Source organism: Cottoperca gobio, chromosome 17, assembly GCF_900634415.1.
Source record: "Cottoperca gobio chromosome 17, fCotGob3.1, whole genome shotgun sequence".
Lineage (NCBI taxonomy): Eukaryota > Metazoa > Chordata > Actinopteri > Perciformes > Bovichtidae > Cottoperca > Cottoperca gobio.
The window spans coordinates 18,112,674-18,214,539 of record NC_041371.1 but is presented as its reverse complement, the minus strand read 5'-3'; the positions used below and the strand labels follow the sequence as shown (position 1 = coordinate 18,214,539).

The window sequence follows — 101,866 nt, the reverse complement described above, 5'->3', positions numbered from 1 at the left end:
TTGCTTTGATGGCCAATTTTTGGTAATGACCTCAGACACAGCTGCACCCTACAAAAACCCATTCAGTTGTGCCTCCATGCGCACATTTGTCAAATTAGGAGGTGATATATGGGACTAAAAGGGTTAAAAATTCTGGTCTAATTCTGGCTGCATCTATGAAAGAACAGCTGAACTGTGTTGCATAAGCGATGACATTGACAAGTAGCAGCCATTCAGATGAGTGGGTGAATCATATATCATTGTTACATACAGCTTGATCTTCAACCCGGCCTCCCAATTCTCCGTCCCAAATCCTATCACAGCCATGAGTGGTGATCTCGCAACTCCGAGGAGGCACTGAACGACACCGTTTGATATATGGCTCTGTTCCCTCAATGTCCGCACATCATTACAGAAATATTGCCATGAAAACACATTTATCAAAAACATCAAATTAACTTTCTGCCCTGACATAATAAAACCATTACTTTTCTGCAAAGATATATAGTTTAAACATTCTTCAAATAAATAATTACTTATTCTGTCAAAAAAGGCAGACGCGGTGGAACAGAAGATTTCAGGTCAATGTTTTGACACAAGCCTTTTAAATGATCTAATAAAGATACTTTTTGATAATTTGGAAGAATAAGTGTTTGGATTTATTCTCATTCAGACAATACATGTCTACCTTTCTGTTTATCTGCAGAAGGATTTGGAGCCAACATTGACCAGATTGTCATCAGCAGTTCAGAAGGAAATAAAAAAGTCAGGCAGTCTGACCTCCATTTGGGTTCCAGACTTATAGCTCCATTACAGAACTGGATAAAAGAGCTTTATACATGCTGCGGCCTCTGCCTGGAATCTTCTGCAATTGGATCTTAAATTGTAATTTTTCAGAAAAATATTCTCTTGTGGCTGCTGATGCTTTAGGGTATTTTAGTATCTTGATGTGTTAACCTCATAGAATTTCTTTACATTTTCAATTGTTCTTGTTTATGTTTGTATTTTAGTCAGCTATTGGGTTGTTTTAAGCTTTAAGTTAGGTTGTTGTAAGGAATTTATCCTTTTCTATGTGCATTTATTTATGTTGCATACTGTGTTACAAGCCTCATGCTTTTTGAATGAACCTCGTTGTTAATGCTGCCTATTTGGGCTAGGAATTTCCTGGTTAAATAAAGGTTACATAAAAAAAGAGAAAGAAAATCGTGTTCAATAGAAAGTGTTCAATATTATCTAAATAAGTAAAACATTCCAAAAAGAAATAATCATATAAATACATAAAGTAAAAAATAATATAACCAATAAATTATATATATTTAAAAGTATTATTAGGAAACGTAATTTTAACGTTTACATTATATTATTTTATTCGTCAGAGTGGAATCCTCATGAGTGACCGCCCCCTCACCTTACAGCCAATCACATGCACTCTCAGCCTCCAGTGTAATCAGCTAGCCTGTGAACTAGCGGGTCCAATTTAGCTACAACGACCAAAGAAAAATACTCTGAAATAATTTTTAAATATGGAGTAGTGAATGAGTGAACGAAGGAATGGTTTCGGATAGCCTGTGAGTTTTTGCTCTTCGTAGAGTTGTGTGTCTTTCTGAAAACAGCTTTCACAGCGCCGCAAAGGTAACACTGAATAGACTTTAGCTAGCTGCTACTGCTATCACATGCTCTTCATTGTCATGCTTAGTTATAAATACAAGCTCACAAGCCAAAAAAATCTAGTTAGCTGGCTAGTTAGGTAGCATGTGTTGCTGTTATGTTAAAAATAAATAAAATGTTTCTATTTTGCTGTAACTGCGCACTGTGTTTAAAACCGTTAAATTAACGGTTGGTCAGGCTGCTATGTGATTGGCTGAAAGGTGAGGAGGGCGGGCCCAGGTGAAAGATCCACTGTCATGAAAATTATTTCATAATAATGAATTGGGTTTTAGTAATTAAAGAGATAGGGTCACCGCTAATTGGTTTGTTTATATATCTTTTTAATTCATATTAATTTCAGAATTTATTATTTATTTAATATTGAACATTTGTGGGCTTTACAATCAGAGAAAAAGAAACCAGAACATAATCCCGTTTAAGAAACTGAAATCCGAATTTGACTTTTTTTATAACTACTCAAACCGATTCATGGATTATCAAAATAGTTGCACATCATTCTAATAGTTCACAACTACTGTATTAATCGGTTAATCTTTGCAGCTCTGCTATCCATGCTCAGTCAAGTAAATGACGAGTAGCCTAAATCTGGACTACTCCTCTCTTTGTATTCAATTTAATACTATTATTATAGTATTTTACCTTAAGACCCCTCTGTTTGGGACCCTCATAATTGAATCCCTTTATGATTGAACTATAATCTCATTTGTTTTAATAATTTTAAACAAAATGAAGAAAAAACAATGGCAACAACCTCGAACCCTTGTGCCCCCCCTCTCTTTATCTCTATCTCCTTTCTCTCCCCCTCTCTCTCTTCTCTCCTCTCTCTCTCTCTCTCTTCTCTCCCTCTCTCTCTCTTCTCTCTCTCCATCTCATGTGCTTGAGCGCTGAAGTCGGAGGCGCTCCTCGGGTATTTGCCAGTGCGCACCACACAGTATCGCTTCACGTCACACAGTCCGGACTGTTGCTGCGCCCGGAGCACCTGCAGGCGCGGAGGGAGGTATACAAAAAAAACGGGGGGACGAAGAAGAAGTGCGCAGGGGACATTTGAAAGCGGCGGACTACACCGGCGGGAGGAGCGCACCATGGCCTCAAAGGACACCTCAACGGCGGGCTTCGTCAACGTCAGCAGAGAAATCACAGGTGAGCTCGAACATGAGTTATTTTTTTCCGGGGAAGTATGTTTTAACCTCTCATTGAGGAGGGAAGAGGAGAAGGAGGACGTGTGGGGCTAGTTTGTCTTCACTCAGCTGCTCTTTAAATCTCTGCTTTCCTGTGCGTTTGATTTAAAAAAGAGTTATCACCGCATGCAAGCGCAGGAAATGCCTCCCAAGGCAAAAGCAGAGTTAATGGCTGTTGAAGCTTGTGGGGCTTGTAATCCCATCGATCTCAGAGCGGGAGTGTTCACTTTCCGATTGATTTGGCATAAAGATCGGCCGTGGAATTTATCGCGAGTGCTGTCATGTAGAGTTATTTTTAAGCATTGCCGTGCATATGTGCGTGCCATGTGCAATCATTAGGAGTTTTCATCTCTTTCTTTTCTCTGTGTGTGAGCGTGGGAGTTATTGTGCGACTGGGAGCGCTTTGCGTACAGCAGGCAGCATGGGTTCAGCTGAGCCCTGAGCCTCTGTCTGACTGGGAGATTGTACAACACACGCACACACGCAACATGTTTGGATGATGTTAAACAAGGTGTGTGTGTGTCTCTCACTGCTAATTATCCAGACGTGGCGAGTTAAATCCTGCTGTTTACCAGCTCAACCTGGTCAAGCCCCTTCTGTCTGGCTTGGTGATAAGAGCCAGGTGGCTTTAAGCCAGTAGCACACCTACCAGTGGAGGACAAGATGCAGAGGTGGTACGATGGGGGTCATGTAAGTAAGCAGAGCCATTAAAGTGTCAAAAAGGCAGTGTGGCTATGAGAAGGAATTGAAGTGGAAAAAGGGGGGACTGACTCATCCTGTTTCTTCATCTACACCCCTTTGGGAGCAGATGCCAAAGTCACACCAGCAGGCCTTGGGGGCGCCGCAGAGTGTGTTAAAAGGTTTAAGTGATTGGGTCTTACCCAGCTTAACGTCAATAACTCTCTGTTTGTCTTCGGCTGATCCTTCCTTCGATCTGCCGGTGTTATTCCCCCCACCACCACCACTCCATCTCTGTCTCGTCCTCCCCGCATCTGCTGCTGCTGCTTACTCAAGTGTGAGAGAGCCAGCTTCCTGGTTGATATTGGAGGTGGAAAGTGAGAATTGTGCATTACTGAGAGAGTTGCAAGATTGTGACTGCCTGGCTCATATTTAGCAGAGGTGGCCCCACGTAAAATGTGCACTGTGAATATTACACGGCTTGCAGGCACATATGACGTTTGCAGTCCGAGGGTATATTGACATTGTGTTTGTGAATAGCAGGTTGGATTGTCTGGGGTGTTGTGAAGGAAATGTAAATGGAGGTCTCAGTGCGGTTCAGTGAGCTTCAGCAAAGCCATGCGTGCCCATGTGGTGGGGTGGAGTAGAGGCCCCTAAAGATTTCAGCTCTGGGTCTTGTGGTCGGTTCCATTGAGAAGAGCTGGGCTGCTGCTTTCTCTCTGAGGCTAAAAATAGCCCCGTTATGAATCCTCTTCAGTTAGAGGTTGTGTGTGTGTGTCTGCCTGTCCTCAAGTTTGTGTCTTTTTGTAGCGCTCTACTGGTCACCCCTGTGCGGCTGTCTTTTAAAGGAAAAATCCATCAGTCTATCCCTAAACTGAAAGTCATAGACAAAACACTGCGACAACATCATAACGTGGTGATTTTACTAAGATACGGCCATGGATGGAATGTATCAAAGCCAGGCTCTCCGATTTAAGGATCACTGATTCATTTCCATATGACCAGGTCCGAAACGTGTCCAAAATCAAGTCTCAATACTGCCATACAGCTTACTTTACTGTCAAAAGTCACTGTAAGAGCACTATGTACAGGAACAGAACGGCTTCAATGCACCTTGGTATAGCTTGTTTAAAAGAGCACTCGATTTAGCTATGCACTCCGATAGCATTGTCGGAATAACACTCGACAGTAAAAAAGAAAATGGATAAGAAATATATGCAGCAGATCCAGAGACGTCATCTTTCTTACTCCGTGCATTTTTCTTCTTTGTCAAAACCTAGTGCCTATAGTACATTACCCACAATACAACTCAACCACTGACTGTTCCTTGGGGGTTTTTGGATGATAATGTTTGTTATTGTGTTAATGTGTAATGGCTAATATGGATGAGGAACGAGCTACAGACTTCTGGTAAGCTTCCGCATTTCTGACTCCATCCAATGAGATATTCATCATTTTTAAACTCGTAGTCTTCAGCAACCAAAATGTGCCTCTAGTGACATCACTAAAGGTAATTTATCAGACTTTGGAACTAGAGGGATGAACATTATTCATAGTTGAGAAAACAATCTCGTCTCAAGAGCCACTTACTTAGGTCTGCAATTTACGATAATTTTCTTTAATCTCTTCATTATTGTTTAGAAAATTAGGAAATTGTAAAAAAAAATGTCCATCTCAATTTTCAAGATCTCAAAATGATGCCTTGAGGTTTTATCCAAGACCCAAGAGACCAGGCATGCAGGAGGAAAAGAGCACGAAGCAGGAGGAGAGGAATGGCAATGAGAGTCTCAAGATATTCAGTTTATCATCATATAAAGCTTAGAAAACTAGCAAATATTTACATGTGAGAGCGTGGTACCAGTGGATTTTGCTTAAAATGTTATTTAAATGATTAATACATTTTCAGAAATATTTTCAGATAAAATTGTACATTATTCTGATCACTTTTAGGACTTATTGTCCATGTTTGCTTAAATGTTGAACTTGACAGTTCATTCTTGACCTTGAGCAAATTCTATCTGCTGATGAAGACCATGTGCCAAAGTCAACCATTCTTGGTGTTTTGATGACGGTGGTGGAGAGCACTATCTGACATGTCACTCCAAAATCTCTCACAGGTGTTCAGTTGGGTTGTGATTTGTGAATGTCATATCATAAGATTCACATCATTTCATACACATCAAACCACTTGGTGACCCTTCGTACCTATTATGGAAGCACGGGCCTTCCTTATATACATATCCCAATATGCTGGGTCGGTATCAGCGCTGATACTGATTCCACTTTTACACAGTCACACAGGGCTGTGGACAGAATTTTGAGCATCATAGCAACCCCTTGTGCACATTATTGTCTTATTTATAAACATGTTTATTATTCATTCTTGGCGTTGTCACTGCAAGAGCCCCATTTTTTTTCTGTTTTTCTCTGTATATTTGTTGTATTGAGCCACTTTATGAAGAGTAAATTCTAGCTTCCTGTTATAGTTGAGAAGTGATTTGTAGTTGTGACCTCATGTTACCTTACACACAGACAAATTACCTAATGGGATCAATGCAGTGAGGTATAAAGGGGAGCCCTTGTATTGGAGCGGTATCACCTAATATCCTGCTGTAAATTTAAGATCAAGGGGAAACCTCTGGGTCTGAAAAGTGAAAGCAATTGGGGAGTAAAAGTAAACTTAGATTTTTTCTAATGGCCCGCACAGGGCGACTGTTAGTTTGTAAAAAGAAGTGCGATTGTATAGAAGTCGATGAGAAAATGGCTCTACTTCTCACTTTATCTAATACATCAGTAAACATTTTCATACCAAGTTTATGGCGTGAATCCTTTGAAGTCTTTTTCAATACAGCATTTGTAAATGATAGTACCATTTTAGAGTAATAAACAACAAAGCCAGGTATGCTTTAGAGCGGGGCTACCTTGTGAGGGACAGGTCGCTACCTCGGTGTTGTCTGGTTTGGGTGCTCTTCTGTGGTTCCGTCTTAGAACTTTTCACAGCGTGTTTTCAATTCATGAAAGTTAATTGTAACATTTTGGTTGCCTAAAAATTACTTGTTCAGCGTTCGGTTGTACTTTGCACCCTCCCGTGTCACTTCTGGTTCTAAAAAAACCAAGATGGTGAAGGCCAAAATGCAAAACTCTTGTCCACAAACCAATGGTCACAGTGACTGCGTCCACTTCTTGTATACAGTCTATGGTTATGGTATCAGAATTGGTATCAGCAGGGAAATCGGTGCATCGTCAGTGTTGCTCCTTATTTATTCATGTGTTTTCCTTTTATTTGTCACCCAGATGTATATTTGAATCTGAGTTTCCAGCTTTTTGTTAAAAAATCTTTTTACAGATTTTCTGAGTGAATCTCAGTGCAGCGCTTTATTTTCTGTTATGTGTTTACATTATGCAAGTGGCTCTCCTGTTTTACCTTTTTTTTTTTTTTTTTTTCTCTACGCTTTTCTCTAGAGAGCATCAGGAAGGTGCTGGACAAGCAGGCCATTAAGTTTGTGCGAGCCATCAAGCAGGACACCCGGAGCGGCAAGACGGAGGACAGGATTCTGGTGAGAGACGCCAACACCCTCACAGCCACCCCCACCCCCCGTCCTCTGTCACACCAGGTCACCTGAAAGAGATATTCATTGTTAAAGTGTCTTTACGAGTTAGGTGTTGAATATGGAACAGAATGGCACTTGCTCCTTGCAGACAAAGTGGAAATCAATGGAAGTTAATTGCAACAAATTGAAAGAGCCATAAGAAGTCACAGATTATGCATCCTGAGACACAACAGACGTGCTGAAATTCAGGCTTAAGACAGATGCTGCCTAAGCAGAGCAAAGTGGACATGGCCTACTGAGTCCATCCTCAGAGTTTATTAGATGTGGCAGGATGGCCTTAATGCCACAGGCAAGAATTTGGTATGTGTATGTGTGTAAGCCGGACATGGTGTACGTACAAGGACATCTTTTATTGTTTTTATCTGAAGAAGAAGCTTGTGCGAGTGTATGCCAGAGGGTGTGTGGGCAGTCTGCGATGTGTTCAAGGAGGTTGTGTGAGCCAAGGCCACCTCTGTTATTGAGGAATTGTCAGTTAGTCAGCCACTGATCAGTTACTCACACACAGTTGCTATGCGCAAGCTCATTTCCTCTCCTAAATACAACAAAAAAGACAAGCTGATAAGCACATCAAAACTATTAATCAGTACTTCTCTGTTTTCCGTCTCTTCCCTATCTCTCCCCCCAACGCCTCCATCATTACCACCCCTCCTCTATTTTTGTCATCTCCTCTTTGTTTCCTCTCTCCCTCCCTCCTTATCTGTCCATCTCGATTATTCTCTTCCCCGTCATCACCCCCCCCCCCCCCCCCTCCCCCTAACACCACCATGCCAGTCGCCTCTCACTTTCTCTCCATCTCTACCCTTTATGCCCTTCCCTCTTCCCTCCATCTTTACTCAAACCTGTAAAAGGGTATCGAGCTCTTCTTTCCATCAGAAGCAATTCAATTAGGACTCTGCCTTTATGAGAGTTTTTTTTTACCATCCAAATGGGCCTTGGCTGCTGCTGCTGCTGCTGCCACTGCTCCAAATTCTTTCAAGTGGAAGGAGACGAGGGGGGGGGTGGATATAAGCATTCATTCTAGCTTGTTGTCAAGGTCTCCCCCTCTAAAAGGCAATCTTTTCACTCTAATGGATACATTTGTTTGGATATATGAAGGGTGAACAGACGAGGGAGTTTGTAAATAGTTTGTTTCAGTCTCTGGGTATTGTGCACAAATATTCACTCGTGCTTGAAAATGTCTTACAAGGTAGTTGGAGAAAGTGGAATATTTTAGGATTGCTTTCTAATACGGTGATGATACTTGAAAATAACATTTCTCAGCCTGAAGGCTTCTTTTACCTTTTTTTTTTTTTTTTTATATCCTCCCTTTCATCTGGATCCTTCCTTTGTGGCTGAAGTAGATTTAGCAGGTATAATCTGAACAAGATCCTAGCTTTCATCTTGATTCCTCTGGTTTGTTTAGTTTGTGGACAGAAGGAGTTCTTGATGTTGTACATCAAGTTTATATCGACGTCTTTGTTCTACATCTTGCTCTTTCTTTTTGCCTCCTTTTCCCTCCGGAGGCTGCTGGTATCCAGCTGTCTGGGTGTGTTGACTGTACCAGCCATCATGCTGCCACACACACATACACGCATACACGCACACACACACGCGCTGGGTCCCTCCACCCATCTCAGACAGACGCAGGGAGGACTCAGCATGACATCCAAACTGAACCCAGGGCAATGCGTTGGGGAGCATCAACATTCATGGTTCCATCACGGAGCATGCATGCACCAACATATACACACACACACACACACACACACTCATGCGTACAGTTTGACATGTGCAGGACACACATGGTGCACCAAAAGTTCTCTGCCTACACACTCTTACGGCCATTATTAGATCACCCTATTTGAAGATTAGAGGCAACTCGGAAAACAAAGCATCTTCAAAGGCAGAGAGGGGGAGAAAGACGGGGAGGGACATCAGGGGGAGGAGGGGGTGGTTGTGATGGAAGAGGAGGGGAGCGTGGCCCACAAGAGGAACGAGAATGGAGGAAGGGGAGAGAGGGAATCTGATGTGTTGTGATGCCCCAGTTGCCGATTTGGCTCTTCCGCCACTTATTTATCCCGATCGGTCCCTTCGTTTTATCCTCTGTTGACTCTGTGGTACCAATGCTCCCACCTAATAACGGGCCTATTACTGGCTGAGATTGCCACTCTTTGACAGTCCTGAGCACACTCGGGCGCCTCAGACGCTTATTTCCACTTAGGTTACGCAGAGGTCTGGCTCATGGGACTGTGGTAGGGCGGAGGTTTGAGGTTGAGTTAGTGGTGCAGCATTTAAAGGTTACTTAACCCAAAAAAAAAAGTTTGCAAGATTTCTATTTAATTATGCGCCTCTAAGAAACGATAGAACAAAGAAAATGGATTCTGTTTCTGACCCAATGCTGGCTTGTTTTACTATGAGTATTTCCCAAAGCGTCAATCTAGATTACGCCTTTACGTTATAAATGTCACCATAAGTGTTATTATGATTAAATGTGGCTTTGTTGAATTATATTTCAGTTCAGTATCACCCTTTATTTGCCTGATCACTGACTAAGTCAAGAAAAAGTCCCAAAAATGTAACTGAACATGTTTTATAATCACAAGACTCTATATTCCATAATAATAATAATGATGATGATAATATAATAATATTCAGTTTTTGTTATAAAATAGAACTAAAGATAACAATACTACTTTTACAACCAGTAGACATTTCTACTGATCATGTACAGTATTTGATTAATTACAACGAAGTAATTCAACTTTTTTGGGGGGGTATTCATATACACCATACTGTTAAATAAACTATCTGCAACTAAACTGATGAAAAAATATATAATTACTTATGAAAACTTAGCCACGTGCCGAGAGATTTTTCTGCCACTAATTTCTTGGAAGCCACCTGAAAAGGTCTAGTTCTGAAAACTGCAGTGCACCCTGGGAATCTTTCTGGGCCTACACACGGCTACATACAAGATATCACAGCTCAAAATGTGATCTACTTGATGTTTTGAGAGGACTAATAAATCGCTAATATAATACTTTGTGGAGTTTTTTAATCCACTTTTTATTTTCTTGATATTCTAATGCTCTTACACCATATTATAATTCAACTCCCATTTAGCTTTTTTAAATAGAGTTCTTCCTTTTCTGAATCTTGAGTCTAAATAATCGACAGTGTGTAAGTAAGGCCACATAAGAAACTTGTTTGTGTGCTAAATCCCATTGACTTTAAACTTGCTGCAGTTGGCCAGTTATTACAGTTACCAAATGTGGACTCATGTACTGGCTAACTGAGCAATTTGAGACTTAATGAATACCAATAAATAAAAGTATAAAGCTCATTGGTGCCAAGATCTGCCTCATGTTTGTAGTAAATCAACAACTTTCTTTAAGGTTTCTTCCTCCTTTGTGTCCTAAACTCAACTTTATGAATCTCATTTTCCTTAACCTTTGCTTGTTATTGCAATTTTGTCGCTGTTTTTTTTAAATGTATTTTACTTTCCCGCTGGGAATCTATCTCTTTAATTATTGAATTTTATCGCTGTTTGGAATAGTTTAATTGCTTCTGTTCCTCAGCTCTCTGTTCAGTGTAAACCACAGCACTGACTTGTGCTCAACTGATTTGTCCAGATCCTGAGGTAATTCAGTGGTGGTAAATCAAAGTCTACGTAGTTAGGATTCTCCCACAATTTCACAGATCAAGATTAGTTAATCAGCATAACGTGCACTACTCAGCCGGTAAAAGTGTCTACTGTGTTTGATAAAGCAACCGAGAGGATGTCGTCACGGTTATCCTGGCTTGGGCTTGGAGACAGTTTGAAGGACACGGACATTTGCCAGGCAGAGATGGTCGAATGAAGGGACACTATTAGTTGCATCATGGGAAATGTGGGGAGCTTAACTCTTAATTGGGACTGAACGTCATGCATGGTTTGATGGACAATCTTTTGTTTTTGACTCCCGAGTCATGTGATTTGTAAATGTCTCCTGGTAAGATTTGAATCTGTATTTATAAATGTTTTTGTAGATGGATGTAATGGACACAAAGGTAACATCTGATCTTTTGGTGCTCTGACAATTTAAGGGATGTGCTGGTATCAAATTTTCATGCCTCGATTGTGGCCAAACATATGACAGTATTACCACCATTATCAGCAAATGTTCCTGAACGGTCCATAGACAAATATTTTTGTAACTTCTTCTTTATATGGGAAATTCTATTAAATTGTTCGTAATAAAATATTGACTATTAAATAACTTTTCTCCAGTACTGCACAAAGTTACAGGACCTTCTCTCACCCAAAGCTAATTTCAAAATAAAAGGCAAATATAATCCATCTGAAAATGTAATTCCAGTAAATATCACAATACAAAACTTGTGCTCTGTTTTTAAAAAAGTACAAATGTAGGAAGATGGCAAGTAGGTTGTTCCCCCAACTTGTTTCTCTCTTTCCCGCTGTGTGCCTGACGTAAAACCATCATGCGTGTGTGGAACAGGCAATAAATGGGCAACATGAGAAGTCGCGGCCGATCAACTGAAAACCGGCCAATCGGTGCATCTCTAGCAGTCAAGATGTCATAAAGGATAGAGCTCCCCACATAGTCGATGAAGGGAGACCAGATTTCATTATATATCCGTTGAAACAGAAGAAACACATGGAAGTCATCATCATACGGTAACTCCACAGTCGGGGTTTTTGGACATGCACCCCTCTCTTCAGCGTATCCTTCTTTCCGTCTCCCGAAAAAGTGGCGCGAACCCCCAGAAAGTGCCGGTTTCAGGAGTATCAACATAAAAGCATATTTAACAAAATAAGACTCCTCGAAATTTTTTTTCCATAATGAGGGTGTCTCACACACTGCCTCGCTCTCGTAATGTCCGTCTGTCTCTCGTACCACTCGCTACTTTTGCGCGCTCTTTCCCTGCATCCGGTGGACTGTAACCTGTAAAATCCATAGATTTAGGAATTCCCCTAGTGGCCGTTAGCTGTAAAAATCCATAGATAAGCCGCACTGTTATATAAGCCGCAGGGTCGCAAAATGGGGAAAAAGTCGCGGCTTATAGTCCGGAAATTACGGTATTTTAAAGTAATCCATTGGAAGTAAAGTTTTTATTTTTTTATCTGAAGACATCTGTAGCCTTCTACCTTAATCGTCAAGCTAATAATGAAGCACACTTTATAGCTTTCAACTGGATGGATCTCTCACTGAACGTTACCACTCAGCCCAAGTCATGAACAGAGTAGCTAAAGCCAGACGGGTGGGAGCCTCATTGGCTGTGGTTGCTCTGCCTCTGTTGAACTAATAGAAAGGTTCTCCCTAATCAAAATCAAACCACAAATAAAGACGAGAGCTGTGCTGTGTCCACGGTGCCGTCTGAAAACAGCGGCAATGACTGTAATTGAAGCAGTCAGGGGTATTGTTAGCATCAGTAAGCTTCACCGCTAAATATAGTAAAACCTGTACACCTGCACATCTCTATTTACAGCATCAATCTTAATCAATTTGTGTCTTAATTGACATTCTCTTGCCCCGTGTCGTTCCATTACTGATTCATTGGAACTGATTTGCTGCACTTTCACGAATACCTTGAGAATGTGACTGAGCTTCTTCAATTTGAAGATGAAGAGAGGGGGAAAAAAAGCGGAACATATCCAAAGGTTCCCTTTTTCTTTGTTTTTGGGAGGGAGAATGTTTTTGACTCACCTGGTCCCAGTCCAGATTCAAACTCAGGATTGTTATGCTCCACATGGTTAATGTTTTCCACAACAAACGTCTGCAGGACATTAGACGATCACTGAGGCTAAAATTGAGCCAAAGTTTAACCCGCTTTTGAATGACTTGTTTTTCAAGCTATTAAAACCAAGCGTGCTGGTATACAAAGTTCAAAGCATGAGACTGAATAACACTGAATTATGTAATCAACATCGTCATTTTAAATGGGGAAACTGGGCCTGGCTTTCATCTCCGAGGATGCTTTGTTGCAGAGAGACTCCAGCTGCGCGTTGGACTGTGAAAATAAGCCGAGCAAAGCATAGACGGCCCGCGCTAGCAGCAGAATCTTCTGTTCTTTCAGCCCCTCAACACCACTTCCTTATTTCATGTAATGGCAAACATTACCACTGCATCATCCACGTTTCCTTTTCATGGCTTTTCACTGCGAGATGCTCAGTGTTGGAGTACTTTTCTATGCAAGTGTCCGCAATTTACCATCTGACGGTGCGCGGCGATGCGCTCTGTGCTGTAATTAGGACTGTGCTTTCTTTTGATTATCATAACACATGTTGGTAGCCTATGGCGGAGAAGCTATGAAGTGCGACTGCTGACCTTCTCTCTTCCCCTGTGAGAAGGAGGGAGAGTTTGATTGAAAGTGTGTGTGTGTGTGTGTGTGTGTGTGTGTGTGTGTGTGTCGTCAGGGCTGAGAGGCATCTCGGAGTATCTCTGCCTCTATTTTTTATCTCTCCATCCTATTCATTTTTCTCTCCCTTACTCTCATTGTCCTCATCCCCCTCTCTGTTTTCCCATCCATTTGGCCTCTCCCACACTCAGTGCTTCCCTCTCTCATCCCACTTTCTCACATTTGCGCAGGTTTTTTTATCCCCCCCCCCCCTCCTTTTTTCTCCTCGCATTCATCCAGTCCCTACTTCTCATCTTTATACACTCTCTCTCTCTCATCTCTTACTTCCATCTATAGTACAACCCCGCAACCTCTTCCCATTATGTCTCCTTTTCTCTATCCTTTTTTTTTCTTTAAGCGGTCCTTTGGGTTTTCAGAGCACTCTCTCTTTGCCATTTGTTTGATTTAGACACATTGGACTGGTTGGTTTTTATGAGAGAATCTGGAACAAAGATGTGTTTTTTTTTGAGTTTTGCATTTATTTCCTCTCATTTGGTTTCGTCTCTCTGTTTTAGCCACTCTAAAGTTCACTTATAAAGCAAGACCTGGGGCATCTGTGCTTTCAAACCCCCTGTCACTCACACACACACACACACACACACACACACACACACACACACACGCGCATGTAAGCTGACAGATTGACTGATGGCAGGGTTGTGCTCTTGTGATGCTGAGTTCACTTGAGTGATGATAGCCGACTGAGTGTGTGTGTGTGTGACAGAAAGACGGGCGAGTGTAGTCTAAAGCCAGCTTAGCAAACTATTGTACATCATTATATGTCTAAAACGGAGTGTGTGTGCGCTGTACTAGCATGCTAGACCTATGCTAGTTTCAGTGTTGTGTGTTATGTGTATAAAATGCCCTTGTGGCCGAGCCAGAAATACCGCAGGCGGCCAAATCTGGCACTGATCCTCAGCTTGTTCCTCGGAGGCAGCGCTGCAACACACACGACCCAGAGACACACTTTGATTTGCACCATCTCGTTTGAAGTGCAAGACCCAGAGCCTGACAGCTTATGATTAATATAAGCCCCCGCCCTCTACCCTCTCAGCTGCGTGTGCATGGGAATGGAAAGAGATACATTTTGTTGTTTTCGTGCACGTACTGCACACGCACTCCCACCCTGTCCTCGCAGTCTGCTTCAGGGTGCCGGCTGGCTCTTTGAACTAGTGCTTCTGACACAGCAAGGGCAGCCCTACACCTCCCATCCCATCGCCTTAGCCCACCAGTCTTTCACTCCCGCCATTTCCTCATCATTTTTCGAGGTTGTCACCTACAGTGTTCTTTGCTGACCAGGTCAAAACAAGTAGACAATCTCACCTCGAGACTCTCGAGGAGGATTTCCTGGGCGGACAATGAATCTTTGACGGGCTTTTAGGATAAAGGTTGCCAGAATTTTGGTTGTGCCTATTGGGGTTGGACTTTAGCTTTGGGTATTTGTGCCAACTAATATTAATAGTGGGTTATATTATCCTTATGATTCTATGCTTCAAAAATACATTATATTTTTGCTTTAGAAAAACTTCAAGGCCCAGACACTCATCAAAGAACTAGCTGCAACAAAGTCCGACGTCTGTTGCGTCGTCGTCTTGAAAACGCAAAGACTACAGCCAAGGGCCAACTACCACGTACATTCTGCGTCTGAGTGAGAGGAAATCCCTCTCCATACCAGCGTGTGGTGATGGTCTGTATTCCTCATTCAAAAAAGGGAAACCAGAAGAACAAGGACTGCAGATATACAAGGCGTTGTTTTGATACATACTGTACATGAAACAAAGCCGCGGCAAGCTAACACTTTGATGATTTATTGACCCGCAGACTCCTCTCTCTCTGCTGGTCTTTGAGAACAGCAAAAATACTCATTACTACTTTTTGATTATCAAAACAATACAGAGTACGATTTCACTCCCCAAAAACATATTTGGCGGATTGTACAGCCGCTGGTTTGCCGTTCACATTAACCACATAACAGCCAGCAGTGGCTAATTCACGAAATAAATGTTAATGCAGCTTTTACAATGTAACACCGTGTCTACACGGCCCACGCAGCGACGGGTTCGGACCTACGTCTGGGACTACACAGGATGCGTTCAGATGCAGTACAGAATGTAGGTCACCTGCATGTTGATCGAGCGTAAAAACGCCAGTTTAGTTTATAAGTCACATGTAGGTTAATATAGGAGCAACGGCATAATGAAATGTGTTGGACGAGAGAACGGGTTAGCTATAGTATAAATATAAATGTAAAGATATAGCACTATATACATTATGAAAAAGAGGATTGGAACTATAAGGACTAAAAGTAAGTGACAAGTTTATCCAACATTATTGCACTAAGTGCAATGAGAATAAGGAATGACATATTGGATGTGAGGGAATAGAATGAGAGAAACGGATAAATAAAAGTATAGCACTGCACATGAAAGAGGTTTTGTGTGAGAATAATAAATCAAACCGTAAACAACATCAATATTGCACACAGGGTTGGTATCAGTCCTCCTGTGTAGACGCGCCGTAAAAATGAGAAGCCTGCTAACTCCATTGATCCTGCTCTTGATATTATGGAGGGCTATCGGGTGCAGCGAGGTTGTGGTGAAGGGACATTTTAAGTTGGAAGGGAGACATTTGGTGCGCCTCATATATTGAATGGATATCCCTTTTCTTTTCGTTACTTTTTTTCTACACTTCTGCACACCAAAGTAAAAAGTAACTGTCTTGAATATTGATCGTTTATTATGATACTTGAATGGGCTGTAAATGATGTATCAAGACAGGACAAACCCTACGCAAGAGGCCTTGTTCAGCATCGGAGGATCAAGTCGACACCCGTCAGCGACTCTGCATTATTGATGCCTCTGTATACATGATGAGGTCTTCTGTCAGCTCGCAGGGCTTGTGAAGGGAGAATATGCTTCTCTCTTTTAATTTTCTCACTACATCCCACCTCTCCCTTTTCCTTTTTTTTATGGAATGCCTCAAGGTCTCATGACATCCCCCCCCCCCCCCCCCTCCTTCCTGTATTTATGCAACAGAGTTTTCAAACTTGTCATGGCGCTGTGATTGGACTAACAATCTTCTGTGAAGGCCCCTCCACCAGCTTAGTGTGGAGATTTTATTCTCTTGGTGGGGGTATCATTCTGTAACCTCCATTTTCTTTTCTTTTTTCAACTGCTCTCCCTCGCCCCTGTCTCCTCTCTGTGGGAGTCTGTTACGGATGTCTTTACAGTTAGGACACTGGGTTGATCTGTGAGGCGAGCCTTGCCAGGAGTAGGTGTAGTATCTGAAGACTTCATTATCAGGAGGGAAATCTGGTGTCTCCGTCCTTCTATTGCCTCCTCTATCCCCCCCCCCCCCCCTCTCTTTGTACGTTTCATTTCCTTTCTTCCTCTCGCCGCCACACAGCGGGGCGCCATTAGCCATTCAGCGCAGAGAGGCCTTGAGGAATTGAAAGCGACAGAGCAGAAAGAGAAACTGAAACGGGAAAGGAGACAGGGGAGTTTTGGGGTTGAGGGCAAGAGGGGATGGAGTGAGGTGTTAGGGCGGGAGCACACCCAGACAGGGCAGAGTGGCACACAGGGGAGATGGAGGGATTAGGGATTAAGGAAGAAGATGGGAGTTGGGGGAATGAACAGTTTTCCATGGAGATGAAGAGAAATTACAGAATGCAAAGGAGGGAATGTGAAAGCCAGCTGAAAAAAAGAGCAAAACCAAAGTGTGGCCAAGAATTGTAGTACGAGCTAGGGAGGGATATAGATGCAGAGTGCATGCATCGGGTATGCTAATTGTGGATTTTTGAATTATGAATGAGATTAATTACATAGGCAGATGTGAATATATTCACATTTTCTGTCTCTTACTTTACCCCAGACCCTTTTTTAAATGGTAATTCCTTTCACTGTGGCTCTCTTTTCCTCTTTTTTGTCGTTTTTCTTTCTCCCCTTTTTCTTTTACCATTAGTTTCCTCCCTGACGCAATGAAGCATCTGTTGAATAAGTGCTACTTTGTTCCATCAACACAACTTAGCGGGATAAATCGGACCGACATGTGACTCTCAATCTCGCCATAATATTTCTTCCACACACACCATCATCATTAGCTTGCTAATGTCTAGAGTGCTTAGCATGACTTACGAGTCATCGGGATGAGCCGCAGAGATGATTTGCTCTCTTTTATGGGGTGTTTATGCTGTGCTATTTTTTGCTGCCATTTGCATTTTGTGTTTCCTGCTCTGTGACAGAAAAATGAATGTGTTCTCCCCTCAGGTCCTGGCAACATGGAGACTGTATCTCTTTGCTGTCAAGGTGCCCACCAAGGTAAATGCTACCCCGCTCAGTGGAATTTTATGGCTTTCACTTGCTATGCTTGATCTTATGGTAATTCGCAAGAGATGTGACACAAAAAAAAGTAGCAGATTTTCAGAGCAGGAGAGATAATGATGATGACTGTGGGGATGATGTTTTTGAATGATAGCGATTTACAATGATGATCATGAGGTGGCAGGTGGGATGTTAAAGCAATAGTTTGTCACTTTGGGAAATGTTTTTATTCACTTTCTTACCGAGAGTTTGATTAAAAGATCAATACTACTCTCAAATTTGAATATGAAGCTACAGCAGTTGGTTAGCGTAGCTTATTGTTGCTAATACACTTTATGTATTTGTACACAACCCAATGTGTCAATCATTAAGCTTTAGAGGTGCTGGTTGAAGGCCTGGGAGATGTGGCCAAAAGCTTCTATTTCGTTATAGGTCATTTCGTATCTCGATAACAAGCTATATCACAATATAGCATGTTTTCTGGTAATTCAATGAACACATAGTCTATATGAAATAATCTCAAGGTAAAGCCTATTTTTATATACTCCTTTTGTGCATTAAATACTTGAGAAATTACAAGTATTTTCTCATTTAATTGAAACCATAAGTGCAAAATTAACAACTTTAAGTGAAATTGTAGAGCACAAACTTATGTCCAGCTGCACACTGACTGTTTACATGCAGGCACAAAACTGAGTGATCAGATTTAAGACAATAGTTTGAACGGAGTTTGATCAGATTTTCAGAGAAATTTAAAGTTAGTATGTGCTTGTTATTATTATTTAGATGACTTAATTGTGTATCACCAAATCTCAATATATGATTCCATCATGGTACGATTCAATGAAAGACTATGAAGGCAGATTTTGTTGCCTTTGCACAGAGCCAGCAGTTTCTCCCTGCTTCCAGTCTTTATCTTAAACCAGCTCACCGGCTGCTGGCTGTGGATTCTTATTTACTATACAGACATGAAAGTGGTATCCATCGTCTTATCTCGGACAATAAGCGTATTTCCCAAACTACTACACAAACTCTACTACTCAATAATTCAAAGGAATTTGAACTTGGGTATTATTTATGTATCATGATAACAGCGCATCCGAATAACTGCTGAGATCTGGGACAGTGGCAACATCACAACAACAACAAAGTCTTAACATGGCAAGAAACACGGAGCGGTAAATCAGACGGGCTGTAAATAAGTCAACCGTTGAAGTGCTTAATTTTCCTTTGTTTAGAGTGGCACAGTTCCAGTTGATCCATCATGGCATGGCTGGCAGAGAATTGCACTGATTTTCTCTTCCAGACCCAGCAGTACTTTCTGTGTGTCGTCTCTGGAGGCACGTGTAGCATTATAGGGGCAAGCGTTTCGACTGTCTCTACACAAGTGTTTGGTCAACTAACCTGTTGCACAAAGCATCCAGATTTTATAAAAAGCCTTAGTCAGGATGTTAACAAGGCTCTCCTGGAAGTCAGAAAGATAAAAGTTGGAACTGAGGGCATCCAAAAATATAAATAATCATGCACACAACTACAGTGAGCACAGTAAGTGCCCTGTGATGGATGTTTGCACCAAACAGGGTAATGATTGTACTGTTAGCATGTTAACTGTACAGTTCAGCTCACTGGGTTTACATGAAGCATGAATGATCCTGTTTCTTGCTCCATCGGACTTCTTTTAAACTATGTTGCTGCGTTCCCAGATCTCTTACTTTAGTAAGTACAACCTCATGGTTCCCACGGCTTCTTAAAATCTGAAGGGTGAAAAAATCAAGGCCATGAAAGTTATTTTTTTTGTTTTTTAAACGACATAACTAGACATCGAAGTTTGTTTGATTTATTCCTTTTACTTAACATTAGGAACTTTAGTTGTTACCTTAGAGCTGGGGTGTCAAACGGGGTGACTTTGCAAAGTGTAAAAATTAGTTGTTTTGATCATAAAGTAAAATACTGTTCCAGATACCCGTGACAAATGTTTTGTGCCTTTGTAGATACACTGTGATCTGTAAGTTGTAATTCACATGTGTAAATGATCAGCTGAGGCATACTATTGTTGAAATTGCACCTCTTTTTCTTAAGAAATGTCAGGTTGTTCATAATGTTTTGTAAAAAGATCAAATAGAAACATTTTCAGAATGTACGTGTACTTTTTGCACTAAAACGAAGGGGAACATTCGGAGTTGTCGTTATTTATAGGTTATTATGCTCTGATTTTACTGGTCTGTCCCACTTGAGATCAAATTGTGCTGCATGTGGCCCCTGAACTAAAATGAGTTTGACACCCCTGCCTTAGAGCCTTACTCTCTTTGTAATTGTTGTTCTTTGTTAAAGCCTGCTAATTATTACGATTCTCAAACTATGCTTTGTTGGGTCCTTAAATTTAATGGCGTTGGACCTAAAAGGTTCTTGAGAAGGTTTGGGAACCCTGAATATTCCTAGTAATATAAGGCCAAAACCATGAAAGTAAGTCCCAAACTGTAAGAAGTAATAGAACAAAATAGGAATGTTGACACCGCATCAGTGTGGACCACAGTGATTGTTTTCCTGCTGTTTTCAGATGGAGGTCACCTTCAACTTCTTGGAAATCCGAGCGATGAACACCTATCCAGAACACCAGGTGACACATTTAAAACCTGCTGTTTTGAACATTCCTAGCAGTGTGAAGTTTTATTATTGAAAAACTGTCGTGTCCATACACAGGTTGTCATCGACACAGACAAGACCACCTACTCGCTGAAACTACAGACCCAGGAACAGCTGGATCACATGGTCAACCACATCAACTACGCCCTCTCCCGAGTCTTCAACAACTCCATTTACGCGTAAGCATCTCCGAACACCGCTCGCCTCCAGCAAAGAAACAAGTCTTTTTTGTTTGTTTTGTATGCGCTGAGGAGCGAAGACAAGTTGGCCGACATTAACAGCACTCGACAGCGCGTTGACAAGTTGGCAGCTTCACTTTCGGGGCCGGCTTTTTTCTTCAGCAGCCAAATGCATCCTTGTATTGCCGTAGTTTGCATCCAAACCCATTTCTGTGTCACGGTAGACTTTAACACCCAGCAATCAGTGGGATTAAATCAGCCAACTGACATTGAGTAGGCTGTTACCTGAAGGCTCCTTTTTTATCACCCTTTTTTCTTTTCAAAGCAGCTTATTTAGTGTAAGCAACGAGTAGCAGAACACACACGTCACTGACGGAGCTATGACTCGAGCCTCCATTCAAACACGGCTGAATCTCCTGAAGTGGGCGCTGTATGTCCACTGCACTTTCTAAAGAGGGAAGCACACTGAAGAAAAGCCTGTTTAAATTCAAGCCCTGGAAGGTTTTGTCCCATGGTCATGTGAACGTATGGATGTGCAGGCAAGCAAGGCAGAGTGTATTCCCCTCTCTCTTGGGTCTCATCTACAATTTCTAAGAGCAACAGGATTGACTGTGCTCCGACTATTGACCTGCACAAGGCTATCTCCGCACTCTATCATCTTTCAGAACGGCTCTTTTCCATTAGGGCTGCGGCAGATGATTGCTTCCAGTGAGAACATTTAAAGAGAATAAAGACCGAGGGGAGGACAGAGGGAGGGAAGTTGTTGCGCAGCTTTGTGACTGATTTGTTTCCTCTGTATTGAAGTACACAATGCAGATAGTATAAAGATAACAGGCACATGTACACTCGCTGCACCAGGGGCGGGTGATGATTTACGAGATAAGGTGGGGATTAAGGTCACGGATGTGGTTAGGTGTTGTGTGTCATTTGTTGACAAATGGGATTAAGGATGGTGTGTGTTGAATGCAACAGTATAGTGGTGTAATCCTATCAAAAAGCCAAAGCAGGTAGAGCACAGTATTATGTACAAACACAGTATTTACTTTGTGATCCCAGTCCTTTCGGTTTTCTGCTTACAGCGTGCTTTTTGTCGAAGAAATATTTGAAAGAAAACCACCAGTAAGCAGAGGAATAAAAATGTATATATATTTGCAACGGTATCTTAAAAAAGCATCCCAGGGATCCATGTTTACAGTACGTGTTATTTATTCATCACCAAAGCAATGGCGTAAGCAGTTTCGACATTACAGACGTTCGTTTTCCATCTTAATTCTGACTGGAGCAGCTACGTATAATCAACGGGGGGAAAAAGTTTGCTGCAAATTAGCATTTTGCAAATGCAAATAAGACAGTGTTATTATTTTTGAAAAATGTTACGCAGCTGTGTTTCGTTTAGTGAATCTTTTTGTAAGTCAAATACTCTTTTAATAGCCTTATTTATTTAAGTCGTCTGAGAACGTATTGGTCGTTATAGTTAATGTCTTGCAGGAACGAAGCGGGAGAGTTATACTGGAAGCAGCCTTGTGCCAGTGTGGGGCGTTGCGAGTTCAGCGTCTGGCTCAATGGGCACTTCAGCAATAGCAGCTAAGGGAGGGGGAAGCATAATATTTGCCATCCACTTAATCCCCAAGCTGTAATTGGGACCAGAGGCTTTCAAATCACAACTCTAGTTCTCAAAAGTCCTCCTGAAATGATAAATATTGAAGACGAGATCTGTACCGAAAAGCTTCATTCATAATGTTGACATTCAAATTCTAAATCAACATTTGCAGTTTATTTGCTTTTCTATTCATTCTTTTTAAACCCTGTCTTTTTGCATAGTTGCAAATAAAGATTAAGCTTCACTAATCTTGGTATTATACCGTTTGTAGATTTAGATTCCAGTGGTGTTTTTTTTCTCATGTGATTTAAAAAAAAAAAAAAAAAAAAAAAAAAAAACCCTCCAATAACTCCAGAGTGTCCAAATATGAATAGATGTGAAATCTTCCAAAATTCACAAAATGTTTTTAGCAAACAAATTATTCTGCTTCAAGATATATTTGTTGCTGTTTAGCCTTTTTAAAAAAAACATTTTCACTGATTTTAAAAAAACAGTTTGCTCTCCCGCTTGCTGCACACAAAGGGAGGCCCGCACCTGTAGCAGTCTAACAGCACCATACATTACATTCAAGGCTTCATTCAAAAAACCTCAACAGAAGCTTTAGATATAAGGAAAAATAAGGACTTTGATGATCCCATGACCTTTCCTTTTTCAAAGTCCTACTCTGTGAACCCCCCCCTCCCCCTCACAGGAGCTGCGCTACCTTTGCAGTGTGTGGTGCAACCTGTTATGAGTCATTGGTTACCTTCAGGTTCCCATTGCTTGCTAACCACTGTCCTCTCTCCTGGAAACGCCTGTATCATTACAGTAGCTAGCACTTCTTCACAAAACGCACGCTGAGGCCGTCATTGTGAGCGTATTGGCATTCTGAAATGAGAATTTAGATCAAATAATTTGTCAACTCTGTTTCTTTGGTTTACCTTGCCCTATTTTACATTTACCATAGAGGAGAACACATATGAGAAATCAGGCAACTGAAATATTGTGTTGACGCTGCACAACACGTCCACATCTACTCACCAGGACAGTCGCATATACATTACAAATGTACATACATTTACACATAGCGACATGGAATGACATACAAAAATAATTGGTGTGAATAATGCAACAAAAGAATGTGAACCCAAGATAATCCCACTGGTGTGTTATGCCCGAGTCAAGACTTTCAAATAAAACTCCATCAGTTATTACAGATCATTTTTCTAACCCCTCCATTTTAACATGGTATGAACCAAATTATAACATAACCTGCTCTTTACCTTTTTTATGACAACCCTCCCAAGTGGTCTGAGTTCATAGATCTTTTAAGATAAACATTACAATTGGATCTCTTTTTGTGTTTATCTTTTCCTCCTAAAATGTCGATACAGAAGATACAACATTAGCATATTGTGGTTTACCCGGATACGCTAATTTGAACGTGATTAATAGAGCAAGTTACGAATACAAGTAGATTACATGTAGGGTAATGCATAAAACTGCATCACATTAGCACATATGAATATAAGAATGTGAACTTGTCTTTGTTTGAAGCGGTTTCTCCCCTTCCTCTTTCAGTCCTCCTATTTGTCGAGCAGAGGGAGACCTGACTGAAGGAAGTCACACGCTTTCACCAAACTCTGAATCGTCATTAGAGCCCCAGAAAACATGCGGTGAGTCTATGTTCCTGTCTGTGTCGCACAAGACACACACACACACACACACACACACACACACACACACACACACACACACACACACACACACACACACACACACACACACACACACACACACACACACACACACACACACACACACACACACACACACCGTCACAGTTCAGAATCCATCCACTCGCTGACTCACACCAAATCATGTTGGACACTCATCCTTAAGTGGGTCAGAAGACCAAAGTTGCTGGATGCACTCCCCTTCTGCTAGTAATCCCATTAATCTACAAGAAGTGCTCTTTCATGCTGCAATACTTTCATCTCACCTCAATATTTACAGCTAATCTCTCTCGCTGTCTCTCTCTCTCTCGCTGTCTCTCTCTCGCTGTCTCTCTCTCGCTGTCTCTCTCTCGCTGTCTCTCTCTCTCCTCTCTCTCTCGCTGTCTCTCTCGCTGTCTCTCTCTCGCTGTCTCTCTCTCTCGCTGTCTCTCTCTCTCCTCCTCTCTCTCGCTGTCTCTCGCTCTCGCTCTCTCTCTCTCTCTCTCTCCTCTCTCTCTCTCGCCCCCTCTCTCTCTCTCTCTCTCTCGCTGTCTCTCTCTCTCTCTCTCGCTGTCTCTCTCTCTCTCTCGCTGTCTCTCTCTCTCTCGCTCGCTGTCTCTCTCTCCTCTCTCCCTCGCTCTCTCTCCTCTCTCTCTCGCTCTCTCTCTCTCTCTCTCTCTCTCTCTCTCTGTCTCTCGCTGACTCTCTCACTCTCTCGCTGTCTCTCTCTCTCCTCTCTCTCTCGCTGTCTCTCTCTCTCGCTGTCTCTCGCTCTCGCTCTCTCTCTCTCTCTCTCTCTCTCTCTCTCTCTCTCGCCCCCTCTCTCTCTCTCGCTCTCTCGCCCCTCTCTCTCTCTCGCCCCTCTCTCTCTCTCGCCCCTCTCTCTCTCTCGCTGTCTCTCTCTCTCTCTCGCTGTCTCTCTCTCTCGCTCGCTGTCTCTCTCTTCTCTCTCGCTCTCTCTCGCTCTCTCTCGCTCTCTCTCGCTCTCTCTCTCTCTCGCTCTCTCTCTCACTCTCTCTCTCGCTCTCTCTCTCTCTCTCTCTCTCTCTCTCTCTCTCTCTCTCGCTGACTCTCTCACTCTCTCTCTCTCTCGCTGTCTCGCTGTCTCTCTCTCCTCTCTCCTCCTCTCTCTCCTCCTCTCTCTCTCTCTCTCTCTCTCTCTCGCTGTCTCTCTCTCCTCTCTCTCTCACTCGCTCGCTGCTCTTTCTGACTTCCTCTTTCATCTCTGGCCTGCACCCTTTTCTCCTTTTCATACATTCATCCTCTACCCTGCTTTATTCTATCTTGATCTGTTAAGGTCAGCCCTGGATTGATTTTGTTTCTTTCAGGAGGTTTTTCTGAGACCTATGCGGCTCTTTGTGACTACAATGGAATTGGCTGCAAAGAAGAAGTTCAGTGGGTGAGGACATTATACAAGCTGTACAAAACCACTTCCGTTTGTCGTGTTGTTTAAGAGACTCCTGTGTTAACTTACTGTTCTGTACCTCGCTGTAACTCAAAACTTTTTCTCTCCTCTTTCCTCTCTTCCCTCCTCTGTTCCAGGACGTTGACACCATCTACCACTCTCAGGACAACCGGGAGTTCAATTTAGTGGATTTCAGCCATCTCGACAGCAGGTGACGCAGTTTGTTGACATATTAACCACGATCAGTGTGCCAGCACGCACTGATTGGAAAGATACACACACACACACACACACACTTGTATCTTTCCAATCAGTGCGTGTGTGTGTGTGTTCAGCATTATTCGAGGGTGTTTATATCCACATCAGTGGGCATTTAAGGGACAGGAAGTCATTCGACAACTCAACACAAACTCATTGTATTTGATATTCATCATATTTATGTTGCGGTTAGTGGCTCACTGAAACCCTCAGATATCAGCAGACATTTAGCTTCTTCTTTATGATGCTCTGCCAGGACTGTACTTGTTTCCTGTTTTTAACTTTTGGCTGCTTTGGGTTTTTCTTTGACCGTCCACTGGCTGCCTCGCTGTTGGCTGTAATTCCTTGACAAGTGGAATAAATGATTAAAATAATTTTCAAAAGTGTAAATGCTGGACACAAGATGTTTACTACTTCACTTAAAACTCAAATTCAAGTTTCCACATCACATTAATGTAACGCAGCTCTCTCATATGAACTTCTTCTTCGCACGGCTCTGTTCACACACGGGCTCAAATCTGACATCACACAGACTTTGTACTTCGGAGCTGGCAGGGTGAAGTCTGTTTTTAATGTCCGTTTCAACAGATTTGGGTATTTGCGTTCTCACATGCAGCTCCTCCGTGTAATGTGTAGATAGTTTCAGGGTTGCAGTGCATGTGTAAAAGCGGCTTAAATTGCATATTGGACAATGATTGGCTCCAGACTGATCCTGCTGGTACGTGCACAGTTTTAAGATGAGCGCAGAGAAACTTTTCCCCGTGAGCGGTCAAACTGCACACACGTTATTCTGCACAAAGAAGGTCCAACTTTTAAAGTAAAGCAAAAGTAAGAAAAACACATTTTTGAGTGCAGGGGGAACCCATTTTGAAACAATATTTGACCAGCATTTTTAAGCAATAGCCAATCCATGTAGAAGCAGAAGTTGGTCTACAGGCTTTGCTCCGCTGTGCTGTCACTCTAATATAACATCACCAGCAGGCGAGTACCTGGGGAAACCCGTTGTTACACAGCTCTTTTGAAATGTAGCAGGCATTGGACCAGCGGGATTGTTCTTCGCCTGATCAGAAGTGGCTAAACGTGTAAAATCATGGAATTCAGTGCTATAGTTTGCCATCAGCGGTCTCTGTGTGATCGTGTACGTGACCCCACTTGCGTATTGCACGAGTCTTGTCAAATCAGTTCTTTCTTGGGAATTCTTCAATTTTAGACTGGGCACTAAGGCCTCACTCACAGCAGTGTGTGTAACTGAACATCCTTTTGCCGCCACTCCCACCAACTAACCAGGACTGAAAAGTTGTCATTTCCAACCCACTGTGCTGAAATACAGTCCCACAACAATAAAAACATATCCTTGCCCTAATACTTTCAGACTACTCCGTAGTTTTGAAAGACTTGTTCGTCCTCATTCTGCATCATGATGTTTTGCAGAAATTGGTTTCCAGACATCCGTCAGCCGCCGATTTCTCTGACTATTAGAGTGGATGTTTGTTTAACAAGACCCTCCCTGGGTAAAATATTAACTGTGTTGCTCTGTCATTCTCTCTGTGGCTCACTTGCTGTCTTGTGTCTCTGTTCAGTTGTGTTAGAAGTTTGGAAGTATCACAGAGAAGGGGAATGATAAGCTTGTCAGAGGCAGAATTCAGCTGTATAGTGCCATATGTCTTCTCCGCTACCTCCCCTCTGGTATCTTTTTTAAGTCCCCCATTTGATTTCCCAGACATATTGAGGAAGAGTGTACGTGTCGCTCGAGTGCTGCCAATCATAAAAAGGTTTGACGGCTGACACGTAAATGGAGCGTTCAACCTAGCTCGCTTGTCTTTTACATCTGAGGAATGTTCTGTCCTTAGATAATCTGCAGGCCGATGGAATTCCATCCCGTGTAGACGACAGTCCCGACGGGAGAGGATACATTCATTCTTAAAACATGCATTTCTCATCATAGGAGCAAAGCCTTGCTATGCTGGTAAATCAAAAAGCCATTCATAGAAGCATGATTGCAGCGGCAACTCATGAATATATTAATGTCGTTCATCTTGGAAATCACTGCATCGCTGTTGTTTCTCCACCGATATTTTATATAGTGTGATAAAGAGGAAGCCTTTGCGGGGGAAGCTGCTTCCCCATGCTGTTTTTTAAAGATCTTACTTTTAACATATTGTTCCCTTGAGCCCACAATCCAATACTAAAGACTCTCTCCCTGCTATTTTAAAGAAGATGTATCAAATTGGAACACACTGGGTACACTAGGGATCACCAACAGAAATGCAGGGAAACAATCATGAAAGGCTGCAAATTACTGAAGAAAGGATCTGAGGATCGGTCTTTCCATGATCTTGTGCCAGAGGCCATTTGTGGTGCATTACTCCCTTCCTCCCTTCCTTGTCCTTCCACATTTCCATCCTCTCCATCTCACCTGATTGAGCCCATCTAGCGTTACCGCGAGCGACAGGGCAATGCCTTTTCTGCTGACTGCTGTCCGTCCGACCATCGTCTCCGCTCATTCCTCCTGACTGAAAGCGGACACCTTTTTTCTCTGGCCCTGTTTCATCCTGTTGTTTTCCAATTCCTTTATTGTCTTCCCCTTTTTAATTTTTTTTCCTCGGCTCTCTTTTGAATCTTCTGAGTCACTCTCCTCCTCTCAAACACACACACGCGCGCGCGCGCACACACACACACACACACACACACACTGCATGTCTCTGTTGGTTGTGTCTGTCCACTGCACGTTGACACCATATTGCTGTGGGGATTGTGCGTGAGAGTGCGTGTGCATTTAGGTTGAGACTTTGTGCTTGCATATGTTTGTTTGTTTTATGTGTTGTTGGTGCACCTCCTTGTCTTGACAGTCACTCCTCTGTGTGCATACTCACACACATACTCACTAATAAGCCTGGATGCCTTTTCCAACTTTTCTCCAACTCTCTGTCTGGTTGGTTCTTTGTTACTGAAGCAGGACTGCAGCTCCACAGCTCACTGCTACCATCTGCATCACCTGTCACTGTTGGACCCGAGTCACTGTCTGTGCGTGGTTAGACTGTGGCGCTAATTTATTACCATACGGCATATTTGCGCACTTCTCCATCTGGCGATGATGGTCGGTTGATTCAACAATCAGCCAAATAGCTGTCAAATTGTTATGAATATTTATAATCCCCAGAGGAGGATTCCTAAGGCTTTAAGGGCCTTCTGACCTTTCTTCCTCCAGTGTCACCAATTAGGTCAGAATATCCGCCTTCCATTCTCACAAAGTGCTATAAATATTCATTGTTACCTACAGGTTGAATAATAAAGTTTTTGATGAACCCCGCCGACCTTCCGTCTATCACAATAAGAAAATATTTCACTTGCACATACAAACTATAAAAATCTAATGAGAACACAGCCATGAAATTTACTGAGCAGATCCACGCTCCCTAGAGGAGGAACCCTGTTTACTGTGGACACTTATCGTCCTCTCCTCAACTTTAGCGCACAAGCTATTAAATAAACATAATAGGCTTATTGCCATGAGATGCTCTGAGCACAGTTATGCACCCAGGGAAAATTTGATTTGAAGAACCCCGTGACCTTTTCTCCTGTAACCTCTCAGGAGAAACTCTCTATCTTAGCCCTTTTCCTGCTCAGGTCTAAGAATATCAATATCACAGTTCTCTGTTGTTCAAACTGTGGGCTGTAATAAATGGAGCCTTTTGAGTTTGCTAGAAATGCGTATTCGGATCATAATAAAGTTAGGATTTCTGTCATGACATGGATATGGGCAGCTCATGCTCGCTCCGTCTTTGTATACCCCATTGGGTGTCTGATCGGGTGGACATGTTCACACGTATACAGTCTGCGCGCTGCATGGGCGTCTCTCTGAACCTTGTGGACGCAGAAAGTAGAATTTGAGTTTAAAGAATTGGTTGGATCGAAGTGTATTCTTGGAATACACTTACTTGCTTTCTTGACGTGGGTTAGATGAGAAGATCGACATCATGCTGTCGGTATGGTAAATACGCTTAGCTTAGCATAAAGACTGGAAATCCAAAGTCAACAAAATGAGTCTCTCATTATTTCTGAAGCGCAACAATTACTTCCTGGACTCTTGTCGTTACCATGATGTTGCCCGGCAACCAAGTGCGGACTCTCCTGGCTCCAGGAAAGGAAGTCGCCGCCTGGAAATAAAAGATAACACAGCACACTTGAGTTTTTGTACAGATTAAGCAAACACGATAAAACGTGTTGATTAGTGATCTTTAGAAGTGCTTGTAGGCGGATTCTTTTACTTTTTGGACAGAACCAGTAACCCCCCACCCCCACCATCTTATCTTACATTAGTTACAGACATGAGAGTGGTATCTATTTTATCTCTCCGCAAGAAAGTACATCGGCATATTTCCAAAAAGTCAAATGCATTTACACCAGTCCATTCACAGCATACATATACATGGCATTCAAATTAAAAAGTAGGATCTTTGTGTGCATGGTACGATATGATACTCTAGGTCCACCTAACGTACACGAACTAACGTAAGAACCGTTTAAATTGGAGAATTCTGTAACTCTACCATAACACTTCCCCAACTCTAATTTCATTCTAACCTTAACCTAGCCCTAGACTAATTTTAATTTTAAGGCGTATCTTCACATTAAGTGTGTGTGTGTGTGTGTGTGTGTGTGTGTGTATAAAGAAGCGACAGAGTGAGCACCAACGTGTACGAGTACAAGGCCCCAACGTGCTGCATGACTGAGTGAGACATCATAGAGGTCAATTGCATGTCCTGCTGTCAAAACATGAATCAACAGTCAGTGTTGATGATGAATCTTGACATGGGCATCATCTGCTCACACGCACACATATATGGATGCGTCAGTCAGAATGGACTGGTCCGGTCTGATGGCTGGCACGGTAATGGAAAAAGGAACACAGCCTGTAGCCATTTTGCTCCTCTGAGATCTACTGTAATGTCTGGCTACTGCAGTTACTGGCAACAGGACCCTAACTGGCTATATTACACTTTCTCTTCCTCTCTCTTTCACTTTGTTTCGCTATCCTCTTCTCTTCCTCTCTCTGGGTTTATTCTCTTCCTCTGTGCCCCCCCTCTCCCTCTCATTGTGTGTTGCTGCTTGTTTGTCAGATGATATATAGCAGGTGTAGCAGCAGTGTGGCTTTAGTTGGACCTCGGAGGATTCTAAAACTCTCTCTCCCTCTCCTCTCGTTCCCCCCCCCCCCCCACACACACCCACATGATGGTCTGTGGGCTCAGTGTAGCAGTGGCTGTAGCAGTGTTTCAGGTCTGTCGCTGGGATCAAACTGTGGCTTTATTGAATGAATAATCCACTGACCCAGGCATTGATCTTTCCATCTTTCTCTTTTTTTTATTTATTTTTATTCTCTGCTTCTCTTCCTCAGCAGCGCTGCAGTATCAGTCATCTTTTAGAAAGCAGCCCTGCCCAGAGTGTACTCCCTGTCATAATGATGAACTGCTTTTAACTAAAAGGGGAGCAAAGAAAAAGTTTGGCCCACGATAATGTGAATTTATGGATCAATAACATCAAATGGTTTTGAGCAGATGGGGTTTGCTAATTTAAAGATTTTAATTTTTATCTCTAATGTGTGTGTGTGTGTGTGTGTGTGTGTGTGTGTGTTTCTCCGTTTCAGGGACTTGGCGGTCATCGTGGCATCCATTGCGTACAACACCTGGTTCACCAAGCTGCACTGCAAAGACATGCGCATTGTAACTATCTTTAACTTTCTTTCTCTCTTCTAAACCTTCTTGCCAGATGTAACCCTACCAATCCATGTTTTTGTTTTCCTGTTATCCTGTCCGTTATCAGATTACATTTCTTTTATTCAAGACACTTTTTTTTATCTGCTCATTTGACAGACTGCATGCCGTCCAAATGTGTATAAATAAAGAGGTTTGAATGCATCATGTACAGAATGAAAATCAAGTTAAGAAAAGCAGCTTGAAAGAAGACAGTGAGTCAGCATAGTTTTATGTTCCTATTTAAGATGATGTGAATCTTTATTAAATATTCATAATATGCGTGAGTGGTATCCATTTAACATAAGGGGGTGAAAAACGTTAAACAAATAAATATTATTTGAAAGGTTAAACTTTATGAATTGATAATTTAAGACCCTCAAAATGTGGTTTTGAATTTTTAAAAACAAAGTTAAAAAAATGATTGTATTATTTAAAGGGAACATATCAAGAAAAAACTATTTGTCAGTGCTTGTATCTGGAGTGCATACCAACCCACAAACTGTGAAATAAGACGACCCAGTCAGTTATTTTTCCAGCTGCCTCGGTCAGAAAATATGATTCAACAAGCCATTCAGATTTGGCTTCCTCTTCATCTGTCACATGCAGGCGCTCATTAGAATATACGGGGTTTAAAGACACAGTGTATAGAATTTGGCGGCATCTCGTGGCGAGATTGCAGATTGCAACCAACTGAATATCCCTCCGCTCACCCCGCCCAAGACTGCAAGATATCTGTGTTTCTGTATTCCTTGTTTTCGCTGATCTCTTTTCGCCGAGCTGAATTGTGCAGGGCTCAGCTGAAAAAAGGTGACGACTATTGATTTTGGCAAGTATAGCAATATAATCCGATTTTTGACATTTGACACACGACGTAAGAAATATATAACAAATTAAGAGAGTAAACATTTTGACAAGTAACGATTAAAAGTAATAAATCTTCGTCAACTAAAACTGGGTTGTTAAAGGACTAAAATGAAAGACTAAAATAACTGCCAAAATGAACCCCGCTCATAGACTTCTATACATAGTTTATAGCTATTCATCTTAATTTACATAAGGCCAATTTAATAAATTACTACTTTCATGAAACTGCTTTGAAAGAGTAGAATCCGAAATCCATTAATCAGACTTTACCGATGCTGAAACACAATGTCACAAGTTGCTCCTGCATGTTGTTTTGTTTATCTGCAGGGGTCGGAGGTGGTGGACCAGGTCCTGCACACAGTCAGCAAATCCAACAGTCTGGAGGAGCTCACTCTGGAGAACGCAGGACTCAAATCGTAGGTTTCCTCTTTCCTGACATCTTCAGCCCGGCCTGTCACCTCTCTGTTAATCTAATTTCCTCTCATTCTCTTCTTCTCCTCACACCTTCGCCACTCTTAACACCCCTCCACCGCTCCTCTTTTGCCCTCTTTATAATGGCTCCAGTCTTTTCTCTCCCCTCTCCTTTTCTGCTTTGCTTGTACTCCCTCTTCTCACTTCCATGTCTCGTCTCACCTCTTCACCTCAGCTCATCTCAGCTCTCCTCTCCTCACCTCCTCTGCTCTGCTGTCTTAACCTTTGCAATTCTGTCTCGGCTCCTTTTTCCTCTCTCACACCTCTCTTAACCTCCACCCTTTCATCCAATAAAGGTCCCTCCTGTCTGCCCGTGGCAGCACTGTTATTTGTCCCACCGAAACATTAGAGAACATTTTGGGCTTCACCTGGCAAGACTTTTCACCTTCTATGCATGGCTAGTATCATTTAGCAGAGCAGTTTCCTTTATTAAGTAATAATTGAGATGAATTGGCTGCCTGGAGGCAACGTGATTTACTGCAGCATAATGATGAGGTTACCACATTTTTATACTTTCCCTGTGTAAAATCATTTCCCATACAGAGGGCAATGTTTCATTAGAGGCTCTCCACAAACACTGCACCAAAACGCTCACAGCGAAATAAAAGAACCAAAACACTACATAAGATGCTCTGCACAGTGACTGGTGACTTGCCATGTCATTGTGTATTCTGTGATTTAAGCACAGCACAGTAAGAATTCTTTTTTTTTTTTGTTTCGCATTCATAAGCATTTTATTCCTTCACTTGTTTACAAGTGCAGAAGAAAGTAGGGCCGTACTGAATGTCTTGTTTTTAAAAATATATATATTTATTTTGAAGCCTCTGTTGAGGTTTTCCAATGAAGCTTTGAATGTCTGTCGACATATCTTAGGATTTCTTCACCCTTAAAAAAAGAAAATGTTTTTTTGTTTGTTATTGTGGTTATATAAATGTCATTTATGGTGCTGTTAAATGTGTGCGTGCCTCCCTTTGTGTGCAGCAAGTGGGAGACTTTTTTGACCACAGTGAAAATGTGTTTTTTTTTTTTTTTAAACGGCAACAAATATAAATTGAAGCAGATTATTTGGTTGGTCAGACTTTTGTACATATTGGAAATGTTCGGATCACAAGAGTCGGAAACGATCCTTCGCAGCCAACACTGGAATCTCATTCTACAAATGGCAAAATACTAATAATATTAGTGAAGCCTGATCTTTATCTGCAACTGTGCAGAAGTACCGGCTTCAAACACAATGAGTAGACATGCAAGAAATGACATTAAAATGTTGATTTACAAAGTGAATGTCAACGTTATGCTTCAAACTATTCGGTACAGCCCCAAAACATTTAGTTATTACTAATCCTGACCGCACATGCTCAAGCTTGGAGATTTAGTTGAAGTGAAGCGGGAGTCCAACCAAATAAATCTTTCAACTACAGTAACTAAAAATTTAGCAGCTAGCAAAATTATTTTTTTATATTTATATCTGGGAAAAATCTAAAAATAACAAAACTTTGATATTTCATATATCATTTCAGTCAGCACCCAAAATATGTTTTTTTTCAAAACACTATGCTTTTTGAGTTTCACTTGGTGATGACAATAATCATTACACAAGGCCACATTGAAGCATATCAATATAAACCGTTATTAATGCGCATTGTGCTCTTAATAACAAGTTGACTGAGTGTTCGTCTTAGATCAACTTCTTATGCATTCTCCCTTCTGCAGCACAAACTTACTTCAGTTCAAACATTTCTGCTCGAGTTGTTATGGTGAAACATCCCCAGTTGCATTGAGTTGAATCAGGGAAATGTATCTGGTGGACTTTCTCGATCTTTAAAACCCAGCATTGAATTAGCAATTTTAACAAAAAAATATAAATGTTCCTTTTTTTAACGGTTTGTCTGCAGGGATTTTCCGCAGAAGATGGCGTCAGCGCTGTCGGAGAACCCCGCCTCTGTGATTCACTCTCTGAACCTCGCTCACAACACGCTAGACAACCAAGGTACCGGCCTGGACTCTGTGAACTCTCAGCCCCCCCCCCCACCCACTCCTACTGCTGTGTCTCTCGGGGCGCAACTGATTGTTCTTTTGCTCTTACTTCGCCGCCGCTTTTGTTCGCTCTCAAAGAAATCAAAATCAATTTCTCCTCACAGAAGTCCCATTTTCTGTTTCTCCCTGTTTAACGCTCATCTATCTTTCATGCTATATGTCTGAGTGGTCCTCCTCTTTAGAGGCATGCTTTTATTTTTACAGTCTCGCCCATAACACACCTATTATGGTTATTCCACACATACATACACACACACACGCACGCACGCATACTTCCACTCGCTTCAATACATTTGTTGTGCTCACCTCCCTGTATGTATATATATGTGTGTGTGTGTGTGTGTGTGTGTGTGTGTGTGTGTGTGTGTGTGTGTGTGTGTGTATATTGACAGTATGCAGACTTACTTTAAGTACTGCAGCCCTTAACCACAATCACAATAATGTCCACAATCACAGTAAAAAATGACCTTCAGTGCAGCGTACAATGGTTGCCACGTTCTTTTATACCTTGAATGCCAGTAAGAGTTCTGTACACACACATTTCTGCGGGAACCAGGAAACTAGGTTCGGCGCTACAAAAAAGCATTCTATTTTTAATACAGCCAAGCCTTCCATACTATTATAATATTCATGGCTGCAGTGTCTTTAATCGAATTGCTGAGCTGAAACTAGGTGTTATGTAATGTGGCTTGTTTTTTATATGGGTTGGTTTCTGCGCTGAGTATGTGGGAGAAAGTGAGATTGTCAAGTATGTTGGAGATGCTTCTTTTCGCTGTAGTACACTTGTGGGTATAGCTATGTATATGTTTGGAGGGGGTGTGTTGAGAGAGGTCGTATTTTAGCTCCATGTTGTTTGGCAGAGCTCTGTTTGGGCTCATAACTCTGAACGTGGATGGCTGTGCGTTAGAGCTGCAACGACTAATCGATGAATCGATCGACTCTTTTGATAATCAATTTATCGTTAAAGTAATTATTCATGCAAAAAATGGCAGAAAATGCCTTTTTTAGCCTCTCAAATATGGAGATTTCCTGCTTTTCTCTGTTTTTATATCATATTAAATTCATTATTTTGGGTTTTGTACAAACAAACGAGACATTTAAAGACATCACCTTTTGACTTTGACAAACGGGGATGGACTTTTTTCATTATTCTGACATTTTATAGAACAAACGATTTAATCTAGAAAAACGTCGGCAGATAAATCGATAATGAACATTATTTGTTAGTTGCAGCCCTGGTGTTGAATTTCTGCATTTATATAAATAAATCATTCTTCAAAACGGATGCCGATTTTCTTTATAGTCGATCAACAAACAAACAAATAGTTGTTTTGGCTCTAGATGTGTGTGTTTTTGTGATTAAATGAGGCTTTTATCTTCCCCCCCCTGCTCAAACCAGGAGTCTCCAACCTGATTCAACAAGTGTGTCGCCTCAACAAGGGTCTGCGCCTCCTCAATCTCTCCAAGACGTCCCTTTCCTCCAAGGGTAGGTATGCTCCTCCGAGACGCAGCAGCTGGCTGAAAGCTTTCTGTGAATCTGGCTGTGAAGCCTCAGACGCAGTTGTATTGGGGCTTTACTCTCATAGATGAACAGACCCGTGCAGTATGAGCCATCTACTGAATTAATCTCCTTAAACTCCTCGGTAGGCATTAGTGCAGCGTCCCAATTCTATTGCTTTTATCCCAGACAATACTACTATCCGCTAGTAGCCGATTCAAAAGGATCATATGTAAATCCTATACATTAATGGCCGGATCGTAGAAGCATTTTTGGTCATTATAGCGTATTTTGATCTCATTTATGGGTAGTGATGATCTCTGAATTATCTTACTATTACTCTTTAGTTTAAACATGATTTTATTCACAGAGGGACGGCTAGCTAAAGAGGTTTAAAAAAAGAGAAAGTGAAAGCTCGCTTGTGCCATCGCCTTTGCTGACTTTATGCGAGTCATTCTTCCCTAGCTATTGTGTGTAATTGAAAAATATCCTTTCTGGTGAACTGACATCTGGTGATTGACTTTGTTATCCAACACATCTGAATGAGGAAGTCGCTACTTCTAATGATTGTGGAGGAGATAAAAAAAACCAAACAGCTGAACTCTGGCTAAAGCTAACTAGCATAGCTATGATTTGGTGTTTTTAAGCTTTTGTTTTTTGTTAAAATGGACAAGAAAACCTAAAAGAGCACATTTAGCTTCAGCCAGCTTTTTAGTTTATTCTTGGTAATAGTTATAATGTGTTATAATTTGCTTTATAGCACTGTATAATTAGAGTTGTAAACACTCTTAAATGTGCTTTTATAACAATAATCCTAATTCATTCAAGCATTCATTATAAAGCATAATATAACGACTTATAAGGTCAAGTATAACTATAGTTCATAATTGCTGGTCACACAGTGAAATCAAGTTTTAACTATATCAGTCATAGTGTATTATAACTATATTACATTACAGGTCATTTAGCGGACGCCGTTATCCAGAGCGACTTACAGTGAGCAACTCGGGGTTAAGGGCCTTGCTCAGGGGCACAATGGTGGCATTGAGCTCACGACCTTCTGGTTTGTAAGGCGTATCCACCAGGCCACCCCTATATCAGTCATCGTGTATTATAACTATATATAATTCCCATAGTTGTATTATATTATACATTATAATATTTTAAAAAATACCATATAATGCATTATAATCTATATGCAGTACAATAATATGACACATGAGTATGTTTATGCTTCATTATAGACGTGAGCATCATAGACCACGTAATCACATTTTCCCCTTGCATTCTGGGAAGGAGTAGCAGCAATCTGCTCTTTTTAGATTCTATGGCATTATTTTGTGGTCTGAAATAACCAGCCCCAAAATTGGGTTATTACGTCCTTTCCATTTGTTGCACGGTTTGCTCGCCAGCTTGAAAGCTGAACCATTGTTTTCCCCAACTCTTCTGCTTCTGTAGAATCCGCTCGCTGCCTTTTCATTGAAGCCATCACGACTGAGGAGGAGTTGAAAGTATTTATAAGGGCTGAGAGTTGTGTACATGCCGCAGACATAGTGCACCCTATGAATGGGAAAACCACACTGGGTGCGATCTTAACAGACGGGTTGACACAGTGATTCAGGGGGAATGCAGTGATGGTGCTGACCTTGAATGGTGGGTGGAGGTATGACTTTGCAGGGGCTGAGCTTTTTATTTTTTGTTGAATATTTATAGATCTCTCTTCCCCCTCCTTCCCTCCGTCTCTAAAACGCCAACACATATGCTGACGCGAGCACGTGCACACACTAAGGCCTCTCACACTCACACACACACACACATACACACACACACACTAAGGCCTCTCACACACACACACACTAAGGCCTCTCACACTCACACACACACACACACACACACACACTAAGGCCTCTCACACTCACACACACACACACACACACACACACACTAAGGCCTCTCACACTCACACACACACACACATACACACACACACACTAAGGCCTCTCACACACACACACACTAAGGCCTCTCACACTCACACTCACACACACACACACACACACACACACACACACACACACACACTAAGGCCTCTCACACACACACGCATCGTCTCTGAGATGTGATCAGACATGCTAATAGGCAGACATCTTACGCATGCTCTCACACACTTGCTCTCACACACTTGACATTGACACATAAACCGGATGGCTTCTTAAAGTCCCATGGCTAGATGAGGGAGGGGGGATTAGACACCCTGTCCCCTCTTCCCCTCATTTGGCTCCTAATCGCTACAAATTAGGGATGAAGAGCTTAGCGCCTTGCCAGCTTCAGTGCAGCACATGCACTAGCCGGCCTCCCCAATGCTTAAGAACAGCAGACATTTAGTCCCTACAACTTCCTGCCGCAAATAGATTAATGATGGTTGTAGACTGTTTTTTATTTGTTGCAGCTGCTCGATATTTCTCCCGTGTTGTTATTGTGTCTATATTTAATCCTCAACTTGCCATGGCGTGCTGTGCTTTGCATCAGTCTTGCACAGTGAGGATTTTAATGAGGGCTTCCATCGGGCCTGTGGGTGTAATTGTGTAGTGATCTGATTTTGAAAGAATGATTTTCTGTTGTTTTGGCTTTCAGGGTACACTTGGATACGGGGGGGAAAAAGTGACTGGCTTCCTCCGAAAGCCCTTTTGATACTCGCCTGCCATCGGAGCTCACTAGTGTGCTTAATTATTTTGTTTTGCCACATCGCTTGCTCACCCTCTTTCATTATGTGGTTTTGTATTCATTAGTTGCTAATAAGTCACGTCCAGGGCATTAAATTGGCCCATTGGAGGGAAAAAAGTATCATTATAAGATCATTAAATGTCTAAGGGATGCATATAACTTGATTATACAAATTCCTTTTCCGTTCTCCTCCATCTCTCCCTCTCTATCCTCCCCCCCCCCCCCCTCATTAGGTGTGGTTACTCTGTCCCAGGCGTTGTGTTTAAGTGACGACTACTCCAATTCCCTGCTGCATCTGGACCTCAGCAAAAACCCCGGGGTTCTGTCTGGAGAGGACGCCACAGTGAGGGACACGCACACAAACACCTGTGTTACTAACTGTGTGAAAACGCTTATAAAGAAAATATGTTTTGAGGTTGTCGCATTTAGTTTTTCGCATGCTTCAAAGTGTCTGGGTAAAAAAACGCCTCAACAAATAAATCATGACTTACATGAAGCATGTTCCAAGTCCATGCTGCAGACGAACCATCAGATCTGTGTGGGGCGATGAGGAGACTGTAACCTTCCTCAAACGAATACATGGACCCAAGAGAAATACTATAAATCTACATGCTTCCATCTTGTTTTTTTACAAGGTTTTTATATCTTTGAGGTTCGATTGGCGCACTATAAAATAGGTTTGTGGCACCCGACTGGAGAATTTGCACCACCAACGGTTTTTCTTGATGAACCAACTCCTTATTCTTGCACATCAGGAGTGTTTAGAAACATTTGGATGGAAACCCTACTGTTTAACATTTTAATCAAGTGGAATTTAATGTGGCAGCAGAAAAAGACCCTTTTAATATCAAAGTTAAAACCGATTGCCTACAAAATAATCTAAATGAATTACAAATAGAAAATGGTTGCACAAGTATTGACCTCCTTCTTTATTGCAACACTGCTCGAGCTCTGTCAGGTTGCTCGGGGGATTGTGAGTGAACAGCATTTTCAAATCAATCCACACATTCTGTATTAGGTTGAGATGTGAACTCGGCCACCGCAGGACATTACCTTTGTAGTTTGTTACCTGTGTAGCTTTGGCTTTATGCTGGTTTTGCTGGAAAACAAAGTAACAATGTTTTCCTTTCGTCCAGGATATCTGTGTTTCATTTTACTCTCTCAAACCTTCCTGTACCTGCAGAGTCGAGCATCTCCTCGGCATGATGCAGCCACCACCACGCTTCACACTGGTGATGCTACATTATGTTTATGATGATGTGATGGATAAAAAGCTCTCATCAGACCACCGAACCCTCAGCTGAGAGAGCAGTGTTCGTTTCTTATAAAGAAAACTACGACGGAATATGTTTGTCTGCAAACTTTTGTCGTTGTCTCAGTACTCAGTCCTGACAATCGTGCCTAAAATGCAAAACGTTTGCAGGTCGGTTCAGGTTCTGGTGGTTGGGACGTGCAGAGTGACTCTCATAACGGGCGAGGTGAGCGCGACTGACCCGCAGTCACTAATGAGCAAAGTCAAGAGGACTCTGAGTAGCAAAGCTGCACTCTTAATAATTAAACGTGTGTTTTTCATCAGATAATTAAAATCTTCTGTGAAAGAATGTGACTAAAATATGTTTGGGTTCATCTGAAATGTTCAATATAATCTGATGGAAAAGGACAGTCGACACAGGATTAAGACTAAATAAAGAAGATTCGAGAGAAAACATTTTGACTAAAAGTTGAAGAAAATGTAATCATTTTCAATAAAACTATGAAGAATAAAAATGACTAAAATGGGACAAACTAATAAACATTTTCTTCATAAGACTAAAACTAAATCTAAAATACCTTCCGACTGCAGCCGAGATGTCCTGGGAGTTGTTTTCGGAGCTTCCTCTTTGCCTCTCTCCCGTAAAGCTGCGACAGGTCAAGCTCCCGGCAAACTGTCTCTCCACTCTGAGCCTCTGAAGCTCGCAGCACCTTCAGGCCGTCCGTTAGTGGCCGTCCTCTCTGGTCTACTTCCACACTCAAAAAAAAGTTTCTCAGTTCTGTGCCCGACTCCTTCCATTTCTTAATTATTGATTCAACTTCGCTCCCAGGGATGTTCAGGGGGGATTCTTATGGAAACAAGGTTTTACATACATCTGTAATTAATTAAGATGACTTTGCAGAGGTCTGTTTTTTTACTTTGACATGAAAGAGTCTTTTTCTGTTGAACAGTGTCAAAAAAAGACACATTTAAAGCTTCTATCAATAAAACATCCAAAGGGGATGAATACTTTCTAATCGAGTATGAATGTATGCATGTATATTTCTGATATTCATTCTCTAAAAGACGGTGTTGTTCCTCCTGTGCAGAACCTGTACCTGTTCCTGGCCCAGCCCAACTGCCTGGTGCACTTGGACCTGTCTGGGACAGACTGCACCGTGGACTCGGTTAGTACTCAGCGTCTATGTAGCAGTTAATATCCAGACATCGCCGTCCGACTTCATCTCTAGGATGGGATTCGGGCCAAGCAACAGAAGGGGGGGGGAAGCGTCCTGAATACAAATCGCCCACCACACAAAAACAATGTTACCTCAGACGGCTCACAGTCTGTCTTAAAGCTCCTCTGTGCATAATGCTTTTAGTGATTCTGAAAGCTCTTAGAACGCACTACAATAGAAACATATAGCCTCTTATGAATTAAACAGGACATTGTATGAGTAGCGTACAGGAGCTGTTGTTCCAGTACGCTTGTCACTTCAGAGAGATGACTTTGTCTGTGTTGTTACTGTGTCTAAATTTAGCGCGTGCGCCAGTGTGACAAAACGGTGTCTTGCAGCATTAGCAGGAACACGCTCACAGCTGAAAGGATGACGGAGCTTTCTCTCCCAAAGAGTTCAGTGACCACGCTTGGATGGCCTGCCCCTGCTGGATACCACTGACATGGCAGTTCTTCCCGAACTCACTGTGAATAGACGAGACTCGGGTGGGGAAAGAAATGTTGTACGTTCCAGCTGCACTCGGGATGTTTTCAGTCCTCCGTGTCCCTCTGGAAGATGTAAAAGGCTCGTGAGGAGTTGCCGGCTCACATTTGTTTGTTGAAATCCCGTCGTTGTCGCTGCTGCTGCTGCTTTGTCAGTGTTGTGCTGCTGCTGACAGGATGACGAGCAGCAGGGACACGCAAGAGTGGTTAGAACGAACACAGATATCTGATTTCATTGTGTTCTGTGCTGCTGGGAGTTGATAGGTCAGAGTCGGCCAGAGATTTACTCTGAGCGCTGCTGTTGCTCAGTGACACCTCAGCACGGCGCTGCACTCCGTATACTGCCGTGATGCGTCGTCATATTGCACATCAAGCATATTTGCTGGTCTGCAGGTTTTAGACCAACACTTTCGCCTCCTTGCAGTGGTGGAATGTCATGTAAGAACATTTGCTCAACGACTTTAGTAAACTTGAATATTTACTACTACTCCACTACATTTTTAAAAAGACATTGCGTCCGTTTTACTCAATTTTTGTCTGAAATCAACTCTTCCTAATTCCACTTCTCGTTCATTCTCTCGTTTCAAGATACATAAATGAAAAAAACCCACCTTAAATTACATTTTTTTTAGGAACCTCAGTCACACACGTTGAGTTTCTTGAGACTCACAATGAAAGCCACCAGGTGCTGTGAACTAGCAGCAGTAGGACATGTTCAGGTTGCATTAGCAGTCATTTGATACAGTTCTGATACAGCTGTGGAAGAGCTAACAGTAAGGCTGATTTTGAATGAAATAAGAATACAAAAAGTAATGTTGCTGTGAAGGAAATTGTAATCCTGCTTAGAAATGGCAGACACTGCCACAAGCCATGAAAACTACCATATAAAGAGGTAATTACAGAATGTAAATGCATTAAATGAGTATTTCCTGAAAGTTTCAGATTCTAAATATTGAAAAACAAGGTTTGATTTAATGACAATTTTAAGGATTAGAAGTTTAAACTGCCTTATGCTTTATAAAATAGGTAAAAACATCTCCACGTCCACCAGCTACAACATGAATGCCGCTCACACATGAAGGCAACAGTGGTAATAAAACTAATGTGTGTAGAATGCTTAGAGGAGCCATTCTGTACGAGAACTTTTACTACTTAACTTTTACTTGCACAAGAGTTTGAATGCTGAAGTTTTACCTGTAATGGACATTTTTAAGTTATTGCATTAATACTTTTTCTTAAGTTTAAGGATCCGAATACTTCTGATACTTCCACCCTTGGTTTTTAATGACCACAATGCCTTGCACTTTATGAGCAGGCAGCTTGTCAGGCAGGAATCTGTTTCAGGAAGGAATGTGGGCCATCAATTTAGTGAATTATGTGCATGAGTGGAAGTCATTGCATCTATACTGCTTTATTTGCAAGTTCTCAAAGTTTTGTCTCCACCTCTTTAAAAATCCCCTTGAGACTTAAGGAGTGCTCTCTGTGATAACGGCTTCATGTCCTGTTTTGCTAATTGTCATTTATCCTGTCTCGAGAAACTGTCTGAGGGAGAATTTGTCTTTTTTAGTGTTGGCCTGTTGGATTGAATTATTAATAAGTTCCTGTTTTAATCTGCGTTGATGCACCGACAAGGGTCGATTAGTCAATTTGCGTGATGGATCGCACTGCCAGGGAAAAGTGGATTTGTGCGATAGTTTAACCTCTCGCAAGCGATGGGACGCTCCGACAGTCTTGCAAGAAATTGGGTTTTGATGCCGATCATATTTGCCTGTCTTACAAACACACGTATATCATCTTTATTTCAAGATTAATTGGGTCACAGATTCCTGTATATTCATTTTTGGTACTTTCCGGTGCCCTGTAGTTTGAAAGTGAGCAATACTTTGACAAGATGAGAGTCTGATTGGACGTGCACTGTGATGGATGGTAGACGAATGGCTGCATGATGTCACGTTGATCATATGAGCAGGTAAACTTTACGTGACCCAACATAATTAATTGCCTACACACGGGCCCAGTATTTTCTATTTGTTTTTATGTAATGTGAAACTTGACATTTGATGAATATTCAGTATTACAAATTTAATTTGCTGCTATGGTTTCAGCTTGATTGTGATTCGGTGTAATACAATTACTCTTATTGCCCATTTTGGTCCTGCTATCAAGGAATTCATAGACCTTCTCAGACAGATGAGCACTTTCCGTACACACTTTGGAATAATGGTAGAAACTGCTGTCTGCTGTATTTAACTGCTGCTGGCGCGACGGGGCATTAACCCTGAAATGTGCAGAAACATAAACATTTCCAACTATTGGGGTCTAAATAACGCCTTATTTCTCATTTTTTATTTCCCAATATTGGTAAAAAATTTCTGTCTTTTTTTTTTGTTTTTTTTAAGCTTTATTTAATCGTTGCAAAGCTCAACAGCTCAATATGTGGCAGTGTTGGTCTTTTTGTCTTTTCCTCCAGCGCCACCATGCGGTTGACATCTGTCATGTTCCCCTCGGGATGAACTGGACTCACTTTGAAATGTTTGACCTGATGATGGCGCTTCAGGAAAAGTTAAGGGTTCACCGATCTGTCCATTACTTCGGTACATGACCAAAATACTGATGATGTTCCCATCAGCCTCAGCTGTACTTTGTGCTTACATGCTAAACTAAAACTGGCGCCCACAGGTGAGTAAATACCTGCTTAGCATCAGCATATATCAACATGACGTGTGCTGAAGTGCTGCAGCCTGTTTGAGGAATGCCACGTCTGACCACTGCATACAGCTGATCCCGAAATGTATTCATCAAGTCGATGACCACCTGATTCAAATCCCTCCCATCACCGTTTCTCCCCGAGACTGAGACGTCACAATTCAGACTCTCGGACAAAATAATTTTTTTAGTTGAAATGCCTCGCTCACACAGTAACAATGTGGCATCTCAGTTAGAACTCACAGCAGATAATAAGCAAAGCCGTCACGACAAATATGTGTGTGCGGCTGTTTTTTTACCTGAAAGTGCTATTTCAGAGAATATGACATGCTGCCGTGTTCCTCAGCGCTCGCATGCTAGATGCTCATTACACTTCTGTGTGTGTGGTCGTATGAACTTATTGTCCCAGGTTGCATCATGTTGTATAAACCCTAACCATATGGCACGGAAAAGGATCAAATAAATCCTAAAACAAATTGCCAAGACTGCTTTGTCCTGATTTGACCAGCGGTAACGTCTCATTTGTTCTGCTCCATTTTGTTTTATTTTTTTTCACGCACCAATTTGCAGAGTCAGGCTTCTACGAAAAATCTATTATTCAATGCCATCTATAACGCTAGTATGACACATTAAGAGCCATTTTTATTGAAGAGGCTTCTGGCAAGAAAGAAATACAGTACGGCCGCATCACTTTAGTGTGTTCAAATTGCATTTGTGTCAGCTTTAATCTGTGCTATACTCATTTGTGTAGTGTTCCAGAGCCAAAAGAACTGTTACACAACACACTCGCATTCGCTGTAAAGAGCACACTGCAACCCATTTTTGATCCCTCTGTCTTTCTGTTTCTCTGCCAGTTGTTTGGGGCCTTGCTGCGAGGCTGCTGTGCTGACCTCTCCTACCTGAACCTGTCCAAGAACTCCTTCTCTCACAGGTAGGCGTTCTCCTCCACTGTAAATCCCTGTTGTTGTTGTTGTAGAAAAAAACCCACTTGTTTCCTTCTTCTGACTCAGCCAAACAGCTCTGGAGGAATTCCATTCAGGAGGCGCGGAGCAGAGCGAGCATCCTCATTTATTTTCTGCTGTAGATCAGTGTTTGGCCCTGGACCTCACTCATGTAATTAGCGCACACGCTCGGCTCGCCCCCTTAATTTGTCCCGGCTCACTACGCATACATACTGTGTGTGCAGAATGTGCTCCCGTCTGTCTTCAATGTACACATGTCTCTGTTTGCTAACAAGTTTGCCATCTGTCAAGCACTTGTTTGCATGCCCACAAGTCTTTTGTCTTTTTGTGCGAGCTACAAAATATATGTGTGGGTGTACGCGTGTGTCTTTTCTTTTCTACCAAGCTAGCAGGCATTAGCGGCTCCGGTACTCATCATGTCGTCTCCCCCAGGAGCCCAGGAGCTCCCCTGCTCAGCATATTACATTACAGAATTACTGAGGACGAAGTTGGTTGAAAAATGAGACTAATTTTAAACAGGAATTATTGTTCCAATCCCCAGGCTCCCACGCCTGCATTTCTCTTTCTCTCTCCCCGTCTCTTTTTATTTGTATCGACTTTCAGTCAATATTTTACTTTTCGCACCGGTCTGTTGCACCGCTTCTTCTTCTTCTTCTTCTTTCTTCGTATATGTCTATGATGTGACTTCATGCTCTTGCCCACACAACTCTCTGATAGGAAGATGAATTTTCCAGCGTTCCACACTTGATCCATCGTCTCTGTCTGTTTATTTCTTTTTTTTCATCTTTCCCTTTCCATGGCTGTTTTCTCCCCACTTATCCCTCTCTCCTTGCTTACTGCCTCCCCCACTCTATTACCCTCTTTACTTCTTTTTCTCCCCAATTTCCTCCCTCCTCACTCTCCGCTTATATATTCTCCTCTTCCTCTCTTCCTTATCACTCCTCTTCCCTCTTTCATCCCCTTTCTGTACCGCTGCTCTTTCTCCTCACATGTTCCCCACTCATCCCTTCCCTCGTCCTCCCCCACTCTGCCTCCCCCTCTTCATAGTTCATCCCACCTCTTGCCGGTCCTCTGGCATTAAATGCACTGTGGCTCAGTGCTGCTGCTCAGACGGCTGCCGTGCTGTGGAGCCACAAAGCTGAACCGAGCTGATAAGAACCGCCCGGCTGCCGCTAATGAATATGGAACGGACTGCCTTTGACCCCTTCTTCACACATCACACACACACACACACAGATGTGGTGCTTTTGCAAAACAATGAGCAGTCCATGTAGATGCAGTTTCACGCATGTACACGTGTGGTAACAAGTTGCTGATACGGCTCCCTTGAGTGTGTTTTGTGAGAGAGACGGTGACACTGTATCTGCTCATGCGACAGAAGCTATTCTGTATCGACAGACTCCTGACGGGCTCTATGCTAATCATTACAAATGGGTCAAAGAAGAGCTGGCGTTCCACACACAGGGAGTTTATCACAATAGCAATGACAGGGGCTTGTAATGCAGCTGCAGCCTGGTTTCCCCTCAATACTATTCATTGCTCACCCCCATTTTTTTTACCCCTCATAACTTAATTCTCTCCCCCTTTTCCCCCTTCTTCATCTCACATTTTATTTTATTACTTTCCTCTCGCTATATACTGTGTGGGCTGAATGTCAGATCATTATGAAAGGCATGCAGCCGTATCAACCACACATGTGCCTGATATCTGGGAAACATTGATGTATTTTTTATTTTTTTGAACCTTGTATCTTGTGTGTGTGTGTAGGGCTTGAAATGAACACTCGCCAAAAGCTAATTGTGTCTGGTATCCTTGTCATGTTACAAGCCAACTCTGCAAGTCCTAAATCAAATTCTGATGTTCTTATCTCTAACGGTGCAATCACACCAGTCAGTGTAAATCACTGGTTCATGCGCACAAGGGCAATAAGGGCTTATACTCACAGTGCAATATGCACAAAGGAATTTGATGAAGCGGAATAGAAATTGGTGGGGTGTAGTGATTATTCATTATATTCTCATCCTGTCACATTACAGCTCTCATAGCAATTAAACAGCTGTGCCAAACACATGGGCAGAAAGTTGGCTCAGTAATCGGAGAGGAGAGTGTGGAGCAGCGTTTCAGTTATGATGTCCTCGAGGTTCAGATGGAATACAAATGTGATGCTAAAGGCAGGTGATATTTGAATTTGCATCAGCTTTAGCAGGGTTATCCTGAGCTAAAGACTAAAATGAAAATAAGCGGTGAAAAATATGAAGAACATGATTTAAATATTGTAGTACATCGAATGCCATTTGAGCTCTTCAGCTCAGGTCTAAAGTTAAACTGGTAATGAAAGAGTACTCAAGATGATTCCCCAAATCAAAAGATTTAAACATTATGGTGGTTCCTACACACTTCTCCGACCACACATGTTCTATGTATGTGTAGCTCCGTACTTCTGAGACGTTATACCTGGCACTAACAAAATCAAACTAAATGTATAAAAGCTAAACATTTAAAAAAAACTGAAAGTAAATACTAGTTAATAGTTTTAAATGTTCAATTAGTTTCTATTTCTGTAGCAAATACATCAAATTACATGAGTTATAATGAGAATTCTACATCAGGCATACAATACATGACAGTAAATGGTGCACTGACAACTGAAAATGTGCAGTTGAAACTTTTGAAACGTTAATATCTTATGTGGAGTCTTGAAACCTCTTATCTTAAAGTTGAAACAGTTTAAGTGTCATAAGTTTTCAGTGAAATGTTAAGTGTTGGAGAAGCTGCTGAAGTGTCAGTTGATGAGATCTGAAGCTTGTATTTGAAAAACGTGGGCAGGGCAAAGGCCTTGTAAATATTACATACAGTATAACCAAAGTATGAAATGTTTCAACATTTGCCTTCATAAGAAATCTGTTTTTTAGTGTACATAATTCAGCAACAACTTTGTGAATTGGCAATTGTGCAGTAGTCGACACACTAAAATACACTGTAGTTAAGAGCGTATTTGAAGTGTCAGCAGGTTTTAGTGTAGTAAAGGTCACTATCCGTAGTATAATATATAAATGATGCTTGCATATATACAGAAATAGACTACACAAACAATGAGCTCATTTATCTCTGGGAATAGTTCAGTCCACCACTTTGGTCCGGACTGAACTAGCTCAACTATTGGATGGATCGACGTTGGAGCTTCAACGATTAATCGATTCGTCTGTTTTGATAATCGATAAATTGTGAAAGACATTTTTCACACAAACGGCAGAAATGCTGTTTCATCCTCTCAAATATTGAGATGTTCTGCTTTTCTCCGCTTTATATCTTATAGAATTGAATATCTTTGGCTTTTTGACTGACAAAACAAGACATTTCAAGACTTTGGACATTTTTCACACCAATCGATTTAATCTTGAAAGAAATCAGAAGATTAATCAATAATGAAAAAAGTAGTTAGTTGCAGCCCTAATTTCTGTAAAAATTGTATCCAGATATTCATGGCGCCTTATAACTTTAGTGACTTTTACTTCTTGTGCCTCCGCAAGTTTAACATTTTCACTTTTCAATTCAACTTTACTTTCTATGTCGAATTACCCGCAAAACTAACAGCATTCCCATCCACTGCTGCTGTACTTTGTGTTCAGTGCTATTTCACAACTGTTAAGACCCTAACATGGAAAATGAAGAAAGCAAACATATGGCAAACATTACACCTGCTACAAGTCAGTATTTCCCATTGACCGTGAGAGTGTTAGCATGTTGATGATAGCGTGTAGCTCAAAGCACTGTTGTGCCTTAGTATGGCCTCGCACAGCTGCTAGCAGGGCTGTTATTCTTTATAACTCCGTTGCTCTATGATGTGTGACTTTTATTTTGAAAGCAAAAACGATTCACTCACAACCATCTGGTGTAAATTGATTCTGCAGCAAAAGAAAAACGAGCCCAATCAAAGTGAAGGGAACATGTTGCATGCGTTTGACATGTGATGGTAAGAAACGCACAGCTGTAGCAGCTTTCCATATATGGAACTGAGCCCTCGTTAACCAAATTAGTTTCACCTGCTGTGCGTTTCCTCCAAATGTCTGCAGTGAGAAAGGGATCATGAAACGGAAAGAATAGTTATCTGAAAATAGAAGTGGTTTTGAAATTGTAGTTAATGTAACTCTGAAATGATGAGTCATGTTAACTAAAGTGCCTCGTAACTGAAAAATACTCATTAATAAGGATGAGGGGTGAAAAGAATTCTGCTGCGCAAGTAAACACCACATCATCTGCCTGCAGAGAGGCAGCAGGTAATCTGTTCCTGAAAAACAAACCTCATTTTTCTGGGAGATAAATTCATTCTCTCTCCCTCCCTCCTCCCTCGCCTCTCACCACTTTCTCCCGCTTGTCTCCAGACCCCCTCCTCACCCTCCCCTGTGGGGAATGATTTGTGCAGTGGTGGGCGGGGGGGGGCAGATTGGCTGCTTTGACAAGTTCTAAACACGGATCCGAACCAGTTTACTGCATCCATCCTGTGAATGCAGTCCCTTTGTATTAATGTATTACGGCTCAGAGGAATGTTGCACATGCACACAGACATTTTCTCTGTGAGTCCCTCTGATGACGGGCTAATGTGCTATATGCCAAGCAGATGGTCGGATAATTGGTCAATGTTACCTTTTTAACTGGTGGCAGTAATTAAGGCCAGCTTCACCTTTCAGTGTCTGGTTGATATAATAAATGTCACAGGCAGCGTCTCGCTCCTGCTGTTCAGTTATCTCTCTGTCAGTTCTCTGCTCGTCTGATGCAAAGTTCCTGTCACACTCTATCAGCATATCAACTCCTCCCGTCATCCGCCGTCTTGTCTCGTATATGCATCTCGTCATTTCGCTCACCTCCTTTTCATTTTCTGTCCGTCTTAACCGTCTGATTGTGGTCCATCAATCACGTTCGCAGGCTGTCTCTGCTTTTCCCATTCACTCCCACACGCTTTAAAACAAATCTTCCTTTTTGTGTTCTGTTTCCCAGGAAAGCGAGAGATTCTCTGCCAACTTTCCGCCAGTTCTTCAGCTCCGCATTCAGCCTGACCCACGTCAGCCTGGCCTCTGTGAAAGTCCCTCCAGATTTCCTGAGGTGAGTCTTTGTCACAGACTAAGGTTACCTCATTCAGTGTTCATGTTTTATATGCATTTAAATTATGATTCCATACAGTCAAAAAGAATATACATGCAAAGCAAATGCACACAATATGTATTAAAGATCTTATCCCCCCCCCCCCCCCCCAAACAACCTTGGGTGGTGATAAGATCGCCATGCTTCTTAAATAAATCTAAAATAAACAAAACAATCCGAGAAGCACATCGAAACAAAAATGAAGATTTTATTTTAAACAGCCAGTTTTGACAGATGAAGTGAGCTGTAAGAAATAAGCTCTGCAGATTCACAAGTGGGGGAGAACAAATTATTTCAGTGCCAGTCATAAAGGTACCAAAGCCCCATCTAAAAATCCAAGCAGAATGTTAAGTCCACTTCTAAAAAGGGTCAAAGAACATATTCAGGTTTGAAAGTGATCCAGCCGTGCAGCGTAAATGGGGGAACTGGGTATGTGGTCATTGGGATTCATTAGATTCATTATTGACAGTCATGCACCAATCCAATATGGCGAATCTGCATCTTTAAAATAGTATTGTATCATGACGTAACCGATCCACGTTGCGTACAGCTACTTTGTCATTGACATTATTTACAGCAATCCAGAGCCTCACGATAAAATGATTCCATGAGTTCCACACATTGAGGGTTTACAATTTGGGAGCACCAGTAATGGATCGGTACTCGCTATTTTAAAATGCCTTTAAGGGGAACTACGCCCATTTTCCAAATTAATTCATCTTATTGCTGTGGTCTAAGACTGTCCAACAATATTAGTGAACATGAACAACTCGCTCCCAAATCCAAAAACTGGAGTGGTAAAACTCAAATTTGTGAAGTCGTCGGGTGTAAAGTCTGGCTCCATAGACAATGAATTGGGAACGATGTTATACATGACACTGAGAGCACCCAGGGGAATATCCTGAGTATATGGGTACATCTGTTTCACAACTGAGAACACCACGAAAACAAACTTTGGGTCCACAGACAGATCAGTCTCTCATTCATTGTCTATAGAGCCTATATTGTCTATAAAGAATCGGTACTTGGGGAGGACATAAGGTTTGATTAACAGCCCATTGACTGCGGTAAAGTAGTACAATCAGTGGATACCCAGTACTCACTCATTTGGTAACCAAATGTTCGGTCAGTTTGTTTATTGCTGTGTTAGTTGTGGCGTTCGTGATGTGATTATGTCATGAACATGCCACTGACGCTGATCAGCTTTGACTCGCACGTTAGCCTCTGTGACAGCCAATTGGCAAATAATTACTTCCCCGTCATTCGGAGAACCTCTGAACAGGATGCACGTACTGTGTTGGCTCAATAAACTCTAATAAAAGCCAAGAAGTAACAAACGCTTCAAACCGTCCATGTGATATTAGGCTGATATTATGTTCAATAGATGGCAAACTCTGTTACTGTTTGATCTGTTAGATGAATAAGAACTGAAGGATAAAGTCAGAAGTTATAGATGCAGATCTCATTAGATACAATTTTCTTTAATTAACTTTTTAATTGAACCAGGGGAGACCCAATGAGATCAACAAACTCGTTTGCAATTTGGACCTGGCCAATACTGCAGCAAAACAGTTACAGACAAGAAGACATAGCACACGCCTCCGCACAGTGACGAGCGCCAACAGATTCGTTCACCTTCGTACTTCCAAGAGCTTTAAAATCAGGCAGAGAGACCAATGCTCTTAGTTTCAAGTCCTTTTTTTTTTTTTTTTTTTTTTAAAGGCTTTTCCAAGTGAAGGGAGTCGAGTACAGAAGCCTTCTTACCCAGTTCAGTCTGTGCACTTGCAACAGAATCCAAATCTTGCGATCTAAGACTTTAACTACAGTCAGATTTATGTGCAATCGCAAACCAAGTGCTAATGCATAACGGAGGAATCAAAGTCCTAATTGGAATATTATAGACAATATTATACGGGGCTTAAGAAATGAAGGTATTGCTAAAATCTTTTATGGGACAGATACAATACATCTCCCATCATTTCTATCATGAATTTCACACACAGTAGGAGTAAATCCATATAATAAGCTCATTAAAAAATTAAACAGTGTAAATGAGCCAATATGGAGGTGTAGGAGACATATCCCTTTTAATGTAATATTAGACCCAGTGTATTCTCACATGCACGTACAGGCTAATGGTGAATTGAAAGTTAACAGATCTGAAATACCATTAGGCTATGTTTAGCTATGAAGAAGGTTCATGATGTCAGCACTTTATACGGCAACTCATGTCGTCCATGATTTCTAACCGTCCACCTCGTACCAGCACTTTTTCACTGATGCCGCCTCTCTGTGTCGACAACTATTTGTGCTGCAGACAATGAGACTGAGACCACTCGTGCTAACAAATGTCTCCTCGTGATGCTGGACTTTAAAACGACACACCAGAAGGATCACAGCTCAAGGCCTTTTTACATTTCATATCCAACATCCTTTTTTTTTTTTATACAGACTTGAACACTAAAATAGCTCGCACCATATGGAGTGCAGTTTGCATCCAAAGCATCAGTGAGATTTAATGAAGGCTCGTATTAGGTTTGCCTCGACAGTGGAGCCATTTTCTATTGTGTTGGGACACTGGCCTTCAATCAGAGGACACGGATTGAAGCCTTCGCATTGGCTGGCGTCCACCGTGCTGACGCGTCTTTGTTCAGGACTCTGTATCCTCACCAGCTTCAGGAGATCTGTAGCTGAAGCAGCTCAAAGAGAGCGGCCAAATGGAAAAAAAAAATTCCTTTATGAGACTAGATGGAGTATTGCTATATTACAGTTTCTGTGTTAGGTGTGTAGCCTGCTGTTGCCGCTTCTCATAGCCAAAACACACGATCAATAGCCGAGTAAACAAAGCAAACTGCCAACGCTAGAGACGACTGTGTGCTGCGTCATGGAGCTCAGCCAAAATGTAAGGAGCGGACTCCCCACTTAGCACTTCTCCTCATCACCTCCTCATGTTGCAGAACTCTTGAATGTGTATTCGTTGCAAAAGGAACAACCTCCAGCAGAGCCTTGATGTACAAGTGTGTGTGTGTGTGTGTGTGTGTGTGTGTGTGTGACACAATTGGCCACTTGAATAAATATTGAAGATTTGGTATTTAAGGGGATTTGTAGTGGGGAGTTGGTGAACTATGAATCTTCTTTTTAAGTTACTTTTCTGTAAATCCTTTAAGACGTCTTTAAAACTTTTTAGGTGTGCAGAGGAGAATGCGTGGGCAGGATGGGGCGGCGGGGAGGGGGCGGATGATATGTTTCAGGTTGTTAAATGGAGGAAAAGAAGCGAATTGGATTCATGTGGGACTGATCTTTTTTTATGTGTTTTTCTAGTTGTTACGTTGGCCTTTCCTTTTTCCATTAATTGCCTGTTGTTTCTCCTCTATTTCTTCTTATCTTCCCATCATTCTGTTCTCTCCTCTCTCTGCTTTTCCATTAATCTTACCCTCCTCCCTCTCTCTCTGCTTTTGCTTTCCCCCGTCTCTCTGCCTGTGTTTTCCCTCAGGGCTCTGTTCCTAGGTCTGTCCAATAACCCTCATATCGCTGATTTACACCTGGACATCAGCAGCTGTGAGGTATGCTCAGTTAGTCTGTGCTGTAGGTATATTAACTCATCTTCTTCGTAGATGGATACCTGTGGCTATCCCATCATGTCTCACTCCTCTCTCTCTCCCTCCCACAGTTGAGGTCAGCAGGTGCTGGTGTTATCCAGGAGCTGTTTCCTCGAGTTTCCTGCGTGGGGACTTTAGACATCTCTGATAATGGTAAGAGATACGCCTGCGCACACCTACATGGGATGGACTTAAATGGTCTGCTGTTGTATATTTTCAGATTAACACACATTTTACTAATGGAGAGTATTCAAATCCCTTTTTCAGCCCGTCCACCGGCACTAGCATGTACGGTTTTATATGTGAAATGCACCTTTTTTTAAAGAACAATCTAAACATTATTTGCACCAAAGCGACAGACAGCCTCCGGCTCTGAAAGGTGAAGCTAATGTTAAAGTGCCTTAAAACTGCATTCTGTCTAGTAGCCAGCAGGGGGCAACTTCACTGGTGGCAAAAAGAAGACCGATTTTTATAGAAGTCTGAGAAAATGACTTCTCACTTGATTTATTTCCTCAGTAAACATTATCCTGACGGGTTTTTCTTCTTCATGAGTTGTATTTTATAAATGAGTTTCCTATTTAATTAAAAACGGATGATATTTTAGGGCGTGACTACCTGGGGATTGACAGGTCGCCACAGATTTTACTCATGAAGTTCTTTCAGTACGACTGATCCTGTGATGTGAACACTAGTGTAATGTCTTCTGCAGTTCTTTACAAAGTTAAGCCTGATGTCATAATGATGTCATCTCGGTTTGGGCTTAAGACTTAGTTGCATTTTTAGAAATGATAGGATCCAGCATTTTGGAGCTTAAACCATCCTAGAGAATGAAGTGAGGATCTCTCGGCCTCTGCTGCACAGATTTAGCACGTTTTTAAAATTCTGTTTGCATACTCCAACTTTGTTGAAGTGCATTACTAAGTTGTTGGAGCACCTCTTTAAAGGATGGCACTACATGCGAATCCCACTTGGTGTTAAGAAAAATCCTTTCAACTTTAAGCTCTCGGCTTTTTTAATTAATTAGAGAAATGTTTTTACTAACACAACAAGAATTCGGTCAGAGACACTTATGTATGCATATGCGTACGTCAAGGAAATTATACTTTATATCAAATGCTTATACAGTTCGATTTGTCGGAAAAGGCACTGCTCTTTGAAGAAGCTCAGAAGAATTCGAGCAGCAATAAGGATTCTGCTGGGAGAGCTAATCCCCCTTAATAAACATGCATGAACATTAAAGCTTAGTTAAATCGACAGTACCAAAGGAGGAGGTCGGGGTGGTGGAGGCAGCTACGGCAGCAAACAGTGTTTAGCATTAATGTATAGGAGAGGAAAAGTGCTGTACAGCTGCATGAGTAGTAAGTGCCACTTTGGAGTTAACGCAGTGCTCCATTAAACAACAATAATGCACTCATTCATAAGGAAATTAGGGATTTTTCTATATATATGTTCAAGGCTGCCTTACAAAAGAAATGACGTCCTTTGTCTTTTCCGAACCGCTTTTCCGTGACTACATTGGAAAATGTCATGTGGCGAAGGAAGGATGTGAAGAATTTACACTTGCACTATGCGACCACCACTTTGTCTTTAAGCAACATTATTTACAACACAGAAAATGATAACAGCTACAAACTTAAGGATTCCTGCACAAGTCACGATCACACCACCTACGAAGGATGTCTTCAATGTATCCTTAGTATACAAGCGCTGCCGCAAGGAATTGTGGGACTGCATTGTCTCCTTCCCTTTTGGTGAAGGATGGCCCGGTGTACCATACTCTAAAGTAGATGAGAGAGGAAGTATTTAAGCATTTAGACCCACCAGCTCTTATCATGGCTGCCACTACTTCCAGGTCGTTTCACTTTCTAAACAAAAAAGAGCGTCCATTGCTGTTGCTAATTTCATGAATAGCAAATTTATTAGTGAACTTGCACCTCTAAAGTACAATACCAAATCCTTCTTTATTAGCTAATCTCATCCCTGTCTCGGAGAGTACTTAATAATTATTAATATGTGTGTCCTCCATCACACTGGTGCAGCCCACTCTCCCCTCTTCTCTTGTGTCATTGACACAAGAATGAACTCACTTCACATCAGAAGCATGTCAGTTTATTTAGCCGTGGATAGTTTTTTCTCTGTGAATGAGACGTTTAAGTCTTTGTTGCTGAAACACCTCTCCATGGTAACCACTTCCTCTTAGCAGCATCCTCCATCCCTGAGCTTTTGAAGATGTGAGTGGGGCAGTTAATTAGGAGTATTTTGGATTTTCAGTGGGCAGTGAGATATGTTCCAAAAAGAAACCGTGCGATTATTTAAAAAAGAAAAAAAGAAAAAGAGCTTTGAAAGCCAGAAGTGTTGGCACCTGACAGAGTAAATGATGAGTCACTGGTGTGACAGCCCAGAAATGGTGTGCAGCAATCAAATCTGAGTTTTTTCAGTTTAATATGAAAGTTGACGTCTCATCTTGTTCGTGTTAAACATTAAGTCTCGTGAAGTTTCTTCGGTACTTTATAAACATGTAATTAACCATCTTCTTTTTGAAGTGTGTTTTCACAAAGGGCTCGGGAAAACGTAGTATTGTTGGCGTTGCACTCGTACTCAGTGGTGTGTGTGTGTGTGTGTGTGTGTGTTGTGTGCAGGTTTGGATGCTGACTTGCTGGCTGTCATCCCAGCGTTCTCCAGGCACCCCTCCCTCAAACACCTGATGCTGGGAAAGAACTTCAACATCAAGGGCAGGTACGGACCGCGCGGGGAACCAGCAGCACAGATGGTTTGTGAAGACAATACGGATGATGAATGTTTTCCTCTTCTCTCTGCCTCCTCAGGGTGCTGGAGGAAATTCTGCAAAAACTGGTTCATTTGGTGCAAGAGGAAGAGTGTGTGAGTTGAATTACGTAACATATTTTACACGAAGCTTCTGCCCGCCTACACACACATATCCTGTGCACACATGAGCACACACTTGTCACCGATTACATTTTTGTGTCCTTATTCATGTGCATTTATGCGCAATCTCCCCACCTGCCACACACAAGGTGCGAACAGACACACAAGTCATGTTGGCTGAGGGCTCGGCAAATGATTAATTTGGTCTCGGTGTCTATGCGAGGCTCCCGAGGCTCCCTAGGCTCCCGCTCCTCTCCGCTCTGCAGATCCAGCATGACAAGGAGCTTACTCAATTATTTACCACTGTTGATGGTGATAGCTCACAACGATGCTCTCCACACTAACAGAGGCACAGATAGTTGTCACTGTGTAAGTTCAGAGGAAGGACACCCAAGTTTCTCAGCGATTTGTCAACTCGCCCAGCAAGTGATGAAAACCCAACATCAGAATCAACAGTGTTCCAAATCATCATCGATCATTTAAAAGTGAGTAAATAAGAACAAACAAGGAAACACTAAGTTTAGCTAGCAAAAACATTTGAAGCGGAGGGAAACCGCTCGCCTGGCTGTCAACAGGTCAGCTAAACCCACCAGCCAGCGCCTCTTAATCTCGTAATCTAACATGGACTGTAATGTCTGGTTTAAACTGTACAAAAACCAAAGTGTAAAAATGACAAAGTTGCATTTCCTCCCTGTTTCCAGTCTTTATTTAACCTAAGCTAATCAGCTGTTAGCTCCAGCGTCCTTATTAACATACAGACATGAGACTGGTACAACTTCTAATTCTTGCCATGTCAAACTATTAGGGATACTATTCCTCTACATTATAAATTATTATTATATGTTATGGGAGACGGCTAAAACTCACTCGATGAATATGTTGGTTAACATTTAAAATGCTTTCTGAGATTCAAAAATGTAATCAGACTTTAGTTTCACTGAGAAGTAACCAATCAAATTCTTTTTATAATTGCTCGTTTGTTAAAAACAATTTTAACACTGAAACAATTCCACTCTTAACATGTTCTGCTGCAAGAAGACACCGCTCACCACATTGTATAGTAGATAAGGTCCTCATGCAAAACACACTGTTCACAAATACAAAAGAAAAGAAAGTAGACACAAGCAGAAAAGTGCGCTCGGCAGAGTGCAGTATCCGGCCGGTGTAACCATGTTGTATTTTGCTGTCTCTGTAGAAAGAAATAGTATTAAGTTCTGTTTTAAACGACCTCTGCTGTAATGTTTGATTGAATACATAACACAATAGTTTTACAGAAACAAGAATCCAAACTGAAACAGTTGCTTGTGGCCCTTAGCGGCCGGTAAGAGGAGGAATGAGTCTGCAGTCTATGGCGGTGTTAAATAATAATAATAATAATAATAATGGTTTTTCAAAAGTTATGAATCACTGCAAATCACAAGAGGTCCTTGAGCATACAGTCAGTTCGTAGTATGTGAGATTACCCGTGTAATAGTAGCATACGCTTAATCCTGAAGGCAAACTTTATAGCACACACATTTATAAGCTTATCACACACACACACACACACACACACACACACACACACACACACACACACACACACACACACACACACACACACACACACACACACACACACACACACACACACACGACCGAACGACACCCCAGGCTTCAAAATGCGGGAAAGTGCAAATAAGCTGCTGATTGTTATGCTCTGTGTCTCCAAGCAACTAGAGAAACAATAAATGATTCAACTGCAGGGTTTGAGCTGAAAATGGTGTTTTTGTAGGTTCTTGTATTATTGATTTTCCAAAATCCATAATACAATAACGTAGATGAAAGGTTTTGTAATAATCATTAAAACACCAACTCATTTCCAGATATTTAGAAAATGAAAGCCCCATCTATAATCTGCCTGGAATACATGTCATCACTTAATGACGAGATCCTCCGACAGTAAGAGCCTCAAAACCTTTAACATTGACATTAATGCTCAGACATGTAAAACTCAAGGCCAGGTACAAGTATATCCGGCCCGCGATAATATAAATATTATCAAATACGTCGATCCTGTTCAATAAATGTTGACCCTGTTTGGCCGTCGACGTAGTCCCAGTTTTTAATTTTGACCCGGTCTGTGATTTGATCTGTTATTTTCACATCATCTCTCATCTTGTTCCGCCTCTCTCTCTCTCTCTCTCTCTCTTCCTGCCTCCTCCAGGCCCTGCAGTCCCTCTCCCTGGCAGACTCCAGGCTTCGCCAGCGGGGCACGGTGCTGGTCAACGCCCTGGGCTCCAACGCATGCCTACGCAAGGTCGACCTGAGCGGCAACCTCCTGGAGGACTCTGGGGCCAAGATGCTCAGCAAAGCCCTGCAGATCAACACAACACTCAGGTGTGTGTGTGTGTGTGTGTGTGTGTGTGTGTGTGTGTGAACACTACTCTGAAGGAGGGCTTTCCTTGCAGATCAAAGCACACAGTTAACAGAGGAGAATAAGGAGGAAGAAATAGGTGTTAGAGGTCAGATGAGAGAATGAATGTGTTGGTATGGTTTGAGGAGAGGACATACTGAGGTTGCTTAGAAGCAGAACAGTAAGTTCAGTGCAGTGCTTCAAAGACAGAGTGGGGAAAGTGAACAATGTAGGAGATAAGAAGGTAAGACTGAGGAGTAGGAGGGATAGCGAGGGGAATCTGTGGAGGGAGGGGAAATGGCCTTTAGGCAAACAATGTATTGCACCAGAAATAAAAGGACTGAGTGAAGACGTGAGTGTATGTTTTGAAGGTGGAGGAATGGAAGGAGCAGATGGAAACTCTGAGATAGGTAGAAAAAGGGGAGGGGGGGGGGGGTTCAAGAGATGGGAGAGGGAGATCACCAGAGAAGTCAGATTTGGGTTTAGCTGATGAATTTCTAGGGCAGAGCGAGTCGAGGGAAGGAGGAGGAGGAGGAGGAGGAGGAGGAGGAGGATGATGGAAAAGAAACATGGGCTGAAAAATTAGTGATGTGTTTAAAAACAGGAGTTAGACGGTGCGGAGTGTAGGTGGGGAGTCTGCGCTGTGTAATAACAGACGCTCATTAGTTGCATGGCAGTTGTTCATGCATTCTTAATGTCGCGATATGGACTCGTCTTGTTTATCCTTCCGTGTGTGTGCAGCTGCGTGGTCCGATAAGTGCGGTAACTGTGATGCTATGCGCTGTGTGTGTGTGTGTGTGTGTGTGTGTATAAAGTGACTCATCTCGTTTCTTCTCCCTCTCTGTACCCGTCTCCCCCTATTTCCTGCTGGTTTGATCCCTCTCAGGAGTGTGACGTGGGATCGCAACAACACCACAGCGACAGGCTTGCAAGATGTAGCGAGGGCGCTGGAGCAGTAAGACGAACACACGCACACGCACACACACACACACAAGCACTGTTTGAAGAGGAGATACACACATACGCAGGCAGATAACCATCTCTGTACAATGTTTACTCTTACACAACGTTTCATCAGCCCTCTGATGTGCATGCCAGTCATTTTTCTTTTCTTTTTTCAGCGTGTGTTTGTGCAGTTTGTTTTAATGTGTGTACAAGGTGTGTGTGTGTGTGTGTGTGTGTGTGTGGGCGCATATTAGGGAATTGGAGACAACTGTTTATAAGTGCCCTGGGTGTTCTCCTGTTTGTTCTCGTTAACATCACCATTTCTTCCCGTTTGTTATTGCAAGGGTAATATTGTCTCTTCTTCCTTCCCTCTCCGCTAAACAGCAACTTCACCCTTCAGTACATGCCCCTCCCACTCGGTGATGTCACTCAGGCGTACCGCAACGCCCCGGAGAAGACGGATCAAGCCCTGACCAAGGTGAGAGGAGCTTTTTCCTTTTCAGTTTGTGGAGTCTAAATTTGCTGCATCGTGTTATGGAAATGCAGATAGTTGCATTACCTGACAATAAAGAAGATGATTCATGGCTTTGATGAATGACTTTCATTTTTGTGCTTGTGCATTAGAAGTGATGATTAAATGTGGACGTTTTGATAGATTATTATATTGCTGCATGGGATATGTGCCATTTAAAAAAAAATAATAATAATAATAATAAAAGGTTTGCATGAAAAGACACCTACTTCTCAGAGCCTTTCAAATATTTGGGTTGCATATAGTGTCTCATTGTACGTCATATTCTTATTCTTAGGGGAACAAAAAGTATTTTTCATAGTACAAAAATGAGTAGATTGACAAACGGTCACTGGCTATCAATTGAAGTAATTTTTTCATGCAAAGATGCCAAACGTTACCTCCTATCCATCTTTTCAAATGTGCTGCTTTTCTCCCCCTGATGTCGTAATACATCTCTGGGTTATGGGACTGTTGGTCAGACAACAGAAAACAAGAAGAAGATGTAAACAAGAACAATGGATCAGTCAGGAAAATAATGATGAGATTAATCTATAGTGAGTAACTGTTGCACATGTTCACTTCCTGCTTGTGTAACAGACGTGACACCAGGACGCTGCAGGTTTTAAAGTAGAGGTCAGCTTCATATTGGAAACTTGTGTTATCAACAGGTCGTTGGTAAAAACAAGGGTGTTAAGACTGTCACAGAGTGTTGATGGATGTTGGTGCTGGTCAGTGGACAACAAGTGGTCCTCTTAGTCAATTTAACGTGCAGCTGCAATATTATCAAGATGTCCCTGACTGTTCTCCCATAATCCTCCTGTTGATGATGATTCTTTATTTTTGCGTTTGCGATTCGGATTTTTATTCAACCTTTTGTTAATCTGTTACTTAAAACACTCCCACTGGAGGGATCTCTACAGCTGCTTCTTTCCTGCTACACCACAAAGATGTGCTGTGAATATCGATGTCCTCCGCTGTCAGAGCCCGCCAATACACATTTTACATTATTTGATCACAGTGGTTGCCCGTCTGTTCGCGTGTGTGTGGATGTGCCGTTACCCGGCCGTGTCATCAGAGACGTTTCCTTTCATACAGCTCATCAACACATTTAATCAAAGCAATAACTCGCTCTCATTGGCATGACGGTCAGCCAGACAGCAGCCGACCACAAAGAGACAAAAGAGACGAAGACGACAATAACATTGCCGGACCGGAGAGATATAAAGATCCTGAATGTTGAGGTCGTACTGCTCGGTACCACTGATGGATAAATGCTGTTTGTCTCTTGGCTTGTAAGCTGCAGTTAACCGAGCAAGTCTGTTTACACTGCACATCAAACGCTGTTTCCCCGCCGGCTCAGCTGTCAGTCAATCACACACACACGACCTCTCGCCTCCCCAGGAGCTTAGAGGCTAAAGGAGCATTTCTGATGCATCTCCAGAAACATAGAAACACAATATCAACGATAGTCATTGTTCTTTCTGACGTCAGAAACGGAGCCTAATGGATCCGTTTCTGCTTCTCATCTCAAGTGTTGTGAAGCCTTTATTATGGTGAGCGTTCTTGTTTGTCTGCGCTGTCTGTGAAACTCCCAACTCCTCGAGGAACCCTCGATTCCATCTTTCTTTTACATAAGGTAATTAAGCAGTGAATACTTCAATCTGCCGAGTCAAGAAAATAAATCTGAGGCATCCCGTAAGGTTGTCAGAACTCGCTCTGCGGTCTCCTTATTACCATGCAAATGGGATCGTCTGCAGCCTCCTGCGCACTGTGCTTTGTAAACACCTGTCATCTCCACTCCTCTCCCTCTTCTTGTTTGTTTTCCGTGTGTGTGTGACAGATCCAACGTGCCCTGCTTAGGAACAACCAGACTCAGCGCTTCTCTCAGAAACAGGCCCTCAGGCTGCACCAGGGCCTCGTCACCAGCACCGCCGAACAGGTGTGTGTCTGTAGTTGTGAACAAGTGGAGAGGAGTATTTTACCAACATGCTTGTATATGTTTCCACGCATGCATGTACTGAATGCACTTTTGATTTTAATAACAAAAAACACTTTTCTCCATGACTAGACGATGACGAGACGGCACCGGCGTCATTAAACACTCACTGTGACGATATCAACGTGCCGTAGCGTTGTAGTTTAAAAAATAAGTGTTACCAAAAATCTCTTCCCCTCTCTCCATCGCTCTTAAGGAACAAAAACATGTTGCCAAAGCATTTTACAGAAGATTCACAGATTACATATTAAATATGCAGATGTCACATGTGCAGGTTGTATATTATACTGATGCGGTCCCTTTTCTGATTGCTACACACTTCACTTCTGTTCAGTTAAATACAGTTACTGAACAGTATAGAAATCCCTACTTTGGGGGGATCTTGTAGTGTCCCTCAGGCTGTGGCAGGCTGAAACATATTTAGCTGCTAGAGGAGCTGCTGTGCCTTCATCTCGCAGAACTACCAGTTTCTCTTCAGGGATTAACATTTGGAACTTTTGTTATTTTCATGGCTATTTCCCCGAAGTGGAAATCTCTTAGTGAGGAGAAATGTTGGCTGTGGGGGAGTGCATCTCTGTCTCTCCCTCCCCTGTAGAGCAGCGATCACATACAGTGCACTGTACTCTCTCTCGCTCTACACACACACGGCGCTCGGTCCACAAGGAACGAGACGTGCACCATCACTAATCACCATCGCTAATGAGCGCAGTCAGGATGACTCGTAATATCAAAGCTGCATTCTTAATCATTCAACCTGTGCCTCAGATAATGAGAACATAACATCTTGTGCAAAGTTTGACAAGAATGATTCAATTATTGATTTGGAAGTATTTCACTAGATTGAAACAGGATTTGTATAAATTTTCTTGTAAATGTAAACATTTTTTTTATTAAAGGTTGACTGAGTTTGTGTTTCATGTGTGCGTAGGTGATGGAGCGTCTGTGTGTGCGCGTGCAGCAGCAGGTGTGTATCCTGAAAGGCTGTGAGGAAGAAGAGGAGGTCCAGACGGCCAGACAAATCCTCAAAGAAGCCAGAGACTCCAGAGCTGTGAGTAGGGTACCACTTTAGTGTGTGTAATGACTCGTATAATATTATGGGATGTGTGATACAGACCCTTGTGTGATGTGTGTGTATTATGTCGGTCTATTTTTGTTTCTTTACACATTCTAGTGGGAAATATTGTATCTCTGTTACATTTACCTGATGGCTATAGTGACCAGTTATTTTGCATATTAAGATTTCACACTTTATTCTAAAAGGATGCCTCATTATTATAAGTTGTAATTAATAACTTTTATTAATGGTTAATTATCATTTTGTTTACTTTTCAATACTTTGTAGATCAGTTTCAAACAATCGGAACAACTTTTAAGTTGCCGGGTTGTGAAAGGTCTGAGTAATTAATAGTCAAGACATGAATACATTAATTAATAAAGGTTAACAAATAATGCATTAGGTCGGCAGTAATGTTAAAGTTGAATGTAAACCATATTCATATTAGGAATACATGTAACGTACCATCAACATCAATAACAAGGAAGAATCCCCACTGATGGATGATTGCGTGCAGAAGACAGCGCAGGATGAGCAGTCCAATTAACGGTTGCTACGGCAACATGGAGACATGGCGCACCAACACGTGCTCTCAAACAGCTGAAACATGTGGACGTAACAAACACATGTTGCTGCTATTTCACTCTTAATTAGGAAAAAACGAATTGGAAAAGCTTCACAAAACTCTGCGCCTGAAGGAAGGAAATAAAAATATCAGTAAAGAAACGACGGCTAGTGGTGACTTTTCTAGGAGCTGATGCAAGACGGCGTACATAATTAACACCTATTAAGCTACAAATTCATACCTTTTTAATAAGGGAGACCGTTTTCTGACTTTCTAATAAGCACAAGTTAGTAAAGCCAGAGAGACGCTTCACACAGAATGTGTTTATGCTTTTAAAGATGGATGATTCTGTCCACAAAACTTAGAAATAGCTTCTGGAATATGATGAATGTGTTATTGATTAAATGAGATATTATGATTATATTACTCATTTCCAGGGTTCTGGTTTTATTACAAGGCTTCACTAAGTGGAATTTATAAAGTCATCGTTTACTTTGTTGTTTTGTTAAAAGAACAAATGAGACCGATACTGCTCTTAGTGGAATTCTGATAAGAAAGTTTTAGTTTGTTTAAACTGTTTGGATACAGTCCTGATTTTGTTAATGCATAAACATTACATTAATATTTAGTAACTTTAATGTCCTGAAAGTGCAAACTATCAGCCTGTGTCATCGTGACTGGGTAATATATTAAATGACTCGGATCGGTGCGTCCCGAGTATATAATATGGTTGAAGTCGGCTCCACCTTCACGTTCTACTGCATCTAAATACTGATTACACATTAATAATACTCCAACGATATAATGAATACAATGATATCACTTTCAGAAAGGGGATATTCTGCTTCCTCCACTGAGTTCCACCTCTTCTCTTCTCCCTGTCGTGTGTGTGTGTGTCTCTCAGCTGTACCCCTCTCTGTGCGAGTTGGCCCACGTGTTGTCAGTGGACGGCCCCGTCAAACAGCGACTGGACACCCTGGCTGGAGAACTGGCGAAGGCGGCCGACAAAGAGCTGCAGGTGGGTCGCTGGTGGATCTGTGGGCCGCGATCGCAGACAACAGCCATTCCCCCGATGCGTCCGTATTTTAAATAGCAGTGCAGCTCTGGACTAGCTGCATTTAAATTGCCCATTAATACCGTGAGGCTGTGTGTGCGGTGCAGGTATGCTGACTTCAAAAGAAATGTAGCATTTAAAATTCACAGAGGGAACAGTTTAACATTTCTTTAATTCGTGGAGGAATCTGGGATACTTTCTTTTGAATTTCAACTTACTTTGAGCCAAATTTGTATTTTCTGTTTGTGCTCTCCCAATTTTGCTGTGACTCACAAGGCTACATTTGTAATTTGCAAAGGTGGAGATCAATAATTGCAATAATTCAGTTCATGCACAAACGTCCAACTTTGGTTTGAAGCGGCAAAGAGTGATCTGGAAGAGGGCGAACAGATCGTATGAACTGTTTGTAGTTGATACATGGATGAATGGAATGCTGCAATGCAACGTAAATAAAAGATCAAGTCGGCGCAAAGGACCTGGAGAACAAAATAAATTTATCGAAGGAGAAAAAGCAAGACTGCATGAATGATTTAAATGCTTTGGAAACACAAACATGTGTGTATTGAGAATGTATTGAGAGAAATGTACCTAATGTAAGGGTTAATGTCTGGGTGTGTGTCCAGGTGGTGGTGGACTCGATGGTGTCTCTGTGCCGTGAGCTGTGTCCAATGTCCTGCTCGGCCGCCGAGAGACTCAGCCCGCCTCTCTCGTCCATCTCCGAACAAGTTTCGATCCCTCGCTCCGCCATCCGCAACGCCCTCATGGAGCGAGCGGCTGAGGACATCAACAGAGCGCTGGAGTAAGAACGAGAGCTGGTGACAACGGTTCAAAGGGGAAGCCACGAACTTCAGCTCAGATATTGATCCGTTCGTTATTCCCTCCTCTTGTTTCCCTCCGCTCTCCTCTTCTCAGGGAGGTGAAGTTGTCTGTGGTCTCCTATCTGACCAACTCCATCGTGGATCAGATTCTGCAAGAGCTGTACAACAGCCATAAAACCCTGGTACTGGTAATAACCCTTTCTGCATGACTTCTCTGTAGGAATGTAGAACAAAATGTTTCCGTGTTTGAAGCTGAAATCTGTAACTTCACTGCCAAAGATGATTTCAGAATCTAATATATTGCGTATCCACGTGATGTAATGTGTGTGTGTTATTCCACACCGTACTATTGCAAAAGATCATTACATTACATAAAGTCACAAAACATTACTGATTTCAGCTTTAAATTCAGATTTTGTTTTTGTACAAGTAATAATTTAACATTTTGGGAAAATTTGGGCTTTTTCACCGTTCTGTGTGAAACTGTTCAATGTATTTCAGCATAATAAAAGAAACCGCCCCCAGTGTGTAAAGGTCTTAACCCAAAGCATAAAGTGTGTTTCCCAATACAGGAAAGAGGTCAGAACTCTGGTCTTTCTTGCTGCTCGACAAAAGCAACAACATTTTTATTTTTTAACACCATTCATTGATTTGTGCAGCGTGTTTGTGTACGACATGATGATTCATTTTTATTCCTCTTCACTAAGATGAGTCATAGATTCATCTGAACACGCAGAATATTAAAGCATGTCTGCTGTGGAATACATCAGTGTGCTCAAAAGGTCTGTTTATTACAGATCACACACTTTATTGATAAAATGTTGCCAAATAAGTACAACTCCTGCCTCCAGCTACGCCAGCCAAGTGCGGAGATTTTCAACCAGCGGCCCAGAGACGCCTCCAGGTGACACTCAAATGTCAGTCAACACTCAACAAACATTTAGAGAGTTGAGAATCAGTCGTCGTGCAATTGGATGTGAAGTGCAGAAGCTCATTATTGGTCTCTTATCAAAGACTTTCTGTAGCGTGGAGGATCCATTAAAATTTGATGTCTTGGATGTTTACGATAGAAATCTCCCGTGCTGTCGAAAAGGCTGTTTATCTTTTAATCTTAAGTATCTCTAAGTGAAGTAGGGACTGCTTCTGAGCTGCTGCTGCTGCGGCTGCTGCTGTGTCATTACCATATCAGGAGAAAGGGTTATAAGTATAGAGCAGCTTTTCTAGGAGTTGCACTCAGAAGCAACACAACTAGACTTGAGTCTGTTCAGGACTTGATTAGACCCTGCAGCTTTGTCCTCTCCATAAAATTGAATTGTTTAAAACGAAGCTAGCGGAAAAAGAGGCAGAAATAGACTTCTGGCTATAACACCGTCCCCGCTCTGTTTTGCATTCCTTTCACAGCCTTTACCGTCACATCTCATTTTCTCTTCCCTGTTTTGCTGCATTGCAAGTTTGTCCTCCATCATGCCTCACTCCGCTTTGATAATCAGGAAATTGTATTTTATTCATATTATTCATTGTCTTTTCAAACTTTAGCAAAGTACCCTTTCTTGTGTACAAGGTCAGACACACTTCTCCTCCCACATTGTGCTGAAGGATATTGATCCAGGTGTCATCACAGCGTATTTGTGTGTGTGTGTGTGTGTGTGTGTGTGTGTGTGTGTGTGTTGCATCAGCTGCGGCAGGTGTCTCAGGCAAAGCGCTGGGATGACGCCGGGACGGGGAGACGCACCATCAGGCAGTCCAGATTAGTTGAGTCTCTGGAATTTCCTGATGAGGACTTTGGCGTCAACCTGGGAATAGTAAGTGTCTGAGGACGTGCTGATAATGTTTGTGTGTTTGGTGAATAGTGAGCTCCTGTTTTGTTCCATAGGTGCACATTTGTTAACCTGACGTGCCAGATGGTTTGTTACACAGAACCCTCTGAGAAGCCGTCATGTGGAAACTTAAAACTTGGCACTTGGCAGGTGATTGGATGAACCATCTGTCGATCACCGCCTGCCGAAGCCAGTCGAGAGAAGAGAGAAAACATCTTCTCCATGGAGAAAAGCCTTCAGCGCCGTTCTTTGCTCTTTTTGCAGAGAGGAAATTCTCTCCAGTTCTGATGTGACTGATGCTACTGCAGCATCTACTAGGGATGGGACCATATAGGATCGTATCGCAGAAAAACCTCAAGTGACTTGAAGCTGTCTGTCATAGTAGAGAAGTGAAAAATACAGCCTGATTTAATGACGACAATTATTTTGGGGTCGCTTGAGACAGCCCGAGTGTCCAGCTTCAGTTGCACTCGCAAAATAAATAACTCATGATGTTGGGCTACTGCTGGATGACTGTCAGCCACTGGCCCAACCCTACTGCCAGTATGTTTTTAGTGCCATTTTAATGATGATCTGGATAATATCTATAAAGCAACCACAGGGAAATAAAGTCACAGTATGTTCTCATTGCCGGTTGTTAAGAGAGTAATACTAACGGATCACAATGCATTGGACGTGATAATAATTACTATAATACTTCACATAACCCCGTTATTCTTCTTGCCTGCTTTTGTCACTACATATTTGGATGTTTTAAAATAAAACAGCTCATTATACATTTCTCTCCTTTTGACAAAAGGACACGATGGCCATTAAGAAGCGGAGCTCCAGAACTAGAAGAATTCGTCCCGTCTCCACCAGACCAAGTGAGATCTCGTGCCTCACCTCGCAGCTAATTCCGCTCAAGTGCTCACATAGCAGGATTGTGTGTTACAATAATAGCAGGGTCACGCTCAATTGACTTTCTACTTGTAATAAAATGAGAAAGTACTATTTCTTCACCCGCTATGTGGTGTGCAACGTACCATGATTAAGTGAGTGATCATGTCTTTGAATATTTAAGCTGGATTTAATTCTTTCTCACCCATGCTAATGCTTATGCTAATAGGGACCGTGTTGTTAGCCGGTGTTTTTAATCTTGCATGTAATATCTTAGAATTGAAGGATTTACGAGCATGGCCTTTTCTCTGACTCTGGTTTAAGAATGGCAGAGTTGCTTCTCCGTGTTCCTCCATGTTCCACAGTAGCATGGCGGTGTAATATACGTAGGCCGTAGAAGGGTTACATTTTAAGGTTTAAATGATCATTGGACCTTGAGAAGATTTACTTTTTTTATTCTTATGTTTGAGGTTAGAAATATGTAATCTAAGAACTCTTTCATAAGTTTGTGTTTGATTGCAACTTTAGTCTGTTTAGGGAAACTACACTACAGGTAGATGGGGTAAACATTTAAACTCATGGATATCATCATGAAACTTCCCCAGTTGATTACTTACATCAAGACAATTACTTTTTGTGTTGGAAGCTTTCTGAAATGTTGTATTGAAATATGCAAATGAGGCATTATTTTATTAAATATGTGCTAATTTGCATATATTTCCAGAACAGAAACCTGAACATTCAGAATTCTTGTTTCATTTAGTTTCAGGGGGATGTTGCATCTTTTTGTATCCCTCCATAAATAAAAAAATGTTTTTAGGAATATGCTCTATAAATCGGGCTATAAATGATATTATAATAAATAATTGAATGATAAAGACCTTCAGAATATAGATGGGAGTGAAAGTACACAGCTTGGTTATGTAAGAGCTCCTGTAGTGGAGTATGAGAAACAAGTTATTTTGACAGAACGGCCTTTAAAATATGTTTTGTAAAATTCCATGCATTCTGCAAGACGACAGGGCAAAGGTCAAACATGTGAACTAATGGACATCACCATGACACCCAGTTCAAAACGTTTTTGGTATTACAAGGTTTTTCTAAATGTGATGTTTAAATACACGAGGCGTTCTCTAATGATACGTTTTGGTGAATTTAGAAGAAATGTTCAAACGCAAATAAACAAAGTTAGTAAAATGAAAGTTAATATGCAATATAGTAGAAAATGTGACCTTTAAATGAAATGTTATTTTGTTATCCTGTTGCAGGTGATGAGCCCAGTCCCTCTCCTACCCCCTCTGCACCACCGCACTCTGCCCCTCTTACCCACTCGGCATCATGGGAGTGTCTGTCCACCCTCCCCACCAACGGCTCGCCCTTGCGTCACGTGACCCACGTCAGGCCTCGCCCACCGCGGAGACACAGAGCGGGGCACCCTCCCCCTGAATCTGTAAGTTGATGGCAAATGGCGTGGCAGTTAATTATGAGCTCCAAACAAACGTCCGAGACTCGTATACTCACCTGATTCTCACACAGCCAGCACTTTGTTTGCCATCTGGATCTTTTTACGGCACCTTGAAGGTAAAGGAGTCTTTATGTGTTAGTGACACCGCTGTTAGTTTAACTGCCCCATTTCTGATCTCACGCTGCAGCATGAAGTTAAGTCTGTGGTGAGAAAGTAAACCCACCGTGTATATAGTTTTCACAGGCTTCTTTTATCTCCTGCCTGCTTTGTGTGAACTGTTGTTATTTATCTGGTTTTCCATGCCAGGGGCACTTTCCAAAAATAAGTCCCTTTTTAAAGTAGGAAGCTGTCGCGTATGTCTCAAATGTTAATCATGCACAGCCATCTCCCAGGGGCAGCCTCTGACTTAGCGGCTTGTTTGTTTTGAGACTTTGTAAAAAGCTTTTTCTAAATCGGTACAAACTCTGTTAGGATGGCATGATAAGGAGATATTTTACAAACAGACTTCTGTTGGCAGTGGATTCAGTTCTGCCAGCCAGACATTTGAAACGATAATACCTTTTGTCAGATTGTAGTCGACATGGCATATTGATCATTGTTATCCTGCTATTCTGTCTGTGTGTGTGTGTGTGTGTGTGTGTGTGTGTGTGTGTGTGTGTGTGTGTGTGTGTGTGTGTGTGTGTGTGTGTGTGTGTGTGTGTGTGTGTGTGTGTGTGTGTGTGTGTGTGTGTGTGTGTGTGTGTGTAGAATTGCTCAGAGAACGGAGGAGTCAATATGCTGGAGGATGGACTGCCTGATTTCTACAGCAAGAGAGTTCTCCCTGACAGGTAGCTAACTCAGTTTTTTGTGCAATCATTACGAAATGCACTCGATGTGTCATTCAGGGTTCTTGCAGATTTTTAAAGTCTTGAAAGGCAATGAATTCATTTTTTTTTTTTTAAAGCCTTATTAACTGGTAAATGTCTTAAATCAATCTTTCAAAAGTCTCTCAAATGTTGAGACGTGGGATGTTCTGAATATATTGTTTGTTGTGAAGTTGCAATTTAAATGAAGTGGCAACTATTTTTTAAAATAATTTACCAACTGCCGCACGCGGCTCAGGACAGCAGAACCAACAACAAAGTGCAAATTCAAATAAAATTGGCTATTCAACCAAGTTTTCGCAGCAATCTCTGAAACGGGTACGCAGCGATGTTTACGAGACTGTATCTTTCTGTAAGTGGTTACAACTCCAACACAAGCTATTGATGCTCAGTATCTGCCAGCTGCCATGTCAAGTTAAAAGGTATTATTACCCTCACTGCTGCCCTCAGGCAGGCAAAAGAAGTCAGTTAATGCAAGTTTAAGTAAATGTTTTCTTCACCTTAACAACTCCAATAACTTACGATTCCTGAGCAATGTTGACATGCAGTATGAATATTGCCATAAGGTCAGTGACTACATCAGTGTCTTCTAAATCAAACCAAGAAGGACATGATTAGCGGTGTCATCATCGTCGTCTCAAATGGTGTTTTGCTTTTTGTCATTATTATGGCATCGCCTCCTCACAGTTAGCACATACAGATGTCCTGATTACAAGCCGCTAAGCTCCATTCGTGAGATGCGTAGTTAGAATTATGAGAAGTAGAATCTATAATTACCAGACGCTTTGCAGTTGTTGTTGTTCCTCCCTTTGATGAATGTGATGCGCTTCAATGCTATATCAGTGCAACTCAGCTGGAAATGTCTTCAGTGTTCCATCATGTTGTTAAACAGAATCATTTCTTACATTTTATCCAGAAGTACAAATCCTGTGGCTGCTTTAAATGTATCACATTACCTGTGTATGAGGGAGTGAATCACATGTGTAGTCTTACTGTAGGCTGCATCTGCTCTGCACACAAATTCAACTAACCTGCTGCAGCCAGAAATATGCATTAAACATGCATTAACAACAGGACTATTCGATGTCCGGCTCCATATCGCTGTACTCGTGTCATGTAATGGTATCAATGATGAATGAGCTCCGAAAGCACTCTGCTGCACATGTAGCGGAGAGCTTCCATTTGCACTGGATACAGGCCTCATCTTTTAGCTCTTATTTGTTCAATAACCAGAACATATTCCATTATATGAAGCAAATCATCCCGTTTCCTGTCACAGTCCAGCCTCCTGTTTCCTAACTAAATGTCTTTGTAACTGCACATTGGTCTCACAAAAACGCTTTATGTGCTTTCTCTTTATTAGAGACAGTACCGACTGTCTGTTTACAGAGCTGTGTCAAACCAATTACATATCCAAGAAACACAAATCTTTCTGCTTTCTTTAACACTGGGGTGACTAAACTACGTCCCGCGGGACAACTGCCAGTTTTTAAAGGCCTGCGGGGAATTTTTACAAATAAACTGTTCTATGCCTTGAGCATGTTTCTAATGACTTACACTGTAACTCTAACACTGTACGTACGTTGCATATTGTAATTCAAACACTACATTTTGTGAAAACATCTCTCACAGAAATTAATATTTTACCACTGCTGCCTGTTTGTTACACATTAAAGTGGGTGCTAAGGACATGAAGAGAAAGATTTCTGTGTGTTTTATCTTAACTTAATTACAGATTAACATCATAACACTTTAAGTGGGCACTTAGGCCGTGCACTTTTAAGACTTAAAAGTATTGAATTAATTTGATTTAGATAGCAGATACAGAAATTATTTTTCTGTAATAAAATACTGTTCTGTCAAACCTTAAACTGTGTAGAAGTGTTGTGTAGTTATTTTGAGAGAACATTATTTTTTATATGGGCACATGAGGTTTTCTGGCCTAGAATCATGAAATCAAAGCATTTGCTATTGTTTGCCCCCCCCCTGCATTAAAACGACTACTTTAACCAGTATTTGTCGTCAGTGGCACGTGATGTGAAATAATACTGCAAGGATAATCAATACAATTCCAACAAAGCGCTGTGTGTGAATGCGGTAAAGTAATGATTTGATCATTTTGGGTCACTTTTAAAGAGGCTACAATATTTGTGTATAAACGATGGATATACTTGTATGTGGAAAGGGTGATGAACCCAGTTCCCCTCAACTGTACAGAGCATTTTAGCATCTTTTAGCTCATTGTTTTGGTGTTCAGGCCTGCAACTTAACTGTTCGTTGGTTCACTAATCGCTCCCATCAGCGTCATTTTCTACTAGCTACTAGCTGTGAACCTAAAGGAGCATTTAGCGGCTAAACAGTCAGATATTTTCCTCTGGAGTTGGTGGAGACCAAAAGCAGAGCTAAAGGGAGGGTGAATATTAAACTGTCACTCTTCAGGGGGACAGAAACTCCACTCCAAAAATGCTATTGTATATGCTGATTGTATAATTAGTTTGCTAACGTTTTCCAGATCAACTTAAAGGGTAATGATATGTTAACGTTGTGTTTTCATATCGTATCAAAATCAATCATTGCAGGTTTAAAGCTCCACTGTGTTGACTCTAGAACGTCACTAAAATAACTTACTTAACTATATATTTCATGAGAAGTTAAAACTACATATTTTACAGCATAAATATAAGTGATACTAGTGCTACAAGCAGAAACATGAATATACGTACTACAGCTTTGCCAACGACTAAAGCTCGTCCACCTTCAGGCTCACACGGCACTACTGTCGCTAATTTAAAACAATTATATTTCAACATAATTGAGTCGTACAGCGTGGGTTAAGAATTTTAAGTTGGTGTAATAATGAATTTGACGCATTACAGGTCAGTTTTTAAGCTAGCAATTTGTTAGCAGCTTACTTTAGTTGTGTATATCATAATAAATAAAGATTTGATTGGAATTGTAAGATAATCAATTTTAAAAAATAGTAGTTCCCAAAGCGTTATAAGGCCACGTGACGGTGTGTGCTGTGATTAATTGAGGCACCACAAAACATGCCTTCTGTCAGTATATTAAACCATCTGTGAAAAATGTGAAATAAATCACGTCCAATCAACTGCGACAATCTGAAATTAGGGTCAAAAGTCGTCCTAACAAGAACAAAAAGCTAGCAGACGAAGAAACAGTTCAGTCTATCGATCTCCTCCACTTTGTTTCAGTACTACGGACAGCGCCCGCATACAGAGGACAGAGTCGAGCAAAAAAGCAAAACCTGATTCAACAATAGGCCGGACCAATAACATTCAACTTTAAAATGGTTGATTAGCTTTAGCAGCACATATAATGTAGTCAGCTGTTAAGACACTGTTAAGCCAGTAATGACTTGCATAGAGAGTACGCTGGTAAATTATGGTTGATGGCTAATTGCAATAATGCAACAAAACCGTATCTGTCCGTTCTTTTACCGACAACCTCTCTCCTCTTTCTCCCCCTTCAGTCAGTTGTCATCCCTCCATCAGGGCCAGTCGCTGAGGAGAAAGAAAAGACGCAGCATGTTGTCAATTTTCTCCGGCTTCCGCAAAAACCGCAACTCCACCATCTCTAATCAGGACTCGGAGTGAGTATGCAGCGCGGGGGCCGAGTGGAAGAAGGGGGGGGAAAGTGTTTTTGAGTTCACCGACCCAGAGAATGAGACGGCTGTTAAATAAATCCAGCACTGGGCATTAACGTCACTTCATAGCCTTATAAATATTTTAATGGAAGAAAATATTTTGCTGTCTCCAACTGTTTTCCTTTGCTTTGAATTGATGGCATTGAATACATTTAGGGTGCCTTTACATAACCATAGTTAAAAAGCAGACGGCAGTTTTGCAAAGAGGGCGAGTAACTTATTTATAAGTAACACTGATTAATAACTTTGATTCTCTGTTAACTACACCTTTCAAAACGAGTTAGTTACACAAAATAGAGGAGAACAAGTCACTCGGGGAGAGCTACGTGTGCATTTCAGCTGACAAAGGTGCAAAAGAAGTTGAAGCGAAGGCTAAAGTGTGGGGACACAATCGCCTCTGCTGTTTCACAACAGTGTGCAGCGAAGAAGTTGCACGTTTAAACGGAGGCAAAGTTTTCCAGCAGTCTGAAAGAGGATGAAAGAGAAGGATGAAAGAATAGATAAGTCATCTTAAGAGTAGCTGCAGTAGGTGCATTTCATTGGCTGCCCTCTGCACCCATTTCTTTCGCCTTGTTACGCCAGCGCAGTGTGTGTGTGGGAAGTGCAACAGCATCTGGGCCATAGATGCGTTCATTAACTACAAGATGTTCAAATTGGAGACACAGGACAGCCAATTGTAAATGAGTAATTATGATGACATAATCATTGATGACAGTTGATCCCCAAACACTCACGTCATCCCGTGCCCCCCAGGTTAAAGCCAAACCCCCTAAATGTGCATGAATGCGCTTCTCTCATCAAAATGTCTTGCGTTTTGTCTTTACCAGTAGCACCTCAGAGAACGTGTACTCCATGATTCAGCACACTAAGGAAGCTGGGAGGCCGGAGAGCACTGTTCCTGGAGCAAACGGCACCATGGCTTCACCTCGGTCCATGCAGGGTGTATCTGTGCAGGGGCTGAGGGCTGCTAGCCCCCCATGCCTCATCCAAAGACAGGTAAAGTGTTCGGGATAGTCACAGGGAGTATGTGGAGACTACTGTTCAAGTAGAAATCCAAATCCTAACTCAAGACGTTAACTCGTATATACGCTGTTGACCGTATATACTGATCCAGCTCCAAGGCTGCTAACTGTGACCTTTGACCTTTTTAAAAGAATGGTGACGCTCCTTAGGTGTGTATTTAATTTCCAAATAGCCAAAACATTTAGTCACACACTGCATTGTTCCTCTGTGGAATAGTGCTATTCCAACACCATATCTTCCGTCTGCTTCCAGTCGAACTCATAAATAGGGTTTCAAATCCCAAGTCCTCTACTTCCACACGGCACGACAAAGTGCGTCGATGCATGCTGTGCCCACCACCTGCTATTCCCAGTCTTTCTCTCTGTTGGATCTGCGGAGTTTGTCAGAGGTGTGGAGAATTATAAAGTCTATTTTAAATCTGCCCAAAGGCACGTGCACAAACGCCGTCATCCAAATCCCTTTGGTTCTTAAAATAGAGTCCATGGATCCTCACTTCGCCTTGAGGGGATCCCCAGGAAAATGAGGGATCATTTATTTTTGGTATAATTGAATTTACCAGAATTGCAAAATGTTAATCGTAGCCTTCACTCTCACCACTCTCACCACTGTTACCATTGGACCAGACGGTTAAATGATTCAGTACATCATGGACAACGGGGAATCCCAGACAGTAGTATGAGGTATGTGAGGTCAAATTACTTTTGCTGGCTAATTTATCTCTTTTGTTTGTTTTTTGTCCAGTCCACAGACCTGGTCAGCATGGTGTACAGCTGCATCGGGGCAGAAATCGAGGACTCTGATGGGAGCAGCACCTGTGACATGAAAGATACGGACCGAGACACTGACAGACCAACCATCATCTCAGACGTCCCTGCTGATACTCGGACCAATGGCCACGTGGTGTCCTCCAAGCAGCAGACGGACAGACAGATGGAGGCAGGCAGGCAGGAGAGGATCGTACCGCTGACAGACTCGCTGACCGACATGGAGGAGGACAGACAGAGCGGCGGTGGGAGCGTGGCGCCCAGTGTGCCGAGGCCAGATCCGCCTCCACAGAACACCAAGCCCAGTGTGGCTGTCATGAGGCAGAGACACCTGCAGGAGAGTTTAGGTACTGCGCCTTAGACAGCAAGTGAAGCTTTATTACAGTATTATGTGGTTGCTTTGGCTCACTTTGAACAATAGAGTTTTAGTGTGTAACAATCCTGAGACGGTCTAACTGACTTTATTTATTTATTTATTTTAAACACCACATAACGTAACCGATGGCTCATATTAGAGAGCACACAGTGAATAAAATGCCAGTACATATTCTATCAACTTTAGCGTGGTTAGCAGCATTGGAACATAATTGTTAAAGATCCCAAAAAAAAATGTTTTCATATGTTTATGGCCCCGAAAACATCTGACCTTGACTATACTGACTTCATACTGACTATATCTGCACAAAGTTTGTCACTAAAGAGGTCACATTACTGAAGGGGGAGATGTCTGTTAAACTTACCCCGGGCTACATTAGGTATGTCACAAATTGGAAACAGTCAATCGCTGTCAAATACGCAGTAATGTATCAACAGGGAAACGGTCTTGTGCAAAGAGCTGAAACCTCCAGCACAGAGCGTGAGCTTCCATTAGCATAGTGAACGTTTTGACAGGAAACATGGTGGATCGAGCAGTTTTTGGAAACATTCCTGAGCCTGGAGCTTCCTTCCATATCTACCAAAATAATCCCACCAGATAGTGTCACATGTTTCACAACCAATAGCGCTGTCAGCCACAGACAGTTACAAGCTTGGCTGGATTGAATACCTGTTGCAGTTATAAATTGTGGTTTAATTGTATCCTAGTAACCAGTGACTGATGTAGTGACGTACACTCACAACCTTTATTTCATCTGTATCCTAAATGTAGGATTGATGTCGTCGTCTCATGTCAGACTCTAATCTAGATTGGCCATAAGCAGCCATATTAATACATAATATCAACATTTTCAAAGTTCATTCTTAGTTTACATAATTTCAAAAACTGACTTGTGCAGAAACAGGACTTTTTATTGTTCTCATTGCTGATGGAGTAATCTTGAGGAAATGACCAGCGCAGATTCTGTGTGAGTTGGATACTGTTGGCAGCTTTATTTGATGAACACCATTTTATTTTGAGTAACAAGGAACATTTAAATGTACGGGCATGATGAATTGTGATACTCTGGTATAATTACTGCAACATGTATAAACAATTTGTAATACGTTTTTTTCTAAATCCATTTGCTGTTGTTAAAATGCAGCATGTGGCCCCTTTTTGGTAATATTGGGGGGGTCTTCAATTGATAATGATCACTAGTGTCGCAACCTGGCTCGAGAGGAGGTGACAAGGAGGGAGACCACACAATCAAATAACTGTTCTATATGGTTTAATTTAAGTAAAATACACAAATCACAAGCACAATACAAATAGCAGGCAGCAGGTCAGAGGGAAGAGACGGAGAAGATCTTGCAGATCTCTTTATAGCCTGAGCCCAAAACACAGGTGAAGCACACAGCCTGGGAAGGACAGGACAGCCACCTCTGAGGCCGTCACACTAGCAATAATGATGAATTATCAGCTCTACATGTAGTATACAGAAATGCATAGATGGCAGCCAGTAGTAGTGCTTCGCAGTGATTGTTATCACTGTTCTGTTTTCAGAATAAAAGAAGGAAAAGCTCAGAAGAAGCTAATTAAAAAGTTAGAAAGCTAAGAAACTATAAAAGTAAAAGTTAGATCAATATCATTAAAACAATATTTGTTGAGGACAAGTCTGTCAAAGTGAGTTTAATGAGAGATAAGTGGACAGAGTTCTGCTTCGTCTCAAAGGTAAGCTTTCCCAAACAATGGGGGCCTTTACAGAGAGAGGGCCATTGTTCAGGGCTATTGTTGAGAAACCTCCACGTTTCAAACGCAGCTTCAGACTGGACTCTGGCTCGAAGGGAATTAAGAGATCTGTACCATGGCTCGAGGCCAGAACCGGGCAGGCCATAAAATCAATGTAAAAATCTGGACTTGTAAAAAGTGCTCTTTTATTTTCCAATTGAAACCTTGCTGCAATATGTGCACAGCAATAAATATTAATAATAGCTTCTGCTCGTTAACTGGAGATGACATCAGAGACGACCCATCAGCATATGAACATGTGTATAAACGTGCAAGTGGCCAGCAGAATATGCATTATATGATTTTTGTGTCTCTTGAAGTTGTAGAAAGCAGTTAACATATAAATGCAAAGCAGCCCAGTCCATAATCCTAGGTTGTGGTTTACTTAATGCTTGTGTTTGTCAGTGATTTCTGTCCCAGTCTGAGTATCAGACATGGAATGTGTGCACCTGTAACTCAGCGTTCGTGCTTAAGGTGTTTTTATATTTGTAATGTTCAAACAAATCCCTGACGGATCATTGTAAGCACTGTGTTGACGTTTACTTTTTGTCTCGCCAGAAGAGGCGGGAAGGCTGCAAGGAGAAGAAGACCAGAGTGAAAGAAAGCTTGAAGAGAAGCAGAGAGCGCGAGGGCCAGAGGGCCAGCGTCCTCTCCTGCCCAATAAGGCATGTGTGCAGCATTTCAGATGGAAAGAAATAAAAGGGGAAAATAAGACTCATTGTAACACTCGCATGCTGTGTTCCTCCCTCAGCCCAGCCTCGACCTCTCCAGAGACCAGACCTCTCCAGAACAGGACGTGCGCTCTCCCAAAACCTCGCCCGTCAATCCAGGTGAAGAAGCGACCGATGACCAGAAGAGCGTGCCCCCTGCTCAGCCAATCATTCAGGAGGAGGGGACCACAGGAGGGAAAAGCCCGGCAGCATCGGCCCAGCCGGGGTTAGATGCAGCCGATCCCGTCAGTCAAGGTGCTGTAACAACGTTGCTTTACAGTAGATGGTGAGAGTAATCGCACACTGTGATGTGTAGATCACTCGTGATAAGACGGTGTGGTTGCTTTTATTTCATTTTTAAGGATGAACGATGTGGATTATTTTCAGCCGATGCATATAACCGATAGTTACCTGCCTTTCATGACCGATACCGATAAGACAACCGATATTTCTGTATTTGTATTGTTGTAAAAGAGTTCACAACCTGTAGTTTCTGCACACCTGAGGGTAGGAAAGGCTAAGATGTAGTGAGCAAAGATGGATGATTTAATATTCCATAGCTCTGACATCACACAATCTAACTGACGTCACTATTGTCAACAACAACAACAACAACAAAGAACAGTTGTCACTCTTCAAATGTTCCTTTATTTTTTTTAGTAAAGTAAATCAAATAACTTGTATTGTCTTCCTCTGAGACGTCCACACTGGCGACAACATGTCAGCGTGCTGCACTTCTTCTTCTTCTCTGTGTTTATTGGCGGATCACAAACAAACTGTAGATGCTGCAATTGTTAACTGAATAAAAGCAAATTGGTTTCGCATTATCGGCCGATAATATATATATATATATATATATATATATATATATATATATATATTATATATATAGTAGATATATATATATATATATATATATATATATATATATATATATATATATATATATATATATATATATACAGTATATCTCAAAAGTGAGTACACCCTTTAGATTTTTGCAAATATTCTGTTATATCCTTTCAGGGGATAACATTATCCTACTGAAACTTTGATATAACTTAAAGTAGTCAGTGTGCTGCTTGAATAACAGTATAGATTTATTGTCCTTTGAAAATTACTCAGTACACAGCTGTTAATGTCTAAACAGCTGGCAACAAAGTGAGTACACCCCATAGTGAACATGTCTAAATTGTGCCCAAAGTGTCAATATTTTGTGTGACCACCATTGTTATCTAGCACTGCTTTAACCCTCCTGGGCATGGAATTCACCAGAGCTGCACAGGTTGCTTCTGGAATCTTCTTCCACTCCTCCACGACGACATCACGGAGCGCACGGATGTTGGACACCTTGCACTCCTCCACCTTCCTCTTGAGGATGCCCCACATGTGCTCAATTGGGTTTAGGTCTGGAGACATACTTGGCCAGTCCATCACCTTAACCTTCAGCTTCTTCAGCAAGGCCGTTGTCATCTTGGAGGTGTGTTTAGGGTCATTATCATGTTGGAAAACTGCCCTACGGCCCAGTTTCCGAAGAGAGGGGATCATGCTCTGCTGCAGGATGTCACAGTATATATTGGAATTCATGTGTCCCTCAATGAAATGCAGCTCCCCAGTGCCGGCAGCACTCATGCAGCCCCAGACCATGATGCTGCCACCACCATGCTTGACTGTAGGCAAAACACATTTGTCTTGGTACTCCTCACCAGGGTGCCGCCACACACGCCGGACACCATCTGACCCAAACAGGTTTATTTTGGTCTCATCAGACCACAGGACATGGTTCCAGTAACTCATGTTCTTGGATTCATTGTCTTCAGCAAACTGTTTGCGGGCTTTCTTATGCATCGGTTTCAGAAGGGGCTTCTGTCTGGGGCGACGGCCATACAAACCGATTTGATGCAGTGTGCGGCGTATGGTCTGGGCACTGACAGGCTGACATCCCACTTCTGCAACCTCTGCAGCAATGCTGGAAGCACTCGCACGTCTATTTTTGGAAACCAACCTCTGGATATGACGCTGAGCACGTGGACTCAACTTCTTTGGTCGACCCTGGCGAGGCCTGTTCCGAGTGGAACCTGTCCTGGAAAACCGCTGTATGATCTTAGCCACTGTGCTGCAACTCATTTTCATGGTGTTGGCAATCTTCTTATAGCCAAGGCCATCTTTGTGAAGCGCAATAATCCTTTTTTTCAGCCGCTCAGAGAGTTCCTTGCCATGAGGTGCCATGTTGTCCAGCATTCAGAGAGAATTGTGCCCAAAACACCAAATTTAACAGCCCTGCTTATCATTTACACCTGAATCCTTGTAACACTAACGAGTCACATGACACCAGGGCGGGAAAACAACATCATTGGGCACAATTAGGACATGTTCACTATGGGGTGTACTCACTTTTGTTGCCAGCTGTTTAGACATTAACAGCTGTGTACTGAGTAATTTTCAAAGGACAATAAATCTATACTGTTATTCAAGCAGCACACTGACTACTTTAAGTTATATCAAAGTTTCAGTAGGATAATGTTATCCCCTGAAAGGATATAACAGAATATTTGCAAAAATCTAAAGGGTGTACTCACTTTTGAGATATATATATATATATATATATATATTATAACTGGAATAATACGTAATAATATATATTTTCCCGTTCTGGCAAATAATTCCTTTGATTTCCTATAGAATAAACCTCAGATTCTACACGAGGCTCTTCTTCTAACATGGTAGCTTTTAATGCTAATATGCATATAATATCTACTCGTTAGAGCAGAGTCAAGGATCTTAAAGACAGAAGACTGTATGTTGTTGATGATGTCAGAAGGCCATTATGGACAGAATATGTGCAGATGATGATGATGATGATGGTGATTATGACTTTTCCACCAACCAGATGAAGAAGAAGGTCGTAATGGATTTCCAGCAGTATCGCGTCACACCAGGAAGTCCAACTCGTTTGACATAGGTACTGTATGTCTGGTGACATCCCCCCTGCTGTAGTGCACACATTATGATGAACTCAACATGCATGCTTTGTTTAGTTCCACACATGGATGTATGAGACAAATGCACAGCTTTTATTCATAATTCATAACAATGGCCCACTGCCTTTTTGTTATTGTTTTATCGAATGAAAGCAGCGCGAGTCTCTCATCCGATGTGCTCCCAAGCCTCCTGGCTGTGTACTGCTTTATCCTGCAACCCCCTTTTTTCAGTTCCCACACCCCAATCTGTGTTTGTGTGTCTCTCATGCCATTTCCCCTCAGGCATGGAACGGGACAGCCCCTACGATCTGGAGAGGTCCTCCGATCGCAGATTCCCTGTGAAAAAGCCCTGTTTCCCCCAGTTCAGAAACAGATCTCTGGACTTCCCTGCTGGGACCAGGTGTATGTATCTGTTTCACTTCCTGCAAATATGTGTGGTATGACGGCCATGTAGCAGGAAAAGTTTGCACCCTCGTACTGATTTTTGTACTTAAACTTGTAAGAACAGGTAATCTTTGTAAGGTTAATTAAAAGCAAAACAAAAAGTTGTGTGCAGCTAAATTTTTTTTAACTTTTTGCAAAAACTCCCCTGTGTAGACTTTTTCATAGCACGGTACATGGATGAGTCATACCTAACATATTGAGTGCATGCTCGTTCCGCTGACCAAAGAAAGATCGTAAAACATTATTTAAAGACGTCATTTGGCTTTTCTCCAGAAACGTAATCTGCCCGGATGAGAGTGCTGTTAGACGGGAAACCCAGCATCATTTCCAATGAGGACCTTTTATCACTCCTGCTTTAATTTGAGCTGATTCCTTTTGGATACCGTGGCGTATTATTGAGATAATTGGCAGCCATGTTTTAGCTGACTTGTAATCCATTTCTACTCTGAGCCGTTTGGCATTGAAGATGAAAACCCCGTGGCAGTTTAATTCTAGGGGCTCTAATGACGTCGCAATACTACTGCCAATTACCTCTGACATGCAGAGCCGTATATCAAAACCCTACTGCATGAGACTCAATTACCATCGCTGTGAGAATGATAAAAAGGTCCACATGTCACAGATGGTGGCATAAAAGCCAGTTACACAGGAAGTGTGGAAGCTAAGTGTTCCTCTGGGCCCTGTCTGGTTTCATTGTAGGAAGGCTGATGCATCAAGCAAAGACTTCATCATCTGGACAACAAGGTTGTAATAGTTTTGTTTCTAGTTTGTTAGTTTTCATAGTGTTTTAGTTTTAAAACACGTCTGACGTGCAGTAATATCATCTTTCAGCCAGCGGACACAAAACAAGATGAGCGTTCCTTCAATTCCTGTTTCCAGGAGCTAAATGCTCCACTTCACAAGCTAGAGACCAACTTTGTCTTTCTGCCGTTTGGTACTAAGCCGGTGGAGTACACTTGTTGTTTTTCTTTGCGTGGGGGGGGGGGGGGGGGGGATTTGTTTTTTGTTTTTCCGAAAACAGCTGTCTGCTCTGGATTAAAAGGAAGTTGTCGAGCTGAGCTCCGTGTCAAAAATCCAGAACAGCGACACAAAATAGACTAAAAGCAGAAACATTTTGAAGAGTTTGTATTCAACTGACGCATGTTAGTCCAATATTTACTCCTTTTTATCTCTGCAGCTGAAAGGGGACTGAAGGTTTTGGCTGATCCTTTTTCTGGACGCACAAATCGTCGGTATCGGCCGGTAAAGGCTTCAAAATAAAATATCGCCGTCTGCACATAATGTAAAACATTTTTGCAGATATGACCTGCAAATAAAACTACACTTTAATTATGCCCATGCGTCGCGGATCGTTGACCGAGCAGGTGCAACATCAGTGCAGTGTGGAGGGTAATTTTCCTCGTGCTTGAGTCTGACTTGGAGGACACGCAGTACATTAGTTCTCTCAGTCGTTCATTAGTCTTAATAGGTTTGAAACTGCTTATATTTTGTGCACATTTTCTACAATTTAATAAATTGTATAGCCACACAACAAGCTCCTATTTTTTAATGAGTTAAGTGAATATATTATTGAGTTTAAGCAACAGTCTGTAAAGCCCATACTAATCTAGAGTGGGCATAATAATATTATGTTAATTCCACTGGAGGAGAGACTTGATGTTCTCTGCAATTAGTCTGAATATAAATCAGCATCAGCAATCTGGACCTTTCACATTACACGTGAGCCCTTAATGCACTGCTAATATAAACATTAGGATTAGTGCAGCTTTAGAGTCATGTGTTGACTCTGCTTCTTTCTGCTTCTTCAGGTTATGAAAGTCCCCATCTCGGTAACAGAGACGCGTTATGACGTTACCAGTGGACCAGGAGAAGTTTGCTGGGACGGGACTGGAACAAGGAAGACTGGAGAGAGACAAGCTTTTAAAACTGTGTGGACTCAAGTGTGGACCCTATACCCCTACCAACCCCCCCCCCCACCCCCCTCTCCTCCTCCCAATTTTAATCCATGTAAACATTTGTTGCTGAAAATGCATGCACTGGTATGCGTTCTGTTTTTAACTGGTTGCACTTGCTATGGTTTTTCTCAGGCATAAGTGAAGCTCTGACCTGCAGTACATAAAGCACACAGTAGTTCAATGTCCCTCCAGTCGGCTCATCATGAACTCTTTTAATCATTTGTGCAAAAATAATTTAATATTGATAACGTCTTCTCAACCCCCCCCCCTCCCCCTCACCGTCTTTTACTGACAATCTGTGACTAAAAGTGAGTTTGTATTGAATTGATTCTAATGGAGATGTAAATAATGAAGCTAAAACTGCACTAACCATTTAACTACCAGTTAACAATCATGTTTTTATTTGTGATAATATATCATTTGATATCTGTGTTTGTAAGTATGCTTTTGTTTTTGGTGTATGCTGATGTCGATGATTGAGAAATGTGTTATCATGCACTTAGCACTCCCATCTCTTCAAGAGTATTTAAACCAGTCGGTGGACAGTTTTAATCTGATTTTGCAGGCCTGGACATTAGTATATTTTCTAAAAATGCTTCTATGAACCAGAATAAATAAATTTGACTTTACACGAGGAATTGTATTATTGAAAGTCACATTTCTGCATATACATCCAAATGTTATAACATGCATTTAGCAAAAGGGGACTCCAGCAAATCCCACACATTAAGGTCAGTTTATGAATCATGAGTGTACTTACAAGTATCCTGTCTTAAGGAAATATGCTTATATGCTCGTGTTGGATGGTCTTCCCTGACCTCCCGTAGACTGAAACACTGGCACATCCTTATTTATAAAGCTATTCTTGGTGCTCTTCCACAATACCTAAGGATCTACGTTAGTCGGAAATGTAGTACCATATCGGCTTCGCTCCGAGGACTTGTTTCTTTTAACTGTCCCAAAAGTCCGTACAGAACTTGGGAAAAGGGCTTTTAGTTGCGCTGCTCCGGCTCCCTGGAACCAGCTGCAGAATGAGCTGAAACTCAGAGCTGGTCTCTCTGAACAGACTTAAAGCAACTCTTAAAGACATTGAAGCCACTGTGTCTGTAAATGTTTTAATTAATGTTGTGCTTGTGATTGTTTTTGTCTGTAACTATGCTGCTGCCTATCTTGGCCAGGACGCTCTTGAAAAAGAGATTTTTAATCTCAATGAGACCTATCCTGGTAAAATAAAGGTTATAAAAATAACCCCAGATAATGTCAGGACATTTTTTTAAAGGAATAGTTTGATGTTTTGCGATTGCACTCTATCATTCTGTCACTTAGAGATCTAATGAGTGTTTCTGAGCAGCAGAGGGCAGCAGAGGGCAGCAGAGACTGAGCGCTCCTCGCCTGAAATCACCTGCTCACTGTACCACTGACATGTCGCCGCCAGGTCGTCACGCACTGTCATTACCATAAACATGGATCCGAGCCACTGGCTGCGGTAATGAAGGCGGAATATGCATGATGATACAGCTGTTGTGGCTTTTTTCAGATGAGATCCTTGGAATGACAGACTTGCTAATGAGCAGCACAAACATGCTCCTTAATCACTTCCGTCTCTTCACATTTAAACAGCAGATTAGGCCTACACACACACACATACACAGTGGATTCTCACTGCTGTGTTGCGTGTCATCAGGGTTTGCACGGTCCGTCAGCTGTTCCAAAAACAATGACGATCCTGTTTGTCATGTGAAAATAAGAAGCGATTTAACTCCCTCCAACCAGTCACCTGATCTCCCACACTGCCCGGGCAGATCACAGCCAGGGGTGTTGCGTTCACATTCACTGGGTCACCGGATAAGCTCGGTTAACTCTCCTCTCAGTGTTTCCATCCGCAGAGTGCCACGCACCATATGCCCATCTGAATGTTTCATTACAGTATATGTCAAACCTACGCTGTCCACGCATGTATAAACACAATTAATCCAAAGCGACTCTAGCTCATTCATGTTGATGGTATCAGATGGTGTGAGGTGTGGGCACAGTTATCTGCATGTTTCCAAGTTCACTCATTCATCTATGTCTACTGTTTTTTAGTAGAGAAGTGTGTTCCTCTTAATGTGTGTGTGGCGTGTTTTCAGCACCAGCAGATGGGACAGCAACAAGCCACTTGACTCTCTGTGTCAACAGTGGAAGGCTGGTAATGAGTTTATATTTGCACTCTGTGCACCGACTGAGCAGCAAAGAAGCCCGACGCACAACAAAGGGCTGTGTGGTGTGAAGAAATGATTTTACTCCAAAAAGGATTTCAGCTTAGTGTCACCACAATAATAAACATTGTGTCAAACGTCCCTTCCAGACACCTACATGTCCTACATGCATACAAGCAGAACAACTTCCTCCAATCAAAGCTTATAAAGCCACCAACCAATTAGTTACATTTCATTTGAAAGAAGTTGGTCACACATATGTGGACTTTCTAAAGGCCTGGCCTTAAGCAAAGCCTTGGAATATTAGGATGCAAAGTTTGTGTTGCATACAGCTAAACCTTAATGACTTATAGATCACGCTTGTGATACTGGTAGCATTTTTGAGGCAGTGGTAATTTCATGCAGCACTGGCTGCTCTGGATTCTCGATGAAAACCACAAAGTTAAAGTAGCTTTTTAATTTTATTTTCTGGCAATTGGTGGCGTAAAAATCAGCTTGAAGTCAAGCCAAATGGTGTGCAGCTTGAGTAAGGTTTGGATGCAATGTTTTTTTAATAATAGTGGAGCTGTGTTCGTCATTTACAGTAAAAGCTCCAGCTAACGCCTTCATTCGGACGGTGCACACAGACAGATAACAGATGATACCTAGACGATCACATTTAGATGGACTGTAAGAACTAAGCTGTGGTCAACAGAGAACAGACGGTACAGTAATAGTGGCAAGGCACACCTGAACATTTAGCTTTTTAATATTATAAAGTTAAGCTGGAAGATTGTTCTATACCTTGGAAACTGATCAAAAAGTCGACTTACTTACTTGCTCTCAGTCATATTACATGGTCTTCATGAGAAGATTAAGTTTGCTCAGTTGTACAGTCTGAGTTATTGAGTTTGTTTTAAAGCAACACACACGTTTAAATGTGTGGATTATTGATGTAAATGTACAGTACTAGTTACTGTATTTTACCTTTGCTAAAACCTTTTGCTGAGGGACCTGCAACACAATGACTTTATATGGTAAGACCAAGTAATGTGGACAAAATAGGAGAATGACTTAAAGGAGCAGTGTGTAGGATTCAGTGGTGTCGAGCTGACTCCGCTCCACTCACTCCTCCCTGTACATGCGTCTCGTAGATTCGGCCTTCAGCTGGCGTAAAGACGTGAAAGGCCCTCTCTAGAGCCAGAGTTTGTCCTTTCTGAGCTACTGTAGAAACATGGCGGTGCAACATGGCCGACTCCATGAAGAGTTGCTCCCCAGTAGATATGAATCGAAGCTAACATAATGAAAACACAACGATTCTTAGTTTCAGGTCTTTATATATTAATGAAAACATAGTTATTCATATTATATTCTGCCAGTTAATCCCCCTAAATCCTACACGCAGCTCTTTTAAAGTCACGTAACTTTATCATAATCTCTGCTTCAGATGTGCCTCAGCGATTTAATTAAACAGGTCTGACACTTAGTACTTTGATATGTGGGCTAAATGGTGGTAAATAGTATAGAATAGCAGCTGAAATAGCCATTTTGACCAATTTATATAAAAAAGGGACTGTTTCTTTAAATTAAAACACAACAAAGACAATAAAACTGCGTAAACAGTTAAACTGAGTCTAGGTTTGAGCCCCACGGTGCTGTAAATGAGCTACGAGGCAACCGCCTTCAAGTAAACCCATAAACTTTACTGCCTCTCTCTTTCTGCCATAGTTCAGAACACCTTCATCCCTCCTTTTATAGAATGAACATGACGCATCAGAGCTCAACACTCTGGCATTCCTCCGGCTCCATCCTGAACTCTACACGACTCAGACATCTCCCACCGACGCAGCTGTCGCTGTGTTTTTCCTCTCAGGTTCATAAAAGGCTTTTATTCAGTTTGCATCCACTTTTACGATCTGAGGAGACGTGTTTGACACTTTCCACGCAGGCCTTGTGGAAGCAGTCATTCACTCTCTCTCCTTCCTTCCTCATCTCTGCATCTGCCTCCCTCGTAATGCTGTCTCACCTAATTCCTGCTCTCTCTCTCTCTCTCTCTCTCTCTCTCTCATATATATATATATATATATATATATATATATATATACCTGTTTGTTTCCCCTGCTGCCAACAATTAGTGGAGATAAAAGCTGTGTGTGCGTGTCGAGGCGTGCTTGCCCTTCTGTTTCAGTGTGTGTGTCAGTTTGCGTGAGGGAAAAGGAAAGTGATAGTGAGGTCAGTGTTGGAGGAGCTGATTCAGTGTTGGATTTCGTGGGAGTGAATTATTTTGTAGACAACAAACAGCTCGAGGGGAAAGGCTGACTGAGGTAACCCAGCCACAGAAGGGAGGAGGGATTTTCAGACTTAAATCTCTAAAGTTGTTTACTGAAGATACACTTTGTGGACAAAAGTATGTAGACATCCAAACAAAACACCATATGTGATGTGAAGCCACACTAGCGGCGCAGTTTGACGAATGGACCTCTTAGTTTGGTCCAAACAACTATTGGATGGTTTGCCCTGAAGTCTTGTACATGCGTTCAAGGTCCTCATACGTTGTATTTTAATGACATTGTTTTCCTCGAGCTCCAAAAGCAGTTCAAAGTTTTTACTTATCCAGTGAAATATTTTGGCATGTACCAGATGGATGTTCTACGTCCCCAGAGGATGAATCCTAACGTGTTTAGTGACCCTGACGACTTTTCCTCTTGCGCCTCCGTCACATTTACATTTAGTGCTTTTGAGTCAAATGCTATCGGGTGGAATCCCATTCAATTTAGTTACGGATTCATGTCTCCCACAGGACAAATTGTAAAACATCACTTGTCTCTATTTAGCGCCATCATCAGGTCAAATATGTCCAATACTTTGGTTTAAGATCTAATACCTGGAAACTAACGACCTTCCCATCAGCCTCGGCTGTACTTTTTGTTTGGTGCGAACCAACAAATGTTAGCATACACGTATGGTGCTGGAGGCTAAACTAAGATGGTGAGCACGGTAAACGATACCTGCTAAATATCAGCATGTTGACGTTAGGGTTAGGGTTAGGGTTAGGACCATGAAAAACTCTCTTTCTCTCTCGTGTTTGACCTCCTCCAAGCTATTGACACAAAGTTGGAAAGAGTGTGTGTGTGTGTGTGTGTGTGTGTTTGTGTGTGTGTGTGTGTGTGTGTGTGTGTGTGTGTGTGTGTGTGTGTGTGTGTGTGTGGCCAAAGGAACGCATGGGAATTGAAGAGGAGAAGGGGATAGAGGGAGGGACGCATGTGTGTGCCCTCTCTTTCTCCTGTATGCTGATGGTGAGCGGAGGGCTTCTCCCCTGAGCAGGTCACGCTTCACAGTGAGTCACATACATCTTACCTCTCCTCTTTGTATTTCCCTGTGGCCTTGCCTGTGTCAGACCTCTGCTTTTAGCTTTTTGCTTTTATGCTCTACCTTCAGTTGTTCAGAGTTGCTGCACAAAACTTGGCTTCTGTGTGAACCCACTTGAAGTTTGACATTTTTGTGTTACTCTGTTATATGATGAAATAAGTATTTAAATATATTTATTTTTTGTGTGAATTATCTTGTGACCAACTCTTTGAATGATTGTGTATCACATCTGTGAGTTATACTTTTTTTTATGTTAATGTTTGATAAGAACATCCTGGTATATATGAGTGTGATTAGGTTATTAATGGTCCTCGTTATACTTCCCTTACGTGAGGAAAACTTAGTGCTGAGTTCAAATGATGCCATAAAGCCAGTAAACAACGTTTATATTATATTTCATCTTCATCTCTTCCACTTCAGTTGTGTGGATGTGACTCTACCGTTACCACACTTTGCATTATTCAATGTAGTTGAGAAAAGGACGATTAATAAAATAAATGCTGTATGTGATGTGATTTAAAATACTAGATATCAAATGATGCTGCTCGTAGAAATTGTCGGCTTTGACTTGAAATGTGTCGTTGAAGGGGGTAATATGACAATTACATTTATATAAAGAACTGCTTGTGATAATTGATGAAGTTGCAGAACGCTGTCTAGCACGTCGTTTAAAACTCAACCATTAGTGTTGTGTACCCGTCAGACCATTAAAGGAACTCTAGTGCCCTGTATGGAAGCGTCTGCTTTCCACACATCTATTCACATTGGCTCTGTCATCCATGTGTATTTCTGAATTCAATTTAGTGGTGAATCAATCAGGTTTTTATTTCTGCTTTCCTCTGAAAACCACAGCCTGGACGGATCGATGTTCATGCTCCAGATGTATGTAAATCCATTCTGTGGCCGAGGAGTGAAAGTGGTTGGACCGAAAATAGCCCGGAGCCGGTCGCAACTTCTAAATCAGTAAATCAGAACAGCTGGAGGTCAATGTTTCTAAAATTAAACACAATTAGTTGAGCATTGTGTTGCTCACTTCGTGTCTCTGTACTTCCCGTCACTTCTATGTTCTTTGCTGTCTCCCCGCATCTGTCATGTCACATCTTTCCCTGTTAACCCTTTCCCACTACTTCTACTCTTCACTTCTCGTTCAGTTGCAGCTGTACTCGAAAAATATAATCACAATGAAGCTTCGTCGTCAGCTTCTGTGTTATTGTGATGTGCAAAGTGAAATGTAAAAGGTTAGAAGCAAGCTGCAAATGTGTTATTTCCCCTCAAATAAAGGTTTCTCCTCTAAGTCTGTATTTAAAATAAATGGTTAACAGTTAGGGGTGACTTTGTTCAAAACACCAACTGAGCTGCGGCGCTGACCTTGCTTTGTATGATCACCCACCCCCCAAAGATTAACATTTGGACAGGGATGTTAAGCTTGAGTGAGAAACTGCACGAAGGGGACAGATGGACGAAGGAATGAACAAACGTTTGTTCATTTGTTCGTCCATCTGTCCCCCACACACAGTGAGGACACAGTTCATGAGGGTTTGACAAAAGTGGGAGTAATGATGCATCCCACCACACTCTGGCATTTTCAAATGACATCCATAATGTCACAATTAACAGTCAGAGCTAAAAAGAGCAGATCTATGGAACTAAGAGAAATGACAGTAACTAAGCACATTTACTTAGTTGTGAGGTACTTTACTGTATACTTCTACTCAAACACATTGCACCATTTTACTTTACTACTTTTATTTACCAGCTATAGTTAATAGTAAGTTTTCATATTAACATTTTATATACACAACATATAATCACTTTATAATATATAGCATTATTGATTAAAGTATGAAATAGTTTAAATTAGTTCCACTTACATAATAATACATGATACATTATAATGATCCAATAATAAAACATTATTGACAAGTATAATAAGTACTTTTACTTTGGATACTTTAAGTGGATTGTATTATACTACATTGACCATGTGTAATATGCTGCTGCATAGAAAGTGGTGATGTACCTTTAAGTACACAATTTGAGACTTAACGTTTTAATTCTTAAGACAATTTTGAATACTATAGTATCTATCTATACAGCAGTCTTTAATGGCAGATCCATGATCTTTTCCTAAACCTATTCTGTCGTTTAGGTGTAAGGGCGTTTTGTCAAATTAGTACCATCCATCCATTATAATTAGTACCGCATTAGATCATTCTTTACAGGAAATTAAAAGGTTTTTATAAAAGAACACACACATAAAGGCCAACCAGAAGAGTTACATTAAGTCCACGAAAGACATTTTTATATTTCTCTTTCTGTACGAGTTAAACAGGTACAATGTGTTATATGTTTATATGTTTGAGCAACACAGCACTCGCTGTTACTGTCTGATTCCTGTCTTTATGCTAAGGCTAGGCTAACTCCAGCTGCTTCCTATCGGACACACAAAAGATTAACACCAAATTTCTCACCTCACACTCTGAAAAACAGCAAACAAGCGTATTTTCCAAAGTGTTAAACTATTCTTTTAATGAGTTGCTCTAACTTCTCCATTGCATACTAATACCTATCTTCTATCTCGGCTCATATAGTCATTTATGTATTTATGTCAAATAAAAGAATGGTCTCAGTAGACAACTCCCTGGGTGTTTTAAGAGCATTTAGTTGAATCCGTCTTTAAAGTTTTGTGGTTTGTTTTGTTCAGGATGTTGCGGTGGGATGAACAGCTGATCCATGTAAAGTGTAACCGTCTGTCACACGGCTGAATTTTAGGGCAAATGTTGGACTTTCTGCTCAGACATTGTTGCATAATCAATAATTCAGAAAAGCTTCTCAAATGTCAGGGCGTGGGCCATGATTCAGAAAGTCATCTCTCTAACAGCAAATAAGTGGTTTGTTTACTTGCGGGGCTTTGCTCCAGTCAATCTCCTGCCCTTTACCAAAGACTGCTCTCTGTTGTTTATCCCCCTCGGGACAAACAAGCTCCTGTCCTGCCTGAGCGCCGTGTCTGCCTGAGCCATGTGCCGACGTGAGTTGTCTTGTTTGTGCTGTGATGTATTCAAATTGCTGATGTCACCTGAGAGAGAATTTGGGGGGACTAGAGCGTCGGGTCTGAATCATCAGGCTTGTCAGTCACACAAAGTGCCTGCTGTGCTCTTGGGACCTGGAGCTACAACTGTTGTAAGCATGAATAATACATGGGAGATGGTTGATTATCAAAATAAGGTTTCAGAATTATTGTCCCTCTGTGTTTCTCTTGAAATGTCGTTTTTTTGTCTACCTTGCTCTGACAGTTGTTGGTAATTGTTTTCACCTCTAAAAATTAATTCCTCTATTACTTCTTGGCTTTCTCTCCGCCGCTCCTGTCTCATCTCATTTGTAATTCCTCATATTGTTTCTTGCGTTCTCTCCTCTCGACCCCTATATCACCTTACGCACATTCATTCCTCTCATCCAGCCTTGCCCTCTTTATCCACAATCCTATTTCGTAGAATTACTCCAATTTGTTTTTTTGAGTGCCTTGCTCACCGTCTTCACATTCTATTGCCCATCTATTCAACTGTCCTCCATTTCTAAATCTGTATTTTATCCCAGTGATATCTTCTTAGCCTCGCCTACCATGCCTGCCATAGTCAACCTCCTTTTCAACGTCGTCTCCACCAACACCACCATCCCCTTCACCGTGGTGCTGCCCATGGTCAGCCTGGTCTCGCTGCTGGTGGGGGTTGGAGGTCACCTCCTACTGTGGCTGGTGCTGGTGAGGAACCCTCGCACTCGCTCCAAGCCGAACTCCGTCCTGCTCCTCAACCTCAGCCTGGCAGACCTGGGCGCGCTGCTCACCTTGCCCTGCGTCCTTCTCAGTGCTAGTTTCCAGGACTGGCAGCTCGGTGGTGGCACCTGCGTCCTCCTGGGGTTCATGACTTCAGTAGCAGTGGGAGTGGAAATCTTCAGCCTGGCGGCGCTGTCGGTGCTGAGGTATCGTATTGTTGCACCGCGGACGAGACCGCCTGCGAGCCTGACACAAGTGTGAGTGTTCTAGAAAGATAAGACTGCCGATATTGATATGTGAGTCCATGTTTGTGTGCCCCACTGGTTAGCTAATGACAGCCGCTCTGCGCTGCGCTCATACGCCAGTTACCGCTGATAACGACGTCCTTACACGCAGCGTGGTGGCAGAACTGTAACGGTCACCCTCTGGTTCCGCCTCAGGTTAACACTGTTATCTCAGCTTTAAAGACCTTTAAACCTTTAAAGATTCTCCAGATATGTGATTATGAAACAATAAACAAGACATTAGCTTGATTCAGTAACCACAAGTATTCTTATATGTCACAGGTCAAGGCAGATCAACGTTATCACAAATTGTTGGCTAATCCCATCAAATGAAACTGTCACTTTCCTCCCCATCACACCCAGGTCTATGTATTCTTCCAGCATATAAATGACCTGTTTTGACTAACCCAGACGTGATCGTCCTGCACAACTAATACACCTCTGTCTTCCTCTTCCACAGGTTATGCACTGTTGTCGCCATTTGGCTGGTCTCAGTAACAATGGCATTACCCAAGGTCACCTACATCAACTTTGAAGGGGGTTGCACATGGGCAGTGGGCCGAGACGAATGGCTCTCCTTCCTGGTTCCTGCTTTCCTGGTTTATTACGTGGCCCCCCTCCTCTGTATCGCCGTCAACTGTGGCCTCATCATCTCTCACCTCCATCGCTGCAGGGGTACTCTGGCTGCCGACAGGCGCAACAAGAAAGCCACCGCTCTGCTGATTGCTTCAACATTGGTTTTTGCAATAAGCTGGTTGCCGTATTATGCACTTGAGTTTTTCAATGTTATGTCCCCTAATGTTAGCTCAGCAGCTTCCCCCATCAGCACATTGGGGCGTAAGCTCTCTTCAAATTCATCATATTTATCATCCACCTCGCTCGGGCCAAGTAAGGAAACACAGACAAGGGTGTCCTTGCTGTGGGAGGTAGCGTCCCTGACGGCCATTTTGTTGGTGTGTCTGGCTCCATGCTGGAACCCCCCACTCTACTTCCTGTTGTCACGTCCGGCTGTGCGTCAACTCCGAGCTCTACTGCCTTCCTTTTTTCATAAGCAATTGGGAAAAACGCCTGTGCAGCGCTGGCGTATTGCTCCTGCTCCTTCCCCACGCCTGCCGCACCCTCAGTCTCCTGCACACTCACTTACTCACCAAACTGTGACACACAGACTGACTCAGTAAAGTTAGCTCACTCGCATGTCTCCATGACATACTATTCATATTTCACATCACAAGAAATAGCGTTCATCCAAACACGTGAGTTAAAACCATAAAGCTTCCCAAATATGGTTTCTGTCATTTTAGATCTTTCTTATCAAACTGATGTATGTTTAAATGTTCATTTTTCTGATGAGTTTGGTTTTACTTAGTTATTTGATTAAAAAGGAGGTGAGATGTCATGATTAACAGCTAGCCTAACAGCTACCATGGTGCAGCGCAGACTCTGGCACCAAATAACGTCAAAGTCTCAAGATGGCAACGCCTGTATCCAGGATATTTGAAGCTTCGCGTTTGTTTCAGGTGCTTATGCGGTCATAGCCACATCCTCTTTGCTTGTGCAACTTTACAGTATATGTAACAAAAACAGCTCTAGGCAACGCTGTGTGAGCCTCTCAGATAGATGTCAGTGTACCATAAACATCATGCATTACGTGCCATAAAAACACAAGGTTTATATTCCTCATCGTAATGCCAGACTCTCTAAGCGACTCACTGTCCTGGCAGTATGTAGAGGAGGTGAGCCTCCAACTCAAAAACTATTGAAGAGAAAAAGGTATCTGTTGATATCCAAATGCACATCACCATTTATCAGGTCAATGAGCCTAAAGAGATAACTCCCACATGGGATATGAACCTGCAATCTTAACAGCCTTTTTCAGGGACTGGAGAACATCTGCTGAGCCCACCATCACTAACATAAACCATCCAAGCAGACATAAATCAAATTCCCCTTGGAGCTTTTAAACAACCATGCCCGTACTGCAATAAAAAGAGTGTCTGATAAGTATGATATATATCATGTGCACAGCATGAAAATAGCTCCAAGGATCCTCCATAGGATGTCCATACATTGCATCTAGTAGATTACAACAAGCAGTACAACCTCTATTACTAAGCCGTCTTGCAAAGGAAAACACTGGGGATAAAGCCTGCCTGCCTTTAAAGCTCCTTGTAAAGCTCTTGGTTGCAACATTATCTAAATTCAATGTTATCTGAATAACCTCGTGAAAAGAGGCCTCTGACTTATGAGAAGCATTGATAGAAGCTTCCTTGTTTTGCTCTGTGCCTGAATTGGGAGAGGCGCTTATTAAAAAGGGATTTGACACTAAGGATCACATCAGAAGATGACTGCATGTGAAAATTAGTTCTTAACAAGTGGAGCGCATCTGCATCCGGAGTGGTTTAATGTGACAACGTGAAGGGTAGCCTTTTGTCATGTACTTGCTTTGTTTGACAAATTGGCTGAGGACGAGTAATTGGATTTCTTTGTTGTCAGGCTATTCATATCGGGAGATGTGAAGCAGTGATTTAAATGTAAGTTACACGCACTTGAGCTGCCCCGAAATGCAATACAAGGGGTTTGTTTCGCAACCAAAATGTACATTTCTTAAATATTTTATCCGAAACACAGACAGACATATTTAAAGCTCAACATCTTGGGAAATACACTTGTCCCTTTTGTTGCTGAGAGTTAGGTGAAAAGATCGACACCACTCTAAATATGAAGCTAGCAGACGGTTAGCTTAGCTTAGCATAACAACTGAAACCAGGGGGAAACAACTCGTCTGGTTAACAGCTATTTTAGTTCACAACGTAACGTTATTAATTAATGAATCAAAGTAATATAGTGTTAAAATAACAGGTTGTGTATTCACGGTGGGTCAGGTGCCACTTTGATTATTATGATTTGCTGGAGGAGATCAGGTCACATCGTTGTCCTCTTTTTAAAAATGCACTTTTACTTAATTAATCAATTCTTTGCAATGTATGTCTAATAATCAATTATATTGTATTATAATTGTAATGTCTTAACATATACTTTATTTATTTATTTATTTTTATAATGCTTTTATTTTGTTTAATTGTTTTATTGGATTGTGTTTTTATTTTTGCTGTAGTCGTTATATAGCGGTAATGATGCTAAACGTGATATTTAAAAAAATGTAATATTAATATCATGTTAATAATACACATATGATAATATTGTGTAATTGTTCTCTTGGAATGCTTTGGTACAGTTTTGATTACAGACTCTCTCTTACACTCGGATTTTTAGTATATTTATTTGCCAAAAAAGAGACAAAACACACAATAAACAAACTGACTGATAACATTTAGTTTTTCTAAATGTTATCAGTCAGGTATCAATGTTAACTGTAATAATAATGTTTTAATTCATTATTTTTTTGCCACGACAATCTGATATCCATAGTTGCCATACACATAACAATTATTATGTCATACTTGGTGGTGGTAAGTTGTAAGTTTACCTAAGCTATGAATACACCGAAACACCATATGTAAGTAATAGTTATCCAGCTACACATGCACATAATCAATTTCCACATGCTCATTGTAGTCATCCTTCAATTTCAACAGTTTAATTTCACTGGATAGCAAAAAGTAATTCACTTCTAGCTGTGTCATTATCTGTGGATGGCAGGCATGTGGCCATGATAAATACTGAAAATGCCTCCTGACATCCCCGAGACTGCACCGCTGCACATTCTTATGAAAGACCGGGGTGTTTCCTTTGGGAGGGAGCAGGCAGCTTTTTTCGTCGATACTGTTTTGGTGTCTAATGAGGGCACTTATCTCCGTCATCTGTCTGCGCTGTGATCCTCTCACACAGTGCGAGGCGCTGGTGAGCTCTGATGTCCCGATGACACTTAATTAAGTCTGCAGATTAGTGAAAGCTTAAAATATAAGTCACGCTCAGCAGGGCCCATTGAGAGGATCCTTCCCTTTTCCATTCAGGGTGTTCACTGAGCCCAGCACGTGTTTTAAAAACAGTAAGATCAACCATCTACGATTGGGCTGCAAAGTGAGAGAGGAGATTAATATCCAAGGTGTTCAGGAGGTAATGATTGTAACTGAGGGGACTTCTCATCATCTTTATTGGCATTTCGGACAGGTATTGATTCTTTGAGTGTAACAGCAAGAACTTACACTACACAGAGGATGTCCGGTCACTCACTGTCACTATTTAAATCCAGCAGGGAGGTTTAAAAACAAAGAGCTTTGGACGAGTAATGATTCACAAATAAACCTTTAGCCAGGCAATGATGTTCACACAGCATCCATGACTCTTTGTTCCTCTCAGCAATAGACCTGCTACTGTATGTGTCAAATTGGAGGTAGGCAGGAGGAGCAGTGTTTTTTTTACAGGCTACCTTTCCTACATTTTCAGGATGTCTTTCATCTCACTCCAATTTTTTGTTTTTGTTCAAAAAGCAAATTATACTACAAAGGAAAACAATAATTGGCAATGTATTTCTTTTCTTTTCTTTTTTTAACTAGTTTTTGATTATTCTTTGAATATGGCTTTGGTTTTAATTAGTTTTAATAACTTGCTTTAGGATCATTTCTCATTTTGTTTTGAGACAAAATAAATCATTGAACTTCTTGAGTGTGAATTTCTTTCTCTGTTCGGTTCTTTCTATGCATCCATCTATCCATCTTGAACGAAGCTGATGTTGAAGTGGCTTTCTCGCAAAGTCCTTGCATCATTGTTACCTTATAGCCTGTTGTAGGAATGTTTAATTGTAGATTTTTGAAATAGCTAGCAGAGAATTAGCTGTGAGTGTAGCTGATGCTTGAGCTTGAAAAGTCACATGTCTTGAACCTTTAACATGTTAACACATATGACTATTTATCACCTTATAAAGTCGAAGGTGTTTGCAAGTAGTTGCCTATATTTACACACTCAGAAGATATGGAGCAACATTAGCATTTATTTGGAGTGGTGTGTCTGTCCACCTAAAGAATGTCTAATATGCAGCTTTTTTAGAAATCGTTTGTTCTCCACCGACAGCAACTAGCTCGCCGGCTATAGTCACTAACTTTGTCCGTCTGCCATTTGATGCTGGGCCGCTAGCTTACAAAGGGTTTTAACAGAACTATAGGATTGTTAATGTGGAAGGGTAGGTACCAGTGGTCTAGCACTAGGACCCAGGTAACGGGCAGAGTCTTTAAAAGGGGTGGGGGGCTCACCTGAGAGATCAGCTGGGGCCATCCTTTGTTTGGTGTTTTATTTGGTAGGCTCCCTTTTAAAATATATGTGTACAAGCATGATTTTATTAGTGAAATTGTAGAACCATAAAATTGTTGAACCATAAACTATTTATTTATTTTATACACAATTGACTTCATCCCTCCCTTATTATCTCCTGCACCTGGGCCTTTCCTTAATGCTCCCTTTTTAGTCTTTTTATTAATTTATTTTTAATAAAACAGATTTGGAACTGTGGCTCCAGTTTATTATGGGTCTGGTGTATTGAGTATCGCCTGGTCACATTAATATAGAATTTGATAAATGTAGCTTTATTTAATACGTTTTTTTTTTTTAATTGTACATCCAATTAAATGAGTAATAATAGGCTTTGTTTGCAACAGCAGCAAAATACTGCATTTGTTTGGAGGAGTGCCATACCATGAAAAAGGGAGATTTGACAAAAAGATTTGCAGAAGGCAACATAAAGCATTAAAGATTTATCATTATGATACCTGATTATTTATTATTAATAAATTATTATTTTATTTAATTGGAGTGAGACATGACCAAAGAAGGTTTAAAGTCAGGGACTAAATGTAATTTGCTGTGTTATGGTAAGATGATTTTATTCCTCACATATTTGACAGATATGATCTTGGGCTGAGATGTTTTCGGTTCAAGAGGTTTTCTTTGTAAATAAATTAAACCAATGAATGTTCTACGGAGAGTGCCAGTTAGCTAATACACTCAGTCACAGAGGGGTGTTATGTTGGCAGCATTGGTGATGGACTTGATAGCTGAATGGTACAAAACATCACTCAGAAACAACGTTTCCTGCAAACTGCCTTCACAATGTTTTGGGGGGGCATTTTGGCTTTCAAGCTTACAGAATAGATATTGTTGGGAATAATGGCGAGAGGTAAATGAATACGGCATTAAAGTGGGGACTCTGTGGTCATGTGGTACAGTGTGCATTATAAACAAGCCATCCGACACTGTCCTACAGCGACCTTTGCACCACCATCGAACACTCTTGATGATCTCACGATGTTCGGTCTCTAATGTCTTTACAATTTGAGCGTTGTTGTTTTGAATTGTGGTGTTAACAGCTATGCACTTTCATTCATATTCTTTTTTTTTTTTGGCATTTAGCCTTTGGACAGGCAGGAATGAGGGGAGAGAGGGAGGAGAATTTGACATTGACCAACTGGAATCAAACTAGGGACATTGCAGTTTTGTGCTATCCATTCTGCTATCAGGACACCCCGATTCAGATCTCTTTAACTAGTTTAACACATTTTTATCTTGATAATTTGAGTATTTCTATAAACCACTAAAGGCAGTAGAGTAGGTTACAGCCCACACTCTCATTTGAAATGGAATAATTAACTCAAATTAAAGGGACAGTGCACTCTTAGCATTGCATTTTTGATTAAATTCAGGAACACAAGAAATGGATTAAAAAAAAGGTTGGTCAAAATCGAAACAGCAAGGGATGAGATACCCCAGGTCAACCTCCCCAAAAATAATGGATCCTGCAATTCCCGTAATACAACTCAATAATTGTGTAACTCATGTTTCTGTTAACACTCAAACCAATCCAATATAAATAACTGATGACATCATCATGTTTTCTTCCCAGACTCCTCAAGTCTCACAGTAGACATGTATAAACTGTTTTAACAAAGGGATTAGTATTGTGACAAATCAACTGCTCTTCATAAACTCCTCTTTGAAGTGCCCCTTTAAATCCTTAATTTAAAAAAACGTATTCTAGACATTTGAGGTAGTGAGAACACAATAAAACCTCGTCCTTCTGTACAT

The 101,866-nt window shown here is 41.7% G+C and overlaps 1 protein-coding gene across 5 annotated transcripts; it reads left to right on the top strand.

Annotated features, from left to right (window-relative positions):
* Positions 1 to 1,407: 1,407 nt before the first annotated feature.
* Positions 1,408 to 85,861, top strand: carmil3 (capping protein regulator and myosin 1 linker 3). 5 transcript variants are annotated; one of them, XM_029453629.1, is made up of 41 exons: positions 1,408 to 1,547; positions 2,538 to 2,787; positions 6,966 to 7,060; positions 17,758 to 17,808; positions 20,369 to 20,428; positions 20,512 to 20,633; positions 23,794 to 23,888; positions 25,256 to 25,326; positions 25,470 to 25,543; positions 31,235 to 31,310; positions 32,535 to 32,623; positions 34,574 to 34,668; positions 36,115 to 36,201; positions 39,171 to 39,280; positions 41,278 to 41,355; positions 45,449 to 45,525; positions 50,552 to 50,656; positions 54,189 to 54,258; positions 54,366 to 54,447; positions 56,934 to 57,030; positions 57,120 to 57,174; positions 59,387 to 59,559; positions 60,462 to 60,530; positions 60,905 to 60,998; positions 62,875 to 62,973; positions 63,959 to 64,078; positions 65,554 to 65,667; positions 66,327 to 66,502; positions 66,616 to 66,709; positions 68,198 to 68,323; positions 69,138 to 69,204; positions 70,486 to 70,667; positions 71,430 to 71,509; positions 75,036 to 75,155; positions 76,037 to 76,205; positions 76,974 to 77,343; positions 79,701 to 79,807; positions 79,894 to 80,107; positions 82,743 to 82,814; positions 83,116 to 83,235; positions 85,086 to 85,861. In XM_029453629.1, the coding sequence occupies exons 2-41, from the start codon at positions 2,730 to 2,732 to the stop codon at positions 85,124 to 85,126; spliced, it is 4,254 nt and encodes a 1,417-aa protein (XP_029309489.1). In that variant the 5' UTR covers positions 1,408 to 1,547; positions 2,538 to 2,729; the 3' UTR covers positions 85,127 to 85,861. The 5 variants fall into 5 exon arrangements, with proteins under 5 accessions (XP_029309489.1, XP_029309490.1, XP_029309493.1 ...); XM_029453630.1 differs by having other exon boundaries at positions 1,413 to 1,611; positions 79,704 to 79,807; XM_029453632.1 differs by having other exon boundaries at positions 1,414 to 1,611; positions 83,116 to 83,233.
* Positions 85,862 to 101,866: the final 16,005 nt, after the last annotated feature.

Bases quoted from the DNA above. Each gene is read 5' to 3' on its own strand.
- carmil3 (XM_029453629.1), top strand. From the start codon at position 2,730: ATGGCCTCAAAGGACACCTCAACGGCGGGCTTCGTCAACGTCAGCAGA. The intron at 65,668-66,326 runs GTGGGTCGCTGG...GTGTGTGTCCAG, and splicing joins CGGCCGACAAAGAGCTGCAG to GTGGTGGTGGACTCGATGGT. The intron at 77,344-79,700 runs GTACTGCGCCTT...TTGTCTCGCCAG, and splicing joins ACACCTGCAGGAGAGTTTAG to AAGAGGCGGGAAGGCTGCAA.